Source organism: Schistocerca piceifrons, chromosome 5 (genome assembly GCF_021461385.2).
Source record: "Schistocerca piceifrons isolate TAMUIC-IGC-003096 chromosome 5, iqSchPice1.1, whole genome shotgun sequence".
In the NCBI taxonomy this organism is placed as follows: Eukaryota; Metazoa; Arthropoda; class Insecta; order Orthoptera; family Acrididae; genus Schistocerca; species Schistocerca piceifrons.
This window is the reverse complement of record NC_060142.1, coordinates 28,450,794-28,594,972: the sequence shown is the minus strand read 5'-3', so window position 1 is coordinate 28,594,972 and position 144,179 is coordinate 28,450,794. Positions and strand designations below refer to the sequence as shown.

Below are 144,179 nucleotides of genomic sequence, written 5' to 3'. Positions count from 1 at the left end.
ATGCTCCATCTCCGTGGGGTCGTCCCGAGGTGTCGCGATGACCACCTCCGGCGGATGCTGTGGCCGCGCTGTCCTCGGGATCCGTGAATCAGGGGGAAGAGCCACAGAACGATCACCGTGCACATGACAGTGGCGAATTCGATTGTGATGTCGGCGCTTCAATCCATCGGGACCTGAAGTAAGGTACATGCATGCTCCAAGTCGACGAACGATTTCACCTCGCGCACACCGTCTGTTGCCGCTAAAAACCCTTTAAAACAGAATATCAAGCGGCGCGAAACGATAGTTGCGGCCTTCCTTCGGCGCCGGATGCAGAGGAGTGTGCAACAGCTGGAGCATTGTCCGGAGGCAGAGGTCGTGAAGGAATTTCGCCGGCGAAGGTTCATGTCGTGGGTGCGAACGATAGCGGACGAGAAACAGTTGTAATGCTTGATCCCTGGTGTGTGCGGTGCGAAGTTTGGCCATCTGCTGCTTGAAGGTTTGGACAAAACGTTCCGTTTCGCCGTTTGACTGTGGGTGGAACACTGCACCAGTTAGATGCTGTATGCCATTGCGCTCACAGAAAGTTTCACATTCATTTGACGTGAAATGAGAGCTGTTGTCCTACACTATGACCTCAGGCAAACGTTCGAGGCCAAAAGTAGGGAACAACGCCTGAACTGTGCTACGTGACTTGTCGATTTCATTGGCACGGCAAAATCAATCTTGCTATAAGAGTGTACCACAATCAAGCAACGAATGTCCCAAAAAGGTGCCGCAACGTGTGTGTGTACTCGTTGCTATGGTGACTGTGACTTAGGCCAAACAGGCAATTTTTGTGGTTGAGTGGACTGAGCCAGCAGGGATGGCCGAGTGGTTCGAATCCTGCCTCAGGCGTGGATGTGTGTGATGTCCTTAGGATATTTAGGTTTAAGTAGTTCTAAGTTCTAGGGAACTGATGACCTCCGAAGTCAAGTCCCATACTGCTCAGAGCCATTTGACCCACTTGAGCGAACTGATTTTCCGCACATGTTTGGCACTGTGACGTCGTCTGTTCTTTAGGGATCAACACACGTGGCTGTCCATTGTCAGTTTGAACAAGAATCACACCTTCCTGCATAACAAGGCTACGCAGGCGGGCAAAGTATAGGCGGACAACATGGTTCTTTACGTTTTGTAAAGAGCGAGGCCAAGATGTGAGAAACTATTTTAGCAAAATGTTCAGATCTGAATCATCTTCCGTGGCCTGAGCAATTTTCCTGTAGTTCAGAGGAAAGGATTGAAGCAATTCAAAATCCTGAGCATCGATGTGACATCAACATGCAGCAGAAGCGTAAAAGAATGGACCAGGCCCAATCGGAAGGCGTGAGAGTCTGTCCGCATTACCATCTTGAGATGTTGGACGATACACAATCTCGTACCGGTATTGACAACAAAGCCCATCTGTGCAATTTTTGGTCGCTTCGTACAGGAACCGTCTTCATTGGTTGAAACAAGAACTGCAAAGGCTTGTGATCCGTTACAAAGTAGAATTTTGTGCCATACAAATAGTGGTGGAATTTGGTGACTCCATACAAAATAGTCAAATCCTCTTTCTCCTTTCATGAATAGTTACACCGAGCATTGGACTACAATTTTGATGCGAAAGCAATAGGCCTGTCTTTATCACCAATTCTGTGCGAAAGCTCTGCGCCGACTCCGTAAGAGGAAGCGTCACCTTGCAATACAACTGGCCTGTCAGGATCAAAGTGAACTAAGCAGCGATCACCGAGCAGTCCATCTTTAAGGTTTTGAAAACCTACTTGGCACTCATCTGGCCAAACAAAGGGAACATTCTTGCGACGCAAGCGATGCAATGGAGCAGTGATTTGTCGGTAAGAACTGAATATAATAGTTAATTTTCCCTGAGACCGACTGCAATTCTGTGATATTCCGAGGAACTGGCAAGTCACGTATGGCCAACAAATGCGACTGAAGAGGATGTACACCTTTGGCTGTTTATGACATGACCAAGATACTGTAACTCATGTTCAGAAAAATATCACACTTGTCCAGTTTACTCTTTTGTACTGCATCAGATAACGCACGAAACAAAGCATGCAAATTTACAGTGTCTTCTTCAGGTGTACGACCTGCTACGACAATATCGTCCAAATAGTTTGAACAGTTTGGTACTTGAGAAGTCAGCTGTTCCACATATCACTAGAAAATGGCGGATGCGGAAGACTACCTAAAGAAAACACAAATATTTAAAAAAGTCCAAATGAGCGTTGACAACACACACTTTTTGATATTCTTCATCTAGAGATATTTGAAGATACGTGTCGCGCAAATCAGTTTTTCAAAAGTAGCGACCAGCATCTAATCTGTCCATGACATTCTCTGGGCGTGACAATAGATAAGTGTCACTCACAGTATGTGAGTTGACGGTAGACCTAAAGTCAACATAGAGGCGAATGCGATCTGAAGGTTTAGGCAACAAAACCAGTATGGGCGCAGTAGTTCCGTTATCTTGCAATTCTTTAAATTCAGCATTGACTTTGTCCCGTAATGCAATAGAAACAGTTCTCGCCTGGCAAAATTTCAGCTGAGCATTGCCTTTCATTGTAATATGTGTAACAAAATTGTTAACCTTGCCTAAAATTCCAGAAAAGAGTTCAGGGAATTCTTTCAGCAAGTTAGCTATACTGTCTTTTGCACGGAATGTAGACACTGATAGCACATTGTCATGAATTTTAAAGCCAAACAAATCAAACGAATCAAGGCCACAATCGTGTGATTTTAGCACAGCGAAAGTCACAGTTTGCATATGCGATCGATACATGACAGACAAAGTACATTTTCTGACAACGAAAATGTCTTTAGGTGCATACTAGTTTCAGATAGGCGTGGGGAGCCGAACAGTTCAAACGTGTTATGATTCGCCAATGTAACAGAGGCACAAGGTCCAACTGAAATTTCGCATGTTTTCCACTAATATGCAAATGAGCAAAAAGCTTGTTGGACTGTCGTTCTACTGAAGAAACTGTTGGCTTGCAGGTTTTGCTAATGCTTACAACAGACTTTGAATACACGGCATTCATTACATTGGCCTTGTGTCTTCATTTTCGTGAGTGGGCAGAATCCTTATATTTGGTCTGTTGCAAACATATGGATTGTACGTGACCTTCCTTGCCACAAACATAACACTGTGCTTGTCAGGATGGGCAGTCTTGGCGTTTGTACCGTGAATGGCACTAGGGGCATGACTTAATTCTGTTCGCCTGTGTACAGAGCTATTTACGCTGTGTGCAGAACTGTTGATGCGGCACGGTGAGCGCTAGCTGCCACTGCCTAATGGGCCGGTCGCAAGCAAGGGGCTACTCAACCTGACAAATTACTGGCTGCTCAAACATCAGTCAACACGGCACCTGAGTTGTACTAATCTAGCATCTGCACTATGTGCTGAAATGATCTCTCAGACTGTTTCAAAATTTGTTCTGTTAGTCTGACATCTGTTGCATTGTACACGATCGCATCACGCAACATAACATCTGAATATAAAGCACCACAGGCACATTTGAATTTGCATTTCCTCAATATTCCTTGCAAATCTGTTACCCGCTCGCGATGTGTTTGTTCCGATCTTTTCATGCAATGAAAGAATTGGTACCTGGTTGCTATCACATTCACTTGTTGGTAATAATAGTTGGTTAGCGAGTTTACAACCTGTACATACGAGAGTGCACTCGGAGTGGCGTTAGGGAAGAGTTTCTGAAGGAGGCGGAACACTGCACTTGCTCCTGTGAACAAAAAATAATGGACTTTCATAGTACCTGCTACGTTGTGAGCATTTACATGGACTTCAAACTGTTGCAACCACTTGAGCCATACCTCCTCTTGTTCATGAAACTGGCGAAAAGGCGGTATAGCACTTGGAGCTGCTGTAGATGTAGTTTTCTGTTCCACTGGGTACGCAGCACTCACCAGTAGGTGCTACACCGTGTTTAGCAGGGCTGATATATGTTGGTTCTGAAACTGAAACATCTGCATACGCAGGGCTGCATCTAACGCTAGCAGCTAAGGCGCTTGTGCATGGAGTGGATTAGTTGGGTTGCTCATATCAGGAGAGATAAATGTAATAAACAGACAAGGCAAGCAATAAAAATAAGTACAAAAGCAAACTAAATGACCGCGACGCCAACCTGAAGACACTGATTAGCAAAAACACTATAAGGGATACTGACGAAGCTAGTAAACACACCCCTACGAACGAGAAAGACAAAGGAGAATTAAGGCGCCAGCAAAACACACAAGGAATTCTATTGCAGCTAGGCCCTGGGTTGTCGCTATGGAATTCGTTGACTACCTCATCACCAATGTTGTGGACTGTGCAGCTGGTACCGGCGGAGGTTCGAATCCTCCCTTGGGCATGGGTGTGTGTGTGTTTGTCCTTAGGATAATTAAGTTTAAGTAGTGTGTAAGCTTAGGGACTGATCACCTTAGCAGTCCCATAAGATTTCACACACATTTGAACGACCAATGTTGTATCCTGCCTACTCGTCGAATATGGGGTGCTTAGGAAACCTGTTTTCTCGGATCGCTAGATAACAATTCAAGCAAGTCATATTAATGACGTATGGCTGGCCAGGGTGGCCGAGCGTTTCTGGGGGCTACAGTCTGGAACCGCGCGACCACTGGGGTCACAGGTTCGAATCCTGCCACGGGTATGGATGTGTGTGATGTCCTTAGGTTAGTTAGGTTTCAGTAGTTCTAAGTTCTATGGGACTGATGACGTCCGGTGTTAAGTCCCACAGTGCTCAGAGCAATTTGAACCATCTGACATAGCAACAATCAACACAGCAATTGTAAACTGTCAAAGCTACGTTGGGGAAGAATTGTCATAGCTGAGCTGGGGAAGAACAAGAGCTCCACGAACTAATAGAAAGTAATGAAGTTCAAATTTATGTAGACTGCCGAACGTTGGGCCTAACTGTGTTTAGAAATAGTAGATAAAATTCGGTTATCACTTTCGACTAATATGAGACACTTACTGAAGAGTTCAAAGATAACTTCAGTCTCATCACAAATAGGCACTCCGTCCAAACGACATATGTTGATGGTGACTTGGATGTGCCTTCGATTTGTTAGCGAAAATGCGTATTCACTGCCTGTGGTAGGTATAAAACATCGTCAGTTATTTTGCGCAGTTCGTTCAGGAGAGCACTAGAAGTGGAAATGAAATTGCAATGAAATCCAGTCCATAAGCTGCTTACAGGGGTTGATAAATGTCAACGGGGACAGTTGAGAATGTGTGCCCCGACGTGGACTCGAGCCCGGGATGTCCTGCTTACATGGCAGACGCTCTATCCGACTGAGCCAAAACATACTTGACCTCTTAGCAACAAATAATCGTCAGCAAATAGGGAGCACCATGAGGTACACTGGGATCTGTGATCACAAGGTAGTTCTAACGATACGGATAACATCCAAATACAATAAAAGTAAACGAAAAATGTATCTGTTAAAAAAATCAGGCTTCAAGCCTTCCTGCGAGAAAGCCTCTGTGGTGTCACCGCCAGACACCACACTTGCTAGGTGGTAGTTTAAATCGGCCGCGGTCCATGTAGTACATGTCGGACCCGCGTGTCGCCACTGTGATCGCAGACCTAGCGCCACCACCAAGGCAGGTCTCGTGATACGAGAGTGGACTCGACCCCCAGTTGTACGAGAACCAAGCTACCGCCCAGTTGTACGCGAACCTAGCTATCGCCCAGTTGTACGAAGCCTTTCTCTCTCATTAGCCGAGAGACAGAATAGCCATCAGAAGTTAATGGCTACGAACTAGCAAGGAGCCATTTGTATCAGTGCCTATAGCTTACGAGTATTCAAGAGAGATGTATTCCAAGGAATAAATAAAAGTTAAGTAAAAAGCATCTACATACGTTTCTTCTTATTCATTCATAAGTTTTTATGTTCCAGACTTCACGCCCGTCTGCTTTAGCCTAGCGTGCCTTTCTTTTGGCTACTACCGTGTGGCGTAACAGTCTTGTTACGTCACTACAGATTGGCGACGAGAAAAAGAGTTTGTATTACTTCATTTGCCACGTTGGCGCCGCTTAAAGTGTTCTGATTGCTTACATTTCATTGTGTCATGGCTTCGCCACATTCTCCAGATGTACTGTCCGAATTTTATCGCTTGCAGAATCAGCAGACGCAGGCGTTACTGGATGCCCTTGGACAGCTCGTCCAGGGTCAACGTGCGCTGCACACCGATGCGGCCGCCGCCGCTTCTTCGCTACCGCTGCCACTGAACGCTGTTGCACCTCCCTTTCGACCATACGTGGCAGCCGATGAGACCTGGCAAGAGTGGTCTCGTCAGTTCGCCTTTCACATGGCTGCCTACAGAATTCAAGGTAATGAGCGGCAGCCGTTTTTGCTTTCTTGTGTCGGTGTGTCCACATACCGTGTGATAGTGAAATTGTTTCCCCGCCGCGACGTAGCAACTTTGTCATACGAGGAAATTTTGTCTGCATTAGATGCCTATTTCAAAGAAACAGTTAATGTGGTTGCAAAACGGTATACGTTTTTTCGTACAAAACGTACGGCCGGTCAAACTAATAGGGAGTGGGTAGCGACATTGCAAGGACTTACTAGGGACTGTGCCTTTGAATGTGACTGTGGTCTTTCTTATTCCGATACAATGGTGCGTGATGCAATTGCACAGAACGTTTCTGATGTTCGCATACGGGAGCAAATTTTGAAACTAGTTAATCCCTCCCTTCAACAAGTGATAGACATATTGGATAGACAGGACACACTGGACTGTGCTCAGGAATCTTTTGAAACTTCGCCAGCCGTGTGTAACATTAACCGGCCCGCTGGACGCGCTGTGCGACCCGGTAACCGGGCCTCGCGAACGGCGACACAGCGACCGCCGCGTGCTACGCCAGGTGTGCCGCGCCGGCACACAAATGCAGTGAAATCATGCCCGCGGTGTGCTACTAGACATTCGCGTGAACATTGCCCGTCACGCCAAGCTATTTGCTTTTTCTGCAATAAGAAAGGACATGTTCAAAGTGTTTGCCAGAAAAAGCTCAGATCAGACAATCACAATCATTCCAGGCCCTTTGCTTCGCGCCGGAATCGAACCAAGGACACTCAGGCTCGTGGACCTTCGCCTATGGACATTCATGTCGTTAATTCCACTTCGTCCAGTGACACTTTCTCTAACAGTGACTGTGATCGTCCCACAAAAACTGTGCGTCGACGTCGCCGGAAATCACGTCAATTAGCAAGTGATTCTGTACCAGTGTCTGTTCCAATTGCACAAAACAGTCGCTCTTGTCGTCAGCAGGACAATAAACTTTTTGTGGACTTAGACTTTGACGGCCAAGTGATACCATTCCAGCTCGATACCGGAGCTGCAGTTTCATTGCTCAATCACGACACATACAAACAACTGGGCGCACCTCCGTTGCGTGCCGCAAATGTTAAGCTAACTACATATTCCGGACAGAAAATTCCTGTGTTAGGACAGTGCAGCCTTCTTGCAACATTCAAGGGACAAACAAAACTTGTGTCATTTTACGTTCTTCGTTCTTCTTCTGCAGTGAACTTGTTTGGTCTAGATTTATTTAAGTTGTTTAACATGTCTATTGTGAATCAGGTCCTATCTGTGAATCAGACTGTGCCTACAGACAGTGTTTCTCGGCTGTGTGACGAATTTGCAGACATTTTTGCACCGGGCTTAGGTTGCGCTAAAAACTATGAAGCACATTTAGAACTGAAGGTAAACGCGCAACCGAAATTTTTCAGAGCGCGCAATGTTCCCCACGCATTGCGTGATGAGGTCGCAAGAACGTTACACGATCTCGAATCACAGGGTGTAATTGAACGTGTGCAAGCTTCTCTCTGGGCCTCACCCTTAGTAATTTTGCCAAAACCTTCCGGAAAATTGAGACTTTGCGTGGACTTCAAAGCCACAGTGAATCCACAGCTAGTGACTGCTACTTTTCCTTTGCCCCGCCCGGAAGATCTTTTTGCTAAACTGTGCCCGGGAAAATATTTTTCAAAGTTGGACCTAGCCGATGCGTACTTGCAAATACCGGTGGACGACGAATCCCAGCGCGTATTGGTGGTTAACACGCATCTTGGATTGTACCGCTTCAAAAGACTGCCATTCGGGTGTGCATCCGCCCCTGCCTTGTTTCAGCAATATTTACAAACTGTTTGTGCGTCGGTCCCTACTGCAGCAAACTATCTGGACGATATAGTGATCTCCGGACAGACAGAAGAAGATCATCTTGCGAACTTACGAACTTTATTTCAGGTCTTGCGGCAAAATGGTCTTCGCTTGAGGAAGGACAAATGTGTGTTTTTTGCTCGTGACTTACCATACCTGGGACATGTCATTAATGCCCAAGGCATACATCCAAGTCCAGAGCACCTCCGTGCCATACACGATTTGCCTTCCCCTCAAAATCTGAAACAGCTACAGAGTGTGTTGGGTAAAATTAACTATTATCATAAATATGTGCGCAATGCCTCTTCCATTTCAGCTCCGCTTCATCGCTTACGCCGTAAAGGTGTTCCGTTCGTCTGGACGGCGGAATGTGCACGCGCCTTTCGCCAGTTGAAATCGGCGTTGCTTTCTAATACTTGCCTTACGCCATTCGATCCCCAGAAACCCCTTTTGTTGATGGTAGATGCATCGGATTTCGGGATCGGTGCTGTGCTTGCGCACAAAGTTGGCTCCCATGATCGCCCTATTGCCTTTGCGTCCAAATTGCTCTCGTCTGCGCAAAGAAATTATTCACAGATAGAGAAAGAAGCTTTGGCTCTCGTGTTTGGTGTTACTAAGTTCCATGATTTCTTGTATGGTCGTCACTTTACCATCATCACAGACCACAAACCTTTAACGTCGCTTTTTCATCCGAACAAGCCTGTACCTCCACGTACAGCGCAGAAATTCATTCGCTGGTCTATTTTCCTCTCGCAGTACCGCTACGATATCTTGTATCGGTCCACTGCTAAGCACGGAAACGCCGATGCGTTGTCCCGTTTGCCTGTTGCTGAGGATAAAGCATTCGATTCTTCCGAACTTGCTTGCATGTTCATTGATTCGGAAACCGATGAAGTGGTCGAATCGTTTCCGATTGATTTTCGTCGTGTCGCTACAGCCACAGCTGCTGACCCTGTCCTTGCTACTGTTTTGCGTTTTGTTACTACGCAATGGCCTTTGTCAAAGTCTCGGATCGAGGATCCGTTGGTTCGCCGATTTTTTGCTCACAAGGAGAGACTTTTTGTTCGTCGTGGTGTTTTGTTGTTGCGTTCTGATAATGATCAGTCCAGAGTCGTGGTCCCACGTTCGTTACAGTCCTCTGTTTTACGGCTTCTTCACCAAGGACATTGGGGTATAGTGCGAACGAAACAACTTGCTCGTCAGCACTGTACTTGGTTCGGAATCGATGCTGCGATTACGAATATGTGTTCTTCGTGCCCGGCGTGTGCCGAACAACAGTCCGCACCGCCGCGGAAAGTTTTTGCGTGGCCAAAGGCCACTTCCCCTTGGCAACGCTTGCACATTGATTTTGCTGGTCCATTCTGGAATGCTCGATGGTTGGTTCTGGTCGATGCCTTCAGTAATTTTCCTTTTGTTGTTCGGATGTCTTCCACGACGTCCTCCGCCACCATCCAAGCGTTGTCTGCTATCTTTTGCATTGAAGGTCTTCCGCAGACTATTGTTTCCGACAATGGCCCACAATTCATGTCCGCAGAATTCCAGTCTTTCTGCCAGGCCAATGGTATTCAACATCTGACATCCGCGCCGTTTTCGCCGCAGTCCAACGGTGCCGCTGAACGATTGGTCCGGACTTTCAAGTCACAGATGTTGAAATTGAAAGAGTCGCATTCTCGGGAGGACGCATTGTTGCTCTTTTTGTCTTCGTATCGCTCTCAGCCCCGAGATGGTCGCTCGCCGGCTGAGTTGCTCCACGGTCGTCCTCATCGCACCTTGATGTCTTTGCTGCATCCGCCGCATCAGGTTCCTGTGCAGCGGCAGACTCCTGCTTTTGCTCCAGGCGACGTTGTATTTTATCGCAACTATCGAGGTTCACGGCGTTGGCTCGCAGGGCGCATTCTTCGCTGCCTCGGCCGCGCGATGTATTTGGTTTTGGGGGCCTCTGGTGAGGTGCGTCGGCATCTCAATCAGCTGCGCCTCTGTCGTCGCTCGGGTTCTGCCGCTCCCCGTCTGCTTTCAGCGACGGTGCCGTCCGGTCAGCGCCCTGGGGACCCATCTACTGGCTCGCCTCATCCCCAGGTGTTACCGACGATGCCTTCCATTTTGCCCCATGGCGACGCGCCGCCGCCGCCGCAGCAGCAGCAGCAGCAGCAGCAGCCGCCGCCGCCGACCGCATTCGACGCTTCGTTGCAGCCGCCAAGCGCCTCCCAGGGTCGCGCGCCGCCGATCGCTTCCCGTGACCAGCTGTCCTCCGCCATGGAACTCCCGCCCGCTCCGGACCACATGACGTCATCGCGCGTCGGCTACCCCGACGCAATGGAGGTCGACACTTCGGCCCCTCATGTCTCATTACGGGCGCATACACCGCATGTTGACGTGCACCCTGGACTAGTTTTGCAGGCGTTTCCTAGCTCCCCTCGGACCGGATGGCCGGGTGCGGGTGGCACAGCCTCGCCTGTTGTTAGGCTCCCCACCTCATCGCATACGTCAACATGTGGTCCTCCCCACGGCGGGCGGAAGCCTTATTCCACGACCGTTCGCCGATTTGCGGGGGAGGAATGTGGTGTCACCGCCAGACACCACACTTGCTAGGTGGTAGTTTAAATCGGCCGCGGTCCATGTAGTACATGTCGGACCCGCGTGTCGCCACTGTGATCGCAGACCTAGCGCCACCACCAAGGCAGGTCTCGTGATACGAGAGTGGACTCGACCCCCAGTTGTACGAGAACCAAGCTACCGCCCAGTTGTACGCGAACCTAGCTATCGCCCAGTTGTACGAAGCCTTTCTCTCTCATTAGCCGAGAGACAGAATAGCCATCAGAAGTTAATGGCTACGAACTAGCAAGGAGCCATTTGTATCAGTGCCTATAGCTTACGAGTATTCAAGAGAGATGTATTCCAAGGAATAAATAAAAGTTAAGTAAAAAGCATCTACATACGTTTCTTCTTATTCATTCATAAGTTTTTATGTTCCAGACTTCACGCCCGTCTGCTTTAGCCTAGCGTGCCTTTCTTTTGGCTACTACCGTGTGGCGTAACAGTCTTGTTACGTCACTACAGCCTCCATTCCTTACCTACCAACAATGTAAACTTAGATGATATGCGGCTTAAATTCAAAGAAATAGTATCTGAGGTAACTGAGAGACTTACACAGAATAAATTAATAAAATATCTTCGATTTTTACTTAAGCTCCAAACTTAGTGCAGACTTTAGTGCGAGATGTTTAAACTGCATCGGCAATGAGATTGTCTCGAAATCAGAAAATCCAAAGAAATTCTGATCGTATTTAAAGTACACGAGCAGCAACACGCAATAAATACCTTTTTTCAGATTCAATATTTTGTTAGCAGAAACCAGAAAGTTCATGGATTCCTTAAAACGTTTATTAGTGATTGTGTCTGCAGTTGAAGTATTTATATTAGGCGACTAGTTCGAAACCTGAGTTTGGTGGGCAGTTTTAGGTCTTTCTTCAAAGACATTAAAGTCATCTTATAGTAATCTGGTTGCTTCGAGCATTAGTGTCGAGACCTGTATTTTAACGCCAAAGAACAGTTTCGTTCACCTCTGATCACAGGTGCGACACACCGTTCTGTCGTAGGATCTGTTTGCAATTAAAATGTTGACAGTCATTCGCTACTTCATGATTACAATTAATCATTATTATGATATTTCCTCCCTACCAGTTTTGTGACCAGGTATGCCAAGGCCTTGTTATTAATGTTGCCACAGGTTGCAATTTGTTTTGTTTATAAGTGTGTGGGAATAATAACTTTGCAACATGATGTCATTTGTCTACCAATTATTTTATTGGAATAAATCGTGTAACTGTAATTAGCGCTTGATTTAACAGCCGTAAGTTTCCTTGCCATTTCATTTTGGAGGGTACCCTTGCACTTCTTTGCGACGCCTCCGCGGATTCCAGATAACTTACCTGGATTGTCAACATGCAGATTTTAGAACGTCACCAGGCATATTGTGCCCACACCTCCCTAGGATTCATTGATGTGCGACGTTATGATGCAGCAGTTAGGATGCACAACAAAAGGATACGTGTCACTATCTTAAAAACAATTAAATTCACAAAATGCATAGTAGTTTTCGGTACTGGTACGTAACCATTTATGTACTTTTTCAATGAGATTGTTCGGTTTGTAGTGTCTGTGTTGTCGAGAGGGAGAATTGTCGTTGAAATTTAGAAGTGGTTATTATTGGTTTTTGTACATATATGCTGCATGTTAGTAGAGTAACAAATTTTTGAGTGTACGTGATGATTGACAAATGTAGTGTACAAGTGATCAGGTTTGCTTTGAAAGTCAGGTACGTTTAGAATTTAATATCTTTGTTAGGGTACGACACGGGATGAAATATCTGAGGGAGAGATTAGAGGAACAGAGGATCATCAAACTTCACCGGAGGCAGAAAACGTGGGAATTGCTGGCCGTGAAAGGGGCAGCACAGACTGACGCTGACTGCGAGCCCACATCACCACCACCACCTACGGTATTCGATCTGCGGATCTTCCCACTCGAGCAGTTTAATCAGAGTTGAGGAAACAAATAACAAACGACGCTAGTTATAAGAAAAACGAAGAGAAGAATGACACATGATTCAGACAACTAGGGCAACGGCTTGAGAAGGTCTCAAATCTCTTAAAGGAAATTGAAGAAACGAGGCACGCACGATTTCATGAGAAAATATACAAATTTTCAAACTAAGTAAAAAATAGACAAACACATAAGAGCTATAAAACAGAAATCAGATGACGACGTCAAGAAATATGGAGAGAAGGCAGAAAATCCTTGAACTAAACGACGCTCCGTCAGGAAGGAGGTAAGATTTGAAATGTAGTGTATCATATTAGATACAGTTCGCGAGCCAACTTTCCCTCTTCCACTCGACTCACAAGTGTACTTAAAAATGACCTTCTCAATCATCTCTGTGGTTAGCTTCCCAGCTCCGTGTGGTCGCCCTTCTGATTTTAATTTACGTAGTAGCGCCATTTCCCGTAGTGCTTCTCGGTGTACTTCGGCGTGTCGAAGCAAGGAAAGGCACGACGCATGTAAGGGTTGTGCCCTGGTGTGTGATAATGAATTCCTCTCAGCCTCGCCATGGTGTGGCCAATAATCGGCTAATAATACGACACCAATTAGCTATTTCAATACTTGTCAGCACTGACAGTAGTATGGACCAGTGACTCGAGATTATGTTCAATCATAACATCTAAGTTTGTAATAAAATTTCAGTCACCTTAAGAAAAAGTGTTAGAAATTTCAGAAAATTACCTCTCGTCCCCCAAAGCTCAACTCGAGAACTGTAAGAGCCAGAAACCTCTTGTTAAATGCGCGCGGGGCAGCCGTGCGGTCCGGGGCGTCTCTTCACAGTCTGCGCCCCCTCCCCTTTTCGGAGGTTTTCCTTGTTAGCTTAGTAAATAATGCCAAATCAACTAGCAATCCCCTTTTCTCCTTTTGATAAAACAGTAGGAATACTGACGTGGGCCTTAAAAAAGACTAGCGGTTAGTGCCCCCGTTACTGAGTGCGTTGGTTGAGTGTATGTGTCTTGTTATCCGTTGCGCCCACTAGTGTTTTATCAATAATTTAAAATCAGTGTCGTACTCACACGAAATATTATCACGCACATTCAACCAGAGCATGTAGTAGGCGAGATAAGAATACTGAGCATACTAGTGTGCGAGCACCAAACGACCAAGCAGGCAGGCAGCAGAGGCCAGCAACGCAAACGAGAAAGACGGTCACCGAGCACTTGATGCGAATGTGCAGGAAACTATAAACCGCCAGAGCAAGGAGACAATGGAGCACTACCGATAGAAATAGAGAAGATTAAGTTTTTGACAAAAGACAAGCGACAAGATAATGTAGCGATTCAGAGCGAAGAATGACGCAACCGGGTAGATATCTAACCGAAAGGTTATGCCAAGTCAGAGAAGAGCCACGACGCTCTGAGCCATCAATAATTTCCACTGCGACTGCCGATACGGTATCTTGTGGCATGGACGAAGAGGAGCGGACGAAGCAGTTTGTGTTAGTTCAGAAATTTTCACCGTTTCCATATATCGCGAACCGTTTACAGCCGTAGTTGGGGACCAAAGAACTCCGCGAGACGTTATCAAAATTTTGGCCGCCTCTTTTGACAATTTGATTTCTCCGTGCTCGCTTCACAGAGACAGCGGCGACGAAAATGCGCAATATTGCAGGACAATGTAGAACATATGAATAATTTACCCCCATATTTTTAGAAGAACATTGGTGCAAGGGAAAACAAGAACAACTGTAATTGGAAATCATGAAGGCAAAGCCATGTAGAATCGAGAAGGCAAGATCCAGTACCATTTTCCAAAGATGTGGTATGAAGCGACATATGAACCATCCGAAATCATACATACAACTTTGGTGACGAAACTTTCACGTCAGAATCAAAAAGAAGTACGAATCGCTACACGGCGTCAAAGAATTCCAGTAGCTACTGTGTGAGCTTGGATATCACAGGAGCAAGGAAGACAGGGAGTCACTAAATTTCATTGAGAGAATTTCTCACCAGTACAACAACCAGCAACAACCAGAAGTGGGGAAGGCCCCATCCACCAAGAGAGTATGGAAATGAATGACGAAGAAAGAATGACAATCCTCGTCGGAAGCCGCAATATTGACCCTACGATGGCATAAATAAATGGAGGAACGATGACAAAATGCTACCTGGGATACGTAATACCCACAGACAGAATCTGGTCTGATCTGAAGAACCTAGAGGCCACAGAAAAATATTGAGTACCTGAGACGAAACAAATAAAATCTTTCCTAGGACTCAAAGTTTTCTGTAAAACAATCACAAGACAATAATCACGCCACATCTTTGATGTTTGATAGGAAAGAGTAATGCGTTGACGTGGACTGAAGTAGAACGAGGGAATTTGTACGTTCAGAGGCAGCACTAATGAGATCACCGATATTTACAATCCTAAAATGAGAGATTTGTATGTCAGAAGATGAATCAAGAGTAGGTCTCACCATACATCTGTTTCAAGAAGCAGAATGGGATCGGCGGTTAGAACCATCTTATTTGGAAATCATGTCCTGGGTAACTCACAGCAGAACTGCTCGTGACTAAGCTGGAAGTTCTCGCCATTGTTTGGGTTTTCACAAATTTAGGTACTTCCTGACAGGAGAAACGACAGAGCTCTACACGGACCACAAGCTTCAGAGTTCTTGATGACAGCATAACTGACACATGGACAACTCTTGTGCTGGGGGATATGTTTGCAAGAGTTTAGATTTTATACAGAGCGCATTCACATAAAGGAAGACATGGTAGCAGACGCTCTGTCACTGGTATCCACAGGACTAACACAGGAGGATCTCAACGAGATTAAGGAAGCCAATTTCAACGGGACACATTAAATGCATTCACAGTTGCAATTACGTACAACCATCAACTGAATAATGGAATGACGACAATGAAGGTTTTTTCCGGACCGAAACTCGAAACCAAATTTCCCGCTTATAGCGAGCGGTCGCCTTACCATCTGCGTATGGGCCACGGCCAGCCCCTAACCCCAATATGTCGTTAACCGGGAGCATTGCGTCGTAATTCGGAATATCACACGCCCTGCAATATCGTAATTTCAACGGGCTCTACATGAACGTAATGTTCAAAAACCTTCTGGGGAACGTGCTTGTAAGTATGGGAAGGAAGAGGACAAAGATCCAGCCCCATGCGCACTGAAAGAGAAGTGGGAAGATCGATTTGCTGCTGATATTAAGAAGTTTTACTTAATCATATGGATGGTATTTTGTTTAGATGCACGAACCCGGCGGATAGTAACTGAGTACTATGTATTTCTGCAGAGACCATAAATAAAATAATTTGGTATCAGCATTTAAGACAGGCACATTTGGGACCCCGCAAATGTTACGCAAAAATGAGAGAATCCGTCTACTTGAAGAACATGGACAGTAGAGTAGCGAACGTAGAGAACACATGCATTAGGGCTCAATGTTTCCAACAGTACCAGAGGGATTAAAACACATGGCCGTCACGGATGTTTTCCGACCTATTCTGGCCACGACCAGACGCTATCGGTATAAACTCGTGACGGTACAGCTGACCTCAAAATTTGTGACATCTGCAGTGCTAAGGAATGATACGTGAAGGAGAGTTACGAGAGTATTCTGTATTCACTCCCTTTGCATATTAGGAGAGGTGACGCGAATTTTGTTGGACACTGGGACACGGTACAGACTGAAAATTTAGAAGAACTTTATGAAGCGAAAGAAGACCAAGACCATGTACACATCACACTGTCACCATGACTCGAATCATTCGGCGAGGATGATACATAAGATCTCCAAAACGTGCTGACCATTGTGCCACAACCAGCCTTGAACGTGGGATATGCATGTAATAGACTTCCAGAAAGTGTTAAACGACTTGCAACACAAAGTGACAGTATTGGAAAACAGATTAGTTTTAATTGAACGACTGCGCCATGACAGACTTAGACAAATCGTTGTCTCCTGACCATCTCTAAGCAAAAGGCGTCAAGAAATGGTAAGAGTAGCATTGGATAGGATTACTGAAAAAGCAGAGAAGAGAAGAGTAAATCATAAGGGATCACTAAGAGAAATGAGGTTCTTTGAGAACCAGGAAAACATAAAAAAATGAGCGAGTATCTGAGCAGAAATTTCTTTCCATGCATTTTGTGGGCCATGCCAAATTCGGAGAATTGCCTACTAGAACTTTACGGAGTCATAAATCAATAGGGACTAAACATATTTCGTACATCAGAGCATTTAAGAAATGAAAATTAATAGAAAACTGAACCATGAGATAGTATGTAGTCTCTATTTTTTTATAAGGAAGAAGTAATAGAATTAACATCAAGAAATCCTACGGAGTAAAATATATGGGCAAGGAACAGTTTTGCATGTGATAAGCGAGATCATTAGTAAGAGTCAAGGCGATGATTCAGGAGAGAGACATGAAAAAGAGGAACATCAGACAGGTCGTTGGCCGTAAGTGCCCTGATGGAGAAGTGCACCAGATGTAATGATGTGCTGAGCAAGAGGCCAGGGTGTTCAGTGAGTAAGGTTATTGCAGACTCAAAGCGACATTGCCTAGGTTTCAGCAGATGTGTAGAGACGCTGTAAAGTGATTTTTAGCAGACATAGGGAGACGCTGCCATTTGAGAATGATTTTGTATGGATGTATGTGAGTTCACCACGCTGAAACGAGTTTTTTATGAGTTAATGAGAGTATGATGTATACAGATTTACTGTATCTGCAGGAATTGTTAATCTCATAAAAATACTGAACAAAGAGGATATCCATGTCATATAAAGTTGAAACAGTGGAGGAAATAAACGAGAACATCCCTATTAGAAGAAGGTGTGTTCACAAATGTTGGGTCTGCCACTGAATATGGAGACAGTGCGAAGGTAAAATGAATACATAAAGAGCTATAAGCAAAACGAATAGGTAATGTAAAGATGTAAAAATTAAAATGAACAGGTGTGGAATAAATTTTGTATGTGCAGAGAGCCAAATTACGCTTGTGATCTTGTTGCAGGCTGATCTCCAATCTGAAGGAAACCCACAATGAGTAAAGGAGGAACTGAAATGGTAGAAGGCTGAATGACGAATTTTAGAACCGAGATGATAAATGACGACTAGAACGAGCAAAAGTGGGGATAAAATTAAAAGCTATGCGTCGTCACAATAGTTTTGAGGTGAAGTAATGTATGGCAAGTGAGGGTATTTGAGAGATAACTTTAAAAGATTGGTAGATCTCTGCTGAATCATAATACAGGGCGTATCCAGAAAGTTAGTTTCCCGATGTTTCCTTTAAAGTAGACGTTTTGAACGGGAAAATTTCGCATGCGCAACAGATCTATGACGTGAAAATCAAATGTCGGCCAGACAGGTTCTAGTACGGCAGCAGCAGTGCGCCGGGATGGCGTCTCCTACTCATTCTGCCGCCACCTGCGAGGTTCGGTCAGTGATAAGGCTCCTCAATGCACAAAGCACAGCGTTCGTCTAAATCCATCACCATGCTTTGTCAGGTATACAGGCTTTTCTCCGAAGGTCGTCAAAGTGTCCAAGATTAAGAGTGAAGTGGACGACCGTCCCTCATCAATGATCACTTGGTTGAGCTGATGCAGCAGAGCTTACGGGAGAGCAAATTGTCACTAAGTACCAGCTGTTCGAGAAACTGTGTGTCAGGTTGCTGCCAAAAAACCTGACTTCCGAGCCCACAATTCGCTGCTCCAGAGTGGCACTGACATTACTGCAGGGTTATCACGTGGACGGCGACGAGTTCCTCCAGAGGATCACCACGGGCGGTAAGACGTGGATTCCTCACCTGATCCCGGGAACCAGGCAGCAGTCAACGCACTGGCATCACGGGGGACCTCCGGTGAAAACGAAATTCAGGCAGACTGTGTCGCCCACGAAAGTGATGTGCAGGGTGTTCTGAGACGGGAAGGGCATTCTACACATTGACTTCCTGTCCAGAGGTGGAAGAGTATGTGCTGACAGTTATTTGTACGTATTGTTTTCAAAAAAATGGTTAAAATGGCTCTAAGCCCTATGGGACGTAACATCTGAGGACATCAGTCACCTGATTCAGAACTACTTAAACCTGTCTAAAGTATGGACATCATACACATCCATGCCCAAGGCAGGATTCGAACCTGCAACCGTAGCAGCAGTCCGGTTCCGGACTTAAACGCCTAGAACTGTTCGGCCACAGGGGCCAGCCGTATTGTTTTCCTTGGCGAGGGAATTTCGAAAGGTTTTCTTTAGTAGCTCTGCTTTAGGAGCACTGCCATCGATAGTATATCCATTGCTATTGCCCTGAGAAGGCATTGATTGTGCCTTGCCGCCAGTGTACTTTACATACGACCAGAAAAGGGGTTTTCTTCCAGGTTTCGACACAAGGTTTCGTTGTGGAAACTATAAGCATCTCGCATTGAAGTTCGCGCTAAATTTCGAGTTTCTGTAAAAGATCGCCTATATTGGGGATTTTGCGCTCGTTTAAAGTTTGCATGCTTTTTTCGTTGTTACTGCAACTGTGTCCCAAACTGTTCTGTATACCATGGGAGGGATCAGCTCCGTAGTTTGTTTACTTAGTATAAATTTATCAACTGCTATTGATGCTATTTCTTTGAATTCAAGATATATCTGGTCTACACTTACATTGTTAATCTGGAAGGCGTCAAAGGAACTTTTATCTGGTTTTTTAAATAGATGTATGTTTCGTTTATTTTTGGAGGATTTGGGATTTACAATATTTAGTCTCTCCAAGTAAATCCCGCGCTCACTAGTACCTGTATCCTTTTGGATGCTCATTATTAGCTGATTTGTTACTAAGAGGTCAAATGTGTTTTCACAACCGTTTACTATTCGAGTGGGCTTATGAACTAATTTCTCGAAATAACTTTCAGATAATGAGTTTAGCACAATTTTTGTTGATTCTTTTATGCGAACCTCTAGATTTAAACATTTATTTTCCCAACATATCGAGGGTAAATTCAAGTCGTCATCAATTATGATTGAAGAGTCAGGTACGTATTTGAAATTACACTCAAGTTTTCTTTGAACCTTACTGCAGTAGCATAATCCGAGTTGGGAGATCTGTAAAAGGATCCAGTTATTATTTTATTCAGGTTGGCAAGGATGACCTCTACCCTTACGAACCCACGGGAACTATTTACTTCAATTTCCCTACAAGATAAACTACTTCCAACAGCAACAACCACGCCTCTGCTAGCTGTGTTTAGCCTATCCTTTCTGAACCCCGTTAGGTTCTTCACAAATATTTGGGATGAACTTACCTCCGGTTTTAGCCAGCTGCCAGCGCCTACAACCATTTGAGCATCAGTTCTCTCTAACATTGCTTGGAGCTTTGGAACGTTCCGACCGCAGCTACGTAATTGACAACAGTTATATCGATGGTACCTAGATCTACATTCATCCTGTGTTCAGCCTCCACCCTTTGAGACTGAAGCCCATTTCTGTTTCGCCGAGACCCATAACCTAAAAAACGGAGCAGCTCACATTACACAGTCCCAGATACTTGTGTAGTTGCCTGCTGCATGTAATGGAGACCTGCTTAATTTAGCGGAACCCAGGCAACGGAGACTTACATCACGTTTGGAAATTTTATGAATAATATGTTTATGTCTACATTGCCAGAAAACACTTAAAGTACGCAGTTGACTATTTACTGTATGTTTCACACACCATGGGAGACTGTATTTCATGTTGCAAGGAAAATAGACCACTAATGTCACACGAAGGAACTCAGATTGCAACTGTGTAAGAAAAGAATTCTGACCACTTTCCTTGCTTAAACACTGTCTATGTCCCATAATATCAAATCCTGCTGGACATCAACCCTTCACTATTTAAAAGACACTAGTCAAATCATTTAGTATCTGCAAGTAAACTTTTCAATGCACTCAGTTGTGATCTGATCAAAGACTTGAATTTCTCTAGCCATATCTAGATCACCTACGTATTGAGTAAAAGAGTTTTGATTAATATGTGTGTATGTGCAACAGAGTAAGGAAAAACACTATGCTGTGGATGATCATGTATCGCAAACACCTTGCCTTATGTCAAACTGATCAGCATTTGCTACTTTAAAATGACCAGACTTCCACTGAAAAATGATTACCTACCCTAACGGTACCCGCTTTTACCCAGACAGCTATACTCTGCTTCTGATGTGACGCATTAATTGTGCCTCAAATTGACGTAAATTTTTCTATGGTGTGATGATTTTTCAGGGATGGTAATGTTTGTACTGATTTGTTAATTGTACAGTAATTTTAATTGGACAGTTCTGTTTCCTGGAGAACTGAGTTGTGAATGCACTAACAAGCAAAATTCGAAATATATGTATATTACATCTTTAGAGTTTTACGCCACCCCTTACCCAATGTCAATCGAATTTGTCATATAGAATGATGGTTTTACCTTGAGTGTGAATGAACAGTAGTTTTCGTTCATTACTACTCGATACAAATTATAGAGTTTACAAATACCTTGTATGCCCACTTAATTTTGTGATGTGTTTAATGAAGATTTATTTTTGCAGTTTTATGCACTTTGTGCTCCCAGTTTCATCTCGTGATGTCAATATTTTCTTATATATTATTGTGAAGTATTAAAGTTTGTCATGGTATTGGATGTTATAAGTTATGTGAGAGTGGGAATGGAGTAAATATGAAACTGTCTGAAGAGTAAAAGGAAATTAATTATTCTTTAAAATGATGGAATGAGTGCATACTACAAACGATCAGTATGTATGAATAGAGAATATGGTTTCATATAAGATAAGTAAGAATTAGTTGTAAAGGAAATTTTCAAGACACATAAATGAGTTTAATCTGGGACAATAATGCAAAGTACGGATTTAGTACACCAGCAAAATTGATAGGTGCGTATCGGCAACAGTTTCAACTGAGCACATAATTCCAATGTAACACAGCACCAAAATGTCTTTGATGCACTGGTGCTTTAACAAGTTTTGGGCACAGCTGCATTGGCAAAAATTTAAAACCGGAAGGAGGGGGTGATGTGAAAGATAACAGTGTGCTGAAAATCTAGAAAACTAGCAGCTTTTCCTGAAAATACTCAAAGCTACAGGTAAGCTTCTCAAGATTGTTGGCCATCCGCGGTCCTGAGGCTCTGAGAACTTGCGACAGCACTGAACATTTTGCTCTGCAATTGGCACAAATGGCTCTGAACACAAAGGGACTTAACTTCTGAGATCATCAGTCCCCTAGAACTTAGAACTACTTAAACCAAACTAACCTAAGGACATCGCACACATCCATGCCCGAGGCAGAATTCGAACCTGCGACCGGAGCGATCGTGCGATTCCACACTGAAGCGCCTAGAACCACTCGGCCACTGAGATCGGCCTGTCTCAGCACTCAGAAAATTTTTATGCAATATAAAATGCATCAGTAATGGCTAAAGTAAATAAACTGCAAGTTAGAGACACAGGTCCGTGAAAACGAAGAGTACCTCATTGGTCCCAGAGAGAGAGAGAGAGAGAGAGAGAGAGAGAGAGAGAGAGAGAGAGAGAGAGAGAGAGACAGAGACAGAGACGTGACCTTTCTATAGAGAATGGCAGAACGAAGATGTAAGTTACTGGTTGACCACCTAGAGGAAGGAGACTAGTGACTTGTACGGACCACTTCTATCACTCACCGCTCCGAAGATCCAGCGTCAAGCTAACCATAATTTAATAACAGATGCAAAACCTGGTAGTGCGAGGTTTCCTTTTGATCAACATTCGATCAGAAATCACTGAATCATCGGGAGTGTCTGTCTTCCATGTTGATAACTGCTGTCAGCCTACCATGACATCTTGACTGATAAATTGGGGAATTAGCATATTTTTTGGCTTATCCCTACCTAGGCGATAATGAGATTCATTTGTTCCATCAATAATTCCCCTGCAACAATCTCATCAGGTCCTGGAGCAGTGTTTCTAGCTGCAGACAAACCTTATTCCAGTTCCCACATGCAGAATGGATGACGTCCCTGGGAAGCGAGTGTTTAGCTATGATTGTTCTTTCCTTTCTCCCTCAGAGGCGCTTATTTACCGCAGAGCTCAGGGAGAATGCTAACCGATTCCCTGCTCTCTGGTTCTTCTTACTGGAAGTCCATATCCTCAAGAGCATAGTCCCATCAGAGGAGGAGATAGCTCGACGATCAGAAGGTTTAACTACCGGTTTCTTGGACTTGGAACTACTTTTTGAAAGATCTTTTTCTTTACTGATGGGAGGAGGTGGTTGCCTGGGTTGCGGGGACAGCTTTGTTGGCTTATGAGGTTGGGTAGTGGAATGTATCTTAGGTGGTATGCCCATTGTTGAGGGCTTCCGAGCGACTTCAGTTTCAAGTGCAGCTTTCCCCCTACAGGTACACTGACAAGTGCATGTGTTCGTACTTGAATCTGTTGTCTGAGTTTGTGTGGAGACACCACACATAAGGGCTGATGCAAAAGACGTAGCAAACACCGGGGGTTGTGCACCTTTCAATTTTCCTTTCTTCGTTGCAAACTCAAACTTTCTGCTCCACGGTGGGTGATCCCCAGAGCAGTTTACACTTTCTAAAGAGTAGAAGAATTGTCTGATTCCTGACTTGAGCCTCCACAATTGCCACACGTAGCCCTCCAATTACATCCCATAGTGGTATTTCCAAACCATGACATCTGTATCGTTATATTAGGCTAGAAACAAACAGGTGAGCCCTAAGACGGATATAGCCTGCAAGGATTTGTTCGGTTAGTTCCGGAATACTAAAAGTTAGATTGAATGTTGCCGATGTTTCAAATTTGCCATAGTTCTGCACTTCCGTGAGGTCCATATTTTTCCATTCTTCACGTAACTCTGCGGTGTTTACCTCCATTATATCGGAGCAGGTAACCACTCCCTTACTAAAGTTAAGAGTATTATGCAACTCACACTCCATTGGATAGTCACCAAAGGTCTTACATCCCAGGAGCTTAGATATTTTGGTTCAATTAGTAGTTTCAACAAGAAGTGTTGCATTACAATGCTTTTGACGCTTTTTAGAGACCCAGCAACATTTTCCAGGGCCTTGTGAACATAGGAACGGTTCCTCCTGTTTCCTTAATTCAATCGAAGTGTTATTACACACTAATGTCCTGTTACTATGATTCTGAGAGTTTTCGGGAGGACTGACCAACTGGGCTCTCTGTGATGATTGGGTGTAGGTACTACCTGATGGTACATCCGTCCTGTCAGTAGCAGTAGCTTGATGAGGGCGTTCCATAGGGATTCCACGAGATTCTAGGGAAACAACCATCAACCCAGGCAGAACCTACGGATTCGCCGCCATTTCACAGAGAGGAAGTGTTGTCAAGTACTTTGGAACAAGTTATCTGAAAATATGTCGAGCATCAGGATCGAGAGTCCATACGAAATGGGAGTGTTTCAAATCGTGTAACTATTAACAAACTTGGCCTTACCGACTGGGTCTGTATAGAGACAATGTCAGTCCGTCTAAGCGATACAACGGTCGGCCGCCTAACGTTTGTAGTGAATCAGTCGTGGTCGCAATAAACTTGGCGCCAAGCATGATTAACTCATTCGGATGATATTGAATTAAATGACACTGATTTAAAAATATTACGTAATTCACTATAATTTACCCTTACATGGTATGATTGAATTAATCACCGGTAAATGCTCCAAGCCAAAGCAGGTGAGATAGTTATTTACTTCTATCAGCCGTTCTCACTGACAATTAAACCTCGCTGTTTGAGCACCACGTAATCGTAACTTTAGTGTAGGCTACGTACAGGGCACTACCAGGAAAACGTGTAATTAATTTAGACCCAGCAGAAACAGCCAACAAGGCACCCAAATATTGATACTAAAGGCCCACAATTGCATTGCCGGAACAGACTCCGTCTCGTTTTCGTGACCCACACCGATAGCAGCGAACTAAGCGACCAGTAAGCAACACTCTGAATACGACACCAGCACAGTTTTTACAATAGAGCGTCTATTTAGTGCAGTGGTTTCTGGGACCATTACCCTCTGAGAGCAATCGCATATCTGCCACTACCCATCATATATATATATATATATATATATATATATATATATATATATATATATATATATATATATAAAAGGAAGAGAAGGGTCTGTGAATTCTCGTATTTTAGCTCCTGTTTCTCTTAGCTACTGGAATGTGGTGAAATGTGCCTCCTGCGAGTGTTACGTGTTGGGAAGGCAATGGCAGAAATCCGAGAGGTTTACCACGAGACTTTCCCATGGACAGCGGTAGTGTGATCGTGTGAGTGAGCCACTGTGAGTCCTTCAAAAGATACTTTTAAAGCAGTGCAAATCACAGGAGATCGTCAGAGAGTTTCAGTAAAAGCTTACAAGTGGTCCTAAAAGCGGAAGGGGACAACTGAACAGCGCTATGTTTCTGTGAACGGAATGGGAAGCGAACTGCATTTACACGCCCAGACATCATGCCGCCAATCGTAAGGTGAGGGCCAGGACACGGGCTACTTTTAGTCTGTTGACAAAAAACACAACAAGTACTGGGGAAGAAAATTCTGCAAGCTTTCGCTACATGCAGCACCTAAGAGGGAGATTTTCAGTTGTCACAGTGGCAAGCCTGTAATTTTCCTCTCCTCTTGCCGTAATTTGGAGAAGTATGTCAGAGCAGGTTGTCAGTAGTGCATTTTGGGGCGAGCAGACGGCGGCGGTTCGTGTCTTGTTTGGAAGTCGCTCTGCGGCGCACCGCTGCACCGTCACGCTCCTTTCGCTGTTTCTGAGTGAGACTTGCGTTTCGTCGCCTGTGCACTGCGTAGCTGACGCTTTGCGAGTCTTTTTCGTGATTTTGTGACTGATTTCTATCGTTAGTTTTCCCTCATACTGGGATCAAGACTCGAAGCCATCCAGTATATGTCGCTGTTGTGAGTTGAGCAGTTTTTGCGAGGCGATTTACATGTTACTACGCTGGTGCTTCAGAAAAATCTCAAACTTCTACGCGTATTTCGGTCTAAATTTTTTGACCATAGTAATTGTAAATCAATCCAACTTCAACTTGAAAAATATTGTTTGAGAGACAATAAATTAATTACTTTTGAAATGACTTTTCCTCAGTTTAGTTTTTATGAAGCCACCCTTTAATGAAAAATATCATCAGAGGACTATAACTCACTGAACTGCAGTCTCAATATGACGCTGTTTCCGATATAATAGAGGTGCCATTACACTTTCGTTTCTTTTAATTTGGAAAGTTAGCTGGATACTTTCTAACTATACGAACTGAATGAAATTTTATTTTGGGAGTAACGAAACTTCACCTGGATTGACATTTAGCAGCGTTAATAATTATCAGTTTAACATTTGTATTATTGTGTTGGATTCTCCCTGAGCTCAGAATCGCTTGTTTCGTCATTTGCGTGTTGATTTCACGTGTGTGGCAGGCAGCTTGCAAAACGAAACCACTGCATAAGTCGACTCACACACAATACAACAGGTGGGCCAAAGAGTCATAAACAATTCAGTAGTAATAATAGAAATAATATTTTAAAAATAATTTAAATTCGTGGCGAACACAATCGAAGCCTTTTTGTTTTGATTCCTTAGAAAATTTCATTTTGTCCCTCAGCGGTAATTACCCCCAGGTAGGCAAACTTAACTAATATAGAAATCGGTAATAACGACAAAATAACACCACATTTGTCATTCTGTAGTTTCCTAAGGACCCTGGAAGGTACGAAACGGTACGTCACTGAACTGTTTATTTACGATTCTGTTGTACCGTACATATGTTTAGCGAATAATGTTTTCCTTTAATAACAAAAAATTGTTAGCAAGTACCAGAAGATCTGACCCTTTACATGAAGCCGTTATATGTCTACCCTACAAAGACGAATTTTGCGCGCTATACTTCAGGCCAAATCAGTGATTTTCGAACATCATTTCACCTACATTACTTAATGTACGAAATACGCCACCACAGGTGTAGCTTGAGATAAAATGCCTCAGACGCGATAATAAATCACCAAAAACAATAGAACTGTTTCCCAATACAGAAGGAACCAGTTCTATAAATGTTGCTAAATTTGAACTACAAACGGCACGGAACATCAAGAAGTTCGTTTTTGAGGCAAAATTAACTGGATTTACAAAATTATTCGTGCGCTAGAGGGACGTGTGAAGTTTAAGAATAGGCGAATAGTTTGAATTCATAGAATTGCGTAAGTGTCAAGGAAAGTAATTACGATAACAACAACAGACAACATGAGAAATATTGGCCTCACATGCTCGAAATACACGTTTATATTCCCTTGCGTTTAGCGGAGTAACATTCAAATATGTACGAACTTGAACGTACATCTTCACAAATAAGTTGTAGCTTATGTTAATGAAATAACGTAATTCGGTTGGTTTCACATGAGTTTCACAATAATTCATGTCTTATGTAATTTACTATCGTAAGGAACGCACAATTATAGCGACCGTTTCCTTAATTCAATAGAAAATAATCAAAAAACAACATTATCGTTAAGACGCACCTGGCTGCCTCCTTTCTCACCGCTTGGAGCGCTAGTGTCACTGAAACCGTCAAATGATGACAGACAGTAACATCGTGCATCTGTAAGAAGCCCGATGCGCAAAACATAAAACTACCACCATCTTTCCGAGAACCCGAGAAAATTCTAGTCCCACGTAAAATCTCTCGACGGGGCTAAGACTTCTACCCATTCACTTTGTGACCAGTCTAGTGCGGCAACCTTGCCACGTAAGTCAAAGAAAGTAAAGCCGAAGTTTTAAACATAGCTTTTAAGAAATCATGCGGCCAGGAGGATCGTACAAACATATCGTCGTCTGACAGTCGCACAAGTTCCCGTAGAGAGGACAGAACAATAGGCTTCACTGATGTACAGAAGCAGCTGCAAGGGTTGAAAACAAGAAAGTCACAAGGTCTGAAAGGAGTCCCAGTTCGATTTTACAGAGACTACCTACGGCATTTGCCCATTACTTAACATGCATTTATCTCGAATTTCTCACCCAGTGCAAAGTCCCAAGCGACTGGAAACAAGCGGAGGGGACTCCTTTATATAAGAAGGGTGAAAGAACGGACCCATAAAATTACAAATGAATATACATAACATTCTTGAACGTATTCTCAGTGGAATATAATAAAATTACTTGAAACGGAGCGTATTCTGTTCACAAATGTGCTCGAATTTACAAAGCATCGCAAGTGCAAAGCTCACGTCGTCCTTTTCTCACGTGATGTACTGCAAACCATGGATGAGGGGCGACAGACAGATTCCATATTCGTAGATTTCCGGAAACAATTTGACACAGTGCCCCATTGCAAACTGTGTGAGAATGGCTCGAAGGCTTCTTAAATAACAGAGCTCAGTACGTTGTCCTCGGCGGCGAGTGCTCACCACAGACCAGGGCTCCGTTTGGAGTGCTCGAGGGAACCGCCCCACCCCCCAGTACCCTCTCCTCCTTGATGACCATCCCTTTCCTGACAACCTCAGTAAGGCCAACCACTTTGCCTCTCACCTCTCAGATGTCTTTTCCATCCCAGATGTTCCCCAGTTTGATTATTCCCTCTTCCCTGACGTCATGGACCGTACGAATACCTATGTTCCTCCCCTTGCTCCTAGCTTCCAGTACTTGGGCCACACACCACCATCTGAACTCAACACTCCCATCACTACATGGGACATCAGCCTCACACTCCGCACTAAACGCAACACTGCTCCCGGCCACGACTGCATTACCTACCACCACCTCAAACACTGCCTTCCCTCCTTCCTTTCAGTACTTGCCACCCTCTACAACGTCATCCTTGCCACTGGCTTCTATCCTGACCTATGGAAAACCTCCCGTATCCTGAAGTTCTCCAAACCCAACAAGCCTCCATCTGATGCCTCTTCCTATCCTCCTATCTGTCACACATCGGTGTTCAGCAAGCTCTCGGAATCCATCCTTTCCCGGCGCATCCACCTCTACCTCCGCCAAAAACACCTCCTCCCCAACACACAATGTGGCTTTTGACCTTCCTTCTCTGCCGATAACCAACTCCTCCGCCTCACTCGTCTCCTCTCCCTACAGCTTAACTCCCGGCGCTCCGCCATTCTTGTCTCCCTCGACTTCGGAAAGGCATACGATCGTGTCTGGCATCCCGGTCTACTGTTTAAACTCCAAACCTACGCCCTTCCTATGAACTACATCCATCTGATGGCCACCTTCCTCTCCCACCGCTCCTCCTATGTTACCATCCATAATGCCAATTCCCACACCTTCTACCCCTCTGCAGGTGTGCGAAATGGCTCTGTTCTCTCCCCTCTCCTCTACCTCCTGTACACGGCAGTATGCCCCAACCCCCTCCCCCCCACAAGTACACCTCTTGCAATATGCTGATGACACAGCATTCCTCGCCCTCGCTCCTACCCTCCAACGGTCCTAACGAAAACTCCAGAATCCGTCCCATCCTCTGTTATGCCAGTCCCGCCTGGATATCTGGCCACCGAAGTTCTATAAGTCCTTCCAGATCCTTGAGCATCATGCACTCCGCCTCGCCTCCTGTATATGCCTCCCGTCCCCCATGCGAATCCTCTTTGACTTCATTCCTTTCCCCCATCTGCTCCTATTCCTCGAACATATCCGCATCCTCTACACCTCCCGCCGCCTTGATCCCCATCACCCCCTGGTTGCCCCTCTCCTCTCCCATCCCTGCCCCTGCCACGTCTTCACTGTTGTTTCCCCCCTACCCTCCATCTTTACACCCTTCATCTCCTTTCCCAAGGTGGCTTCCATCAACTCCCCCTCCCGGATGATGCCCTCTCTCCCTCCATTTATCCCTCCTATCAATTCTGATCCTCACTTCCCCTCCTTTCCTCTGTCCTTTTCCCGGGCTCCCGCTCCCCCCCTTCCATCCTCTTTTGCCCCACCTCCCCTCTCTCCCCTGAGTCCTTTTGAATTTCCCTCCTCCGCCTCTTCTCATTACCTCTCGCGTCCATCCCTACCCCTCTCCCCCCTTATGAGTCCTCACCCTCCTTGGTTTCCCCCCTTTCGTTTTTTCCTCTCCTCCCTCCTTGATTTTCCCCCTCCTCCAAGTTCCCCCCCTCTGCCTTTGGCTCGGGAGTGTCATCTTTGTGCCGCCATTTTCGTGCAGTGTTTTACAGTAAATGTTTTTGCAGTGAGTGTTCCGTGTTGTGTCTTTTGGGAAGTGTTGCGAACGGCCATCATACTGTCGCTGGGTGTGATTTTTTATCTCTTGCGAACAGAAACCAGAGTGTCGCCATGTTTTTTTTAATTGTGTGTCTCCTATGTTACTTGTCTGAATCCAGTGTATTTTATTAACATTGCCAACCCCTTTTGCTTTCTGTTTAACCTTTCCGACATTTTACACTTTAAGTCACCGTTTTATCGCCTGTTTTTCTGGTTTCTCTCTTCTTCCGTTTTTAAAAATGTCTGTAGGCTGTAGAGCAGCGTTCTAAGCTGCTGCCAGCCCGCCCCCTTCAGGGGAATTGAATATCAATAAAGAAAAAGAAAAAAGAACGCAGCCAGTCAGTCTAATCTCGCGTACATCTTTGGACCCATCGCCTCACGTTAGACAGATTACTTACTGACATCTTGGGTTGTCGGGTGTTCTGCCGGATATCAGCGTCGTAGTTGCACGATATTTCGGTCACGTAGCTCGAGACCTTCATCAGGTGCGACCTGAGACTGCTCCTCGAGTGGACCTGGTCCAGTATTTATGCCTATGGCCTTCCCCCTCCACCAACGGCTGCAGGCGCTTCCTCTGTGATCTGCGCCCATTTCCTGTGACCTGCTGGAGCGTTGCTGCTCCGTTTTCCGTCCGCTGCGGTTCTAGGTGTTCCCTCTGCGGTCCGCGCCCACCAAACCCGCTCCTGGGGGTTTCTTCTACGGTCTGGGGTACCAGGCGTTCCTCCTGCGGTCCGCGCCCGCTCACCACGACCCGTTGGTGCGTTGCCGCTCCGTTTTTCGTCCGCTGCGGCTCTGGATGTTCCCTCTGCGGTCCGCGCCCACCAGTCCCACTTTTGGGTGTTCCATCTTCGGCCTGGTGCTCCTGGCAGTCCGTCAGGGGCTCGTAAACCATCTCCATGTCTCTGGTTCTTCCGTTTGTGTAGTGTTGCAGCTGGCCCCGTTGCTCCTTTAACAATTCCAGAGCCGGATCCCAGGCTCTGCTTAGCTGGTACCCTGTGTCACGATTCATAAGATCGTCAGCCATTTTAATCTCAATCGATTCTCTTATAACACTGTCCCAAAATCTGGGTGTTTGTGCTAGAATCTTGGTATCCTCATACTTCATGGCATGATCTAGTTCTAGACAGAGTTCAGCAATAGCCGACTTAGTCACCTGTCTTAATCTAGTGTGCCTCTGATGTTCTTTGCACCTGATCTCCACAGTTCTTGTCGTCTGGCCAACGTAGGACATGCCACATTGACAAGGTATATTGTAAATCCCTGGTTTTCGTAACCCAAGGTCGTCTTTGACACTCCCCAGCAGTCCCCTGATCTTGTTGGAGGGACAGAAAACACACTTGATATTGTGTTTACGCAGGATCCTACTGATTCTGGCAGAAATAGAGCCAGCATAGAGCAGATATGCCACCTTCTTTGCTTCATCTTGGTCTTCTTCAGGAACCTGTGGTATAGTGGCTGGTCGGAGTGCCCTCTCAATTTGTCTGTCCGCGTATCCATTCTTGGAGGAAACTGTTTTGAGACGTTCTATCTCTATGGGTAGATTCTCTTGGTCTGATAGGGCACATGCTCTGTGGACCAAAGTCTTCAGAACCCCATTCTTCTGCGCAGGGTGGTGACAACTGCTGGCCTGCAGATATAAATCATTGTGTGCTGGTTTTCGGTACACACTGTGGCCAATTGATCCATCTGCTTTCCTCTGGACTAGTACATCCAGAAATGACAGCTGGCCATTCTTCTCCAGTTCCATGGTGAACTTGATATTAGGGTGGCATGAGTTAAGATGTTCAAGAAACTCATTGAGCCTGTCCATCCCATGTGGCCAGATCACGAAGGTCTCATCCACATACCTAAAGAAGCATGTGGGTTTAAATGTGGCTGTCTCCAATGCCCTCTCCTCAAAACTCTCCATAAACATGTTGGCAACCACAGGGGACAGTGGGCTGCCCATAGCTACACCTTCAGTTTGCTCGTAATATTGGTTTCTGTACAGAAAATACGTGGATGTCAGTGTATGACTGAACAGGTCCAACAGAGCACCATCAAATTTCTCTGCAATCAGTTCTAGTTAGTCCTTCAGTGGGACCCTGGTGAACAGCGATACCACATCAAAACTAACCATGATGTCCGAATCTGTGATGTGCAGTTGCTTGAGGCGTTGCAGGAAATCTTGTGAGTTGCGGATGTGGTGAATACATTTCCCCACATATGGAGTCAGGAGACCTTTCAAGTACTTGGCTGTTGTGTACGTAGGTGCCCCAATATTACTGACAATAGGACGTAGGGGCACGCCCTCCTTGTGTATTTTAGGCAGACCATACAGTCTAGGTGGCACTGGCGCTTTTTCCCGTAGTTGTCTGATGATCTTATCGGGCATCCCTGTTTCCTTCAAGAGAGACATTTGATGTAACTCCTCAGGCTTTCCCGGGGAGGAGATGTATCAGAATATCAAGAAGCTGGACAAGCTACGGCAGAAGAAAGGGAAGATGCTGAGTTCTCTCAGTTTTTTTCTGAGGTGTCGAGATGGAGAAGTGGTACCAGTATTTGCCAGAATTAAACATCACATCAACTCCAGAGCGGCGAACAAGATAAAACGCAAAGCTAACATGGCACTGGTGAGAGAGAGAATTCGAGATATGCGCCACAGGTTAGATGTTGTGGCCAGGGAGCTGTTACACATTCATCTGTACATGGCAGCCTCCTTAACAAGAGAAGATTGGGATTGGGTAGACCGTGCCTCCTGGTCTTTAGCTGAGTGTGCTAGAAGGAATGCCTCATCTTGCCAATCTGCAAAGTTTGACCGCATGAGCAAGAAAGCACAGCAGATGGAAGAGACACGCACGGTGACGAAACTGAGTGGCATACAGTTTGATGATACAACCTTAAAGGTACTCAGCAAGGGTCTCAACTTTCCTACGACCCCTAGAAACGTACCCATTTCAGGTTTCGTCAGTGCAGTAGAGCAAGTTGCAGCCACACTTCTACGTAATGTGGCAGAGGAAGTCCGCCGAGAGACCTGCAGGGCCCTCACCAACGCCAGGCTGCCAGCAGACAAAGGGAACTCCACTGTCATCTTGCAGCGGGTGGATTATGATGAGAAAGTACGCCAACTTCTGGAGGACCCTGCATACAGAATTCTGGAGTGTGACCCCACGGACAAGGTGGCCAAGAAGACTAGTGCTCTCTTGAAGGAAACAGGGATGCCCGATAAGATCATCAGACAACTATGGGAAAAAGCGCCAGTGCCACCTAGATTGTATGGTCTGCCTAAAATACACAAGGAGGGTGTGCCCCTACGTCCTATTGTCAGTAATATTGGGGCACCTACGTACACAACAGCCAAGTACTTGAAAGGTCTCCTGGCTCCGTATGTGGGGAAATGTATTCACCACATCCGCAACTCACAAGATTTCCTGCAACGCCTCAAGCAACTGCACATCACAGATTCGGACATCATGGTTAGTTTTGATGTGGTATCGCTGTTCACCAGGGTCCCACTGAAGGACTCACTAGAACTTATTGCAGGGAAATTTGATGGTGCTCTGTTGGACCTGTTCAGTCATACACTGACATCCACGTATTTCCTGTACAGAAACCAATATTACGAGCAAACTGAAGGTGTAGCTATGGGCAGCCCACTGTCCCCTGTGGTTGCCAACATGTTTATGGAGAGTTTTGAGGAGAGGGCATTGGAGGCAGCCACATTTAAACCCACATGCTTCTTTAGGTATGTGGATGAGACCTTCGTGATCTGGCCACATGGGATGGACAGGCTCAATGAGTTTCTTGAACATCTTAACTCATGCCACCCTAATATCAAGTTCACCATGGAACTGGAGAAGAATGGCCAGCTGTCATTTCTGGATGTACTAGTCCAGAGGAAAGCAGATGGATCAATTGGCCACAGTGTGTACCGAAAACCAGCACACACTGATTTATATCTGCAGGCCAGCAGTTGTCACCACCCTGCGCAGAAGAATGGGGTTCTGAAGACTTTGGTCCACAGAGCATGTGCCCTATCAGACCAATAGAATCTACCCATAGAGATAGAACGTCTCAAAACAGTTTTCTCCAAGAATGGATACACGGACAGACAAATTGAGAGGGCACTCCGACCAGCCACTATACCACAGGTTCCTGAAGAAGACCAAGATGAAGCAAAGAAGGTGACATATCTGCTCTATGCTGGCTCAATTTCTGCCAGAATCAGTAGGATCCTGCGTAAACACAATATCAAGTGTGTTTTCTGTCACTCCAACAAGATCAGGGGACTGCTGGGGAGTGTCAAAGACGACCTTGGGTTACGAAAACCAGGGATTTACAATATACCTTGTCAATGTGGCATGTCCTACGTTGGCCAGACGACAAGAACTGTGGAGATCAGGTGCAAAGAACATCAGAGGCACACTAGATCAAGACAGGTGACTAAGTCGGCCATTGCTGAACTCTGTCTAGAACTAGATCATGCCATGAAGTATGAGGATACCAAGATTCTAGCACAAACACCCAGATTTTGGGACAGTGTTATAAGAGAATCGATTGAGATTAAAATGGCTGACGATCTTATGAATCGTGACACAGGGTACCAGCTAAGCAGAGCCTGGGATCCGGCTCTGGAATTGTTAAAGGAGCAATGGGGCCAGCTGCAACACCACACAAACAGAAGAACCTGAGACATGGAGATGGTAAACGAGCCCCTGACGGACTGCCAGGAGCACCAGACCGAAGATGGAACACCTAAAAGTGGGACTGTTGGGCGCGGACCGCAGAGGGTACATCCAGAGCCGCAGCAGACAAAAAACGGAGTGGCAACGCTCCAACAGGTCGTGGTGAGCGGGCGCGGACCGCAGGGGGAACGCCTGGTACCCCAGACCGTAGATGAAGCCCCCAGGAGCACGCTACTCGACTGCGCGCTGAGCCGCCGTAGCGAGAGGACGGCGTTTCGCCACGCGACGCACGCACGCGCCAGCCACGCGGCTCCTCCTGTACCTGCTGGTTGTGCAGTGCTTTCTTCAGGAATGAAACACTGCACACCTAGGGACCGTTCGTGAGGGATTTTGCGAGTCAGGGCCCCCTTCGCATGGGACAAGCCCCGCGCTCGCAGAGGCCAAGGCTAGTTCTCCTTCCCCTCAGTGCAAATCTCTTCGCCTTTATAGGCATTATGTCTGACACGCGTCAGGCGCCCCGCTCGTCTGAGGCTTCGAAGAAGAAGAAAGAACTCGACGCCAAGAGAGACACCGACTTGCATCACAATGGTAATGCAACGTTCAACCAATCCGAGCAAGATCCAAGTGAAAGCTTGAAGCTTCTTACCGACTTGATGCCAACGACTAATATGTGTTCTACGCCAACAGAAGAACTTCCTGGACCTGCCAAGAGGAAAAAGACGGACGAGACAACCCCGAACTCGTCAGCTAGCGAAAACCGACCCAAGAAGTCCCGCCCCACTGCCGATGAGGAGGGATTCATTCCAGCCACTCGGACGGCTCCAGCCCGAAAGATTACGAGTGCTGCTCCTATATCAACAAACAACTCTTTCGCGGCTATGGACTCCGAACCAACCGACCAAAGTGACACCTTGGCTACCACAGCCCAGACTTCTACAAAAGCACAGAAACCTCCTCCCATCATCATTGAATTCAAGGAGGCGTATAAGATACTACTGCAAACTATTAAGGGTCTTCTTTGCAACCATTTTCAATTCAGAGCAGCTGGTAAAGACCTCTACAAGCTTCAAACAGCAAATACTACAGATTTTATGAAAGTTACAGAAGAAATCTCCAAAAGGCAATGGGGATTTTATACCTACTCGCCGGACAAGCCCATCAAGAAAGTCATTCGAGGGTTTCCCTTTAGTTTCTCGTGTGATGATCTGAGGGAAGAACTGGAAGCCATCGGAATTGTTCCTAGGTCAATTTCCAGAGTGCAATCGCCTAGAACTCATAAAGACACCCCCCTCTTTATGGTAGTGCTCACCAACACGCCAGATAATCGAAAATTACTGACAATGAAGATCATAGCCAATACAGACGTCACAATTGAGGAGCCTCGGGGCAAACGTGGCCCCACCATATGCTATCGATGCCAAGGCATTGGCCATGTAGCCAGACACTGTGCAATGCCCTTCAAGTGTGTGAAGTACGGCCAAGAACACACTTCCAAAGATTGCCCTAAGGACAAGGCCACTCCTCCCACATGTGTCCGTTGCAACAAAGCTCATCCTGCTAGCTACCTTGGCTGTGAAGTCATTAAAGCCTATAGGACGAGACAAAAGGCCACCACTCACCAGGGTCTCACTTATGCTGCTATTGCAGCTGCTAGGAGAAATACAAATGTAGCAACCACCAACATTAATAATGCTTCATCCTCTAAGGCCAACGCCTCCACTGCAGGCATACAGAGAATTAACCTACACCACCATAGGCGTACTCAGTTTACTCCCCATCGCCCAGCTCCACCTCCTCCGACCATTGCTGCATCTCAGCAGCACATAATCAGTGCCGGACCGCTAACAACTCAGGCACAACACAACACCTCTTGCCAAGAGTTTAATCTGACCTCAGTCATGCAAGTCATGACGAAAGCTATCACTGATGCCCTTCAGGCTATCATGGCTACTATTCCGCAACAGATTTCTGCTGCAGTTCAAGTTGCCCTGTTGCCCTACAGGCCATTCCACAGTCAACCTCCACCACCCCACATGGCAGCTAGATTTGGGCTAACTGTGTGCACATGGAACGCCAATGGAATTCGCAATCAAGTAGGAGAGTTCCGTCAATTCCTCCAAGATGAAAGAATCGACGTGTGCCTGGTCAATGAGACACACTTGAAACCCGACATCCAAGTACGAGTCGCCAACTACAGCTGTTTCCGGACTTACCGGCCGACTGCTGGTGGAGGAACAGCAGTATATGTAAGAAACTCCCTGATGCATCACCAACTGCCACTTCCAGCATTAGCCACAGTAGAAGCTACATCAGTTGCAGTCCAGACATCAAAAGGCCGCATACAATTCATTGCAGTGTATAGGCCCCCCCGTGGCCATCTAGAAGAAGCAGACTTTGAGGTGCTACTGTCCCAACCAGGAAATCTTTTTCTTGCTGGTGACCTTAATGCCAAAAATACCAACTGGAATAGCCGCATCACTAACATCAGCGGACGTCGTCTCCTGCGAGTTGCTGAAAGGAACCACGCCATCATCGTGGGACCATACGACCCCACTTGTTTTCCGAATAGAGGCCAGAGTGACGTGTTGGATATAGCCATAATTAAGGGATTCCCCAATGGTGCTACTGCCACTACCAGAAGGGCACTTACATCTGACCACAATCCTGTCATGTTTGATGTTGACCTCGTCAGCATCAATAAACCGCCTAGACACTATCTTGATATTCGAGGAATCAGCTGGGAAATGTATCGTCAACTGCTTGAAAGAGACCACCTGGATGCACCAGACCCAGGGACAGCAGGAGCGGAAGCCACTCTATTATACCTAACATCTAAAGCACTAGACGCTGCAACAGAAGCCATACCTCCGAGACGGCCTCTACCACCAAAAACTCACCAACTGCCTCCACCTATCATAGCAGCCATCAGGGAAAAAAACCGAGCATTCAGAGAATGGCAGGCAACGCGCAATCCAGCCACAAAGCGCCTAGTAAATCGTCTACAACGAGAAATTAAGGCTGAAGTGGAGAAACACAGGAATCAAGTCTGGGCAGATAAGGCTGCAATGCTACAATTACAAGACCAATCGGCCTGGAAGATGACGAAGTCTCTACTAAGAAGCGGACAGAAGTTACCCCCACTACATGTGGGCAACCATATAATCAGCGATCCAGATGCCAAAGCAAATGCTTTGGCAGATGTATTCGCAAAAAACTTCATACCGATGAATGACCCTGCCGACGCTGACCACATTGGTTTAGTCAACGAGAGACTTCCAAGATTCCTCGCCAGTCGAGCCGAAGATGACCACATTCAACCGATCACGACAGCAGAAGTTACAAAACAGCTCAAAGAATTAAACGGAAAGAAGGCTGGAGGACCAGACCTTCTAACTAATGAGCTGTTGAAAGCAATTACCACCTACTGCAGCACCAATAATAGCAGCCGCGTTCAATGAGATCGTGGCAACTGGCGACTTCCCCCTCACATGGAAATATGCAGAGATCGTCACCATACCGAAGGCAGGAAAGGACCCTCGATCACCTGCTAGCTACAGACCAATCAGTCTTTTACCTGCCATATCGAAACTTTTTGAACGTTTATACATAAAGAGACTTCAACAGCATGTGGAAGCAGAACATCTGATACCAGATGTCCAGTTCGGCTTTCGCCAAGGCCTTTCCACCACCCAGCAGTTACTACGCCTAGTTGAGGAAGCATTCAGCGCCATGGAAAGGAAAGAATTCTTTGGGGCTGTATTTCTGGATGTTTCTCGTGCCTTTGATTGCGTGTGGCACGAGGGACTCATCTATAAACTCCTAGATATAGGGGTCCCCGTGTCACACGCAACACTCCTGAAGAGTTATCTAGAAAACCGGACTTTTCATGTCCGCACTCAAGACGGTATATCGTCCACCAGACCAATCAAAGCAGGAGTACCTCAGGGCAGCGTTCTGGGACCACTGTTATACATCTTGTATACATCCGACCTACCATCGAAGGCCAGAACACACCTATCCTTATACGCCGATGATACAGCCGTTTACTCCCGAAGTATGAATGCTGCACACCTCCAGGCAAGACTGCAACAAGCATGTAATAAGCTGAGTGAATGGGCTACGAAATGGCGACTGTCTTTTAACGCCACAAAGACGCAGGCAATAGCAATCTGTAGAAGACCACTTCCACCTAACATCCAGCCCATTGAGATAAGGGGCACCCCAGTTACGTGGTCAAAAACAGCAAAATACTTGGGTGTGACCCTTGATAGGCGATTGACATGGCAACCTCATATAGAAGATATTCGAGAGAAAGCCAGGAGAAGAATGGTACAGCTCTATCCACTATTAAATCCAGAGTCAACACTACCATCAAGACTGGGGGTGATATTGTACCTCACACTGGTGCGACCAATCTTAGACTACGCTGCTGTCGTGTGGGGCAATGCTGCTCCAACTCACATACAACGACTACAAAGAATTCAGAATCGTGCTCTGAAAAGAGCACTACATCTTCCATACCGGTTCCCAACGAATGAGCTTCACCAACTCGCAGGGGTACCCTACTTGAAAGACCGATTTAGAACCAGTGCAAAAACCTTCTATGAAAACGCGCAACAACCAGATAACAAACTTTTACGACAATCTGGACACAGGATGCACTACCTGGCTTCCACTAGATGGCCCGATGACCTACGTGAATAATGAGATTAGACATCTTGTGTGTATATTTTTATACACTTTAAGAATTTTAAATTTTAACAACGTAAATTTATTTTCTTATTTTATTTATTGACTCAATTATTTTTATTTTATTATAATTATCATTATTTTTTTAACCTAATTCATTGTCTTTATCACCTAATTATTTATTATTATTATTTTAACAAATGTGAATGAATGAGTGCGTGAATGTGTTAACTATATATGTATGTGTGAGTACATGTATAAAATGGGTGAATGTGTGAGCAAAAAAAAAAAATTAATAAAAATATAATAAAAGAAAATATAAAAAAATTTTAAAAAATAATAAAAAAATTATAAATAATAATAATAATAAAAAAAACTTCATACATCTAACGTATTTTAAATCATTTAAAAGCAGAAAAATACATGTCAACCAAAAGATATTGTTTTTAATGTTAATTTTGTATTATTGAAGGCGTAGCCGCAAGGCTTGAACTTCCATTTTCAGACTGGGCAATCCTTGATGCCCCAATATATTCTGCAGCGGCGGCCCCCAGGAGCGGGTTTGATGGGCGCGGACCGCAAAGGGAACACCTAGAACCGCAGCGGACGGAAAACGGAGCAGCAACGCTCCAGCAGGTCACAGGAAATGGGCGCGGACCACAGAGGAAGCGCCTGCAGCCGTTGGTGGAGGGGGAAGGCCATAGGCATAAATACTTGACCAGGTCCACTCGAGGAGCAGTCTCAGGTCGCACCTGATGAAGGTCTCGAGCTACGTGACCGAAATATTGTGCAAGTACGACGCTGATATCCGGCAGAACACCCGACAACCCAAGATGTCATTAGATCGCCGGGAAAGCCTGAAGAGATTACTAACTTATTCTGTGTACAAGTCGCGGTGTTTGTTAGGTTCCCTGTGTCTCCATTGTTCGAACTTGTTGTTCGTTCTGCCGTTCGTTGGTCGTGACCGTCTTCTCCCGTTGTGTTGTTGTTCGCGGGCCTCTCCGCAGGTCCCGCCGCTCTTTCCGTCATTTCAACTCCGCGACCGTCCCAGTCGCAGTTACAACAGGTGCCATGAACGGCAGCTTGCTCTAATTATAGGAAAATGTAAGGTAATCCAGTTGACTAGGAAAACAATCCTGTAATGCTCGAATACAGTATTAGTAGTGGACTGCCTCACATAGTCGCGTCGAGTAAATACATAAAAGTAACATTGTAAATATGAAATGGAACGAGAACGGAAGGACAATAACAGGGAAGGTTAACGATCGAAATAGGTTTGTTGGGAGGATTTTAGGAAAGAGTTGTTCATTTGTAAATGGTACTGCATACAGAACACTAGTGCCACCCATTCTTCAGTATTGCTCAAGTCGGATTTGAGAAAGACATAGGAGCATTTCCGAGACGAGCCGCTTGGTTTGATGCTGCTGGGTTTCATTAACCGAAGTAGTTCTCGAACTCAAATTGGAACGCAACTGAGAAAATTTAGGGAACCGGATTTTCAAACTGACTGCAGATCGGTTCTACTGCCGCCAACGTACATTACACGTAAGGCTTATAAACACAAGATCAAGCAGGGCTCTTATGCACACATATGAGAGAACGCCTTTTACGTGTCGCCCTATTTGCAAGTTGAACGGGAAAGGATACGGCAAATAGAGGTATGCAAGGTACCCTTCGCCACACACGATATCGTGGCTTGCGGAGTATTTACTGCATGTAGATGTTCGTAGTAGGTCTAATAGTGGCTCAGGGCTAAGCGAGGAAATAGTATGGTGCAATTAGCCCCAAAACCTCAACATCCGAAGTGAGAGTCTCCTTCCAGCTCCAGAGTGTTTCATAGAGTCTACATATTGTTTGGTAAAATGTTACACCATTTTAAGCGACGTGTTTGGGGGAATGGGCGGAGTAAGTTGGTAAATTATTTGTTTTTATCAGTTTTTCATAAATATTTCGCAATTTAATCTGCATTAAATTGTGAACAATAGTAGCCCTGTGCACAATCTTGCTAAACTGAACGGTTCCAGAGTTACATAGGGTTTCAAAATTAAAAATGTTTCGCAATTTATACATGTTTTTGTATATATGTGAATATTTTTCAAATAGTCTTGTGCTTTCTCAAAGCAAATTGTGATTTTAGTGGCCGGTGGTATGTTAGTGATAAGCCCTTGAAGGAACGACAACCTCACCACCATCTCAAGGGACGCTACTTTTTAAGGGAAAAGAGGCTTCCACAGGCCTAGGCCATATAAACCTGTGGTACGGAGAAACCCATTCTGAACACTCTCTGGACAATTCCACATTAAGTATGAGTATCTGTTCAGAATAAATGATTTTAAATTATGGATATATGATGTGTATAATAACTATGTTATATAATTATAACACTTTTAATCATAACGTTTTTAAAACTGAGGCTTTTGGAGGCTTTTCTTTAGAAAACAGGCATATTTGGTTATATTTTGCAACGATATTTAATTGAAGTTTTTTAATTTCAAGAATTGAGTTCAGGAGTAATATTGAATAAAAATGTAGAATGTTAGATGCAACCTAACATTTATGTATTCATGTATCATATTCGTGTCCCTGTTAACATATCCTAGGGCTGAACAATTACCACATTAGCAGATTAGACCCCTCTTTCTGCACTCGCAGTTACGGACGCATGCGTCTCTGCAAGCACACGCTACGAGGAACAGTAATTCCCAGGCAGCTACAGGACGTACTGTTGTAATTGGTCTCAGGTGGTCGCCAATCTTCTCCCACCCGCACTCGAGCGTATTGTTCTTCTCATTTAGCCACTGCTACATCTGGTAGGGTGGTAGGTTCTAAACGAATGCTGCCTGAAAGCTGCTGAAGGGGGAGGGGGAGTGTGGGAGGAGAAAGGGCAGCCAACTTCAACAACAGGCTGCAAGTAACACTGGTGGTGAAAACAATCTAGATCGGAAGTTTCTTGCGAAGAGTGTTGTTCACTTTCACATTTCTGTACAACGAATTTTCCCCTTCTTGTATATACACTCCTGGAAATTGAAATAAGAACACCGTGAATTCATTGTCCCAGGAAGGGGAAACTTTATTGACACATTCCTGGGGTCAGATACATCACATGGTCACACTGACAGAACCACAGGCACATAGACACAGGCAACAGAGCATGCACAATGTCGGCACTAGTACAGTGTATATCCACCTTTCGCAGCAATGCAGGCTGCTATTCTCCCATGGAGACGATCGTAGAGATGCTGGATGTAGTCCTGTGGAACGGCTTGCCATGCCATTTCCACCTGGCGCCTCAGTTGGACCAGCGTTTGTGCTGGACGTGCAGACCGCGTGAGACGACGCTTCATCCAGTCCCAAACATGCTCAATGGGGGACAGATCCGGAGATCTTGCTGGCCGGGGTAGTTGACTTACACGTTCTAGAGCACGTTGGGTGGCACGGGATACATGCGGACGTGCATTGTCCTGTTGGAATAGCAAGTTCCCTTGCCGGTCTAGGAATGGTAGAACGATGGGTTCGATGACGGTTTGGATGTACCGTGCACTATTCAGTGTCCCCCTCGACGATCACCAGTGGTGTACGGCCAGTGTAGGAGATCGCTCCCCACACCATGATGCCGGGTGTTGGCCCTGTGTGCCTCGGTCGTATGCAGTCCTGATTGTGGCGCTCACCTGCTCGGCGCCAAACACGCATACGACCATCATTGGCACCAAGGCAGAAGCGACTCTCATCGCTGAAGACGACACGTCTCCATTCGTCCCTCCATTCACGCCTGTCGCGACACCACTGGAGGCGGGCTGCACGATGTTGGGGCGTGAGCGGAAGACGGCCTAACGGTGTGCGGGACCGTGGCCCAGCTTCATGGAGATGGTTGCGAATGGTCCTCGCCGATACCCCAGGAGCAACAGTGTCCCTAATTTGCTGGGAAGTGGCGGTGCGGTCCCCTACGGCACTGCGTAGGATCCTACGGTCTTGGCGTGCATCAGTGCGTCGCTGCGGTCCGGTCCCAGGTCGACGGGCACGTGCACCTTCCGCCGACCACTGGCGACAACATCGATGTATTGTGGAGACCTCACGCCCCACGTGTTGAGCAATTCGGCGGTACGTCCACCCGGCCTCCCGCATGCCCACTATACGCCCTCGCTCAAAGTCCGTCAACTGCACATACGGTTCACGTCCACGCTGTCGCGGCATGCTGCCAGTGTTAAAGACTGCGATGGAGCTCCGTATGCCACGGCAAACTGGCTGACACTGACGGCGGCGGTGCACAAATGCTGCGCAGCTAGCGCCATTCGACGGCCAACACCGCGGTTGCTGGTGTGTCCGCTGTGCCGTGCGTGTGATCATTGCTTGTACAGCCCTCTCGCAGTGTCCGGAGCAAGTATGGTGGGTCTGACACACCGGTGTCAATGTGTTCTTTTTTCCATTTCCAGGAGTGTAGTTGATACAGTGTCTTTTTCTCTGATTGACATTTACATGGATGGATCTTCTACTTTCACATCAATCTTAGTGGATGACGTGATCAGCGTAAGTGTCTTCATCTTTTGTGTTTCCTTGCTTGTTTCCATAAAATAAAACAGTGGCTGGCCCATAATGAATAACTATGTAATCTGCGTACTGCTTGAAACCTGTCTGTAGGTAGCTGGGAGTCGCCAGACATCTCAATGAAGGAGGTGACCCCAATCAATTTTGGTGCACACTTACTCTGAATGTGGTGTGATTGATGATTCATTTGGATCTGGAAACAAGCCAGCCATCATTGAAGACTTGCTTCCCTTCCTCATTAGTCAGATCAGTCATAGAAGCATGGAGGATAAGCACATAATACGGATCTAAATTTTTCTTCAAGTCTCTCATCATTCCTTACTGTGCACACCATCTGACATAGGAGAGTGTTAGGGTTCACACATTGTGTTGTTGTTAATTATTATAAACTTGGCTATAGAGGACAGTGATTTAACAGCTAACTTTCTTTTCTAGTGCATCACATTGAATGTTTGGTTCTCATTCTCTTTCAAGGATAGAGTTTCAACTTGAAGCTCTTTATCAGAGTTCACGTTCTCAACTGCTACAACCTCTGTCGATAACGGAGAGAGTTTGGGTGTTTTAGAAAACGGATTGTGTTCCTCAGTCCAAGAAATAAAAGTTTGCAAGTTCTTGTAGTTTCTTTTCTGCCTTGCCTCCTGTAGCTCCACGTTGAGCTCTGAAGAGATGCTGCACACACCTGCATATTCTACCATTGCTTCTCACACCAGAGAATAAGCTGGCATCGACTTAATTCATGTTGCAATAGTTTTCGCTGTTATTCCTCTGCCTCCGGCCAATCCACAAATGCTATTCGAGGATCTCATTGAAACCGGTTCAATGGTTATGTCACTCCAGACTCCAGATCAAAATTTTCAAGGACGTCGGATGGTGAAATAACCACAGTTAACGAACAAGTCGTTTTCTGGTCTCATTTTGTTGTGAAGTTCCAGAGTCTTGCAGGTAAACACTTGCAGATTTAGCGGTAATGAGAGAGTTCCAAACGTCCTCCATAGTTCTTCTTCCATTCATCAACTTGGCATCTTTAAATCCGTCACCAATTTATATGGTTCTTCTTCAAGGTGCCACAAAAGGGACCAGCAATGGATGAAGCCGAATACCAGTACCTTTTGATCAGCCTTTGTACGCTAAATGTCGTGTAATAGTAGCAAAGGCACCTGATGATAGCCTATTGAAGTCAGTCTTCATTCGACTAGGAAGTTTCTCACTTGTTAATGCATTCCCATGCAGCCACTCCAATCAGGTTTACATTCTTCAGGACCTTCTAGCCATGTATTACTCAACCAGGACAAATTAAGTGTTCGGCCTTGTACATATGACTGTCATTTTATTTTTAGGGAAGCCACTTTTGTAACAACTGTTTTCGAATACCCAGATGAACTTTGGGCTCTGTAATTTGGAAATCAAACAGGTCTCGCTCTCAGCGTAAGCAGTAAAGGGAAGTGTCAATAAATCATGACTTCCTGGCTACACAAATAGATGTAACAAATAATTATCAGTACACTGGGTAAAGACTGGCCAAGAATAGGGTTTGTCTATTCAGTCTGTTTACTCCAGCTGAAAACAAGGATAACGCAATCTGAAACTATCTATGCTGAATAAACATCGATGGATTTATTCAGCACAGACATTGTACCACGTTGGTGCAGCTGAGAGCAACTGAGAAGACTGGGATTCTGTTTGCCAAAACCAGCGGGTACAGCAATACTACACCCCTTTCTCTATGCGTAGCACTGTCTGAGGTGACAGTCGTGCTGCAAGCGTCAGCAGAGCTCTGACGTGCGAGACCTGTAATTCTTTATCACTGCCCCGAAGTAAGCAAAGTCGTGGGCTGGATATGTGTTGGATGGATTGCAATTAATCTCTCATGGAGCCCTGAAATATCGGTAGGTGCCAGCATGTGACACTCGCATTCCCCAGTCATACCACTGACCAATTTCATTCACTCATACGGCAGTAAACACAGGGAAATCGAATGTCAAGGCGGCAGAGCTAATACGAATAAGATCATAAGATTGTCCTCGGCACAGCGAGTTGTCTGAGATGACTAAGGTCCAGACTGCTGATACAGTTAAGACCAATACCGGTGCAAAGCCACGCTCAGGACGAGTGTCCCAAAGGCAAGTCCTCATAACGAGAGTTGCGGCTAGAATTTCCTCGTCTGACTGGAGTCTCAATCTGAGGACCCAAATTTTTCCGCTCCTCTCTTTGCGCGAACCTCAGTAAACTCGTTGATACTTCGCAAACACTTGGCTCCTATCCAGCTTGAAAATATTCCGATATCACATCAGAAACAAGTAAAGAACTTGGTGTGCCGTTGGAAGATCATCTCAACTGGGTAGATAATACTATCACAATGTGGCAGAACACCTTCAATTGAGTCCATGATTACAAATAGTCTCGAAACGTTTTCCACAGGATGTGAACGTAAACTTAAGCAAGCTTCATTAGCTCAGTTAGGATCGTTGTGGCCAAACAAGTTACGGGTCTACCGCACGCAGTGTCTACTTTACAGGTTCCGCAGTGTGCCGGCTACCCACTGGCTACCCACTGGCTACCCACTGGCAATCGAAACACAAGGTCCATTTATCTAGTATCCTAGCTCTGCCATCTCGCAATATCCTTTGCTTTTGCCACTGTCCGCTTCTGGAAGGCGCTTCACTGCATTATGCAAAAAATCAAAGTCTTCCTGATTTCAAGGGGAAGTTTGCGCACTCCATTTTTATATCCCCAGTATTAAAGTATAATGCCAATCTCCCGTCTGTCAAAAAGCATAGCCAATGCTCCTGTCTTCTGCCAGTCATGACCCAATATCATTGCTTTTCTCTATGAGTCACGCCAACCTCTTCCTTCATATTCTTTAAATATGTGTTATTACTTACTCCTTTCCCTCCCTTCTGCATTCCTTTCTCTCATGCCTACTGCTGCTAACACTGACAATTAAAAACCCACATCCCATAATTTCTTTTATGCTATTTATCATGTGCGAATATTAATTTTGTAAATGTGTCTTTTTTACGTGCACTACTATAGTTTTCAATTTCCAAATGCAGTATTACGTGATTATTCAGATATATGTTGTGTAAAGTTAGTGAATCACCTGGTTAGATTTGATAGAGAGCCTAATGTCCCCATCCGTATGACAGGTTAAATAATTGAGTGAATAAATAAGTAAATATTTTCAAAAATAATTCATTATCTTCAAGGCATTTAACCCTTCTGGTTAGATATCCGTACCATACAGTTTTAACTTGTCTCCAATATTAGCTGACATTTCTTATAGATCATTTCCGTCATTTCATAAGGTAGATGAGATTTGCAGATCTTAAGATTAATCGCTTCTTGCTCCAAGATTTTCTGCTCAGTTATTCCGACCAGTTATTTAAATTTCTATATGACATTAATCTCCCCTTTATTTAAAATCATCTATCACTGATATTTGTAATGTATTTTGTCTTCTCAAAGGAAACCTGTAATTTTACTTTCTCAGCTGTCTCTGTTAGTTGATGAATCTTCGTGATTGGTGAGTTAATGTTGTTGTAAAAATGGCTGAGTTTGGGTCCTAGTCTGAATAATTATTCATTTCCATCCCTTTAGCTCCATTCTCGAATGACCTTTTCCAACATACAGATAAAAAGGAGTGGAGAAACTTCATTGAGTTGTTTGATACCAGTTTCTGTTTTGGAAGCTATCCGCGTTATTGTCAACGAAATTCACTTTTGCCCCTGTATCGATCAGAACCTGTTGAATCATCCACTCCAATCCTTCCATAACTTTCAACAGTGACTCACTGTCAACTGAGCCGCGCATGTTTTTTTTTCAGTGCATACGACCCCACAGTAGTACCTAACAGACATTTTATGCCTGATAATGTTTGTGAAGTTGAAAATCTGCGGTAAGCAAGAACGTCCTTTTTCTGATGTTAGCCTGTTACTCATTAGTCTGTTTATTATGATAATCTTCAATTCAGTTCTGTAGTGTTTACGAGAGCATCTCCCATAGAACAGATACTTATGTAATATGCCTTCAACGGCTGATAACGTTCCGAGCCACCATTTAATGGAGTTGGCGGACTAGGGCCGCAGCCAAACAGAGGATACCCGACCAGATCTCTGTATCTCCTAAAAGAGTTCAGCTGGTATCTTTAGAATATCTTCATTCGCTAGCTTCAGGAACTCTGAAACAATTGATTCCTGTCTACCTGCTACATTATTCCTTAGGCCATCCATGCTCTGTTGAATATCTGTCTTAGCCGCGTGGACGCGCGTTTGTCGCTATTCGAGTGGCTTGTCGTATGGGTAATCTCCCTTTTGGTTCATTCCAATTTCGCAGTTTTCTTAAACACGCTGCCAAGATATTAGAGTATTAGCCTATTAGATTTTTTGTTCATGCCCAGCATTCCATTTCTTTCTCTGAAAAACTTGACTGGAAATTGATACACTTTCAGCTTAGAAATGAAAATTTCAGTGAAAGCCCTGAAATTGTTCTTTATAATATCCAGTTCAATATTTTCCATCTGTTATTTCTAAAGTAATTGCGTTACATGTCGAATAACAGGGGCTGCGTGCTTCCGACTTTTACAAAAGGAGTTAAAATCTTCATGTTCCTTCGGGGAGTTTCATTTTTTCAACGAATGTGTTCTACGTACGTAATTTTGGTGCCAGGTCTAGTTGAACCACCTACGTTTCCGTTTGCGACCTTTCAAGATTGAAACATTAGCTGCTTGTAGTACTCTCTACTGTATTGTACTCTCTGTCCAGTTCTTAGACTGAAATGTTAGTTGCTGGTGGCACTCTTCCAGTACTTGTTAATTGATTTTTAATTTTGTCACATCATTTCTGCATTTGTTCTTTACAGTTGTTGGAATTTTTATCCTTGAGAGTTAACTATCAAAATGATATTTGGTACCTCTCTGTACTTTAATATTCTTAATTTCCTTCATCGCATTCCTTGAATGGGGCGTGTGGACGATTCATTATCGTTCGAGTTTCCAAGTGGACGCCGTGTCTCCTCCTTACCAATTCAAAATGTGTTGCTCTTTCCGTGCGTAGAATGTTCCTCTGTACCGGTTCATAATTTGCTTCTATTCCACGTCAGTTTACAGTCGTCGACGAAAATCTCAATATGCTTCGTAGTTATTTTCGCCATCTCCTTCTCGAGGAGAAATTGTTCTTTTTCCTCTGGACTATAGCAGTTGTTCTCACAGATGAGATGGCCGCATATAAATTGGACAGGGTGTAGCCGCCTCCGGCAGCAAAGACTGAGTATTGACAGTTATTTGATCCTGTAGAAAAATTCACTACTGAGTTGATAAACGTCTTATTTACAGAGAAATCTTTTCAAAACATTGATATATTCTTGCTTATATTCACGGCTTCCTTTTTTTCATAGATCGTATACCCTACATTGACAATAACATTTTCGTCCTGATAATGTGTACCTTTAAAGCCAGGATTGTGATGTTTTGGTAGTTCAACAAATTGTGAAATCCCTCGTGATTACCAAATTTTTCCGAATTATTTCATTTTTATCGTACCGAGGTAAGAATTTTGTTTCATTTTCAACTTAGTGTTTCTCGATGCGGAGCATCCAAGTCCTTCTGACTTATCTAATAATGTAGCTGCAGGCCTAAAGGATCGAAAGATATGCTTGCACTCCTAACAGTGATGGGTTTCTGCCCACAGTTGCCACGGGGGTTAGTGGTATATTTTTGACGACTTTCGATGATGTCCGATTGTTAGAGTTATGTGGGTCGGATTTGTCCCTTCCCGGTAATAGATTCAAACTATTATGCCATGAAGCTTGGAGTTCGTTTGCTTTGTACACCTTTGGTACGAATGATCCTCTTCTGCTTTAAAAGCCGTTGACTTTTTACATCTGTAATTCTGGAAAAGTATGCTTTCAAGTTGCTACCAGACGGGGCAGCTGAACTAAATTCTTTCTTCGTTTCATCTTTTTTTTTTTTGTGACAGGCAGAGCCTGGTTCCCAAGTCTTAGACTAGATTGTCGGATTGATTGTTTGTATTATTAGATGGTAATATGTTTGTTATTAGTAAGATCTACAATTCATTCTGATTTAGCTAACTTATCTCGACATATTTACAGTAGTTCTTTAATTATATTTAAGGCGTTGAAAGTTGTAAGTATTTTATTTCCCTGATTATCTGGCTGTTTCAATGAATGATATGTTTGACCTTAATGCTACCAGAAGCATCTTTCTTTATCTTAATTTTACATTGTCATCATGTTGTACATTGAACATTCCTGAGAATTTAACTGAGATTTTCATTAAAGTGTGCCATCATAATATTTTATCACTTTGTTCATTGTTAATTCATTACTTGCTTTTATGTTAGTCTTCCCACTAACGTGTTATGTGCCTTTTTCAGCCCAATGTTTTCTTTACTCTGCTGAATAAATTTAACTGTCGCCAAGAGAGGAGGACTCTACAACGTGTGTCTGGATGCATACTATGAAGGCAGGATCAAGTTTATGGTGTCTGGGGAGGGTGAATTTGTGCATACTGGGGATGATGGGCTGTTCTTCCCATAATTCTTCTAAAGGGGTTGTCGTCGGGCTACCGTACTAAATTAATGGCTGATGGCTTTCCTGTAACAGCAGATCTTTTAGAAGACATTCTCAGGATTCCTGGACAGGAGTATCATTTTGCTAAAGACTGCTGTTTGTTGAGGGCAGGACAGTCACGAATGTGCTTACACTCTTTTCCTATGGTTAACTGGCTGAGAGCTTAAAAATTTTCGTAGAACTCCTAGGATGTCGCTAAGTCGAGGAATCGTCCAAAAGCCTTCCATAGTATTGGAAGTCCTGATGTGGAGGGGTAAGCCTGCGAGTTTCGTGTACATCACATTTATTGATTACTGATCCGTCGTGATCAATGTAGTTACCTTTATGAGACAGAATACCTGTGAGAATTATTTTCTACAACAAATGGATGACGTTACTATCATTATACATTTTTTTGTTGTAGTAAGACAGTATAGTCGCAACAGATCTGTAGAGAAGGGGAAGAAAACAGAAATTAATATCACACAGCAGCGAGACTTGACGTCCCTTACAAATACGTCACATGCTGACTTATACTAATCTATTATCGTGTAGTACGAAAATGAGGCAACCAGTCTGAAAATACTCGTAGTTTCAATGAATAACGGAAGTATATTTATAACGTACTCCTTGTATGTGGTATCTCTTTTACAAAGTAGGCACCTAATTTTCTGGAGAAGGATTCATTTCGTTTTCAAAACTAAAGCTCGTGCATACTCTCACTCACACACACACACACACACACACACACACACAGACACACACACGCACTCATGCTCACGCACAATCAAATTTATCCAAAAATTACACAAAGATTGTAACTTGCTGCGTTTTGTAGTATTTTAAAGGGGATTCAAAAATATGAAACCCCCAGCAGCATATTTATCAAAAATATAACGTAAATCAGCGTTTCTGTACGTGCAGAGACCGAAAGAATCCTCAACTTAATTGCTTCTCACATCTAATTGCTGTCAGGCGTCACAGAGTGGACAGAAAACCATCGGAAAACTAAGATTGATGACTCTGCATTTTACAAGCCTCAGGTAGCGTGAGGTGACGACACTTGTAATTTTGTCCAGTCGACAAAATATAACATGCTTGGAGACTGCGAAAATAGTGACTCGCTGCCTAACAAGGTAAATATCCCAGATGTAAATAAATGGTCTTGATGATATGTGGTGGGTATGTAAACTGGCCCAGATATTGCAAAACATGTTTTTTCGGTTTTTGCCCATTTTCGCTTAGGAGTAACAACACAACCCAAATTTAATTTGGTGCATGGTGAAGAAAAAAATGTGTGACCACATGGAACTGTGTGGGGTGGGAACTTGTCAAGTGAGGGAACTAGCATCCAGCCATGGCTGACTAAAAGTATTTTACCACAACAAAAAAGGGTGAAATATTTGAACTGAAATCTGAACTTAACAATGATAAGAAAGAGAAGAAGCGGGAAGCTGTTAAAAAAGTTATTGCTTCAATGACAGTAGGAAAAGATGTTTCTGCTTTATTTCCTGATGTCGTTAATTGTATGCAGACTGACAATCTCGAACTGAAGAAACTAGTGTATTTGTATTTGATGAACTACGCGAAGAGTCAGCCTGACATGGCAATAATGGCTGTAAACACTTTTGTAAAGGGTTGTGAAGATCCAAATCCCTTAATCCGTGCCCTGGCTGTTCGAACAATGGGCTGCATTAGAGTTGACAAAATAACTGAATATCTTTGTGAGCCTTTGCGTAAGTGCCTCAAAGATGAAGATCCATATGTTAGAAAAACTGCTGCTGTGTGTGTTGCCAAACTGTATGATATCAATGCCCAGTTGGTTGAAGACCAGGGATTTCTTGATCAGCTGAAAGATCTTCTTTCTGACTCTAATCCTATGGTGGTTGCTAATGCTGTGGCTGCTCTCTCTGAAATAAATGAGGCAAGTGCAAGTGGCTCTCCACTCATTGAAATGAATGCATAAACCATAAACAAACTATTAACAGCTCTTGATGAATGTACAGAGTGGGGCCAAGTCTTCATTCTAGATTCTCTTGCCAATTACAGTCCAACGGATGATAGGGAAGCCCAAAGCATCTGTGAGCGGATCACTCCTCGTTTGGCTCATGCAAATACTGCAGTTGTCTTGTCTGCAGTGAAGGTATTAATGAAATTTATGGAGATGCTTCCATCAGATTCTGATTTTGTGTCAACACTCTCAATGAAGCTAGCTCCTCCACTTGTGACACTGCTTTCGTCGGAACCAGAGGTCCAGTACGTTGCACTTAGAAATATCAACGTCATTGTACAGAAACGTCCTGATATATTAAAACATGAAATGAAAGTGTTCTTTGTGAAGTACAATGACCCAATATATGTTAAGCTGGTATAAACTGAACATTTCTACAAAATATCCCACCACTATCAATAAATTTGGAGAAATTAAAATTTCCGTTACATCGTCTATCAGAGACATTCTCTTTCCTTATCCATCCACATGTAATAAAGCTGCATCCTGGAACGCGATTTTTATGAAATATGTTACACAAAAGTGCTGTAGGAGTATTTTCAACATATCTAATTGAAATACGTTCATGTTCATTATGCTTCTAATTCTTTGCTTTATGTAGCTTCTCTTTATGTTTCCAAATGATATTTTACTTTGAAAATTCATGATTTTTAGTCTTTGTCTACCATTTCACACATGTGTAAGATATCAATTGAAAATAATTGGTAACTCTTTCTGATAATGCCAAATCATTACAATAACGATAACGTGCAAGGAAAAGCTTGACACATTTTTTCTTTTGTCAGATATCTTTTAATGTGATCAGACGTTGGTTTATCATATTTCGATGGTGTAACTAAAACATTTGGGGCTTCATGCAAGAGGTTCTCGAATCTTCGCTGCAAACTCTCCATTAGTTTCTTTTAAAGGAATGGACAGAGGATAATCCGTTGTCAGACCGCAGAGTCTCTAAGATGAATCGTAAAACTTTGAGTAACTGATGACAATGAATGCAAAATGGATGTTTTTTTAACCCTTAGTAACACAGTATATACCTAAAATTATAAAATGAAATTTTCCAGATAATTTTTGTCGCTTACATAGTTTCTAGTTATAAGCTCTGTTATTCTCTGTTTAAAATTGAATAGTGATTTCGGGCTTGCCTTGAAATACATTAACTTTACTTTTCTGGTCAATTGCAACGCCCGCGTTTGAAGATGAATGTTATGACGATCAGTTGATAATCGATAACCTAATATTTTTTGTAAAAGTGCTTCATCTTACCTCAGAGCCATTGAATAACACACTTTTCCCAGCGAGAAAGCTGTACCACTCCACTAACTTGAGGTAATTACGCTTCAAGGATGAAGGGAACTCTGTGTCTTTGACAACTTTCGGTTTTCTTACTGAAACACTTTCGCCATCTGAACAGTTAAATCACATACGATACGATTTCAACGGTTACCGTTAAAAACGGTAAGAGTAACAAACTAACGCTAAAGAGCTTAATTCCTAAACGAACGTGAGTAATGTATAATTTTACATGTATACAAAATAAATTCTCCGATCCTTGCTACGAATGTCACTTGCTACGTATAACTTCTCTCTCCTAACGTTTATAGCGTGGTCGAATATCATAGTTCTCGTGACCTGGCATTTTTTGTTTTTATTTTTCAATTTCTGGCTGGTTACCCTTCCTGTGGCTGTAGCCATAAGTTAAACGTAACGGTTGAAAGCTGTGTTTGTCGCCTGTCTGCGAATGTTGCAAACGCTGATCTGTATACCTTTGTTTTGCAGCTGTTTGTGAATGGTGTCTTTTATGAGCTGTAGATTGGAGATCAGCCCAGCATTCGCCCAAACGAGCTTGAGAAACGGCATAAAAGCCACACTCAGCCTTACTGGTGAACCAGACAAGTAGTCGTGAGTCCAATATTTGCACTACATTCGTGTCTGGTCAACCTCCCTGCCTCGCCAGCTAGCTCACAGCATGTTAGTCTATAGGAGCATGTCTGTAATCCTGCTAATGCTGATTTCTCATAACACTCACGTATGAGTAGTGCCAGACCACCATTTCTTTCCGATATTCTTATTCAGATTCTGTTTTTACAGTATGCTATGATTTCTTAGATCAGTGATATAAAAAAAATTATTTAGTGTCTGCCTCTATTCTTCTTAAGATGTAATCAATGCCAAAATACTATTTTAATTTGCTTTAGGGTATCAGTTAATTTGACACTTGAGTCGTCACCAATCCTCTGTTAAAAAGACCCTCAGCATTTTTAAATTTGGCAGAGATTCAAGGAAATATCAAACAAAAGAAAATCCACGATAGAATAATACTGAAAAGCCTCAAAGGATCTAGATCCTTAATATATTCATCCTGTGCTGATGCAGATTCACAAGGAAGTAATGGTTCTACGGATTTGTTTTTACATTTTACATCAAAATATATTCACTAATTCACATACTTCTCTTTCTTGTGTTCCAGTACCTATAACTCAACTGCGATAAGTACATTCCAAGATTTTTCATGCTTCCTACTATGTATGATATTAAAACATTATCTTTGAACTGGTACGTTTTGTGAGAGGTAATGTCTTGCATACTAATATGTTATTTGTTTACGTTATTTTGTACTACGCATTATTTATTAAGCGCAACACTGCAATTACATCTGTGGAATTCAAAGTCAGGCTGGCTAGCAACGGATAATTCAGGCCTTAACTCAAAGGTTTTCACTACCATTATGGTGACTAATGTTTTGTCCTTCAAGCCAGATAACTATACTACATTTTCCTATCTCACTCTACTTCTGAAGGAATCCGTGTTTATGGAATACACAGACAGCTCGTATGTAACACTCAGAAGGCCTCATTTTGGTACTGCATTCCGTTGAAAAAATTTGAGTTTGTCAACGTTTACGACGACAGGCAGAGCTGACCCACCAAATGTACGACACCTGACACAGCTTTCTCTCCTGAAACCACAGTAGGGGTCATTTGACACTGTCCCCTAAACAGCTGCAAACTTTTCGTGAAAAATTGACTAAAATCCACAGCATTTAACGAGGCACTTAAAAATCCGTTTTTGCTAGTAATAAATAAAAATTTACTTAAATGGGTTTTTCTCACTGAACAAATCTGTTAATGAAAGTTTGGAATAATACTCAAAGGAAGTCGTTTCGCAGTCACGGACAATAACTTGGATTCAATTTGAATTTTTGATGCAAGGACCTAAATCATCAACAACTGTTGCGGTTCTGCTATTACAGGTGCACATCTGTAACTCAAAATATTCTATTCTCTTGTATGAAAAATACCTTTCCGATTACACCTAATGGTAATTTATGACTTTCCACAGTCTTCATTTTTGAAACGCTTTGGCTACACAACAGTTTATCTGATAACAATATCCAGTCTTCAGAACCCTTGATACATTGTTTAAATGTGAGACCTGTTAGGACCGTTATATGTATTTTGGGGCGTTAGTAGGGGAGGGTTAATATGTGCTGTTTTTGATTTTGTTGTTTCGTATTACAGGGACATGGGTGACATTTAAAAACTAAAATGAGTAAGCATATCTACACAACAGATGGAACAGGATCTGTAGACACAATTATTTAGAATCGTTTAGTTACTGATCAAATATTCTGATTCTGTAAATTACGGGTGTAAACACACACATCAAAATATCAATTTCACATCAGATTCAGACACAACAATTTAGTCTTTGATATATAACAACATTACTGCGCCTAGTATATATGAATTTTCATTTATATCATTGTTCTACTCACCGCTGCTTGCATAGCTAAAGCTCCTGCAGTAGGTTACCTCTGCCACTGGTGTGTTGACGGCTCCTCCGTGCAGCCCCTCCGTCCACCTGCAGCGGTCCTGGGCGCTCCCGAAGTGCTTCAGCACCCACGCCGACACCATCTCGTGCTTCTCCTTCGAGTACGTCTCCTGCAACAGAAAGACACGGTTAGATTAATTCAGGATTACTTTCCCTGTCAATGAAACATATACCTATTAAAACAAAGAGTAGTCAGTATTTGTATTCCAAAGAAAACCGATTTTCCGATCTTCTGTTATTCATCACGTCTACAATTCCGTCCTGCAACAGATGAAGACACTGCAGTCAGTATAGGGTTAACGAAATGCTAGGTTCGTTTAAATAGAAACTTCTCTCTATATTGAGTGTTGAATGTTAGATCATTGTTGTAAATGGTGGCGTGAACGAAGAACGGACAGAGAATGCGAGCTACATGGGGTTGGACTCTCAAGGGTGATGGAGAGGGATAAATATATCAATCCAACGCATGAAACCCTCGTCCAGAAGCGACAGAGTCTAAATCTGCAAGCGAAAATAGTTTTGATACCTCTGACAGTATATCACTTCTACTGCAAATTCTTTGCTTGTTGTCTTTTTGATTAGGTAGTGTGAACCAAAACAACAAAAATATCCAGCAAACAACGGCTCTAAAACGCATACCTAATGAGCTATCAGTTGTTGTTCACTAGAAGAAATGTATTTCACAGTAGCAAAAGTTAACAACTGCTCATAGCTCTGCGGGTATGCACGTTAGAGTCCATATTTAATGAACCAATTTTGCTTTTTTCGATCAATTCTAGCTCTTCCCCAACGAAGGGCCTGCAGTAGGAGGGCGACTGCCAGACACACCAGAGCAATTTGCGCTTATAACTTTCAATTGAGCCGTTTCCTGACCATTACCGCTTTCGTTACGTTGACACATTTACCTTCTTCTATCAATCCTGAGACTTTGTAGTATCACCATGGATTTACACTGTAGACTGTTTCATCTTCCAGTTAAAACACTACCAATAAGTACAGTTTGTATACCGCTTGACAACAAAATTATGGACTTTGTTTGTGTTTCAACAATTCATACACTATGATCTGCGCTTCCAAATGCTAATATATGAAAATTTCAATGAGAAACAATGTATGTTTATTTTAACGCATCTTCTTGTATCTGTAACTAATCGAAATGGTCAGTACTCACACACACTTTCATTAATGTATCTACAACGTGTGTATCAAGACGTCAGGTAAAGAGAGAAGTGCATGACAATTGCGAAATTTTATGTTCGTTACGACTCGTTCATTATCGTTTGACGACTGTTCTGTATGTATCAACGTGCAACATAGAGATATAAAGACAGGAGTGTTTCAGATTGTATCCTAGTATGTAACATCCCAGTCCTTCGTTATCTGCAGGAAATCCCAACGTATAATGCAACTTCTTGTGTTCTAAAAATGTAGCATTTCTGGTTGACATATTTATAAGAACACATCAATTTGGATGTTACCAGCCAACAGCTTACGAAGTTACAATTTGACCTGTGTGTTACCCATAGGGTTTAATGTAGACAACTGGTTTCTTGGTTTCGAAAAACGTAGTGGTGATTGCAGTAGTTTACAACCAAGAAAAATCTCCAAAAACAGAGGACTGAACTGGGAAACTGAAACCATTTTATTTCTGATTAGAGACGAAGATGCCCCAGCAGGAATTATCAGGTCATATTCTTAAGCATGTGTAAAAGGACAGATTCGATGATATTCCTGACGAGTGTTACAGGTAAACTGCAAATGGTGAGATGGTGAAATGTACTGAGTTACAAAAACAAGGCTATAAAAATTTTGTCTAAGGAAATGTCATATTCGGTAAAAATAAATTAAAATTTACTCCTATTCCCCAGTTGCAAACAAGTATTTACACAAGCTGACCTTAATTCCAGCCATATTCCAATCAGGAAAACGTCCCTAAATATTTCCAGATGGGCAACCATCTGATCACTATCATATCAGCTGCCATTTGACTGGGAAGATCTGGGCTGTGGATCCTACATCAAACTATCCACATTGCTCTCTGTAGAAAAGAATGAAATGTATAAAAGGGTAATAATATTAAATTTTCACTTTGTACCATTCCCTTAATTGCGTAGCATCATTTCTTTTATGGGTAGAGCCAAGGTTACATTGTGTCTCATGGATTATACTGCATACACAGACTGAGTTACTATTTACTGCTAGTCTTATTTAAATTAAGCTTCGCTAGGCTTGTGTTGTGATATGTACAATAAACTGAATATCACAATTTTCCTTCAGGTGAAAGGATACCAAGTATCATAACTGAGTTAACTACCAATCAAACTAATAAAACGGCTATTGGACAAGTAGTAGCATTTTACATGTCTTTACAATGGTTTAGTAAGTTTTGTACATGTTTCTTTCAATACATACCAGGATTTTGTTGGCAGGGCTCTGTTCCTTAGCCTGACTGCCAGGCGTCGGCGCTCCTTCAGGATGAACTCTGAAATTAATGAAATATTTTTTTGTTTTATTTATTCATAGATTTAACATACTTTTTAGAAAAATTATTCAAACCAGAAATTACACATGTTGCTGCCATGCAAAACTGTTATACAACTATGTTTACTTTAATTTGATTAAAACATATACATGATTATCTCACTTAAATAACCCTAACTCATTGATACTTGAGTAACTTGAACTTGATTGAGCTATTTCTCTACAATCAGAATTCTGAATAATGAGAAGTAGTACTACAGTCGCTGCACACAGCTTAAGTACATAAATTTGGATAAGCCCAAACACCCCTTCCCCAATCTCTCCAATCGTAGAGGTCACTGTGTGGGGCAGTAATTACAGCATATTCACGAATTCAGCTGCGCTACACGGCAAGTTCCACGCTGAAGAATTCTGTACACACGGCACGTCAGGCCTGACTCACCTGCTGGTCCTCCTGGACCTGCGGCCTCGTGGCAGCCTAATGCAGAGGCAGCAGGCCAGCAGCCGCCGCAGCAGGCCGCGGCTGGTCTCGGCCTCCCTCACCACCCCCTCCCCCTCCTCTTCACCACCCTCTGCCTCAACCACATCCCGGTGCTGCTGCGGCGGCTGCTGTCGGGCTGCTTCGTCTCCACCTCGCCTCTCTTGCACCTTACCTGCTGCCACGTTTGGTATTACATATGTGAGCGCGGGTCTCGGGGACGGCTCAGACTGCACGTCATGGCGGTAGCAGTGGCCTGTAAAATAAAAGTCTAAACAACATCTACCTGCAAAAGCTCACAGTCACCGACGACTACAGACTAAAAATGTGTCACCATTGCAGTATGTACATAGACATCTATAATTCTTAATCTTATTGCCGTTGCATGCCTGAAAAGGTGAATACATCTTCTTGTACCTACTGCTATCCAGCGTTGTTCACACAGTTGGTGGACAAATGATAATGAAGTTGTTACCATCTGTAAACAGAAATTTATTTGACATGATCAAAATAATTATGGAGTAATCCAGTGACCATCTCAGAGGACTGTGTACTGCCCATTAGCAGTACAGTATTTAGTGTAAATATGACAGACACTACTGTGGTTCTAAAACGGAGAGTTATAAAGATCTCCTCAGCGTTTTCTCTCACTCTGTTACTACCACATGGATCTAGTTGAAAGTTCCATCAGGAAGAAGTACACTCACTGACAGACGCAATTCGTTGACTTTGTCCTAGGTACTCAGCTATCAGGCTAATGAAGAGAACATGACTCGTCTCCACAGAACACAAAAAGGTACTCACGGTATTTGAACAAGACCTCCACGTCTTGCTCCCGTACAGGCCGTAGAGGTGGAACGGCCCTACACTCCGCATCAGCGCTCATCACCTGTAACAGAGATACAGAATGCAATGAGTAATGGGTATTACGCTAAATTGCAAGACACGGAATTTTATGAATAGCAGTAAATGTTTGCAAGACACTCAGCATATCTTTTATCGATATTCAATTCAGTAATTACTCCAATTAAGTGACATTAGGGCAAAACGACATGTAATGTTGTTAATGTAAAAAAAGTAAGAACGCCAGCTTGCGTAAATGTACTAAGTAATTATTTTTGCTACAGTTCGTAGATCATAACGATAGCATCCGTGTAGGGCATGGCGGAGGAATGGACCTACATTCGGCAGTAGTACATAGGACCTGGAACAGAGATACAGAATGCAATAAGTGTGGGGTATTATGCTACACCAAAAGCGACGGTATTTTCTCAATAGTAGTCAACGTATTGTAAGACTTACATCTAAATTTTTGTCAATGTTCATTTCAATAATTATTATATAAAAGTATTTCATCTCGTTCCATCATTAATAAGAACAAGATAAAGCGTGCTTGCACCGATGTGCTAAGAAAAACTTTTAACATTATTCTGTAAATTACGTATAAAGCATTTCGAATGAATGATTATTAGTGATATATCTAGTTATGTACCTACCTCCTATCAGTTTACTAAATAATAACACGGAAATGATTTTCTGAAGTGACGCTATATATTTTTATTTCTGTGCCAGCAGAGCTGCAAATTATGTATATGTGTCCAAGGTACATAAAGAAGCGCAGCAGGACGACAAAACTATGCGAAGAGTCACGTGTAAATTGCGGTCGAGTACTTAAATGCGGTTTGCAAAGCCAAAAGTGTAGTAGGAGGCTTCTCTTTACTCGAACTATTGTACGGACAAGAATTACAAAAAAAAAAAAAAAAAAAAATCGAACGTATGAATTAAATTCTTCTGCTTTTCTAACCGTGTTGTTTTGTAACATTACCATTCAACGCAATTGAAGACAGAGAATTTTTTTACTGAATGTGATATGCAGATGAAGAGTCCGATACACAGGGAGATGCCCGGTGGCCGTGCTGGTCTTTCGCTGTGTTACAAGTTAAGGGGATACGGAATCACCTATCCCCGCAATGTTAATATATGCCTAGTATAGGGAACATTTTCTCACAAACTACTGGAGACAGAGAGGTAAAAATTTTACTGTATGTGCATTCATATGTTACAACAATACTGAAACAACAGTTTATTGTCAAAGTATTTTCTTACAGAGATATTGTACATTTATTTTTAAGTAAATTTTTTCCATCGCTTTTTACTAGACTATCACCCCTAAGTCTTTTGTAAATCAAGTAATTATAAAATCGTTGTTTCAGTATGTAATAGGGACCTATGTCACTACGTCATAAAAATTTCAGACTTCTAGGTTGACCAGTACCTGAGATAATGTTCCTAGATGAAGTAAAAAGTAAACTTACGGGAAACGGAGAAAGAAGATTAAAACATTCCTGATCCGTAGCTAATACCCCCTTCACAGTCTTCATAATCATCTTCAAGTCTTCTTTTGGCACCCCTCTGCACCTGTCTTGCTTTTTTCACTAATGTCTTGATTATATTATCAGCATGCCTTAGTCTGTGCTGATCTAAAAAGAACATAGCACGTACCGTACGGGAACCAACACACATACCCAACTTTTGAAGGACCTGGCATTTAGTTATATTTCCAAGATTGAAGGTTGCCACAGCATCATACACACCAAAATGTAGTGTATTAATTCCGACAAACACTGTTTTTGGGAGACGATGCCATATCACACTATTCAAGCACTCGTTGGGGTTCTGCGTTTTTCCGTGAAGACATTTCATCAGAAGACTTCTGTCAGCCAGATCTCTGAAAATGGGCTTTATTTCTGCCATGATGGCTGATGGTAGACTGTGGTGGTGAATGTATTTCTCTCCTGTTGTTAGTCCCCTATTGTATTTACACCAGCTGTTTTCACCTTTGGGGCACAAACCATGTTGTGGATGCTCATCCGTGGATGCGGTGTGGAAATATAAAGCCCATATAGCTCTCCTCATTTCTTCAAGATTGCCTGTATTTTGCCTGATTGCAAGGCCATAGCAGTTCTGAATGTGGTCTATTATGGAATCAGTCAATCTTCCTCTGCCATCCAAGGTTTTCCCATCATCTAGTTTTTTCCCTTTCATAACTGATTTTAACCTTCTCAGCCTGGCACCCATTCTCTTCTGCACATGTCCTATACATTCAAGTTTGCTTATATTTACACTGTTCCCATATGGTTTGCTTTCCAAAACTTCTTTGAATGCTTTAGAGTCACCATCTCCCAGATATTTGACATAGCGAACATTATACCACTGTGAAGAGCGATGAAAAATTTTCTTCACCCCAGCAACCTCCATGCCACCACTACTACCATAATAATTAGCAATACAGTCATCACTGTGTTCATTTTTCAGCCTGCCTGTGCACCTACAGTATTTAGACATTATTGCAACATCAATAACCTTGCCAGTATCAACACTAGTTGCTGTTACAACACCATTGTTGGAGGTGTGGCCCCTTTTCTGCCACGTGCCATCAAACGCCACTGTGAGGTCACGACTGCCGTCATTTTCTTCCACTGCTTCTTCCACAGCAACCTGCATTGACTTCTGTGCTACATCTTCAACTGCAGATCCTAGTACATAATTGTAAGCTTCAAACTTTGAAGGTGCACTTGGAAGATTTAGAACACCACATAGCATATCACCAGCTGCTTTGCCCTTACCAATTGCTCGCAATCCATAAACTAACCTAATATTTACACTATAAAGTTCAGTTTTCTTGTATCCATTATTTACAGTTACTGAAACCGAACTTGGAAACTTACAGCTGTATTTACAAACACTGCATATTAAATTAAACTGGGCAGCCAGGCCAACATGGGATTCTACTTTCAGAGAAACGTTTCCATGACATTTTTTGCAGCACAAACTGTTTTCAAGAGCTTCACACAATATATTCGTATCAATGAGTTCAAAAACTTCATTCCCTCTATCAAGTAAATTATATTTCTCTTCCAAATCTCTTAGTTTTTTATGAGAAGCACTGTTTTCATTTGGTGTAAGTTCGTTCGGCAAATCAGTAATAAGTGGATTCACATTTTCCAACAGTGATGATGATGAACTGCTTTGCTTTGCTAATGAATCATTATTTCTTTTCTTTTGCCAGTTCACACGCTTTTTAAATACTTTTGCTTTAGCTCTAGGCATTTTCACTGCGAAAAATGAAGCACTAAATACGAAATAACTCAACAACAACTACTTTCTTATATCACACTGTTTACAAAACAGTCCCGCCACGAAGTCAAAGAGTAACTTGAGGAAACCAGAGAGAAACATTTTCGGGCAACTAGTGTATAAATAGTCGCTGGAAACCGGGATATTTGAATTCATGTCACTTTAAAGGTACTGCCAAAAAGTTCATGGTCAGCCACGAGAGACGTGTATAACTAAAGCGCAATACCCGATCTCACAAATATATAAAAATAAAATAGTTATAATTGTAGTAGAGCTATGTATGATACGTCATTTTAAAGAGGAAACATGGCAGAATATAATACGCCAATAAAAAAAAATTCGATTTTTTAACCCAAAATACGATTCCGTATCCCCTTAAATGGCTAGAACAAAAATAATATGAAATAACGTGTCATACGCTGTTATTTGCAATAATCGACATTTCTTGTCACCTTCGTTGAACTTTCTTGCGCTTAAAGCTACAAAAGTATTTCAAAATTCAAACGAATTCAACGTTTCCAATCGAGATTTATTTATCAGCACCATTTTGTAAGGTGCGTGACAAAGTTTGCGAGTTTCTTTCCCATGCTACCTGAAAAGAAATTTTCTTTTCAATAAACCAAATTGCAATGGACAGTGTGTTGATAGGATGATCTATGATGAACATCAACAAAAGCAAAACGAAGGTAATGGAATGTAGTCAAATTACATCAGGTGATGGTGACGGAATTAGATTAAGAAATGAGACACTTAAAGTAGTAGATGAGTTGTGCTATTTGGGGAGTAAAATGAAAGATAATATTCGATGTAGAGAGGATATAAAATGTAGACTGGCAATGACAAGGAATGTGTTTCTGAAGATGAGAAATTCGTTAACAACGGGTATAAGTTTAAGTGACAGGAAGTCTGTTATCAAAGTATTTGCATGGAGTGTAGCCATGGATGGAAGTGAAACATGCACGATAAACCGTTTAGCCAGGAAGAGAATAGAAGCTTTTGAAATGTGATGCTACAGAAGAATGCTGAAGATTAGAAGGGTGAATCACCTAACTATTGAGGAGATATTGAATATAGTTTGGGAGAAGAGAAATTTGTCGCACAACCTGACCAGAAGAAGGGATCGTTTGGTCGGACAAATTCTGAGGCACCAAGGAAGCACCAATTTCATACTGGAGAGAAGCATGAGGAGTAAAAATCGTAGAGGAAGACCAAAACATGAGTACAATAAGCACATTCAGAAGAATGTAGGTTGCAGTGGTTACTTCGAGATGAAGAGACTTGCACAGGATAGGGTAGCATGGAGAGCTGCATCAAAACAGTTTTAGGACGGAAGACCACATCAACTACAATAAACAGACATTTTAACTACTTAGCTTAGCATTCCGTCAAACAATTTAATATTTACAATACACCATACAGAGAATCACTATCTGCTTCCAACAATTCGTTGTTCGCTGTCTAGCTGAATATAGAAGTTGCATGCTGATGGAAATGTAATCACCTTTTACAAAGATATGTGGAAACTTTGTATCAAACTATGGCTGTTGTCAATATCAAGTCGACGTTAAGAATCGTATTATGTAGAAATTGATAGTGAGAAAAAGAGACACTTAAGTTGAATGTCACTCCGCACATAAATATGAATCATTATTCGAGTCACGATAATACACCCAAACCCATCATTTGCTGGCAAGAAAAGAAGACACAGATCCCGGTAAGGCGGCGGAACTTGAGAGCGATTTCGTCGAGGCACAATAAATTATCAATGTTGGCTCGGAAGACCTTTAGAGTTACTGTCTTTTTAGTTCGGTTAACTCAATAGTAAATACGAAATTGTTGAATGACGGTCAGGGAGAAGGCGAACTCGCACTACCTCCCATACACACTTTCAATCCAGACACACAACATTGATTCTGAACACAAGAAGAGAGGCTTAGTGTAGCAAGCGCGCTTTAGCAACATTGTATTGGTTTTGTAATAATATTGCTGCCTAAAACGGCGAATGTCGTTAAGTCTATAGCAACCCGAATTGAGTTTTATTGTGTGCGAAACGACGCGAACCTTTATAGTTCCGTTACTTCCAACACACGTAATTACTGAAGCTACGCACTTGATGTACTACAGCATGTGTCGTGTTCTTTACCTTTCCATCCCTACGCAAGTGCAGATATTACTCCTGCTACTTCACGTCTGGAACAGCAGCTGGAACACTGCTGGTTCGCTCAGCCCATGTGAAGCAATGGATGAGAGGTGTTTCAGCAGCTACATACTTAGCGATCGTCACATGTAATCAACTGATTTATGTTCGTGTTCGCAACTGCGAATAAATCCCATATAATAATATTACTGTTTTCAAATAAAAGTCATATTGTATTATAGCGATGTTAGGAAAGGCTAGGCGTCTTTATAAGAACGCAAGCATTATGGCTTATTGATGGCTCTTTTCACAACTATTGGATAGCAGTTACGAGAGGTGTATTACTCCGATATACTTCACACTCGACTGCTACCTAAATTCATGATTCTTCGTGGTAGGTGAAGTAGAACTGCAGCGATAAAACTTCGGAGGTTTGACAGGTACATTTTTTCATCATTTTTCTATTAGTGACTCACGGGCTCTGGTTGTTTTCTCCGAGCAATTGCATTTCGTTTGGTTTCCTATTCCCGTTTCTGTTAGTATCTGTATTGTACGGAAATTCTATGCGCAACATTGCAAGTGTCCACTGCATGTGCTGTGTGTCTCGTTTGCAAACAAGTTTGTACCATTTATCTATCGTACTTTCTGTTGTTAATAACAAGCCCGCTAGACTCTTCGTCCTCAATGTTGTATTCAGTAGGGTTCATTAAGTTTCTGCCTGGGTTTAGATTCCCGACCGTGTCACAGTGACAGACAGCATTGCGGATAAGTTTACTGACGAAGAACAGGCCGACTTTCCTCGCGTGTCTGGGCTGACTGCGTGCGGTGGCAGACTGCCACGACTTCGTGCTGACTGTTCCCGCAGCCACAGAAAAACACGTCACTCTCCTCTAGCACTGTCCGAGGGTTTTTGCGCTACGCTGTTTTGTTTCGAATCGTTTGTTGATTGCGTATCACAGGGTGTTTTACTGTTGTGAAGATCCTTTCAAAGAAATATACGTAAATGTGGTAAAAAGTTGAATAAATCATCATTACATTATTATTCTATAACGAGGGGTTGGTGACCACGAAACCTTTATACTGAAATACTCATAAACGGCCCAAAAGTACTTCATGAGTTCGGGTTCGCCCTGAATTTTGGGCCTCATGCCCTGACTGCTTTACCTTGTACAGAGATAATACAAGGCACTGCTGACAAGAAAGTAAAATATATTCACAATGTCTCGTTAGACAGCATCACCTGTACGAAGATTTCTTTGTAATTTTGTGAGTTACCTTAGTTCATGTTGTTGAGTACAAGTCATCGCTCCACAGGTTGACTGAAACCTTAACTGTCATTATTACACACGCGATGAAAGATACTAAAATTGATACTGTGTGATGCGAAACTAATAGCCGGTAATGCGATAAACACGTTGACATCACTGTAAACGCAGTTGGTGATTTGTGAATCTACCTTACGTATTCGCTTACTACCCCCAAACTAGTTTCCGAGGTAACGCGAATCATTCCACGTTACTACTTTTTTAAATCGTTGAGGTTTCCTTAGCAACATCAACATTTATTGAAGGTGAACACAGACGTTTAGGGGCATGGGACAAAGGTGTCTGCTAGAATGATTAGTGTTTCACCGCTACATACACTCCTGGAAATTGAAATAAGAACACCGTGAATTCATTGACCCAGGAAGGGGAAACTTTGTTGACACATTCCTGGGGTCAGATACATCACATGATCACACTGACAGAACCACAGGCACATAGACACAGGCAACATATCATGCACAATGTCGGCACTAGTACAGTGTATATCCACCTTTCGCAGCAATGCAGGCTGTTATTCTCCCATGGAGAGGATCGTAGAGATGCTGGATGTAGTCCTGTGGAACGGCTTGCCATGCCATTTCCACCTGGCGCCTCAGTTGGACCAGCGTTCGTGCTGGACGTGCAGACCGCGTGAGACGACGCTTCCTCCAGTCCCAAACATGCTCAATGGGGGACAGATCCGGAGATCTTGCTGGCCAGGGTAGTTGACTTACACCTTCTAGAGCACGTTGGGTGGCACTGGATACATGCGGACGTGCATTGTCCTGTTGGAACAGGAAGTTCCCTTGCCGGTCTAGGAATGGTAGAACGATGGGTTCGATGACGGTTTGGATGTACCGTGCACTATTCAGTGTCCCCTCGACGATCACCAGTGGTGTCCGGCCAGTGTAGGAGATCGCTCCCCACACCATGATGCCGGGTGTTAGCCCTGTGTGCCTCGGTCGTATGCAGTCCTGACTGTGGCGCTCACCTGCACGGCGCCAAACACGCATACGACCATCATTGGCACCAAGGCAGAAGCGACTCTCATCACTGAAGACGACACGTCTCCATTCGTCCCTCCATTCACGCCTGTCGCGACACCACTGGAGGCGGGCTGCACGATGTTGGGGCGTGAGCGGAAGACGGCCTAACGGTGTGCGGGACCGTAGCCCAGCTTCATGGAGACGGTTGCGAATGGTCCTCGCCGATACCCCAGGAGCAACAGTGTCCCTAATTTGCTGGGAAGTGGCGGTGCGGTCCCCTACGGCACTGCGTAGGATCCTACGGTCTTGGCGTGCATCCGTGCGTCGCTGCGGTCCGGTCCCAGGTCGACGGGCACGTGCACCTTCCGCCGACCACTGGCGACAACATCGATGTACTGTGGAGACCTCGCGCCCCACGTGTTGAGCAATTCGGCGGTACGTCCACCCGGCCTCCCGCATGCCCACTATACGCCCTCGCTCAAAGTCCGTCAACTGCACATACGGTTCACGTCCACGCTGTCGCGGCATGCTACCAGTGTTAAAGACTGCGATGGAGCTCCGTATGCCACGGCAAACTGGCTGACACTGACGGCGGCGGTGCACAAATGCTGCGCAGCTAGCGCCATTCGACGGCCAACACCGCGGTTCCTGGTGTGTCCGCTGTGCCGTGTGTGTGATCATTGCTTGTACAGCCCTCTCGCAGTGTCCGGAGCAAGTATGGTGGGTCTGACACACCGGTGTCCATGTGTTCTTTTTTCCATTTCCAGGAGTGTATATTTACGATCGAAACCGCTAAATAAATATATAAATTTAGCGACGCAGACGGTGTTTTCCATCATGATACAGTGGTTACGGTTATCCTACGACATTAGGCTATGATTTGTATAATGCAAAATAATTGTCACGGAATCGTGGAACTACAAGTAACATTAGACACCCGAAATGCACGGAAACAATACCAAAATTTTATTGATGGCATGAAATTCGCTAATGACGATGAAGCTACAGTGAGGAAGACTGCTTCCTAGGCCAATCTGCAACAAATCTGCAACATATTTGCATAGATGTAAGGGAGATAACAATGGTGGGAACTCTTCTGGGCAAGAACAGAAAGCAGGAGAAGACGTACATACGCAGATACTCGCCTTGCGAATTTTAGATGAAAATATTAGATCTGTCCGAGGTAAAAGAGGATAGGGTTAAGATGGTTATGAGTTTCAACTGAACATATACTTTCATGCCTATTACATCTAAATACGCGGTATTGCAGAAAATTACTCATTAATTTTCACGTATATGAAACAAAAAGACATAAATTCCCATTAACATCACAAGTAATATACAACTGTTATAAACACAGAATGAAATGCATCTTTTGTGATGATTTGTTCCTTGTACATAAAACAGCTGTTTTATAAAGAATTTTGACTTATTTTCATAGTCTGCATCATAGGCGCTGTAACTGTTAATAAAGTTAATTCACGCAAAGTAGAAAACGCCCAGTTCATGTAGAACAGATACTGACAGGAAAAACGAAAATCCGAAAACAAAAGAGGTTAATCATAATTTTCTGTTATTTCTAAAAGGTGAATAGGACTATGTTCCGCCACCTAAGATTATATAACGAAAATAATGGCATTCCGAACAAAATATCCAGCAAGAAAAAAATCTTTTGTAGATAATTCATTTTTAGAAGAAGTGTTTCAAATCTGTAACTTAGATAACGACGTTGAAAACGATATTGAAAATAAAATGTATACTCGAACTGTCTTTCGAACCAGTAACAAAAAATTGACTCCTAAGGTGCAAAAAGAAACGAGTACTAAATTTTATAAACTGATGGTGGTTACTTCGTTAGACCTGCCGGGTTAGGTGAGGGCGTTAATGCGCTGCTTCCTGGACTCGGGTAGGCTGGCCGGCCCTGGATCGAATCCCCCCTGGCAGATTACTGAAGAGGGCAGGTGTGGGGGCCAGACTGGATATGGCTTTTAGGCGGTTTTCCACATCCCACTAGGTGGATAACGGGCTCGTCCCCATGTTACGCCTGAGATACACTACTCGAAGACATTTGAAAACATTCGCACTATTTCCTGGTTTACACGAGACACATACAGGTGGGGTACAGTAATTCTATCCTGGGGGGTATGAGGTGTGAGAGGAATGGCATCTGGCCACCCTCTGACACTAACATCGCCAAATATTTTGTAACAAACCTGACACCGAGCTGAAATTGGACAAAGGCCCAAAGGAAATTAATAATGATGGTTGATTGTGATTACTTTGTTACACTATGTGAATGAAACTTTGGAGACCACAAAAATAAAGAACAGAGACGTGATTGGAAATGAAAGAACAGAAATTAAATATTTTGAACATGAATATCAAATGAATCAAGAAAAATCGACTCAAAACCTCATGAGAATTCGAGATTCCACAGATAACCATGAAATACAATTCGAATGGGAAAAGAGTTAATGGAGGAATTCAGAAAAGACTGAAATGATTCTGTTTGTTAAGTCTGGAACGGCCAAGAGCCTAATTCTTCAAAGGAAGATGATGATGTGGTGTGTATCCATTGGCGTAACGCATTTTTGTTTAATCGTTATTGGGTAGAGGGGATGGTGAGAGCGCATTCCTGACTATGGTTAAAAGTTAATGTTAAGTTTGTGCTCGTGTGTACCCAACCAATTACGTTCAGACTTGATCGGATGGCCCATTTTTGGATGTATCATCTTCTTTACTGTCTATCAAACTGAGGTTAAGAAATAGTTTTCGTGTTTCATTTACTCCTTACTCATACTTGTTGCGAAAATTGTAACATTACTGATGTTAGGCAAATGACATTACAACCAGTGTCTGCTGATACAAACATGAACAACGATTACAAGTTAACTACATATGCAACGCTAGTTTGACATGTGAGATGCACAAGAAAAGGTAAAGGTGCACTTACCATGTCTACGGGCTTGGTAGGAAGTGAACACGGCGAATAATTAATCGGATATGGATAAAGAACAACACTGCTTCTTTGTAGCCTCCTGTACTTAATAATCGAAGTAGATGGATATTTTCTTCCACTCGGAGCAATTTTTAGCCACAGTTTAGGAAATGGACTTAAAATCGGAAAAAATCGAAGTGATTGATTTTCAATTGCTATCGTGTACTGTCACCGGACTGGCTACGACGAACGGCAACGAATTACCAACAGGAACGTACTACGGATGAGTTGCACGCGCTGTAAGTTCACGCCAGTTCAACAAATTATTACTGAAACGCAAAATGGATACAAAATGGAAGCTACAGTGATTAAATCTTTGCACTTCGAAATGTGTATCAACGATAAGGGAACTTTGATAGTTATACATAACGTCTTTTACATTTCGCCTATTTACGAACAGCATAGCACACAAAACTACGCAAATCGACCCTCATTTGAAGCAAAGAAATAACGACTACACTGTATTTCAGTATCTTTGTCTCTCCTAATCAGTAATATCGTTGGATGTAACTTACAAAGTCACTGAGTCCGTGTTAAAGCCGTTTTATGAAAGTCGAGCGGTGCACACTGCATCCGAATTCTGTAGCTTCTAATCTGTGCGCTTTCCACTGCTACGTATCTTACCTGAAACCGTGTGCAACATATCACTTACCTTTCCGTACTCGTGCCACGGCACGTAGTACGGCTTCCTCTTCGCCTCGGGCACAGCGACAGGAACACTTCCGACGCGCTCCGACATCTTGAAGTCAATGAAGGGACGCGTTTCCGCGGAAATGACCTTAGCAATCGTCAACTGTCATTCATTGTTGCGTGTGTCGTATCTTTTGCAAAGTCGACGTTATTCTTTTTGGAGGATTGAAGTCGAGCGGTCAAACGTACTGCATGCCCAAGAATAGCACCTGTAATCAATTCAGAGTGTTAAACCGGAGTGGAGATTCTAGTACGTAACATGCGAAACCCGCATACTCCCACGCAGGAAGTATTTAAGGCTTATTTTACACTGTTTGTCTCAGTTGTTCATGGGAATAACTAACCTCACTCGTTGGCAAAATGTGAGCTTCGTCCTTAATTGACATCTAACTATAATATGTGTGTCAAAAACTGAATTTAACTTTGCCGTAAATAGGGTCGATCTGAAATTGTTACTACCCTCTGAGAAATTATTAGTTGTCTTCTAGGCGACGCGTCAAACAGCAGGTAATATTTAATAGAATCGTATATGTAAATGGCTTTGTATTCCATCTTTACATTTAATGAAGATAGTTTCTGGATAATTGAAGCTGTTCATTGGAAAAATCATTTTTTTTGTGTGTGTGATAACCACGTGTTTCATATCACTTATTTGATGTTTTCGGTTTGAGAATGCTATATGTCTACATCACCACCTAGAAAGATACGTCACGGCTTAGGAATAGTTTGAGGTAAAGCCACGAGACTTCGTTTTTGAAATGACTTTTACTGAAAAGATTATATGACCAGAAACAGGTCGTAAATAAATTATATGTATAATGCAAGTTCTGAGTAAAAAGTAGCAATAATTCCGTTTTATCTTTCACACTGGAAACGTACCGTACTCTAAAATTCTTACTAATCATTCTACAAACGACGACGTAGAAGTGAAGATAGTTTTAAGTACAGCTATTCCCGTTAGAATTTACAAATCGGAAATATTAAGGTGAATGGTTGTAACACACAACAGAACGGTTAAGCGTGGCTGTGTTGTTAAAGTAAACACAGGTTTTTTGACTATACAAAGGCAAATCACTGTTGTTGCCAGGCAAAACACCAAGTGCAAAATTTTCATAACAAATTGTGCAGTCGCCTTGCATCAGAAGAAGTGGAAATTCGAATGAAACGGTAATTTTTTATGATTGGTGTTTAATGCCGCACCACACGCGTAAAAGTTTTTAGAGTACTGCATGTGTCGTGTTGCGGAAAATTTGTCTTGTTTAAGTAGTAACCTTCCCACTAGTTTCGTACCAGATTAGAATGCAGGGAGGTGTTGGTAAATGCACGGCACCACTCCTTGTTGATGCGACTCACTTAAATTACAGGTGAACTATAGCTGTGATAACATTGTCGGCCAGTCAGTCACCTTCTCTTACTGAGTGCGCAACCTGTGCATTTGTCCGCATGAGTAGCGGTTTTCATACACTACCTAGATATGTCGTACATTCTACCAATTCACGTCTTTCACATATTTATTGTTAGATCTATGGTGATTATGCAACTCTGGGTAAGGAAAATACACTGGAGTGACTCTGATTATTTTTCATTCTGATGCCAATTCCCTACTGAACGCTGAAGCCGTTCAGGATATCTTTTTATATGAATTCTCTAGGAACGTCAACATTTACTTTGAAGGTATCGCTAAGTGTTTTGTGTTGTTATCTTCGCCAGTTGCCCAATTGACTGAATCACTATGCTCTGTAAGAGCAATTCTATGGCAAAAATAAAAATAAAACAAGAAAATAAGAATGACCATGAGGCACAGCGTTTCATAACGCCCCATATTAAGTAAGACACGGCAGCGAGCAGCGGCAGCGAGTCATGGTCATCGTTGCGGCTGTGGTCGAAAGGCATCAGCTTCTTATGGACTATGAAATTATCTGCTAATTAAAACATAATTCAAACAAAACTGTTGTTTTTATGCTTATTACGAATGTCATTAATTATTGCTAATTTGTTTAATAATTTGAAACCACTCAGTCTTCAAGATCCGGGCAATCATAGAGGGTGGGATAATTGGTAGTTTGGAGCTCCAACGTTATGAGCGTTATGTGGCCCCGTAGGAATAGGGGGGAAAAATCCAATGTGCTCTCCGTGTGCATACCGGGTGGAGTCGTTCCAGGTGTGAGAAAGGTCCTCCCGGATGCCATGAAGAGCACAGGGCGCAGCCAACTGCAGGTGGTTGCTTACGTCGGTACCAATGATGTGCGTCACTTTGGGTCAGAAGAGATTCTCTCTGGTTTCGAGCGGCTAACAGAAGTGGTAAAGGGTGCTAGTCTTGCTTGCAAGTTGAAAGCGGCGCTGACCATTTGCAACATAGTCGACAGGAGCGATTGCGGACCTGTGGTACAGAGCCGAGTGAAGGGCCTGAGAGAGAGACTCAGACGGTTCTGCTACTGTGTATTCAGCAGATTCCTCGACTTGCACCAAAGGTTGGTCGAGTTTCGGGTTCAGCGAATAGGTCAGGTGTCCACTATATAGCAAACGGTTGTGGAAACACACTTGACCTCTTAAAAACAAATAATTCTGAGTTAATAACGAACATCAAACCCGATACATGGATTAGTGAACACAGAGTTGCCTTTGCGAAACTTAGTATTGTAATCCCCTAATTCTCCACAAATAAGCGAAAATATACCTATGTAAAAAAGCAGATAATAATTCACTTGACGCCTTCCAGAGAGACAATCTCCACTCATTCCAAAACAATAGTGTAAGTGTAGACTACATGTGGCGTAAATTCAAAGAAATTGTATCGGTGGCAATTGAGAGATTTATACCAAATAAATTAACAAACGACGGAGCTGATCCTCCTGTGTACACAAAACGGGTTAGAACACTATTGCAGAAACAAACATGACAAATTTAAACGGACGCAAAATCCCAAAGATAGGCGATCTTTTACAGAAGCTCGAAGTTTAGGGCAAACTTCGATGCGAGATTCGAACAATAGAGAAAAGTGAATTTGGTGCGATAAACCCTCCACCAGGCACATAAATGTGATTTGCAGAGTATCCAGATGTAGATAGTGCCACTAATGCAAAGTTATTAAACACGGTTTTCCGAAACTCCTTCACCAATGAAGACGAAGTAAATATTCCTGAATGCCAATTAGGAACAACTACCAAGATGAGAAACATAGAAGCAGATAATCTCGGTGTAGCAAAGCAGCTTAAATCACTTAATAAAGGCCAGGCCTCCAGTCCGGATTGTATACCAGTCATGCTCCTCCCCGAGTATGCTAATAAAATAGCTCCATATTTAGCAATTATATACAGCCACTCGCTCACACACAGATCCGCACCTAAGTAATGGAAAATTGCTCAAGTCACACCAATACCCAAGAAGGGAAATAGGAGTAATCCGCTGAATTACGGGCCCATATCACTAACGTCGATTTGCAGTATTGTTTTGGAACATATACTGTGTACGACCATTATGAATTACCTCGAAGATAGGCGATCTTTTACAGATCGTTTCGATTTACTCACGCGTAGTCATCACTGATTCGGAAAAGATCATTCTTGTGAAACAAAATTAGCTCTTTATACCCATGAAGTATTGAGTGCTATCGACAGGAGCTTACTGCACAGCTGTGTGATATCTGGCCAACCATCCTTGCCGTACATCAGTATGATAATAGTTGTTCATTACAATAACCAAGCTCTCTGGAAATATCACCAACTTCTATGACCTTTAACTGGAATCTGGAACATACTTACCAATCTCTTGCTTTCTTGTAGTGGTAGCCCATTAACTTATAGAGAACAAGAACTGTTAGCAAATATGATAATATCCAGTAAAAATATGAACGTCTGATAGATGTATCGATAGAGGAACGAATTAGTTAGAGTTACTCTGTTTGTACCACGAGTCCAAACTAAGCAGACACACAGCACAGTGACTACATCAGTCAAATGCCATTACGGCTGCCCCGTCAGCCGCCATCCTAACGCCAGCCGATTTATACCAATAGTAGTCAGGGCATACAAGAACGTAGTACACACTTCTTTAAACAGATGGTGCATAGTCGCAGAGTTATACCCATGAGCTGTGGGACGCTGTCTAGATGGTCTGCCCCTCCCATTTGTGGCCAGATCTCAGATGACGTGAAAGCACCATAAGATATTCAGTAAACAAATGGTGTGATGCACCATTGGCAGTTATAAAAATAACTGCTAGTATCAGAGGAGTGGGTATTACAGTAACTGTTACTTCGTGGTAACCAGTTATTTTGAAACGTCCCCTTTGAACAATTCTACATGACTGTCCTTAAACTGATACACAATATTTTTTTTTAGCGCAACGCAATCTGACTTTCAAAAATCCCTACAAAAGAATGGCCCTGACTAACATTAAACTATACCTTTCACAAATCACTTACCTCACAAAAATCTTCGCTGCTCAAGCTACTGCAATACAGCGAGCGCCACTACTGCCAGCTAAATAAAAGATTCAAACTATGGAAGGCACTAACTACTGATAGGGATAGTTAGCAAATGAAAGATATTAGTAGAGAACAAACAATGTATTTACCTTGATATCATCATATATAAATATAGCAGTTCATGACAAATTACAAATCTCCGCCATCTCTCTCCCCACATCCACCACTGCTGGCGGCTCACCTCCAACTGCGCAACGCTACGCGCTGTTCACAGCCAGCTGCCTAACGCTACAATGGCGAGTATTACAACAATGCAAAGCAGCCACAGACTGCACACAGCACTGCAAGTGATTTTCATACAGAGGTGGCGTTACCAATAAAAAACCTAAACAGCCTACTTACATAGCCCCCATGCTCCTCACAAAAAATTTTTACAAATGGTGTTGGGCACTGGCCAATACAGATTTGACAAAAATTTTTCACAATTACAGTAACAAAGATATGAAATGCACACACTTATTGATACAATGTTGGTCAAAAGCTAAAATTTTCTCACAGTCCATAAAGATAGTCCTGATCATTCATCATAATAGTAATTACAGTTTCTCATTAGTAAAAGAAATTGCACACAGAAGTAGTGGATTTCCATACAGTCTTGAAGAAGTAGTGTTGTCCTTCCAACGGAAAGACAGTGCTGACTCTTGACATGCTGACAGGTAATGGGCCACAATGGAGCAAACCCACAGCAGAGTCATTCGAAGTTTTGAAGAATATTGGTAATCACAGAGCAGACCCACTGTAGACTTGGTAGAGATTACGGTATTGGTGGGCCACCAGAGGTGCAAACCCAGTGCAGTCCTTGTAGAAATAATGATATTGATGGATCATCAAAGATGTAGACCCACTGTAGTCCTTGTAGAGATAATGGTACTGGTGGGTCATCAAAGATGCAGACCCACTGTAGTCCTTGTAGAGATAGCCAGCAGCCATCTGTTGTGACTGTGCAGGTGCACAATCACCATTGAAGAGTCTTGCGGATAATATAGCAAGTCCATAACCACCACTTGTGCACTCACAAAGTTTTTGGAATTGTCCTTAGAACCAGCAATGCTGTTATCCAGTCCCTTGCTGAATTATCAACACACGTGCAAACACTAACAGTCCCTACTTCTCACATATTGTCCATATACTATGACCAACAGAAATATGTGCAGAGAAATGAATGCTTACAAGTTACTTAATTTGATGAACTGGTGTCAATTGCAATTTTATAACATAAGAATACGATTACAAAGGTGCAAAATACCTCATTAAAGAACATAACAATACAGATAACATTTGTAGTAACACAGGCTTTACAAAAGAATAGAAATAAACATATACATCAGTGTTACAGGAATTATTACATAAGTTCATACATAAAAGATCAGAATAACTTTCGAAACATCAATTTCACACATAAGCATTAAAATAGAACAGAATTAATAACGTCTAACATCTTTACAAAGTAAATAACATATTATTAATGCCAATTATATTTGAGGATAACAGTATTCCTCATCATAGTGAATGTAGCTTAATATTAAAAGAAGAAAAAATTCTATGAAACTACACAGAGACAGGAAGAAAACAACTACACAAGGGTACACAAACACATAGTGGGATAACACAAAAGGAAAGGACAGGGTTTGTTTCATTGCAGTATTTTGCAAACAAAACTTTCTTTGCTTCTTGGAGATCTCCCTTCATTCATCATTATTCCCAAAAGTCCTATCTATACCTGCTTACTGTACTTTTCTCGTGGCAGCGTCGCCATATGAAACGTCCCCTTTGAACAATTCTACATGACTGTCCTTAAACTGATACACAATATTTTTTTTTAGCGCAACGCAATCTGGCTTTCAAAAATCCCTACAAAAGAATGGCCCTGACTAACATTAAACTATACCTTTCACAAATCACTTACCTCACAAAAATCTTCGCTGCTCAAGCTACTGCAATACAGCGAGCGCCACTACTGCCAGCTAAATAAAAGATTCAAACTATGGAAGGCACTAACTACTGATAGGGATAGTTAGCAAATGAAAGATATTAGTAGAGAACAAACAATGTATTTACCTTGATATCATCATATATAAATATAGCAGTTCATGAAAAATTACAAATCTCCGCCATCTCTCTCCCCACATCCACCACTGCTGGCGGCTCACCTCCAACTGCGCAACGTTACGCGCTGTTCACAGCCAGCTGCCTAACGCTACAATGGCGAGTATTACAACAATGCAAAGCAGCCACAGACTGCACACAGCACAGCCAGTGATTTTCATACAGAGGTGACGTTACCAATAAAAAACCTAAACACCCTACTTACAATTTCTATCAGTTAATTTACTTTTTGCCACTACTATAAGTGAGTCACACAATTGAGCGGTGGTGTTGTTGTACATATGTACAATTTCTTAACAAATTGTCCTATCTATATCACAAATATGGCAGGCATGTGTTAGCTACACAGAAAACAACAATGAGGCTGTGTGCCACATTTAGTAATAAAATTCCAAATGAAATGCTTAACTACATAGTCATTTCTGGTGAGAAAAACTTGCTGAGCATAGGACTTTGAGGGAAAATTTTTAAGCTTATTTATCCATGTATTTTTGTAGGTGTTCGTTAACTGAATTAGCTGCAGATCTCTCTTGTTAATTTTCCCTGGCTTCACAAACGTATGTTCATAATTTTTACCCAGACTGCATCTAATGTGCTCACTTACCACTATCACATCAATCACACAAGCTTTTCTTAGAACAGACGAAATGAAAGATACAAAAAGCAAGTGAACCAGGGAAGGCAAGAGGAGATTTGGGAAAGGTTACTTTTTCACTATACACAAGTTTACAGAAATAAAAGCAACATGAAATACATAGATGACTGGAGTCATGTGGTACACTCAGATGTTCTCCATCTGCAATGATTGCACCTTGACCAATGACATGTGTTTAGATGTAGCAAGTACTGGTTACTAAAGTTGTTTTTGTTGCATTTTAAAAAGCATACATGTCAGAGAGGAAGCATGTTAAATAAAGAATGATTAAAAAAGAAGAGTTATGATAGACACAGATTATAGAGAATGCTGGGCTTCATTTACAATGATGAAGGAAAGGGAAAGTATAAATTATACATATACAGGTACGTATTTATAAGGAGTACAAGGTAACATTATGAGCATATCAGCTTGGCTTCACAGTTAGTATTGTTAAATGTATAGAACACATTGGTGTATAATTTATGTTAGGATAACTTTTATGTGTTGTGCAATTTTTGTCAGCATGCAAACCTTACGGCACATGAAGCTATTGTGGGAAATAAATATGAAACGTGATGGTTAGATACATTAGGAGGATACCATCCAAGAAAATGGAGCCTCAGTTTGCATTCCGGAAATTCAATTCTTTTACTGATCATTCTCTGTTTGATTGATCTACATGAACAACTAGAATTAATATGCTGTTCCCCAGAACTAAAATACCGATATTGGTTTTAATCGGTCGGTTTTTTCCATCCCTACTAAGGGGTAGTAATGATGATGCAGTACCAAAACATACTTTAACTTTGAGAATTCATGACAGAAAGAGTCTTCATTACCTTAATGCAACGGACTTTTTCTCATGTTGGTGATTTTTATCCATTAGCCAGTCTGCACCACAACATATTAGTGTGCTGTTACCTGCTACAATATTTCTGTTCTCACATCGAGAAGGTCCTGACACTATCTGCCATTGCACTGCGTATCGATCAGCACAATCTTCCCAAATAAACCATTTGACAGCGAGGAGCGGCTGTACAAGCCTCCGCAACTGTGTATTGTTCAGCTCTAGCAAGCTGGTTAGCAACACACATTCATGTTAGAGTCGAGTTTCCAAATAAATGACCAGCATCAATCACAGCACCCGTGCACCATGAACGTTAAAAGCACCACAGAGTGTATATTCCACCCACCTTTTTGCCATGTGACCGATACAATGGGAAAATGAATCCCACGTCATCGTTGAGCAAGGTGATGTTACACCCAGTGTGCCTATCTCCCCAGTCTTTATCATATTCGAGCAGACTGGAAGGTGACCCTCAGCTGTCCATTGCACTGACGGAATCTACCCAGTGCGTCAAACTCACGCTGTGAGTGACAACAAGGGTGTGATGCAACGAGCTGATCATTGTCATGCATTTTGTCCTATTTCTTTGCTGTCACATGTCTTACCAGTTAATTGTTGATCTGGCAAGTTTACACACACCGATTCATTTTAAATTTGATTGGCGTTGCCACATTAGATATAGTACTCTACCATATTTTCACACGCAAAGTATTTAGGAAGTTTAAACATTATGCTGTTGTGAGCGAAATGTCATTTAGTTTCAAAGCAACTGCCCACGCATTTGCAAACATGACTAAATTTAAACATAGTGTTGGATGGTCGATATTTTATGTTTCTTCAATGTTACTCAACTTGTTCTATGCCTCACTGTGTATAACAGTGCTCCATTTTTATAAACTGCTCTTGTGAACTTGTGTGTTCATGACATCTCTAAAATGTTTCAGTATTTCCAGAACGTGATTAATATCTGTATATTTTGCAGATGACATGTACTGGCCATATAATTTGAGTTACTATATATATATTTTTTTAGGTATGTCATATGAGTCCACCTCCTATCACAAATCTTGAACCTGAATTAAATGAATGAACCACAGCTGATGAATGGCAGAGTCACAGATTTAGTTTTATAAAGTAATTTCGACTGTGATCTTACTAAAGAGATTTTTGAGTTTTGATCAGCTGCATGCTCAGCTTCACTTTTTGGCGATCCAGAGGCGCCCCCTATCAAGGGCCTCACAAACCGACCGTCGGTCGCAAACTTCTCTCTCCACACCCTGCAGCGGCCGCCTGTCTGTTGGAAAGTGACATGGCGCGGGGCTCTGCAAGCCACCTCAAACCAATGTGGGCTCGATTTAAGAGTCATGAAATGCTGTTCCTGCAGTCGGCGTGGTGAAATTGCTGCTCGGCTGATGGCCATTTGTAAGCAAACAACATTATAGCCAACTTAAATTGTGTTAAACTACAAACTGTAACCAGAAGTCAACTATTGTCAATAGCTTGTTTTAGTATGCACCTAACCATGCAGCACAGTTAACACGGGCGTTTGCGGCATGTTGCTTGTGGGTGTGTCTCTGGCCTCTCTGGTGGAAGACCAGTGTACCATACATCGGAATGTCGCAGTGCCCTGCATGAGCTGCACTGGACCCATGTATGGGCCTGCGAATGTTCCCCAGAGTATAATGGAGCCGTCGGCAGCTTTTCTGTGTAAAGGAGCTGTTACAATGAAAGTCGACCGATTCGTGCCTACCATCGCCATCAGACCACGCAACGCTCTGCCACTGCGTCAACGTCCAGTGCCGATGGTCACGTGCCCATTTCAGTCGTGGTGTCCACTTTGGCGCCTGCACGGGTAGTCGGCTGCGGAGGCCCATTGGTAGGAGTGTTCGGTGCACTGCGTGTTCAGACACACCTGTGCTGTGCCCAGCATTCCAGTCTGACGTTACTTCCGCCACAGTTCTCCGCCTGTCCTGTTTTACCAGTCTGCCCTGCCTACGACGTTCGACGTCTGTAATGAGGGGTGACCGCGTGTCTCCAGACTTGGCGTGCTTTCACCAAGTCGCGCAGTTTCCGAAATGCTTGTCCCGAGCTTCTGGGGCATCACAATACGCCCTCGGTCAAACTCAGATCACCCACATTCCTCGTTCTACATACTGATAGGTCGCTCATCATACTACATGCACCGTGCGTGTTTCTGACGAGCAATGACTCCTCCCGGATGACGCTGATTTCGTCTGGACGGATTTATATTGATAGCAGGTCGGTGGTCATACTGTTCAGGCTGACAAGTGTATATTCAGTATTACAAATAAAATTTGGTTTTTTCGTAGACGAAATGAAATAAAACCTCACGGAAAACTTTTTAATGGTGATTGATAATGACAATATGGATTTATGATTCTCATGTAATTGATTTTTGAGCTATACAAAACTATATAAAACACAGAATTTAACACTTACATTGATAAGCATTCAGTAAGTAATGCAGCACATTTTTTGGTGAAAGGAGGTTGGATTTATTTAAGATTCAAATACATCATATTCTCCACTCTCTTGGCTGCAGAACCCTGTTATTCAGCCTGTTTTTCAGCACAATCACCTTTCTATGCGACGGCCTTACACCACATTACTGGGAGGACCCGTATGCCCCGCATGGTGCCACTCTACTGGGGGCGTGGCAGCCCAGCGTCTCGCTGCTTCAATAACCTCCCCATCATCCACGTACTGCATCCCGTGGAGTGCATCTTTCATTGGGCCAAACTGATGGAAGTCGGAAGGTGCGAGATCCAGTGTGTCGAATGGGTGAGGAAGAACAGTGTAATGAAGGCTCGTGAGCAAGCGATGCAATGGAGCAGTGATTGTCGGTAAGAACTGAATATAATAGTTAATTTTCCCTGAGACCGACTGCAATTCTGTGATATTCCGAGGAACTGGCAAGTCACGTATGGCCAACAAATGCGACTGAAGAGGATGTACACCTTTGGCTGTTTATGACATGACCGAGATACTGTAACTCATGTTCAGAAAAATATCACACTTGTCCAGTTTACTCTTTAGTACTGCATCAGATAACGCACGAAACAAAGCATGCAAATTTACAGTGTCTTCTTCAGGTGTACGACCTGCTACGACAATATCGTCCAAATAGTTTGAACAGTTTGGTACTTGAGCAGTCAGCTGTTCCACATATCACTAGAAAATGGCGGATGCGGAAGACTACCTAAAGAAAACACAAATATTTAAAAAAGTCCAAATGAGCGTTGACAACACACACTTTTTGATATTCTTCATCTAGAGGTATTTGAAGATACGTGTCGCGCAAATCAGTTTCTCAAAAGTAGCGACCAGCATCTAATCTGTCCGTGACATTCTCTGGGCGTGACAATAGATAAGTGTCACTCACAGTATGTGAGTTGACGGTAGACCTAAAGTCAACATAGAGGCGAATGCGATCTGAAGGTTTAGGCAGCAAAACCAGTATGGGCGCAGTAGCTCCGTTATCTTGCAATTCTTTAAATTCAGCATTGACTTTGTCCCGTAATGCAATAGAAACAGTTCTCGCCTGGCAAAATTTCAGCTGAGCATTGCCTTTCATTGTAATATGTGTAACAAAATTGTTAGCCTTGCCTAAAATTCCAGAAAAGAGTTCAGCGAATTCTTTCAGCAAGTTAGCTATACTGTCTTTTGCACTGAATGTAGACACTGATAGCACATTGTCCTGAATTTTAAAGCCAAACAAATCAAACGAATCAAGGCCACAATCGTGTGATTTTAGCACAGCGAAAGTCACAGTTTGCATATGCGAGCGATACATGACAGACAAAGTACATTTTCTGAGAACGAAAATGTCTTTAGGTGCATACTAGTTTCAGATAGGCGTGGGGAGCCAAACAGTTCAAACGTGTTATGATTCGCCAATGTAACAGAGGCACAAGGTCCAACTGAAATTTCACATGTTTTCCACTAATATGCAAATGAGCAAAAAGCTTGCTGGACTGTCGTTCCACTGAAGAAACTGTTGGCTTGCAGGTTTTGCTAATGCTTACAACAGACTTTGAATACACGGCATTCATTACATTGGCCTTGCGTCTTCATTTTCGTGAGTGGGCAGAATCCTTATATTTGGTCTGTTGCAAACATATGGATTGTACGTGACCTTCCTTGCCACAAACATAACACTGTGCTTGTCAGGATGGGCAGTCTTGGCGTTTGTACCGTGAATGGTACTAGGGGCATGACTTAATTCTGTTCGCCTGTGTACAGAGCTATTTACGCTGTGTGCAGAACTGTTGATGCGGCACGGTGAGCGCTAGCTGCCACTGCCTAATGGGCCGGTCGCAAGCAAGGGGCTACTCAACCTGACAAATTACTGGCTGCTCAAACATCAGTCAACACGGAACCTGAGTTGTACTAATCTAGCATCTGCACTATGTGCTGAAATGATCTCTCAGACTGTTTCAAAATTTGTTCTGTTAGTCTGACATCTGTTGCATTGTACACGATCGCATCACGCAACATAACATCTGAATATAAAGCACCACAGGCACATTTGAATTTGCATTTCCTCAATATTCCTTGCAAATCTGTTACCCGCTCGCGATGTGTTTGTTCCGATCTTTTCATGCAATGAAAGAATTGGTACCTGGTTGCTATCACATTCACTTGTTGGTCATAATAGTTGGTTAGCGAGTTTACAACCTGTACATACGAGAGTGCACTCGGAGTGGCGTTAGGGAAGAGTTTCTGAAGGAGGCGGAACACTGCACTTCCTCCTGTGACTTTCACAGTACCTGCTACGTTGTGAGCATTTACATGGACTTCAAACTGTTGCAACCACTTGAGCCATACCTCCTCTTGTTCATGAAACTGGCGAAAAGGTGGTATAGCACTTGGAGCTGCTGTAGATGTAGTTTTCTGTTCCACTGGGTACGCAGCACTCACCAGTAGGTGCTACACCGTGTTTAGCAGGGCTGATATATGTTGGTTCTGAAACTGAAACATCTGCATATGCAGGGCTGCATCTAACGCTAGCAGCTAAGGCGCTTGTGCATGGAGTGGATTAGTTGGGTTGCTCATATCAGGAGAGATAAATGTAATAAACAGACAAGGCAAGCAATAAAAGTAAGTACAAAAGCAAACAAAATGTCCGCGACGCCAACCTGAAGACACTGATTAGCAAAAACACTATAAGGGATACTGACGAAGCTAGTAAACACACCCCTACGAACGAGAAAGACAAAGGAGAATTAAGGCGCCAGCAAAACACACAAGGAATTCTATTGCAGCTAGGCCCTGGGTTGTCGCTATGGAATCCGTTGACCACCTCATCACCAATGTTGTGGACTGTGCAGCTGGTACCGGCGGAGGTTCGAATCCTCCCTTGGGCATGGGTGTGTGTGTGTTTGTCCTTAGGATAATTAAGTTTAAGTAGTGTGCAAGCTTAGGGACTGATCACCTTAGCAGTCCCATAAGATTTCACACACATTTGAACCACCAATGTTGTATCCTGCCTACTCGTCGAATATGGGGTGCTTAGGAAACCTGTTTTCTCGGATCGCTAGATAACAATTCAAGCAAGTCATATTAATGACGTATGGCTGGCCAGGGTGGCCGAGCGTTTCTGGGGGCTACAGTCTGGAACCGCGCGACCACTGGGGTCGCAGGTTCGAATCCTGCCACGGGCATGGATGTGTGTGATGTCCTTAGGTTAGTTAGGATTCAGTAGTTCTAAGTTCTATGGGACTGATGACGTCCGGTGTTAAGTCCCACAGTGCTCAGAGCAATTTGAACCATCTGACATAGCAACAATCAACACAGCAATTGTAAACTGTCAAAGCTACGTTGGGGAAGAACTGTCATAGCTGAGCTGGGGAAGAACAAGAGCTCCACGAACTAATAGAAAGTAATGAAGTTCAAATATTATGTAGACTGCCGAACGTTGGGCCTAACTGTTTTTAGAAATAGTAGATAAAATTCGGTTATCACTTTCGACTAATATGAGACACTTACTGAAGAGTTCAAAGATAACTTCAGTCTCATCACAAATAGGCACCCCGTCCAAACGACATATGTTGATGGTGACTTGGATGTGCCTTCGATTTGTTAGCGAAAATGCGTATTCACTGCCTGTGGTAGGTATAAAACATCGTCAGTTATTTTGCGCAGTTCGTTCAGGAGAGCACTAGAAGTGGAAATGAAATTGCAATGAAATCCAGTCCATAAGCTGCTTACAGGGGTTGATAAATGTCAACGGGGACAGTTGAGAATGTATGCCCCAACGTGGACTCGAGCCCGGGATGTCCTGCTTACATGGCAGACGCTCTATCCGACTGAGCCAAAACATACTTGACCTCTTAGCAACAAATAATCGTCAGCAAATAGGGAGCACCATGAGGTACACTGGGATCTGTGATCACAAGGTAGTTCTAACGATACGGATAACATCCAAATACAATAAAAGTAAACGAAAAATGTATCTGTTAAAAAAATCAGGCTTCAAGCCTTCCTGCGAGAAAGCCTCCATTCCTTACCTACCAACAATGTAAACTTAGATGATATGCGGCTTAAATTCAAAGAAATAGTATCTGAGGTAACTGAGAGACTTACACAGAATAAATTAATAAAATATCTTCGATTTTTACTTAAGCTCCAAACTTAGTGCAGACTTTAGTGCGAGATGTTTAAACTGCATCGGCAATGAGATTGTCTCGAAATCAGAAAATCCAAAGAAATTCTGATCGTATTTAAAGTACACGAGCAGCAACACGCAATAAATACCTTTTTTCAGATTCAATATTTTGTTAGCAGAAACCAGAAAGTTCATGGATTCCTTAAAACGTTTATTAGTGATTGTGTCTGCAGTTGAAGTATTTATATTAGGCGACTAGTTCGAAACCTGAGTTTGGTGGGCAGTTTTAGGTCTTTCTTCAAAGACATTAAAGTCATCTTATAGTAATCTGGTTGCTTCGAGCATTAGTGTCGAGACCTGTATTTTAACGCCAAAGAACAGTTTCGTTCACCTCTGATCACAGGTGCGACACACCGTTCTGTCGTAGGATCTGTTTGCAATTAAAATGTTGACAGTCATTCGCTACTTCATGATTACAATTAATCATTATTATGATATTTCCTCCCTACCAGTTTTGTCACCAGATATGCCAAGGCCTTGTTATTAATGTTGCCACAGGTTGCAATTTGTTTTGTTTATAAGTGTGTGGGAATAATAACTTTGCAACATGATGTCATTTGTCTACCAATTATTTTATTGGAATAAATCGTGTAACTGTAATTAGCGCTTGATTTAACAGCCGTAAATTTCCTTGCCATTTCATTTTGGAGGGTACCCTTGCACTTCTTTGCGACGCCTCCGCGGATTCCAGATAACTTACCTGGATTGTCAACATGCAGATTTTAGAACGTCACTAGGCATATTGTGCCCACACCTCCCTAGGATTCATTGATGTGCGACGTTATGATGCAGCAGTTAGGATGCACAACAAAAGGATACTTGTCACTATCTTAAAAACAATTAAATTCACAAAATGTATAGTAGTTTTCGGTACTGGTACGTAACCATTTATGTACTTTTTCAATGAGATTGTTCGGTTTGTAGTGTCTGTGTTGTCGAGAGAGAGAATTGTCGTTGAAATTTAGGAGTGGTTATTATTGGTTTTTGTACATATATGCTGCATGTTAGTAGAGTAACAAATTTTTGAGTGTACGTGATGATTGACAAATGTAGTGTACAAGTGATCAGGTTTGCTTTGAAAGTCAGGTACGTTTAGAATTTAATATCTTTGTTAGGGTACGACACGGGATGAAATATCTGAGGGAGAGATTAGAGGAACAGAGGATCATCAAACTTCACCCGAGGCAGAAAACGTGGGAATTGCTGGCCGTGAAAGGGGCAGCACAGACTGACGCTGACTGCGAGCCCACATCACCACCACCACCTACGGTATTCGATCTGCGGATCTTCCCACTCGAGCAGTTTAATCAGAGTTGAGGAAACAAATAACAAACGACGCTAGTTATAAGAAAAACGAAGAGAAGAATGACACATGATTCAGACAACTAGGGCAACGGCTTGAGAAGGTCTCAAATCTCTTAAAGGAAATTGAAGAAAAGAGGCACGCACGATTTCATGAGAAAATATACAAATTTTCAAATTAAGTAAAAAATAGACAAACACATAAGAGCTATAAAACAGAAATCAGATGACGACGTCAAGAAATATGGATAGAAGGCAGAAAATCCTTGAACTAAACGACGCTCCGTCAGGAAGGAGGTAAGATTTGAAATGTAGTGTATCATATTAGATACAGTTCGCGAGCCAACTTTCCCTCTTCCACTCGACTCACAAGTGTACTTAAAAATGACCTTCTCAATCATCTCTGTGGTTAGCTTCCCAGCTCCGTGTGGTCGCCCTTCTGATTTTAATTTACGTAGTAGCGCCATTTCCCGTAGTGCTTCTCGGTGTACCTCGGCGTGTCGAAGCAAGGAAAGGCACGACGCATGTAAGGGTTGTGCCCTGGTGTGTGATAATGAATTCCTCTCAGCCTCGCCATGGTGTGACCAATAATCGGCTAATAATACGACACCAATTAGCTATTTCAATACTTGTCAGCACTGACAGTAGTATGGACCAGTGACATCTACATCTACATCTACATTGATACTCCGCAAGCCACCCAACGGTGTGTGGCGGAGGGCACTTTACGTGCCACTGTCATTACCTCCCTTTCCTGTTCCAGTCGCGTATGGTTCGCGGGAAGAACGACTGTCTGAAAGCCTCCGTGCGCGCTCTAATCTCTCTAATTTTACATTCGTGATCTCCTCGGGAAGTATAAGTAGGGGGAAGCAATATATTCGATACCTCATCCAGAAACGCACCCTCTCGAAACCTGGCGAGCAAGCTACACCGCGATGCAGAGCGCCTCTCTTGCAGAGTCTGCCACTTGAGTTTATTAACCCTTTGAACGGAACATCGGTCTGAGATACCGCCATAGTTGACATTAACAATGCTAACGGCGCTGCATTGTTCGTGAGGGTGGGGAGAAGCCCAGTAATCTTCAGTCGGGTCCCGAACCGCAGCTGGCCAACAACGTATTGTCGGCGCATGCATTGTTTTCAAGTAAGTAGAATTTTTGTTACGTATTGTCGGTCTGTGAGACCGTGTTCCGAAAAAATGCATTCCCCTCCCGGTCTGACAGACCGGGTGTTCCTAAAAGTGTCAAATTTTTGCCGGTCTCCCAGACCGGTGTTCCTAAAAGTATCACGCATTTGTCGGTCTGTATGACCGATGTTCCACTCTTTGAACTCTTCTGTTTTCTGTGTAGCAACATTTCATCTATTTGATTGAAATTTTTGCCACCACACGATGCTTAATACTTTTGTGTTCATAGAAGAACGAGAAAAAAGTGTAACAACTCGTATTTAACGTTTTAATTTTTCCTCTTTCCGTTTTTCACACACATTCTCCAATTTACCGCGCAAACTTATTACAGCGATAGAATTATCCCCATTAAATTTCGTTAAAACTCATTTTTCCCTTTTTCCTTGCAGGTTTACAATGGAAGGTCCGAAATATGTTTCAAATCGGTCGAAAAGAATTGTAGCCCTTGCACGCTCTCAAAATTACCTTGAAGAATCAGACTCGGAAGTGGATTCAGATGAATCATGCATTCCAGATGAGGACCTTACTATCCAAGATCCTCGCAATGAAACAGATAATGACGATGACTCTCCCAATGATGATGATCGCGATGATGAAACTATTCGAGAAATATTTGAAGTCGAAAATACCGCAGTTCGCGAAGAAACTGGAGAGCAACCACAGTCTGACATAACTTCTGGTGGAAGCAGACTAATCACTCCACAGAAGCCTGCTGATGTTGCTAGCTCATCTACGCGTTCTGATGACACTCTAGATGAGAGTCGTCTTCCAGTTTCTTACTACGGAAGAAACAAGTGTTTCACATGGTCATCAACTCCTGTTCGCTCTAAGACGCGAACAGCAGCATCCAATATAATAAAGGTACGGCTATCAAAGATACAAGGGCCTGCTCTTACCGTGGGGAAAAACCCACTCCCAGGTGAAGTGTGGCGCCTTTTGTTTACTGACGACATGATTGAGACGATTGTAAAGCATACTAATGAAAAGTTGGCCAAAATTCGTTCTGTTATTGAACTAAAAGAAAGTGTAGCTTACAGAGACACTACTGTGCAGGAAGTGAACGCTGTGATTGGAGTCACAGTTCTTTGCAGCATATTCAAATCTGCGAGGGAGCCTATGACCTCGCTGTTTTCCACTTCGGTCTTGGGGAGGCCAATTTTTCGATCAATAATAACAGAAAAGCGATTAGGAATATTGCTTAGGGCATTTAGATTCGATGACTCGAGCACGAGGGAACAGAGGGAAAAATATGACCCAGCTGCTGCCATTACAGACATATTTAATAAGTTTATTTGGAACTGCCAACAAATTTATAGCCCTGGAGCGCATTTGACAGTTGATGAAACTTTGGTGCCTTTCAGAGGGAGGGTTAAATTTCGTATATATATGCCGAATAAACCGGCTAAATATGGCATTAAGGTCATGGGTCTGGCAGATGCACACAATGCATATATTTACAATGCCTACATCTACTCCGGCAAAGGCTGTGATGGAGCCACACTTTCTACAGCAGAAAAGAAAAAGAGCATTCCCACGCAGTCTGTAATCCGCCTATCTAAAGGGCTGTATGGCACAAACAGAAATATTAGTTGCGACAATTGGTTTTGTTCTGTGGAACTTGCCCAGGAGCTACTAGCTCACAATTTGACATTAGTTGGGACACTAAAAAGAAACAGACCCCAGATACCAGCAGAATTTCAAGCAAGAAGCGATCGTGAAATTGGGTCCAGCCTTTATGGCTTTACGAAAGAAATGACTCTGCTTTCTTATGTCCCAAAAAGGAATAAGGCAGTCCTACTTCTTTCGTCAATGCATCATTCCAATTACACTGACGTTTCAAATGATAAACCTGAAATCATATCTTTTTATAACGCCACAAAAAGTGGAATAGACACGCTAGATATGAAGTGCAGTGTTTATTCTACTAATCGCAAAACAAGAAGGTGGCCGTTGGCTATTTTTTACCACATGGTGGCCATGGCTGGATCAAACGCAAGTATACTTTATGGACTTTTTGGAGAGAAGAAAACCGTATCACGTTTTGATTTCCTGAAAAGAGTTTCTCTATATTTGGTCTACGATTTCGTAAAATCCCGACTGGCAATCTCCAATCTGCCTCAAGAGCTACAAAGTATTATTTCATCTTTAGAAGAAGAGGCAGCAAAAGAAAAGCAAATCGTTAGCCAACGGAATAAATTTGTTGTTCGAGTTGATGAGTGTCCGACGGACACACTTGGTAAAAGAAAAACCTGTCGATTTTGTCCATATCAAAAAAAGAGGAAAACTGCCTACAAGTGTATTTCTTGCGAAGAACCAACGTGCTTGGAGTGTTCACGAAAAGTGTGCAAGACTTGTGCAATTAAAAATAAAAGTTAAATTTTTTCTTTGCATTACATTTTAGTATTCATTTTCTTTGTGTTGTAACTATAATAATGTAAAAAAAAAGTATTTCTAAAGGAGTAATGTGTAAACAACAAAACACTGCAAATTAAAGTTTTTCCTAGTAATAAACTTGAATTTACTGGTATTTTAACAAATATTATGGTTCAAAAACCTATTATTATGTTTAATTACACCTTAAAGAGAGAGAGAAGCAACGTAGAAGTGCGGAAAAGTCATAAAAATAGAGAAAAATACACTTTAAATGTCCTAGCGGTCTAGCAGACCGATGTTCCATCTTACCGCCGAGTAAAAGATGTTCCGGTTAGAGGGTTAAACATCTCCGTAACGCTATCACGGTTACCAAATAACCCAGTGACGAAACGCGCCGCTCTTCTTTGGATCTTCTCTATCTCCTCCGTCAACCCGACCTGGTACGGATCCCACACTGATGAGCAATACTCAAGTATAGGTCGAACGAGTGTTTTGTAAGCCACCTCCTTTGTTGATGGACTACATTTTCTAAGCACTCTCCCAATGAATCTCAACCTGGTACCCGCCTTACCAACAATTAATTTTATATGATCATTCCACTTCAAATCGTTCCGTACGCATACTCCCAGATATTTTACAGAAGTAACTGCTACCAGTGTTTGTTCCGCTATCATATAATCATACAATAAAGGATCCTTCTTTCTATGTATTCGCAATACATTACATTTGTCTATGTTAAGGGTCAGTTGCCACTCCCTGCACCAAGTGCCTATCCGCTGCAGATCTTCCTGTATTTCGCTACAATTTTCTAATGCAGCAACTTCTCTGTATACCACAGCATCATCCGCGAAAAGCCGCATGGAACTTCCGACACTATCTACTAAGTCATTTATATATATTGTGAAAAGCAATGGTCCCATAACACTCCCCTGTGGCACGCCAGACGTTACTTTAACGTCTGTAGACGTCTCTCCATTGATAACAACATGCTGTGTTCTGTTTGCTAAAAACTCTTCAATCCAGCCACACAGCTGGTCTGATATTCCGTAGGCTCTTACTTTGTTTATCAGGCGACAGTGCGGAACTGTATCGAACGCCTTCCGGAAGTCAAGAAAAATAGCATCTACCTGGGAGCCTGTATCTAGTATTTTCTGGGTCTCATGAACAAATAAGGCGAGTTGGGTCTCACACGATCGCTGTTTCCGGAATCCATGTTGATTCCTACATAGTAGATTCTGGGTTTCCAGAAATGACATGATACGCGAGCAAAAAACATGTTCTAAAATTCTACAAGAGATCGACGTAAGAGATATAGGTCTATAGTTTTGCGCATCTGCTCGACGACCCTTCTTGAAGACTGGGACTATCTGTGCTCTTTTCCAATCATTTGGAACCCTCCGTTCCTCTAGAGACTTGCGGTACACGGCTGTTAGAAGGGGGGCAAGTTCTTTCGCGTACTCTGTGTAGAATCGAATTGGTATCCCGTCAGGTCCAGTGGACTTTCCTCTATTGAGTGATTCCAGTTGCTTTTCTATTCCTTGGACACTTATTTCGATGTAAGCCATTTTTTCGTTTGTGCGAGGATTTAGAGAAGGAACTGCAGTGCGGGATGTTCAATCATAACATCTAAGCTTGTAATAAAATTTCAGTCACCTTAAGAAAAAGGGTTAGAAATTTCAGAAAATTACCTCTCGTCCCCCAAAGCTCAACTCGAGAATTGTAAGAGCCAGAAACCTCTTGTTAAATGCGCGCGGGGCAGCCGTGCGGTCCGGGGCGTCTCTTCACAGTCTGCGCCCCTCCCCTTTTCGGAGGTTTTCCTTGTTAGCTTAGTAAATAATGCCAAATCAACTAGCAATCCCCTTTTCTCCTTTTGATAAAACAGTAGGAATACTGGCGTGGGCCTTAAAAAATACTAGTGGTTAGTGCCCCCGTTACTGAGTGCGTTGGTTGAGTGTATGTGTCTTGTTATCCGTTGCGCCCACTAGTGTTTTATCAATAATTTAAAATCAGTGTCGTACTCACACGAAATATTATCACGCACATTCAACCAGAGCATGTAGTAGGCGAGATAAGAATACTGAGCATACTAGTGTGCGAGCACCAAACGACCAAGCAGGCAGGCAGCAGAGGCCAGCAACGCAAACGAGAAAGACGGTCACCGAGCACTTGATGCGAATGTGCAGGAAACTATAAACCGCCAGAGCAAGGAGACAATGGAGCACTACCGATAGAAATAGAGAAGATTAAGTTTTTGACAAAAGACAAGCGACAAGATAATGTAGCGATTCAGAGCGAAGAATGACGCAACCGGGTAGATATCTAACCGAAAGGTTATGCCAAGTCAGAGAAGAGCCACGACGCTCTGAGCCATCAATAATTTCCACTGCGACTGCCGATACGGTATCTTGTGGCATGGACGAAGAGGAGCGGACGAAGCAGTTTGTGTTAGTTCAGAAATTTTCGCCGTTTCCGTATATCGCGAACCGTTTACAGCCGTAGTTGGGGACCAAAGAATTCCGCGAGACGTTATCAAAATTTTGGCCGCCTCTTTTGACAATTTGATTTCTCCGTGCTCGCTTCACAGAGACAGCGGCGACGAAAATGCGCAATATTGCAGGACAATGTAGAACATATGAATAATTTAGCCCCCTATTTTTAGAAGAACATTGGTGCAAGGGAAAACAAGAACAACTGTAATTGGAAATCATGAAGGCAAAGCCATGTAGAATCGAGAAGGCAAGATCCAGTACCATTTTCCAAAGATGTGGTATGAAGCGACATATGAACCATCCGAAATCATACATACAACTTTGGTGACGAAACTTTCACGTCAGAATCAAAAAGAAGTACGAATCGCTACACGGCGTCAAAGAATTCCAGCAGCTACTGTGTGAGCTTGGATATCACAGGAGCAAGGAAGACAGGGCGTCACTAAATTTCATTGAGAGAATTTCTCACCAGTACAACAACCAGCAACAACCAGAAATGGGGAAGGCCCCATCCACCAAGAGAGTATGGAAATGTATGACGAAGAAAGAATGACAATCCTCGTCGGAAGCCGCAATATTGACCCTACGATGGCATAAATAAATGGAGGAACGATGACAAAATGCTACCTGGGATACGTAATACCCACAGACAGGATCTGGTCTGATCTGAAGAACCTAGAGGCCACAGAAAAATATTGAGTACCTGAGACGAAACAAATAAAAGCTTTCCTAGGACTCAAAGTTTTCTGTAAAACAATCACAAGACAATAACCACGCCACATCTTTGATGTTTGATAGGAAAGAGTATGGCGTTGACGTGGACTGAAGTAGAACGAGGGAATTTGTACGTTCAGAGGCAGCACTAATGAGATCACCGATATTTACAATCCTAAAATGAGAGATTTGTATGTCAGAAGATGAATCAAGAGTAGGTCTCACCATACATCTGTTTCAAGAAGCAGAATGGGATCGGCGGTTAGAACCATCTCATTTGGAAATCATGTCCTGGGTAACTCACAGCAGAACTGCTCGTGACTAAGCTGGAAGTTCTCGCCATTGTTTGGGTTTTCACAAATTTAGGTACTTCCTGACAGGAGAAACGACAGAGCTCTACACGGACCACAAGCTTCAGAGTTCTTGATGACAGCATAACTGACACATGGACAACTCTTGTGCTGGGGGATATGTTTGCAAGAGTTTAGATTTTATACAGAGCGCATTCACATAAAGGAAGACATGGTAGCAGACGCTCTGTCACTGGTATCCACAGGACTAACACAGGAGGATCTCAACGAGATTAAGGAAGCCAATTTCAACGGGACACATTAAATGCATTCGCAGTTGCAATTACGTACAACCATCAACTGAATAATGGAATGACGACAATGAAGGTTTTTTCCGGACCGAAACTCGAAACCAAATTTCCCGCTTATAGCGAGCGGTCGCCTTACCATCTGCGTATGGGTCACGACCAGCCCCGAACCCCAATATGTCGTCAACCGGGAGCATTGCGTCGTAATTCGGAATATCACACGCCCTGCAATATCGTAATTTCAACGGGCTCTACATGAACGTAATGTTCAAAAACCTTCTGGGGAACGTGCTTGTAAGTATGGGAAGGAAGAGGACAAAGATCCAGCCCCATGCGCACTGAAAGAGAAGTGGGAAGATCGATTTGCTGCTGATATTAAGAAGTGTTACTTAATCATATGGATGGTATTTTGTTTAGATGCACGAACCCGGCGGATAGTAACTGAGTACTATGTATTTCTGCAGAGACCATAAATAAAATAATTTGGTATCAGCATTTAAGACAGGCGCATTTGGGACCCCGCAAATGTTACGCAAAAATGAGAGAATCCGTCTACTTGAAGAACATGGACAGTAGAGTAGCGAACGTAGAGAACACATGCATTAGGGCTCAATGTTTTCAACAGTACCAGAGGGATTAAAACACATGGCCGTCACGGATGTTTTCCGAACTATACTGACCACGACCAGACGCTGTCGGTATAAACTCGTGACGGTACAGCTGACCTCAAAATTTGTGACATCTGCTATGCTAAGGAATGATACGTGAAGGACAGTTACGAGAGTATGCTGTATTCACTCCCTTTGCATATTAGGAAAGGTGAGGCGAATTTTGTTGGACATTGGGACACGGTACAGACTGAAAATTTAGAAGAACTTTATGAAGCGAAAGAAGACCAAGACCATGTACACATCACACTGCCACCATGACTCGAATCATTCGGCGAGGATGATACATAAGATCTCCAAAACGTGCTGACCATTGTGCCACAACCAGCCTTGAACGTGGGATATGCATGTAATAGACTTCCAGAAAGAGTTAAACGACTTGCAACACAAAGTGACAATATTGGAAAACAGATTAGTTTTAATTGAACGACTGCGCCATGACAGACTAAGACAAGTCGTGGTCTCCCGACCATCTCTACGCAAAAGGCGTCCAGAAATGGTAAGAGTAGCATTGGATAGGATTACTGAAAAAGCAGAGAAGAGGAGAGTAAATCATAAGGGATCACTAAGAGAAATGAGGTTCTTTGAGAACCAGGAAAACATAAAAAAATGAGCGAGTATCTGAGCAGAAATTTCTTTCCATGCATTTTGTGGGCCATGCCCAATTCGGAGAATTGCCCACTAGAACGTCGCCGAATTGAAAACTTTACGGAGTCATAAATCAATAGGGACTAAACATATTTCGTACATCAGAGCATTTAAGAAATAAAAATTAATAGAAAACTGAACCATGATATAGTATGTAGTCCCTATTTTTTTATAAGGAAGAAGTAATAGAATTAACATCAAGAAATCCTACGGAGTAAAATATATGGGCAAGGAACAGTTTTGCATGTGATAAGGGAGATCATTAGTAAGAGTCAAGGCGATGATTCAGGAGAGAGACATGAAAAAGAGGAACATCAGACAGGTCGTTGGCCGTAAGTGCCCTGATGGAGAAATGCACCAGATGTAATGATGTGCTGAGCAAGAGGCCAGGGTGTTCAGTGAGTAAGGTTATTGCAGACTCAAAGCGACATTGCCTAGGTTTCAGCAGATGTGTAGAGACGCTGTAAAGTGATTTTTAGCAGACATAGGGAGACGCTGCCATTTGAGAATGATTTTGTATGGATGTATGTGAGTTCAGCACGCTGAAACGAGTTTTTAATGAGTTAATGAGAGTATGATGTATACAGATTTACTGTATCTGCAGGAATTGTTAATCTCATAAAAATACTGAACAAAGAGGATATCCATGTCATATAGAGTTGAAACAGTGGAGGAAATAAACGAGAACATCCCCATTAAAGAAGGTGTGTTCACAAATGTTGTGTCTGCCACTGAATATGGAGACAGTGCGATAGGGTACAAAAGGTAAAATGAATACATAAAGAGCTATAGGCAAAACGAATAGGTAATCTAAAGATGTAAAAATTAAAATGAACAGGTGTGGAATAAATTTTGTATGTGCTGAGAGCCAAATTACGCTTGTGATCTTGTTGCAGGCTGATCTCCAATCTGAAGAAAACCCACAATGAGTAAAGGAGGAACTGAAATGGTAGAAGGCTGAATGACGAATTTTAGAACCGAGATGACAAATGACGACTAGAACGAACAAAAGTGGGGGTAAAATTAAAAGCTATGCGTCGTCACAATAGTTTTGAGGTGAAGTAATGTATGGCAAGTGAGGGTATTTGAGAGATAACTTTAAAAGATTTGTAGATCTCTGCTGAATCTTAATACAGGGCGTATCCAGAAAGTTAGTTTCCCGATGTTTCCTTTAAAGTAGACGTTTTGGAACGGGAAAATTTTGCATGCGCAACAGATCAATGACGTGACAATCAAATGTCGGCCAGACAGCTTCTAGTACGGCAGCAGCAGTGCGCCGGGATGGCGTCTCCTACTCATTCTGCCGCCACCTGCGAGGTTCGGTCAGTGATAAGGCTCCTCAATGCACAAAGCACAGCGTTCGTCTAAATCCATTACCATGCTTTGTCAGGTATACAGGCTTTTCTCCGAAGGTGGTCAAAGTGTCCAAGATTAAGAGTGAAGTGGACGACCGTCCCTCATCAATGATCACTTGGTTGAGCTGATGCAGCAGAGCTTACGGGAGAACAAATTGTCACCAAGTACCAGCTGTTCGAGAAACTGTGTGTCAGGTTGCTGCCAAAAAACCTGACTTCCGAGCCCACAATTCGCTGCTCCAGAGCGGCACTGACATTACTGCAGGGTTATCACGAGGACGGCAACGAGTTCCTCCAGAGGATCATCACGGACGGTAAGACGTGGATTCCTCACTTGATCCCGGAAACCAGGCACCAGTCAACGCACTGGAATCACGGGGGACCTCCGGTGAAAACGAAATTCAGACAGACTGCGTCGGCCACGAAAGTGATGTGCAGGGTGTTCTGAGACGAGAAGGCCATTCTGCTCATTGACTTCCTGCACAGAGATGGAAGAGTATGTGCTGACAGTTATTTGTACGTATTGTTTTCCAAAAAATGGTTAAAATGGCTCTACGCCCTATGGGACGTAACATCTGAGGACGTCAGTCACCTGATTCAGAACTACTTAAACCTGTCTAAAGTATGGACATCATACACATCCATGCCCAAGGCAGGATTCGAACCTGCAACCGTAGCAGCAGTCCGGTTCCGGACTTAAACGCCTAGAACTGTTCGGCCACAGGGGCCAGCCGTATTGTTTTCCTTGGCGAGGGAATTTCGAAAGGTTTTCTTTAGTAGCTCTGCTTTAGGAACACTGCCATCGATAGTATATCCATTGCTATTGCCCTGAGAAGGCATTGATTGTGCCTTGCCGCCAGTGTACTTTACATACGACCAGAAAAGGGGTTTTCTTCCAGGTTTCGACACAAGGTTTCGTTGTGGAAACTATAAGCATCTCGCATTGAAGTTCGCGCTAAATTTCGAGTTGCTGAAAAAGATCGCCTATATTGGGGATTTTGCGCTCGTTTAAAGTTTGCATGCTTTTTTCGTTGTTACTGCAACTTGTCCCAAACTGTTCTGTATACCATGGGAGGGATCAGCTCCGTAGTTTGTTTACTTAGTATGAATTTATCAATTGCTATCGATGCTATTTCTTTGAATTCAAGCCATATTTGGTCTACACTTACATTGCTAATCTGGAAGGAGCAGAGATTGTCTCTGAGGAAGGCGTCAAGCGAACTTTTATCTGGTTTTTTCAATAGATGTATGTTTCGTTTATTTTTGGAGGATTTGGGAATTACAATATTTAGTCTCTCCAAGTAAATCCCGCGCTCACTAGTACCTGTATCCTTTTGGATGCTCATTATTAGCTGATTTGTTACTAAGAGGCAAATGTGTTTTCACAATCGTTTACTATTCGAGTGGGCTTATGAACTAATTTCTCGAAATGACTTTCAGATAATGAGTTTAGCACAATTTTTGTTGATTCTTTTATGCGAACCTCTAGATTTAAACATTTATTTTCCCAACATATCGAGGGTAAATTCAAGTCGTCATCAATTATGATTGAAGAGTCTGGTACGTATTTGAAATTACACTCAAGTTTTCTTTGAACCTTACTGCAGTAGCATAATCCGAGTTGCGAGATCTGTAAAAGGATCCAGTTATTATTTTATTCAGGTTGGCAAGGATGACCTCTACCCTTACGAACTCACGGGAACTATTTACTTCAATTTCCCTACAAGATAAACTACTTCCAACAGCAACAACCACGCCTCTGATAGCTGTATTTAGCCTATCCTTTCTGAACACCGTTAGGTTCTTCACAAATATTTGGGATGAACTTACCTCCGGTTTTAGCCAGCTGCTAGCGCCTACAACCATTTGAGCATCAGTTCTCTCTAACATTGCTTGGAGCTTTGGAACGTTCCGACCGCAGCTACGTAATTGACAACAGTTATATCGATGGTACCTAGATCTACATTCATCCTGTGTTCAGCCTCCACCCTTTGAGACTGAAGCCCATTTCTGTTTCGCCGAGACCCATAACCTAAAAAACGGAGCAGCTCACATTACACAGTCCCAGATACTTGTGTAGTTGCCTGCTGCATGTAATGGAGACCTGCTTAATTTAGCGGAACCCAGGCAACGGAGACTTACATCACGTTTGGAAATTTTATGAATAATATATTTACGTCTACATTGCCAGAAAACACTTAAAGTACGCAGTTGACTATTTACTGTATGTTTCACACACCATGGGAGACTGTATTTCATGTTGCAAAGAAAACAGACCACTAATGTCACACGAAGGAACTCAGACTGCAACTGTGTAACAAAAGAATTCTGACCACTTTCCTTGCTTAAACACTGTCTATGTCCCATAATATAAAATCCTGCTGGACAGCAACCCTTCACTATTTAAAAGACACTACGTAATTCAACGTCAAAAGACACTAGTCAAATCATTTAGTATCTGCAAGTAAAATTTTCAATGCAGTCAGTTGTTATCCGATCAAAGACTTGAATTTCTCTAGCCATCTCTAGATCAGCTACATATTGAGTAAGAGAGTTTTGATTAGTATGTGTGTATGTGCAACAGAGTAAGGAAAAACACTATGCTGTGGATGATCATGTATCGCAAACACGTTGCCTTATGTCAAACTGATCAGCATTTGCTACTTTAAAATGACCAGACTTCCACTGAAAAATGATTACCTACCATAACGGTACCCGCTTTTACCCAGACAGCGATACTCTGCTTCTGACGTGACGCATTAATTGTGCCTCAAATTGACGTAAATTTTTCTATGGTGTGATGATTTTTCAGGGATCGTAATGTTTGTACTGATTTGTTAATTGTACAGTAATTTTAATTGGATAGTTCTGTTTCCTGGAGAACTGAGTTGTGAATGCACTAACAAGCAAAATTAGAAAAATATGTATATTACATCTTTAGAGTTTTACGCCACCCCTTACCCAATGTCAATCGAATTTGTCATATAGAATGATGGTTTTTCCTTGAGTGTGAATGAACAGTAGTTTTCGTTCATTACTACTCGATACAAATTATAGAGTTTACAAATACCTTGTATGCCCACCTAATTTTGTGATGTGTTTAATGAAGATTTATTTTTGCAGTTTTATGCACTTTGTACTCCCAGTTTCATCTCGTGATGTCAATATTTTCTTATATATTATTGTGAAGTATTAAAGTTTGTCATGGTATTGGATGTTATAAGTTTTGTGAGAGTGGGAATGGAGTAAATATGAAACTGTCTGAAGAGTAAAAGGAAATTAATTATTCTTTAAAATGATGGAATGAGTGCATACTACAAACGATCAGTATGTATGAATGGAGAATATGATTTCATATAAGATAAGTAAGAATTAGTTGTAAAGGAAATTTTCAAGATACATAAATGAGTTTAATCTGGGACAATAATGCAAAGTACGGATTTAGTACACCAGCAAAGTTGATGGGTGCGTATCGGCAACAGTTTCAACTGAGCACATAATTCCAATGTCACACAGCACCAAAATGTCTTTGATGCACTGGTGCTTTAACAAGTTTTGGGCGCACCTGCATTGGCAAAAATTTAAAACCGGAAGGAGGGGGTGATGTGAAAGATAACAGTGTGCTGAAAATCTAGAAAACTAGCAACTTTTCCTGAAAATACTCAAAGCTACAATTAAGCTTCTCTTGATTGTTGGCCATCCGTGGTCCTGAGCTTCTGAGAACTTGCGACAGCACTGAACATTTTGCTCTGCAATTGGCACAAATGGCTCTGAACACTAAGGGACTTAACTTCTGAGATCATCAGTCCCCTAGAACTTAGAACTACTTAAACCAAACTAACCTAAGGACATCGCACACATCCATGCCCGAGGCAGAATTCGAACCTGCGACCGGAGCGATCGTGCGATTCCACACTGAAGCGCCTAGAACCGCTCGGCCACTGAGGTCGGCCTGTCTCAGCACTCAGAAAATTTTTATGCAATATAAAATGCATCAGTAATGGCTAAAGTAAATAAACTGAAACATTGGTCCCAGAGAGAGAGAGAGAGAGAGAGAGAGAGAGACAGAGACGTGACCTTTCTATAGAGAATGGCAGAACGAAGATGTAAGTTACTGGTTGACCACCTAGAGGAAGGAGACTAGCGACTTGTACGGAGCACTTCTATCACTCACCGCTCCGAAGATCCAGCGTCAAGCTAACCATAATTTAATAACAGATGCAAAACCCGCTAGTGCGAGGTTTCCTTTTGATCAACATTCCATCAGAAATGACTGAATCATCGGGAGTCTCTGCCTTCCATGTTGATAACTGCTGTCAGCCTACCATGCCATAAATTGGGGAATTAGCATATTTTTTGGCTTATCCCTACCTAGGCGATAATGGGATTCATTTGTTCCATCAATGATTCCCCTGCAGCAATCTCATTTGTTCCTGGAGCAGTGTTTCTAGCTGCAGACAAACCTTATTACAGTTCCAACATGCAGAATGGATGACGTCCCTGGGAAGCCAGTGTTTAGCTATGGTTGTTCTTTCCTTTCTCCCTCAGAGGCGATTATTTACCGCAGAGCTCAGGGAGAATGCTAGCCGTTTCCCTGCTCTCTGGTTCTTCTCCTCAAGAGCATAGACCAATGAGAGAAGGAGAGAGCTCGACGATCAGAAGGTTTAACTACCGGTTTCTTGGACTTGGAACTACTTTTCGAAAGATGTTTTTCCTTACTCGTGGAAAGAGGTGGTTGCCTGGGTTGCGGGGACAGCTTTGTTGGTTTGTGAGGTTGACATCTGTAGCGTTATATTAAACTAGAAACAAACAGGCGAGCCCTAAGACGGATATAGCCTGCAAGGATTTGTTCAGTTAGTTCCGTAATACAAATCGTTTGATTGAATGTTGCCGATTTTTCCAGTTTGCCATTGTTGTGTACTTCCGTGACGCCCATATTTTTCCACTCTTCACGTAACTCTGCATTGTTTACCTCCATTAGATCGGAGCAGGTTACCATGCCCGTACTAAAGTTAAGAGTATTATGCAACTCACACTCGATTGGGTAGTGACCTAATACCTTACATTCCAGGAGCTTAGATATTTTGGTTCAATTAGTAGTTTCAACTAGAAGTGTTCCATTACAATGTTGTTAGACACTTTTTAGAGACCCAGCAATATCTACCAGTGGCTTGTGAACATAGCAACTGTTCCCCCAGTTTTCTTGATTACAATCGAAGTGTTCTGACACCCTAATGCTCTGTTACTATGATTCTGAGACTTTTCGGGAGGACTGACCAACTGGGCTCTCTGTGAAGAGTGGGTGTAGGTACTACCTGATGGTACATCCGTCCTGTCAGTAGCAGTAGCTTCATGAGGCCGTTCCGCAGGGATTCCACGAGATGCTAGGGAAACATCCATCAAACCAGGCAGAACTTACGGATTCGTTGTCGTTTCACAGACAGGAAGTCTTGTAAAGTACTTCTGAACAAGTTTTCCGAAAATATGTCGAGCGTCTAGTTTGAGAGTCCATACGTAACGGGAGTGTTTCAAATCTTGTAGCTATGAACAAACTTGACATTATCGACTGTGTCTGTATAGAGACAATGGCAGTCCGTCTAAACGATACAACGGTCGGCCACTTAACGGTTGTAGTGAATCAGTCGTGGTCGAAATAAACTTGGTGGCGAACACGATTAACTCATTCGGACGATATTAAATTAAATGACATTTGATTTAATGATATTACTTAATTGACTGTAGTTTACCCTTGCATGGTGTGATTGAATTAATCACTGGTAAATGCTCCAAACCAATGCTGGAGAGCTAGGTATTTAATTCTGTCAGCGGGCCACTTAAAGGAACTCACTGACATTTAAACCTCGCTATTTGAGCACCATGTAATCGTAACTTCAGTGTAGGCTACGTACAGGGCACTATCAGGAAAACGTGTAATTAATTTAGACTTAGCAGGAACGGCCAACAAGGCACTTAAATAATCATACTAACGGTCCACAATCGCATTGCCGGAACAGACTCCGTCTCGTGTTCCTGACCCACACCGATAGCAGCGCACCAAGCGGCCAGTAAGTAACACTCTGAATAGGACACCGGATGAGTGGGGATACTAACGTTTGTGCTTCTCTGCTGCACAGTTTTTACAATAGAGCTTCTAGTTAGTGCAGTGGTTTCTGGGACCATTACCCCCTGAGAGCAATCACATATCTGCTACTACCCATCAACTTTAGCAACTAACCAAATTTTAGAATAAAACAAAATTTTCTTTGACAGTTTTATTTTTAAAATGATAAAAACCAATATTTAGATTTTGTATGTGTTCCATTAAACCACAAACTACTGAGTCAATGAGATAACTTGAATAACATTTTTTAATAGAGTGGTGGAGCAGCTGCCAGAGCGTCACGAATGCTACCTAAAGTGCTTCACAGAGAAGAAAGCTAACTACTCGCATTGAGGGTAGTCACTTGTTACAAGATGTGGTTCCTCTGCACCAGTCCTCTCCCTAGCAGCACATGGCTTCACCCACATACTGCACCCCCATTTCAAATCAACTATACATAGTAATTCACTCCACTGCTGGACTCTTTTACTTCGGAAATCAAAGCGATTAGCAGGATTCAGGCTGACAGTGTTTAGTAATAATAGTAATACTAATAATAATAATAATAATAACACTAGAGTGTACGCCTTACAGCAATATAATGGTCACATCCGTAGTTATTGTTGCGTTTTCAATTAGTTCGTTTAGCTGCTGCCAAGTGAATAATGAAGCCTGTTGTAGTTTATTGCGAAACTATCTACAACTCGGAGGTTTTTCATGTGATATTTAAGCATATTTTAAGTATATATCTGAATTTTACTCTCATAGATTAATGGTATAAAACACGAAGTGTGTGTGTAGTGGATGGACTAGCTGAGGACAATGACATAGCTAAATTCCTTTCAGAAGGTGTAGCCTTCACCATATTGAGCCAAGGGCCAATGTTAGTACATGAAAAACTATTTAATTAGTATTACAATCTTTTTAAATAGTGTGGCAGCGCTACTTTGTCATACACACACACACACACACACATATATATATATATATATATATATATATATATATATATATATATATATATATATATATATGGAAGAGCAGGGTCTGTAAATTCCAGTATTTTAGCTCCTGTTTCTCTCAGCTACTGGAATGTGGTGAGATGTGCCACCTGCGAGTGTTACATGTTGGGAAGACAATGGCAGAAATCCGAGAGGTTTACCACGAGAATTTCCCATGGACAGCGGTCGTGTGGTCGTGTGAGTGAGCCACTGTGAGTCCTTCAAAAGATACTTTTAAAGCAGTGCAAGTCACAGGAGATCGTCAGAGAGTTTCAGTAAAAGCTTACAAGTGGTCCTAAAAGCGGAAGGGGACAACTGAACAGCGCTATGTTTCTGTGAACGGAATGGGAAGCGAACTGCATTTACTCGCCCAGACGTCATGCCGCCAATCGTAAGGTGAGGGCCAGGACACGGGCTACTTTTAGTCTGCTGACAAAAAACACAACAAGTACTGGGGAAGAAAATTCTGCAAGCTTTCGCTACAAGCAGCACCAAAGAGGGAGATTTTCAGTTCTCACAGTGGTAACCCTGTAATTTTCCTCTCCTCTAGCCGTAATTTGGATAAGTATGTCAGAGCAGGTTGTCAGTAGTGCATTTTGGGGCGAGCAGACGGCGGCGGTTCGTGTCTCGTTCGAAAGTCGCTCTGCGGCGCACTGCTGCACCGTCACGCTCCTTTCACTGTTTCTCAGTGAGACTCGCGTTTGCGTCGCCTGTGCACTGCGTAGCTGACGCTTTGCGAGTCTTTTTCGTGATTTTGTGACTGATTTCTATCGTTAGTTTTCTCTCATACTGGGATTAGAACTCGTTGTGAGTTGACCAGTTTTTGCGAGGCGATTTACATGTTATTGCGCTGGTGCTTCAGAAAAATCTTAAACTTCTACGCATATTTCGGTTTAAATTTTTTGACGATATTTATTGTAAATCAATCCAACTTCAACTTGAAAAACATTCTTTGAGAGACGACAAATTAATTACTTTTGAAATGACTTTTCCTCACTCTAGTTTTTATTAAGCCACCCTTTAATGAAAAATATCATCAGATGACTCTAGCTCACTGAACTGCAGTCTCAATATGACGCTGTTTCCGATTTAATAGAGGTGCCATTACACTTTCGTTTCTTTTAATTTGGAAAGTTAACTGGATACTTTCTAACTATACGAACTGAATGAAATTTTATTTTGGGAGTTACGAAACTTCACCTGGATTGACATTTGGCAGCATTAATAATTGTCAATTTAATATTTGTATTATTGTGTTGGATTCTGCTTGAGCTCAGAATCGCTTGTTTCGTCATTTGCGTGTTGATTTCACGTGTGTGGCAGGCAGCTTGCAAAACGAAACCACTGCAGAAGCTGAGTCGACTCACACACAATACAACATGTGCGGCAAAGAGTCATAAACAATTTAGTAGTAATAATAGAAATAATATTTTAAAAATAATTTAAATTCGTGACGAACACAACCGAACCTTTTTTTTTTTTCATTCTTCAGAAAATTTCATTTTGTCCCTCAGCGGTAATTACCCCCAAGTAGGGAAACTTAACTAATATAGAAATCTGCAATAACGACTAAATCACACCACATTTGTCATTCTGTAGTTTCCTAAGGACCCTGGAAGGTACGAAACGGTACGTCACAGAACGGTTTATTTACGATTCTGTTGTACCGTACATATATTTAGCGAATAATGTTTTCCTTTAATAACAAAAAATTGTTAACAAGTACCAGAAGATCTGACCCTTTACATAAAGACATTATATGTCTACCCTACAAATTAGAATTTTGTGCGCTACACTTCAGTCCAAATCAGTGAATTTGGAACATGATTTCACCTTCATTACTTAATGTACGAAATACGCCACCACAGCTGTAGCTTGAGATAAAATGCCTCAGAGGCGATAATAAATCATCAAAAGCAATAGAACTGTTTCCCAATACAGAAGGAACCAGTTCTACAAATGTTGCTAAATTTGAACCACAAACGGCACGGAACATCAAGAAGTTGGTTTTGAAGCAAAATTAACTAGATTTACAAAATTATTCGTGCGTTAGAGGGACGATTGAAGTTTAAGAATAGGCGAATCGTTTGAATTCATAGAATTGCGTAAGTGTCAAGGGTAGTAATTACGATAATAACAGCAGACAACATGAGAAATATAGGCTTCACATGGTCGAAATACACGTTTATATTCCCTTGCGTTTTGTGAAGTAAGTTGCAAATATGTACGAACTTGAACGTACATCTTCACAAATAAGTTGTAGCTTATGCTGTTGAATTAACGTAATTCGTTTGGTTTCGCACAAGTTTCACGATAATTCATGCCTTTAGGTATTTGAATAATGTAAGGAATGCACAATTATAACGACCGTTTCGTTAATTGAATAGGAAATAATTAAAAACCAACGTTATTGTCAAGACGCACCTGGCTGTCTGCTTTCTCACCGCATCTGTAATAAGACCGATGCGCAAAACATACAACTACCACCATCACTTAGCGAAAGATCTTTCCGAGAGGCCGAGAAAATTCTAGTCGCACCTAAAATACCTAAAATCTCTCGACGGGTCTAAGACATCTACCCATTCACTTTGTGACCAGTCTAGTGCGGCAACGTTGCCACGTAAGTCAATGAAGTAAAGCCGATGTTTTAAACTTAGCTTTTAAGGAATCATTCGCCCATGACGATCGTACAAACATACCGTCGTCTGACCGTCGCACAAGTTACCGTAGAGAGGACAGAGTAATAGGCTTCACTGATGTACAGAAGCAACTGCAAGGTTTGAAAACAAAGAAGTCACAAGGTTTGCCCACTACTTAACATGCATTTATCTTCGAATTTCTCACCCAGCGCAAAGTCACAAGCGACTGGAAACAAACAGAGGTGACTCCATTACATAAGAAAGGTGAAAGAACGGACCCATAAATATACAAATCATTATCCTTAACATCCGTTTGCTACAGAGTTCTTGAACGTATTCTCAGTCGAATATAATAAAATTACTTGAAACGGAGCGTCTTCTGTTCACAAATGTGCTCGGATTTAGAAAGCATCGCAAGTGCAAAGCTCACGTCGTGCTTTTCTCACGTGATGTACTGCAAACCATGGATGAGGGGCGACAGACAGATTCCATATTCTTAGATTTCCGGAAACAATTTGACACAGTGCCCCATTGCAAACAGAGCGAGAATGGCGCGAAGGCTTCTTAAATAAGAGCACTCAGTACGTTGTCCTCGACAGCGAGTGGTCATCTCAGACAAGGGCACCGTTTGGAGTGCTCGAGGGAAGCGTGACAGGACCGCTGTTGTTATCTATATACATAAATGACTTGGCGGAGAGGGTGGGCAGCATTCTCCGGTTGTTTGCTGATGATGTTGTGGTATACGATGAGCTGTCGTCGTTTAGTGATTTTATGAAGGTACAAGACGACTTAGACAAACTTTCCAGTTGGTGCTCTGGTATCGCGAGCCGCGGAATTTGAATCCGCGCCAGACGTCATGGACGTCGTAGACCCCTATAGGTCTGTGCACTCCAGCGCCGCCAGCTGTTCCTGCGCGCGCTTCCTGGCCCGCTTTTAGTGTGAGGGCGCCACAGTGGAACACGTGGTCCCAGCGACCAATAGCGGCGCCCTCGATAGAGTACTTAAGTGCCTGCCTCCCTCCTAAACTTGTCCATGATTACTCCAGTGCCAACTGGGATGCCTACCGGAATTCCATTCACACCCAGGTTGACAGCCATGACCTTACCCTCCAGTCTCCTGATGACATCTCTCGCACTGCTGCCTTCCTGCACCGGACCTTGTCCGACGCCGTCGCCACCCATATCCCCACAAAAGCCATCCACCCTCACCGCCCCGCACTGCCTACACAGGACGTCCTTCTCCTTCGAGAGTCCCGCCGCCTCTACCGCTCTTTTCTCCACACTCGTGACCGGGATACACTTACCCGCCACCGGCTATTACAACGACACATCCGCAACCTGCTTACTGCGAAGAAACGCCGTGCCTGGCGCCAGACATGTACACAACTCAACACCACGATCCCCATAAACTCTTCCATGTATTGGTCTGCTTTCCTCCGCCATGCTGGGAACCGCCCCTAACCCCAGTACCCTCTCCTCCTTGATGACCGTCCCTTTCCTGACAACCTCAGTAAGGCCAACCACTTTGCCTCCCACCTCTCAGGTGTTTTTTCCATCCCAGATGTTCCCCACTTTGATTATTCCCTCTTCCCTGACGGCATGGACTGTACGAATACCTATGTTCTTCCCCTTACTCCTAGCTTCCAGTACTTGGGTCACACACCACCATCTGAACACAACACTCCCATCACTACACAGGACATCAGCATCACACTCTGCACTAAACGCAACACTCCTCCCGGCCACGACTGCATTACCTACCACCACCTGAAACACTGCCCTCCCTCCTTCCTTCCAGTCCTTGCCACCCTCTACAATGTCATCCTTGCCACTGGCTTCTATCCTGACCTGTGGAAGACCTCCCATATCCTGATGTTCTCCAAACCCAACAAGCCTCCATCTGATGCCTCTTCCGATCCTCCTATCTGTCTCACATTGGTGTTCAGCAAACTCTCGGAATCCATCCTTTCCTGGCGCATCCATCACCACCTCCGCCAAAAACACCTCCTCCCCAACACCCAATGTGGCTTTCGACCTTCCTTCTCTGCCGATAACCAACTCCTCCGCCTCACTCGTCTCATCTCCCTCCAGCTTAACTCCCGTCACTCCGCCATGCTTGTCTCCCTCGACCTCAAAAAGGCATATGACCGTGTCTGGCATCCTGGTCTACTGTTTAAACTCCAAACCTACACCCTTCCTATCAACTACATCCATCTGATGGCCTCCTTCCTCTCCCACCGCCGCTCCTATGTTACCATCCATAATGCCAATTCCCACACCTTCTACCCCTCTGCAGGTGTGCCACAGGGCTCTGTTCTCTCCCCTCTCCTCTACCTCCAGTGCAAGGCAGATATGCCCCAACCCCCTCCCCCCCCCCCCCCGTAAGTACACCTCTTGCAATATGCTGATGACACCACATTCCTTGCCCTCGCTACTACCCTCCAACGATCCCAACGCCTTCTCCAGAATCACCTTCACCTTTTTGCTGCGTGGTGTAACCAGTGGCTCCTGAAAATCAATCCTTCTCTGGCCGGACATGGGGGTTGCACCCCTCTACCATCCTCCACACATACTAATCCTTAATCTGTCCCATCCTCTGTTATGCCAGACCTGCCTTGATATCTGGCCCCCCCGAAGTTCTATAAGTCCCTCCTGATCCTTGAACATCATGCACTCCGCCTCGCCTTCTGTATACGCCTCCCGTCAGCCACACGGATTCCCTATGACCTCATTCCTTTCCCCCATCTGCTCCTATTCATCGAACATATCCACATCCTCTACACCTCCCGCCGCCTTGATCCCCCTCACACCCTGGTTGCCCCTCTCCTCTCCCATCCCCTACCCCTGCCACGTCTTCACTGTTGTGTCCCTCCTACCCTCCATCTTTACACCTTTCATCTCCTTTCCCATGGTGGCTTCCATCAGCTCCCCCTCCTGGATGATGCTCTCTTTCCCTCCATTTATCCCTCCTATCAACTCTGAACCTCACTTCCCCTCCTTTCCTCTGTCCTTTTCCTGGGCTCCCTCTCCCCTACTTCCATCCTCTTTTTGCCCCACCTCCCCTCTCCCCCTGAGTCCTTTTGCATTTCGCTGCTCTGCCTCTTCTCATTCCCTCTCACGTCTGCCCTGCCCCTCTCCCCCCTTACGATTCCTCACCCTCCTTGTTTCCCCCCTTTTCGTTTTATCCTCTCCTCCCTCCTTGTTTTTCCCTCTCCTCCAGGTCCCCCCCCTACCTTTGCCTTTGGGTCGGGAGTGTCATCTTTGTGCCGCCATTTTCGTGCAGTGTTTTACAGTGAGTGTGTTTACAGTGAGTGTTCTATGTTGTGTCTTTTGGGAAGTGTTGCGAACGGCCATCATACTGTCGCTGGGTGTGATTTTTTATCTCTTGCGAACAGAAACCAGACTGTCGCCATGTTTTTTTAATTGTGTGTCTCCTATGTTACTTGTCTGATTCCTGTGTATTTTATCAACATTGCCAACCCCTTTTGCTTTCGGTTTTAACCTTTCCACCATTTTACACTTTAAGTCACCGTTTTATCGCCTGTCTTTCTGGTTTCTCTCTTCTTCCGTTTTTAAAAAAGTCTGTAGGCTGTAGAGCAGCGTACTAAGCTGCTGCCAGCCCGCTCCCTTCAGGGGAATTGAAAACCAATAAAGAAAAAAAAAAGAGCGCAGCCAGTCAGTCTAATCTCGCGTACGTCTTTGGATACATCGCCTCACGTTAGACAGATTACTTACTTATTCTGTGTACAAGTCGAGGTGTTTGTTAGGTTCCCTGTGACTCCATTGTTCGATCTTGTTGATCCTTCTGCCGTTCGTTGGTCGTGACCGTCTTCTCCCGTTGTGTTGTGGTTCGCGGGCCTCTCCGCAGGTCCCGCCGCGCTTTCCGTCATTTCAACTCCGCGACCGTTCCAGTCGCAGTTACAACAGGTGCCATGAACGGCAGCTTGGTCCAAGTATAGGAAAATGTAAGGAAATCCAGGTAACTAGGAAAACAATCCTGTAATGTTCACAGTATTAGTAGTGGACTGCCTCACATAGTCGCGTCGAGTAAATATATAAAAGTAACATTGTAAATATGAAATGGAACGAGAACGGAAGGACAATAACAGGGAAGGTTAACGATCGAAATAGGTTTGTTGTGAGGACTTTAGGAAAGAGTGGTTCATTTGTAAATGGTACTGCGTACAGAACACTAGTGCCACCCATTCTTCAGTATTGCTCAAGTGTTTGGAACTCGCAACAGGTCGGATTAGAGAAAGACATAGAAGCATTTCCGAGACCAGCCGCTTGGTTTATTGCTGGTGGGTTTCATTAACTGAAGTAGTTCTCGAACTCAATTTGGAACGCGGCTGAGAAAATTTAGGGAACCGGATTTACAAACTGACTGCAGATCGATTCTACTGCCGCCAACGTACATTACACGTAAGGCTTATAAACACAAGATCAAGCAGGGCTCTTATACACACATATGAGAGAACGTCATTTACGTGTCACCCTATTTGCAAGTTGAACGCGAAAGGATACGGCAAATAGAGGTATACAAGGTACCCTTCGCCACTCACGATATCGTGGCTTGCGGAGTATTTACTGCATGTAGATGTTCGTAGTAGGCCCAATGGTGGCCCAGGGCTAAACGAGGAAATAGTACGGTGCAATTAGACCCAAAATCTCAACGTCCGAAGTGAGAGTCTCCTTCCAGCTCCAGAGTGTTTCACGGTGTCTACATATTGTTTGGTAAAATGTTACACCATTTTAAGCGACGTGTTTGGGGGAATGGGCGGAGAAAGTTGGTAAATTATTTGTTTTTATCAGTTTTTCATAAATATTTCGCAATTTAATCTGCATTAAATTGTGAACAATAGTAGCCCTGTGCACAATCTTGCTAAACTGAACGGTTCCAGAGTTACATAAGGTTTCAAAATTAAAAATGTTTCGCAATTTCTATATGTTTTTGTATATATGTGACTATTTTTAAAATAGTCTCTTGTGCTTTCTCAAAGCAAATTGTGATTTTAGTGGCCAGTGGTATGTTAGTGATAAGCCCTGGAAGGAACGACAACCTCACCACCATCTCAAGGGGCGCTACTTTTTAAGGGAAAAGAGGCTTCCACAGGCCTAGGCCATATAAACCTGTGGTACGGAGAAACCCATTCTGAACACTCTCTGGACAAAGCCACATTAAGTATAAGTATCTGTTCAGAATAAAGGGTTTTAAATTATAAATATATGATGTGTATAATAATTATGTTATATAATTATAACACTTTTAATCATAACGTTTTTAAAACTGAGGCTTTTGGAGGCTTTTCTTTAGAAAACAGCCATATTTGGTTATATGTTGCAACCTTATTTTCTTGAAGTTTTTGAATTTCAGGAATTGATTACAGGAGCAATATTTAATAAAAATGTATAATGTTAGATGCGACCTAACATTTATGTATTCATGTATGATATTCGTGCCCCTGTTAACATATCCTAGGGCCGAACAATTACCACATTAGCAGTTTAGACCCATCTTTCTGCACTCGCAGTTCCGGACGCATGCGTCTCTGCAAGCACACGCTACGAGGGACAGTAATTCCCAGGCAGCTGCAGGACGTACTTTTGTAATTGGTCTCAGAGGTTCGCCAATCTTCTCCCACCCGCACTCGAGCGTATAGTTCTTCTCATTCAGCCACTGCTTCACCTTGTAGGGTGGTAGGTTCTAAACGAATGCTGCCTGAAAACTGCTGAAGGGGGAGGGGGAGTGTGGGAGGAGAAAGGGCAGCCAACTTCAACAACAGGCTGCAAGTAACACTGGTGGTGAAAACAATCTAGATCAGAAGTTTCTTGCGAAGAGTGTTGTTGATTTTCACTTTTCTGTACAATGGAATTTTCCCCTTCTTGTATATAGTTGATACAGTGTCTTTTTCTTTGATTGACATTTACATGGATGGATCTTCTACTTTCACATCAATCTTAGTGGATGACGTGATAGGCATAAGTGTCCCCATCTTTTGTGTTTCTTTGCTTGTATCCATAAAATAAAACAGTTGCTGGCCCATAATGAATAATTATATAATCTGCGTACTGCTTGAAACCTGTCTGTAGGTAGCTGGGTGTCGCCAGACATCACAATGAAGGAGGTGACCCCAATCAATTATGGTGCACACTTACTCTGAGTGCGGTGTGATTGATGATTCATTTGGATCTGGAATCAAGCCAGCGATCATTGAAGACTTGCTTCCCTTCCTCATTAGCCAGATCAGTCGTAGAAGCATGGAGGATAAGCACATAATACGGATCTAAATATTTCTTCAAGTCTCTCATCGTTCCTTACTGTGCACACCATCTGACATAAGAGAGTGTTAGGCTTCACACATTGTGTTGTTGTTAATTATTAGAAACTTGGATATAGAGGACAGTGATTTAACAGCTAACTTTCTTTTCCAGTGCATCTCATTGAATGTTTGGTTCTCAATCTCTTTCAAGGCTAGTGTTTCAACCTGAAGCGCTTTATCAGAGTTCACGTTCTCAACTGCTACAACCTCTGTCGATAACGGAGAGAGTTTGGGTGTTTTAGAAAACGGATTGTGTTCCTCAGTACAAGATATCAAAGTTTGCAAGTTCTTGCAGTTTCTTTTCTGCCTTGCCTCCTGTAGCTCCACGTTGAGCTCTGAAGAGATGCTGCACACACCTGCATGTTCTTCCATTGCTTCTCACACCAGAGAACAAGCTGGCGCGGACTTAATTCAAGTTGCAATAGTTTTCGCTGTTATTCCTCTGCCTCCGGCCAATCCACAAATGCTATTCGAGGATCTCATCGAAACTGGTTCAATGGTTATGTCACTCCAGATCAAAATGTTCAAGTACGTCGGATGATGAAATAACCACAGTTAAAAAACAAGTCGTTTTCTGGTCTCATTTTGTTGTGAAGTTCCAGCGAGTCTTGCAGGTAAACACATGCAGATTTAGCGGTGACGAGAGGGTTCCATACGTCCTCCATAGTTCCTCTCCATTCATCAACTTGGCTTCTTTAAAGCCGTCACCAATTTATACGGCTCCTCTTCAAGCTGCCACAAAAGGGACCATCAATGGACGAAGCATAACACCAGTGACTTTTGATCAGCCTTTGTACGCTAAATGTCGTGTAATAGTAGCAAAGGCACCTGATGATAGCCTATTGAAGTCAGTCTTCATTCGACTAGGAAGTTTTCACTTGTTAATGCATTCCCATGCAGCCACTCCAATCAGGTTTACATTCATCGGGGCCTTCTAGCCAGGCACGACACAACCAACACAAATTAAGTGTTCAGCCATATTTTAAGGGAAGCCATTTTTGTAACAACTGTTTTCGATACCCAGATGTACTTTGGCCTCTGTATGTTTGGAAATAAAACAGAACTCGTTTTCAGCGTGAGCAGTAAAGGGAAGTGTCCACTGGGTGACGACCGATTGGCTAAGACTAAGGTTTGTCTATTCAATCTGTTTACTGCAACTCAAAGCAAAGATAACGCAATCTGAAATTATCTAATACTGAATAAACTTCGATGGATTTATTCTGCACAGAAATTGTACTACGTTGGTGCAGCTGAGAGCAACTGAGAAGACTGGCATTCTATTTGCCAAAACAAGCGGGTACAGCAATACTACACCTCTTTCTCTATGCGTAGCACTGTTTGAGGTGACAGTCGTGCTGCAAGCGTCAGCAGAGCTCTGACGTGCGAGACCTGTAATTCGTTATCACTGCCCTGAAGTAAGCAAAGTCGTGGGCTGAATATGTGTTGGATGGATTGCAATTAATCTCTCTTGGAGCCCTGAAATATCGGTAGGTGCCAGCATGTGACACTCGCATTTCCCAGTCATACCACTGACCAATTTTATTCACTCATACGGCAGTACACACAGGGAAATCGAATGTCAACGCGGCAGAGCTAATACGAATAAGATCATAAGATTGTCCTCGGCACAGCGGGTTGTCTGAGGTGACTAAGGTCAAGACTGCTTATACAGTTGAGACCAATTCCAGTGCAAAGTCACGCTCAGGACGAGTGTCCCAAAGGCAAGTCCCTCATAACAAGAGTTGCGACTAGAATCTCCTCGTCTGACTATTTATGATGTGCGAATATTAACTTTGTAAATGTGTCCTTTTTACGTGCACTATTATAGTTTTCAATTTCCAAATGAAGTATTACGTGATTATTCAGATACATGTTGTGTAAAGTTAGTGAATCACCTGGTTAGATTTGAGAGAGAGCCGAATGTCCCCATCCGTATGACAGGTTAAATAAATGAGTGAATAAATAAGTTAATATTTTCAAAAATAATTCATTATCTTCAAGGCATATAACCCTTCTGGTTAGACAACCGTACCATACAGTTTTAACTTGTCTCCAATATTATCTGACATTTCTTATAGATCCTTTCCGTCATTTCATTAGGTAGATGAGATTTGAAGATCTTAAGATTAATCGCTTCTTGCTCCAAGAATTTCTGCTTGGTTATTCCGACCAGTTATTTAAATTTCTATACGACATTAATCTTCCCTTTATTTAAAATAAAAAAAAATGGCTCTGTGCACTATGGGACTTAACATATATGGTCATCAGTCCCCTAGAACGTAGAACTACTTAAACCCAACTAACCTAAGGACATCACACAACACCCAGCCATCACGAGGCAGAGAAAATCCCTGACCCCGCCGGGAATCGAACCCGGGAACCCGGGCGTGGGAAGCGAGAACGCTACCGCACGACCACGAGATGCGGGCATTTAAAATCATCTGTCACTGATATTTGTAATGTATTTTATCTTCTCAAAGGAAACCTGTAATCTTACTTTCTCAGCTATCTCTGTTAGTTGATGAATCTTCGTGATTGGTGGGTTAACGTTGTTGAAAAAAATGGCTGAGTTTGGGTCCTAGTCTGAATAATTATTCATTCCCATCCTTTTAGCTCCATTGTCGAATGACCTTTTCCTACATACAGATAAAAAGGAGTGGAGAAACTTCATCGAGTTGTTTGATACCAGTTTCAGTTTTGGAAGCTATCTGAGTTATTGTCAACGAAATTCACTTTTGCACCTGTATCGATCAGAACCTGTTGAATCATCCACGCCAAATCCTTCCATAACTTTCAACAGTGACTCACTGTCAACTGAGCCGTGCACGTTTTTCTATCAATGCATACGACCCCACTGTAGTACCTAACACACATTTGATGCCTGATAATGTTTGTGAAGTTGAAAATCTGCTGTAGGCAAGAACGTCCTTTACTGATGTTAGCCTGTTACTCATTAGTCTGTTTATTATGATAATCTTCAATTCAGTTCTGTAGTGTTTACGAGAGCATCTCCCATAGAACAGATACTAATGTAATATGCCTTCAACGGCTGATCACCTTCCGAGCTACCATTTTATGGAGTTGGCGGACTAGGGCCGCAGCCAAACAGAGGATACCCGACCAGATCTCTGTATCTTCAGAATATCTTCATTCGCCAGCTTCAGGAACTCTGAAACAATTGATTCCTGTCTACCTGCTACATTATTCCTTAGGTCATCCATGCTCTGTTGAATATCAGTTTTAGTTGCGTGGACGCGCGTTTGTCGCTATTCGAGTGGCTTGTCGAATGGGTAATCTCCCTTTTGGTTCATTCCAATTTCGCAGTTTTCTTAAACACGCTGCCAAGATATTAGAGTATTAGCCGATTAGATTTTTTGTTTATGCCCAGCATTCCATTTCTTTCTCTGAAAAACTTGACTGGAAATTGATACACTTTCAGCTTAGAAATGAAAATTTCAGTGAAAGCCCTGAAATTGTTCTTTATAATATCCAGATCAATATTTTCCATCTGTTATTTCTAAAGTAATTGCGTTACATGTCGAATAACAGGGGCTGCGTGCTTCCGACTTTTACAAAAGGAGTTAAAATCTTCATGTTCCTTTGGGGAGTTTCATTTTTTCAACGAATGTGTTCTACGTACGTAATTTTGGTGCCAGGTCTAGTTGAACCACCTACGTTTCCGTTTGCGACCTTTCAAGATTGAAACATTAGCTGCTTGTAGTACTCTCTACTGTATTGTACTCTCTGTCCAGTTCTTAGACTGAAATGTTAGTTGCTGGTGGCACTCTTCCAGTACTTGTTAATTGATTTTTAATTTTGTCACATCATTTCTGCATTTGTTCTTTCCAGTTGTTGGAATTTTTATCCTTGAGAGTTAATTATCAAAATGATACTTGGTACCACTCTGTACTTTAATATTCTTAATTTCCTTCATCGTATTCCTTGAATGGGGCGCTTGGACGAATTTTTATCGTTCGAGGTTCCAAGTGGACGCCGTGTCTCCTCCTTACTTAGTTTGCGTTTGATATTAAACTAAACGTTCAATAAAGTTCGAGAAAACCCAATTCAAAATGTGTTGCTCTTTCCGTGCGTAGAATGTTTCCCTGTACCGGTTCATAATTTGCTTCTGTTCCACGTCAGTTTAGAGTCGTCAACGAAAATCTTAATATTCTTCGTAGTTATTTTCGCCATCTCCTTCTCGAGGAGGTCTCAAAATTGTTCTTTTTTCTCTGGACTATAACTGTTGTTCTCACAGATGAGATGGCCGCATATATATTGGACAGTGTGTAGCCGCCTCCGGCAGCAAAGAGTGAGTATTGACAGTTATTTCATCCTTTAGAAAAATTCACTACTGACTAGATGAACGTCTTGTTTACAGAGAAATCTTTTCAAAACATTGATATATTCTTGCTTATATTCATGGCTTCCTTTTTTTCATAGCTCGTATAACCTACATTGACAATAACATTTTCGTTCTGATAATGTGTACCTTGAAAACCAGGATTGTGATGTTTTGGTAGTTCAACAAACTGTAAATCAATCGTGTTTACCAAATTTTTCTGAAATATTTCATTTTTATCGTACCGATGTAAGAATTTTGTTTCATTTTCAACTTAGTGTTTCTCGATGCGGAGCATCCAAGTCCCTCTGACTTATCTAATAAGGTAGCTGCAGGCCTAAAGGATCCAAAGATATGCTTGCACTCCTAACAGTGATGGGTTTCTGCCTACAGTTGCCACCGGGGTTAGTGGTATCTTTTTGACGACTTTCGATGATGTCTGATTGTTAGAGATATGTGGGTCAGATTTGTTCCTTCCCGGTAATAGATTCAAAGTATTATGCCATGAAGCTTGGAGTTCGTTTGCTTTGTACAGCTTTGGTACGAATGGTCCTCTTCTGCTTTAAAAGCCGTTGACTTTTTACATCAGTAATTCTGGAAAAGTATGCTTTCAAGTTGCTACCAGACGGGGCAGCTGAACTAATTTCTTTCTTCGTTTTCTTTTTTTTTTTGTGACAGGCAGAGCCTGGTTCCCTAGTCTTGCGCCTGATTGTGGGATTGATTGTTTGTATTATTAGATGGTAATATGTTTGTTATTAGTAAGATGTACAATTCATTCTGATTTAGCTAACTTATCTCGACATATTTGCAGTTGTACTTTAATGATATTTAAGGCGTTGAAAGTTGTAAGTATTTTATTTCCCTGATTATCTGGCTATTTCAGTCAATGATATGTTAACTTTAATGCTACCAGAGGCATCTTTCTTGATCTTAATTTTCAGGATTCCTGGACAGGAGTATCATTTTGCTAAAAACTGCTGTTTGTTGAGGGCAGGACACAGTCACGAATGTGCTTACACTCTTTTCCTGTGGTTAACTGGCTGAGAGCTTAAAAATTTTCGTAGAACTACTAAGATCTCGCTAAGTGGAGGAATTGTCAAAAGCCTTCCATAGTATTGAAAGTCCTGATGTGAAGGGGTAAGTCTGCGAGTTTCGTGTACATCACATTTATTGATTTCTGATCCGTCGTGATCAATGGAGTTACTTCTATGAGACAGAATACCTGTGAGAATTATTTTTTATAACAAATGGATGACGTTCCTATCATTATACATTTTTTTGTTGCAGTAGGACAGTATAGTCGCAACAGATCTGTAGAGAAGGGGAAGGAAACAGAAATTAATTTCGCACAGCAGCGAGTCTTGACGCCCCTCACAAATACGTCACACGCTGACTTATACTACTCTATTATCGTGTAGTACGAAAATGAGGCAACCAGTCTGAAAGTATTTGTAGTTTCAATGAATAAGGGAAGTATATTTAAAACGTACTCCTTGGATGTGGTATCTCATTTACAACGTAGGCACCTAATTTTCTGGAGAAAGGTTCATTTTGTTTTCAAAACTAAAGCTCGTGCATACACACACACACACACACACACACACACACACAAACACACACACACAAACACGTACGCACGCTGCATTCTCGAACGCCATTTTTATGAAATATGTTACACAAAAGTGCTGTAGGAGTATTTTCAACATATCTAATTGAAATACGTTCATGTTCGTTATGCTTCTAAACCTGTGCTTTATGTAGCTTCTCTTTATGTTTCCAAATGATATTTTACTTTAAAAATTCATGACTTTCAGTCTTTGTCTACCATTTCACACATGTGTAAGATATCAATTGAAAATAATTGGTAACTCTTTCTGATAATGCCAAATCATTACAGTAATGATAACGTGCAAGGAAAAGCTTGACACATTTTTTCTTTTGTCAGATATCTTTTGATGTGATCAGACGTTGGTTTATCAAATTTCGATGGTGTAACTAAAACATTTGGGGCTTCATGCAAGAGGTTCTCGAATCTTCGCTGCAAACTCTCCATTAGTTTCTTTTAAAGGAATGGACAGAGGATAATCCGTTGTCAGACCGCAGAGACTCTAAGATGAATCGTAAAACTTTGAGTAACTGATGACAATGATTGCAAAATGGATGTTTTTTTAACCCTTTCTAACACAGTTTATACCTAAAATTATAAAAAGAAATTTTCCAGATAATTTTTGTCACTTACATAGTATCTAGATATAAGCTCTGTTATTCTCTGTTTAAAATTGAATAGTGATTTCGGGCTTGCCTTGAAATACATTAACTATACTTTTCTGGTCAATTGCAACGCCCGCGTTTGAAGATGAATGTCATGACGATCAGTTGATAATCGATAACCTAATATTTTTTGTAAAAGTGCTTCATCTTACCTCAGAGCCATTGAATAACACTTTTCCCAGCGAGAAAGCTGTACCACTCCACTAACTTGAGGTAATTACGCTTCAAGAATGAAGGGAACTCTGTGTCTTTGACAACTTTCGGTTTTCTTACTGAAACACTTTCGCCTACTGAACAGTTAAATCACATACGATACGATTTCAACGGTTGCCGTTAAAAACGGTAAGAGTAACAAACTAACGCTAAAGGGCTTAAGTCCTAATGTCTAATTTTACATGTACACAAAATAAATTCTCCGATCCTTGCTACGAATGTCACTTGCTACGTATAACTTCAATCTCCTAACGTTTATAGCGTGGTCGAATATCATAGTTCTCGTGACCTGGCATTTTTTTGTTTTTATTTTTTTTACTTTCTGGCTGGATATCCTTCCTGTGGCTGCAGCCATAAGTTAAAGGTAGCGGATGAAAGCTGTGTTTGTCGCCTGTCTGCGAATGTTGGAAACGCTGATCTGTATACCTATTTTTATTCAGATTCTGTTTATACAGTATGCTATGATTTCTTAGATCAGTGATATAAAAAAAATTATTTAGTGTCTGCCTCTATTCTTCTTAAGACGCAAACAACGCCAAAATACTATTTAAATTTGCTTTAGGGTATCAGTTAATTTGTCCCTGGAATCGTCACCAATCCTGTGTTAAAAAGACCCTCAGCATTTTTAAATTTGGCAAAGATTCAAGGAAATATCAAACAAAAGATAATCCACGATAGAATAATACTGAAAAGCCTCAAAGAATCTAGATCCTTAATTTATTCACCCTCTGCTGATGCAGATTCACAAGGAAGTAATGGTTCTACGGATTAGTTTTTACATTTTACATCAAAATATATGCACTCATTCCCATCCTTCTTTTTCTTGTGTTCCGGTAGCTATAACTCAACTGCGATAATTACATTTCAAGATTTTTCTTGCTTCCTACTACATATGATATTAAAACATTATCTTTGAACTGGTACGCTTTATGAGAGGAAATATCTTGCATACTAATATGTTATTTGTTTATGTTATTTTGTACTATGCATTATTTATTAAGCGCAACACTGCAATTACATCTGTGGAATTCAAAGTCAGGAAGGCAAGCAACGAATAATTCTGGCTTAACTCAAAGATTTTCACTACCATTATGGTGACTAATGTTGTGTCCTTCAAGTTACATTTTCCTATCTCGCTGTACTTCTGAAGGAATCCGTGTTTAATGGAACACACAGACAGCTCGTATGTAACACTCAGAAGGCGTCATTTTGCTACTGCATTCCGTTGAAAAAATTGAGTTTGTCAACGTTTACGACGACAAGCAGAGCTGACCCACCAAACGTATGACACCTGACACAGCTTTCTCTCCTGAAACCACAGTAGGGTTTATTTGACACTGTCCCCTAAACAGCATTTAACGATGCACTTACAAATCCGCTTTTGCTAGTAATAAATAAAAATTTACTTTAAATGGGCTTTTCTCACAGAACAAATCTGTTAATGAAAGTTTGCAATAATTTTCAAGGGAAGTCGTTTGGCAGTCACGGACAATAACTTGGATTCAATTTGTATTTTTGATGCAAGGACCTGAATCATCAACACCTGTTGCGGTTCTGCTATTACAGGTGCACATCTGTAACTCAAAATATTCTATTCTCTTGTATGAAAAATACCTTTCCGATTACACCTAACGGTAATTTATGACTTTCCACAGTCTTCATTTTTGAAACGCTTTGGCTCCAGGACAGGTTAACTGATAACAATATCCAGTCTTCAGAACCCTTGATACATTGTTTTGGGGCGTTAGTGGGGGAGGGTTAATAAGTGCTGTTTTTGTTTTGGTTGTTTCGTATTCCAGGGAGATGGCTGACTTTTGAAAACTAAAATGAGTAAGCATACCTACACAACAGATGGAACAGAATCTGTAGACGCACTTACTTAGAATCGTTTAGTTGCTGATCAAATATTCTGATTCTGTAAATTAAGGGTGTAAACACACACATCAAAATTTCAATTGCACATCAGATTCAGACAGAACAATTTAGTCTTTGATATATAACAAGAATACTGCGCCTAGTATATATGAATTTTCATTTATATCATTGTCCTACTCACCGCTGCTTGCATAGCTAAAGCTCCTGCAGTAGGTTACCTCTGCCACTGGTGTGTTGACGGCTCCTCCGTGCAGCCCCTCCGTCCACCTGCAGCGGTCCTGGGCGCTCCCGAAGTGCTTCAGCACTCACGCCGACACCATCTCGTGCTTCTCCTTCGAGTACGTCTCCTGCAACAGGAAAACACGGTTAGATTAATTCAGGATTACTTTCCCCGTCAATGAAACATATACCTATTAAAACAAAGAGTAGTCAGTATTTGTATTCCAAAAGAAAACCGATTTTCCGATCTTCTGTTATTCATCTCGTCTACAATTCCGTCCTGCAACAGATGAAGACACTGCAGTCAGTATAGGGTTTACGAAATGCTAGATTCGTTTAAATAGAAACTTCTCTCTATATTGAGTGTTTAGTGTTAGATCATTGTTGTAAATGGTGGCGTGAACGAAGAACGGACAGAGAATGCGAGCTACACGGGGTTGGACTCTCAAGGGTGATGGAGAGGGATAAATATATCAATCCAACGAATGAAACCCTCGCCCAGAAGCGACAGAGTCTAAATCTGCGAGCGCAAATAGTTTTGATACCTCTGACAGTATATCACTTCTACTGCAAATTCTTTGCTTGTTGTGTTTTTTGATTAGGTAGTGTGAACCAAAACAACAAAAATATCCAGCAAACAAGGGCTCTAAAAAGCATACCTAATGAGCTATCAGTTGTTGTTCACTAGAAGAAATGTATTTCACAGTAGCAAAAGTTAACAACTGCTCATAGCTCTGCAGGTATGCACGTTATAGTCCATATTTAATGAACCAATTTTGCTTTTTTCGATCAATTCCAGCTCGTCCCCAACGAGAGGCCTGCAGTAGGAGCGCGACTGCCAGACACACCAGAGCAATTTGCGCTTATAACTTTCAATTCAGCTGTTTCCTGACCATGGCCGCTTTCGTTACGTTGACACATTTACCTTCTTCTATCAATCCTGAGACTTTGTAGTATCACCATGGATTCACACTGTAGACTGTTATCATCTTCCAGTTAAAACACTACCAATAAGTACAGTCTGTATACTGCTTGGCAACAAAATTATGGACATTGTTTGTGTTTCAACAATTCATACACTAGGATCTGCGCTTTCAAATGCTAATATATGAAGATTTCAATGAGAAACAATGTATGTTTATTGTAACGCATCTTCTTGTATCTGTAACTAATCTAAATGGCCAGTAGTCACACACACTTTCATTAATGTATCTACAACGTGTGTATCAAGACGTCAGGTAAAGAGAGAAGTGCATGAAAATTGCGAAACTTTATGTTCGTTACGACTCGTTCATTATCGTTTGACGACTGTTCTGTATGTATCAACGCGCGACATAGAGGTATAAAGACAGGAGTGTTTCAGATTGTATCCTAGTATGTAACATCCCAGTCCGTCGTTATCTGCAGGAAATCCCAACGTATAACGCAACTTCTTGTGTTCTAAAAATGTAGCATTTCTGGTTGACAAATTTATGAAACACATCAATTTGGATGTTACCAGCCAACAGCTAACGAAGTCACAATTTGACCTGTGTGTTACCCATAGGGTTTAATGTGGACAACTGGTTTCTTGGTTTCGAAAAACGTAGTGGTGATTGCAGTAGTTTACAACCAAGACAAATCTCCAAAAACAGAGGAGAGAACCGGGAAACTGAAACCATTTCATTTCTGATTAGAGACGAAGATGCCCCAGCTGGAATTATCAGGTCATATTCTTAAGCATGTGTAACAGGACAGATTCGATGGTATTCCTGACGAGTGTTACAGGTAAACTGCAAATGGTGAGATGGTGAAATGTACTGAGTTACAAAAACAAGGCTATAAAAATTTTGTCTAAGGAAATGTCATATTCGGTAAAAATAAATTAAAATTTACTCCTATTCCCCAGTTGCAAACAAGTATTTACACAAGCTGACCTTAATTCCAGCCATATTCCAATCAGGAAAACGTCCCTAAATATTTCCAGATGGGCAACCATCTGATCACTATCATATCAGCTGCCATTTGACTGGGAAGATCTGGGCTGTGGATCCTACATCAAACTATCCACATTGCTCTCTGTAGAAAAGAATGAAATGTATAAAAGGGTAATAATATTAAATTTTCACTTTGTACCATTCCCTTAATTGCGTAGTATCATTTCTTTTATGGGTAGAGCCAAGGTTACATTGTGTCTCATGGATTATACTGCATACACAGACTGAGTTACTATTTACTGCTAGTCTTATTTAAATTAAGCTTCGCTAGGCTTGTGTTGTGATATGTACAATAAACTGAATATCACAATTTTCCTTCAGGTGAAAGGATACCAAGTATCATAACTGAGTTAACTACCAATCAAACTAATAAAACGGCTATTGGACAAGTAGTAGCATTTTACATGTCTTTACAATGGTTTAGTAAGTTTTGTACATGTTTCTTTCAATACGTACCAGGATTTTGTTGGCAGGGCTCTGTTCCTTAGCCTGACTGCCAGGTGTCGGCGCTCCTTCAGGATGAACTCTGAAATTAATGAAATATTTTTTGTTTTACTTATTCATAGATTTAACATTCTTTTTAGAAAAATTATTCAAACCAGAAATTACACATGTTGCTGCCATGCAAAACTGTTATACAACTATGTTTACTTTAATTTGATTAAAACATATACATGATTATCTCACTTAAATAACCCTAACTCATTGATACTTGAGTAACTTGAACTTGATTGAGCTATTTCTCTACAATCAGAATTCTGAATAATGAGAAGTAGTACTACAGTCGCTGCACACAGCTTAAGTACATAAATTTGGATAAGCCCAAACACCCCTTCCCCAATCTCTCCAATCGTAGAGGTCACTGTGTGGGGCAGTAATTACAGCATATTCACGAATTCAGCTGCGCTACACGGCAAGTTCCACGCTGAAGAATTCTGTACACACGGCTCGTCAGGCCTGACTCACCTGCTGGTCCTCCTGGACCTGCGGCCTCGTGGCAGCCTAATGCAGAGGCAGCAGGCCAGCAGCCGCCGCAGCAGGCCGCGGCTGGTCTCGGCCTCCCTCACCACCCCCTCCCCATCCTCTTCACCACCCTCTGCCTCAACCACATCCCGGTGCTGCTGCGGCGGCTGCTGTCGGGCTGCTTCGTCTCCACCTCGCCTCTCTTGCACCTTACCTGCTGCCACGTTTGGTATTACATACGTGAGCGCGGATCTCGGGGACGGCTCAGACTGCACGTCATGGCGGTAGCAGTGGCCTGTAAAATAAAAGTCTAAACAACATCTACCTGCAAAAGCTCACAGTCATCGACGACTACAGACTAAAAATGTGTCACCATTGCAGTATGTACATAGACATCTATAATTCTTAATCTTATTGCCGTTACATGCCTGAAAAGGTGAATACATCTTCTTGTACCTACTGCTATCCAGCGTTGTTCACACAGTTGGTGGACAAATGATAATGAAGTTGTTACCATCTGTAAACGGAAATTTATTTGACATGATCAAAATAATTATGGAGTAATCCAGTGACCATCTCAGAGGACTGTGTACTGCCCATTAGCAGTACAGTATTTAGTGTAAATATGACAGACACTACTGTGGTTCTAAAACGGAGAGTTATAAAGATCTCCTCAGCGTTTTCTCTCACTCTATTACTACCACATGGATCTAGTTGAAAGTTCCATCAGGAAGGAGTACACTCACTGACAGACGCAATTCGTTGACTTTGTCCTAGGTACTCAGCTATCAGGCTAATGAAGAGAACATGACTCGTCTCCACAGAACACAAAAAGGTACTCACGGTATTTGAACAAGACCTCCACGTCTTGCTCCCGTACAGGCCGTAGAGGTGGAACGGCCCTACACTCCGCATCAGCGCTCATCACCTGTAACAGAGATACAGAATGCAATGAGTAATGGGTATTACGCTAAATTGCAAGACACGGAATTTTATGAATAGCAGTAAATGTTTGCAAGACACTCAGCATATCTTTTGATAGATATTCAATTCAGTAATTACTCCAATTAAGTGATATTAGGACAAAACGACATGTAATGTTGTTAATGTAAAAAAAGTAAGAACGCCAGCTTGCGTAAATGTACTAAGTAATTATTTTTGCTACAGTTCGTAGATCATAACGATAGCATCCGTGTAGGGCATGGCGGAGGAATGGACCTACATTCGGCAGTAGTACATAGGACCTGGAACAGAGATACAGAATGCAATAAGTGTGGGGTATTATGCTACACCAAAAGCGACGGTATTTTCTCAATAGTAGTCAACGTATTGTAAGACTTACATCAAAATTTTTGTCAATGTTCATTTCAATAATTATTATAAAAAAGTATTTCATCTCGTTCCATCATTAATAAGAACAAGATAAAGCGTGCTTGCACCGATGTGCTAAGAAAAACTTTTAACATTATTCTGTAAATTACGTATAAAGCATTTCGAATGAATGATTATTAGTGATATATCTAGTTATGTACCTACCTCCTATCAGTTTACTAAATAATAACACGGAAATGATTTTCTGAAGTGACGCTATATATTTTTATTTCTGTGCCAGCAGAGCTGCAAATTATGTATATGTGTCCAAGGTAGATAAAGAAGCGCAGCAGGACGACAAAACTATGCGAAGAGTCACGTGTAAATTGCGGTCGAGTACTTAAATGCGGTTTGCAAAGCCAAAAGTGTAGTAGGAGGCTTCTCTTTACTCGAACTATTGTACGGACAAGAATTACAAAAAAAAAAAAAAAAAATCGAACGTATGAATTAAATTCTTCTGCTTTTCTAACCGTGTTGTTTTGTAACATTACCATACAACGCAATTGAAGACAGAGAATTTTTTTACTGAATGTGATATGCAGATGAAGAGGCCGATACACAGGGAGAAGCTCAGTCGCCGTGCTGGTCTTTCGCTGTGTTACAAGTTAAATGGCTAGAACAAAAATAATATGAAATAACGTGTCATACGCTGTTATTTGCAACAATCGACATTTATAGTCACCTTCGTTGAACTTTCTTGCGTTTAAAGCTACAAAAGTATTTCAAAATTCAAACGAAGTCAACGTTTCTAATCGAGATTTATATACCAGGACCATTTTGTAAGGCGCATGACAATGTTTGTGAGTTTCTATCCCATGCTACATGAAAAGAAATTTTCTTTGCAATAAACTAAAATGGAATGGACAGTTTGTTGATAGGAAGATATAAGACGAACATCAACAAAAGCAAAACGAAGGTAATGGAATGTAGTCAAATTACATCAGGTGATGGTAACGGAATTAGATTAGGAAATAAGACACTTAAAGTAGTAGATGAGCTGTGCTATTTGGGGAGTAAAATAGAAGATTATATTCGAAGTAGAGAGGATATAAAATGTAGACTGGCAATGACAGGAAATGTGTTTCTGAAGATGAGAAATTCGTTAACAACGAGCATATGTTTAGGTGACAGGAAGTCTGTTATCAAAGTATTTGCATGGAGTGTAGCCATGGATGGAAGTGAAACATGCACGATAAACCGTTTAGACAGGAAGAGAATAGAAGCTTTTGAAATGTGATGCTACAGAGGAATGCTGAAGATTAGAAGGGTGAATCACCCTACTATTCAGGAGGTACTGAATAGAGTTTGGGAGAAAAGAAATTTGTCGCACAACCTGACCAGAAGAAGGGATCGTTTGGTAGGACAAATTCTGAGGCACCAAGGAAGCACCAATTTCATACTGGAGTGAAGCATGAGGAGTAAAAATCGTAGAGGAAGACCAAAATATGAGTACAATAAGCACATTCAGAAGAATGTAGGTTGCAGTAGTTACTTCGAGATGAAGAGACTTGCACAGGATAGGGTAGCATGGAGAGCTGCATCAAAACAGTTTTTGGACGGAAGACCACATCAACTACAATAAACAAACATTTTAACTACTTAGCTTAGCATTCCGTCAAACAATTTAATATTTACAATACACCATACAGAGAATCACTATCTGCTTCCAACAATTCGTTGTTTGCTGTCTAGCTGAATATAGAAGTTGCATGCTGATGGAAATGTAATCACCTTTTACAAAAATATGTGGAAACTTTGTATCAAACTATGGCTGTTGTCAATATCAAGTCGACGTTAAGAATCGTATTATGTAGAAATTTATAGTGAGAAAACGAGACACTTAAGTTGAATGTCACTCCGCACATAAATATGAATCATTATTCGAGTCACGATAATACACCCAAACCCATCATTTGCTGGCAAGGAAAGAAGACACAGATCCCGGTAAGGCGGCGGAACTTGAGAGCGATTTCGTCGAAGCACAATAAATTATCAATGTTGGCTCGGAAGACCTTTAGAGTTACTGTCTTTTTAGTTCGGTTAACTCAATAGTAAATACGAAATTGTTGAATGACGGTCAGGGAGAAGGCGAACTCGCACTACCTCCCATACACACTTTCAATCCAGACACACAACATTGATTTTGAACACAAGAAGAGAGGCTTAGTGTAGCAAGCGCACTTTAGCAACATTGTATTGGTTTTGTAATAAATAATATTGCCGCCTACAACGGCGAATGTCGTTAAGTCTATAGCAACACGAATTGAGTTTTATTGTGTGCGAAACGACGCGAACCTTTATAGTTCCGTTACTTCTAACACATGTAATTACTGCAGCTACGCACTTGATGTAATACTGCATGGGTCGTGTTCTTTACCTTTCAATCCCTACGCAAGTGCAGGTATTACTCCTGCTACTTCACGTCTGAAACAGCAGCTGGACACTGCTGGTTCGCTCAGCCCGTGTGAACAAATGGATGAGAGGTGTTTCTGCAGCTACATTCTTAGCGATCGTCACATGTAATCAACTGATTTATGTTCGTGTTCGCAACTGCGAATAAATCCCGTATAATAATATTTCTGTTTTCAAATGAAAGTCATGTTGTATTATAGCGATGTTAGGAAAGGCTAGGCGTCTTTATAAGAACGCAAGCATTATGGCTTCATGATGGCTCTTTTCACAACTATTGGATAGCAGTTACGAGAGTTGTATTACTCTGATATACTTCACACCCGACTGCTACCTAAATTCATGATTGTATTTCCGTTTCTGTTTGTATCTTTATTGTACGGCAATTACATGCGCAACATTGCAAGTGTCCACTGTATGTGCTGTGTGTCTCGTTTGCAAACAAGTTTGTACCATTTATCCATCGTAATTTCTGTTGATAATAACAAGCCCGCTAGACTCTTCGTCCTCAATGTTGTATTCAGTAGGGTTCATCAAGTTTATGCCTGGGTTTAGATTCGCGACCGTGTCACAGTGACAGACAGCATTGCGGATAAGTTTACTGACGAAGAACAGGCCGACTTTCCTCTCGTGTCTGGGCTGACTGCGTGCGGTGGCAGACTGCCACGACTTCGTGCTGACTGTTCCCGCAGCCACAGAAAAACACGTCACTCTACTCTAGCACTGTCCGAGGGTTTTTACAGTACGCTGTTTTGTTTCGAATCTTTTGTTGATTGCGTATCACAGGGTGTTTTACTGCTGTGAAGATCCTTTCAAAGAAATATACGTAAATGTGGTAAAAAGGTGAATAAATCATCATTACATTATTATTCTATAACGAGGGGCTGGTGACCACGAAACCCTTATACTGAAATACTCATAAATGGCCCACAAGAACTTCAAGAGTTCCGATTCGCCCTGTATTTTGTGTCTCATGTCCTGACTGCTTTACCTTGTACAGAGATAATTCAAATCACTGCTGGCAAGAAAGTAAAATATATTCACAAGTCTCGTTGGACAGCATCACCTGTACCAAGATTTCTTTGTAATTTTGTGAGTTACCTTAGTTCATGTTGTTGAGTACAAGTCATCGCTCCACAGGTTCACTGAAACCTTAACTGTCATTATTACACACACGACGAAAGATACTAAAATTGATACTGTGTGATACGAAACTGTTGGCCAGTAATGCGATAAACACGTTGACGTTACTGTAAACGCAGTTGGTGATTTGTGGATCTACCTTACGTATTCGCTTACTACCCCCAAACTAGTCTCCAAGGTAACTCGAATCATTCCATGTTACTACTTTGTTAAATCGTTGAGCTTTCCTTAGCAACATCAACATTTCTTGAAGGTGGACACACAAGTTTAAGGTCATGGGACAAAGGTGTCTGCTGTAATGATTAGTGTTTCGGCGCTACATATATTTACGATCTAAACCGCTAAATAAATATATAAATTTAGCGACGCAGACGGTGTTTTCCATCATGATACAGCGGTTACGGTTATCCTACGACATTAGGCTATGACTTGTATAATGCAATATTATTGTCACGAAATCGTGGAACTACAAGTAACATTAGACACCCGAAATGCACGGAAAAAAATCCTAATTTTTATTGACTGCATGAAATTCGCTAATGACGATGAAGTTACAGTGAGGAAGACTGCTTCCTAGCACAATCTGCAACAAATCTGCTACATATTTGCATAGATGTAAGGGAAATTTCTAGGCAAGAACAGAAAGCAGGAGAAGACGTACATACGCAGATACTCGCCTTGCGAATTTTAGATGAAAATATTAGCTCTGTCCGAGGTAAAAGAGGATAGGGTTAAGATGGTTATGAGTTTCAACTGAACATATACTATCATGCCTGTTATATCTAAATACGCGGTATTGCAGATAATTACTCATTAATTTTCACGTATATGAAACAAAAAAGACAAAAATTCCCATTGTCATCACAAGTAATATACAACTGTTATAAACACAGAATGAAATGCATCTTTTGTGATGATTTGTTCCTTGTACATAAAACAGCTGTTTTATAAAGAATTTTGACTTATTTTCATAGTCTACATCATTGGCGCCGTAACTCTTAAGAAAGTTAATTCACGCAAAGTAGACAACGCCCAGTTCATGTAGAACAGATACTGACAGGAAAAACGAAAATCCGAAAACAAAAGAGGTTACACATTATTTTCTGTTATTTCTAAAAGGTGAATAGGACTATGTTCCGCCACTTGACTTAAGATTATATAACGAAAATAATGGCATTCCGAACAAAATATCCAGCAAGAAAAAAAGCTTTTGTAGACAATTCATTTTTAGAAGAAGTGTTTCAGATCTGTAACTTAGATAACGACGTTGAAAACGATACTGAAAATAAAATGTATACTCGAACTGTCTTTCGAACCAGTAACAGAAAATTGACTCCTAAGCTGCAAAAAGAAACGAGTACTAAATTCTATAAACTGATGGTGGTAACTTCGTTACACCTGCCAGGTTAGGCGAGGACGTTAATGCGCTGCTTCCTGGACTCGGTTAGGTGGGTCGACCCTGGATCGAATCCCCCCCGGCAGATTACTGAAGAGGGTAGGTGTGCGGGCCAGACTGGATATTGTTTTAGGCGGTTTTCCACATCCCACTAGATGGATAACGGGCTCCTCCCCACGTTACGCCTCAGACACACTACTCGTAGACATTTGAAAACATTCGCACTATTTCCTGGTTTACACTAGACACATACAGGTGGGGTACACTAATTCTATCCTGAAGGGTATGAGGTGTGAGAGGAATGGCATATGGCCACCCTCTGACACTAACATCGCCAAATATTTTGTAACAAACCTGACACCGAGCTGAAATGGGACAAAGGCCCAAAGGAAATTAATGATGATGGATGATTGTGATTACTTTGTTACACTATGTAAATGAAAAATTGGAGACCACAAAAATAAAGAACAGAGACGTGATTGGAAATGAAAGAACAGAAATTAAATATTTTGAACATGAATATCAAATGAATCGAGAAAAATCGACTCAAAACCTCATGAGAATTCGAGATTCCACAGATAACCGTGAAATACAATTCGAATGGGAAAAGAGTTAATGGAGGAATTCAGAAAAGACTGAAATTATTCTGTTTGTTAAGTCTGGAACGGCCAAGAGCCTAACTCTTCAAAGGAAGACGATGATGTGGTGTGCATCCATTGGCGTAACGCATTTTTGTTTAATCGTTACTGGATAGAGGGGATGGTGAGATCGCATTCCTGACTATGGTTAAAAGTTAATGTTAAGTTTGTGCTCGTGTGTACCCAACGCAATACGTTCAGACTTGATCGGATGGCCCATTTTTGGATGTACCATCTTCTTGACTGTCTATCAAACTGAGGTTGAGAAATAGTTTTCGTATTTCATTTACTCCTTACTCATACTTGTTGCGAAAATTGTAACATTACTGATGTTAGGCAAATGATATTACAACCGGTGTCTGCTGATACAAACATAAACAACGATTAAAAGTCAGCTACATATGTAACGCTAGTTTGACATGTGAGATGCACAAGAAAAGGTAAAGGTGCACTTACCATGTCTACGGGCTTGGTAGGAAGTGAACACGGCGAATAATTAATCGGATGTGGATAAAGAACAACACTGCTTCTTCGTAGCTTCCTGTACTTAATAATCGAAGTTGATAAATATTTTCTTCCACTCGAAGCAATTTTTAGCCACAGTTTAGGAAATGGACTTAAAATCGGAAAAAACCGAAGTGATTGATTTTCAATTGCTATCGTGTACTGTCACCGGACTGGCTACGACGAACGGCAACGAATTACCAACAGGAACGTACTACGGATGAGTTGCACACGCTGTAAGTTCACGCCAGTTCAACAAATTATTACTGAAAAGCAACATAGATACAACATGGAAGCTACAGTGATTAAATCTTTGCACTTCGAAATGTGTATCAACGATAAGGGAACTTTGATAGTTATACATAACGTCTTTTACATTTCGCCTATTTACGAACAGCATAGCACACAAAACTACGCAAATCGACCCTCATTTCAAGCAAAGAAATAACGACTACACTGTATTTCAGTATCTTTGTCTCTCCTAATCAGTAATATCGTTGGATGTAACTTCCAAAGTCGCTGAGTCCGTGTTAAAGCCGTTTTATGAAAGTCGAGCGGTGCACACTGCATCCGAATTCTGTAGCTTCTAATCTGTGCACTTTCCACTGCTACGTATCTTACCTGAAACCGTGTGCAACATATCACTTACCTTTCCGTACTCGTGCCACGGCACGTAGTACGGCTTCCTCTTCGCCTCGGGCACAGCGACAGGAACACTTCCGACGCGCTCCGACATCTTGAAGTCAATGAAGGGATGCGTTTCCGCGGAAATGACCTTAGCAATCGTCAACTGTCATTCATTGTTGCGTGTGTCGTATCTTTTGCAAAATCGATGTTATTCTTTTTGGAGGATTAAAGTCGAGCCGTCAAACGTACTGCATGCCCAAGAATAGCGCCTGTAATCAATTCAGAGTGTTAAACTGGTGTGGAGGTTCTAGTACGTAACATACGAAACCCGCATACTCCCACGCAGGAAATATTTAAAGCTTATTTTACACTGTTTGTCTCAGTTGTTCATGGGAATAACTAACCTCACTCGTTAGCAAAATGTGAGCTTCGTCCTTAATTCACATCTAACTATAAAATGTGTGTCGAAAACTGAATTTAACTTTGCCGTAAATAGGGTCGATCTGAAATTGTTACCACGCTCTGTGAAATTATTAGTTGTCTTGTAGGCGACGCGTTAAACATCAGGTAATATTTAATAGAATCGTATATGTAAATGGCTTTGTATTCGATCTTTACATTTAATGAAGATAGCTTCTGGATAATTGAAGCTGTTCATTGGAAAAATCAATTTTTTTGTGTGATAATCACGTGTTTCATATCGCTTATTTGATGTTTTCGGTTTGAGAATGCTATATGTCTACATCACCACCTAGAAAGATACGTCACGGCTTAGGAATAGTATGACGTAAAGCCATGAGACTTCGTTTTTGAAATGATTTTCACTGAAAAGACTATATGACCAGAAAGAAGTCGTAAATAAATTATATATATAATGCAAGTTCTGAGTAAAAAGTAGCAAATTCCATTTTATCTTTCACACTGGAAACGTACCGTACTCTAAAATTCTTACTAATCATTCTACAAACGACGACGTAGAAGTGAAGATAGTTTTAAGTACAGCTACTCCCGTTAGAATTTCCAAATCGGAAATATTAAGGTGAATGGTTGTAACACACAACATAACGGTTAAGCGTGGCTGTGATGTTGAAGTAAACACAGATTTTTTGACTATACAAAGGCAAATCACTGCTGTTGCCAGGCGAAACACCATGTGCAAAATTTTCATAACAAATTGTGCAGTCGCCTTGCATCAGAAGAAGTGGAAATTCGAATGAAACGGTAATTTTTTATGATTGGTGTTTAATGCCGCACCACACGCGTACAAGTTTTTAGAGTACTGCATGTGTCGTGTTGCGGAAAATTGTCCTGTTTAAGTAGCAACCTTCCCACTAGTTTCGTACCAGATTAGAATGCAGGGAAGTGTTGGTAAATGTACGGCACCACTCCTTGTTGATGCGACTCACTTAAATTACAGGTGAACTATAGCTGTGATAACATTGTCGGCCAGTCAGTCACCTTCTGTTACTGAATGCGCAACCTGTGCATTTGTCCACATGAGTAGCGGTTTTCATACACTACCAAGATATGTCTTACATTCTACCAATTCACGTCTTTCACATATTTATTGTTAGATCTATGGTGATTATGCAAATCTGGGTAAGGAAAATACACTGGAGTGACTCTGATTGTTTTTCATTCTGATGCCAATTCCCTACTGAACGCTAAAGCCGTTCAGGATAAATATTATATTAAATTATATGAATTCTCTAGGAACGTCAACATTTACATGAAGGTAGCGCTAAGTGTTTTGTGTTGTTATCTTCGCCAGTTCCCCAATTAACTGAATCACTATGCTCTGTAAGAGCAATTCTATGGCAAAAATTAAAAATAAAATAAGAAAATAAGAATGACCATGAAGCAAAGCGTTTCATAACGCCCCCGTATTAAGTAAGAAACGGCAACGAGCAGCAGCTTTCAACAGCGAGTCATGGTCATCGTTGCGTCTGTGGTCGAAAGGCATCAGCTTCGTATGGACTATGAAATTATCTGCTAATTAAAACATAAATTCGAAACAAAACTGTGGTTTTTACGCTTATTACGAATGTCATTAATTATTGCTAATTTGTTTAATAATTTGAAACCACTCAGACTGCAAGATCCGGCCAATCATAGAGGGTGGGATAATTGGTAGTTTGGAGCTCCAACGTTATGAGCGTTATGTGGCCCCGTAGGAATAGGGGGGAAAAAATCCAATGTGCACTCCGTGTGCATACCGGGTGGAGTCGTTCCAGGTGTGGAAAAGGTCCTCCCGGATGCCATGAAGAGCACAGGGTGCAGCCAACTGCAGGTGGTTGCTCACGTTGGTACCAATGATGTGCGTCACTTTGGGTCAGAAGAGATTCTCTCTGGTTTCGAGCGGCTAACAGAAGTGGTAAAGGCTGCTAGCCTTGCTTGCAAGTTGAAAGCGGCGCTGACCATTCGCAGCATAGTCGACAGGAGCGATTGCGGACCTGTGGTACAGAGCCGAGTGAAGGGCCTGAGAGAGAGACTCAGACGGTTCTGCTACCGTGTATTCAGCAGATTCCTCGACTTGCACCAAAGGTTGGTCGAGTTTCGGGTTCCGCGAATAGGTCAGGTGTCCACTATATAGCAAACGGTTGTCAAAAGACACTTGACCTCTTAAAAACAAATAATTCTGAGTTAATAACGAACATCAAACCCGATACATGGACTAGTGAACACAGAGTTGCCGTGGCGAGATTGAATATTGCAATCCCCTAATTCTCCAGAAATAAGCGAAAAGTATACCTATGTAAAAAAGCAGATAATAATTCACTTGACCCCTTCCTGAGAGACGATCTCCAGTCATTCCAAATGAATAGTGTAAGTGTAGACTAGATGTGGCTTAAATTCAAAGAAATAGTATCGGTGGCAATTGAGAGATTTATACCAAATAAATTAACAAACGGCGCAGCTGATCCTCCTGTGTACACAAAACTGGTTAGAACACTATTGCAGAAACAATGAAACAAACATGCCAAATTTAAACAGACGCAAAATCCCAAAGATAGGCGATCTTTTACAGAAGCTCGAAGTTTAGGGCAAACTTCGATGCGAGATTCGAACAATAGAGAATTGTGAATTTGGTGCGATAAACCCTCCACCAGGCACATAAATGTGATTTGCAGAGTATCCATATAGATGTAGATGTAGATAGTGCCACCAATGCAGAGTTATTAAACACGGTTTTCCGAAACTCCTTCACCAAAGAAGACGAAGTAAATATTCGTGAATGCCAATTAGGAACAACTACCAAGATGAGAAACATAGAAGCAGATACTCTCGGTGTAGCAAAGCAGCTTAAATCACTTAATAAAGGCCAGGCCTCCAGTCCAGATTGTATACCAGTCATGCTCCTCTCAGAGTATGCTAATAAAATAGCTCCATATTTAGCAATTATATAAAGCCACTCGCTCACACACAGATCCACACCTAAGGAATGGAAAATTGCTCAAGTCACACCAATACCCAAGAAGGGAAATAGGAGTAATCCGCTGAATTACGGGCCCATATCACTAACGTCGATTTGCAGTATTGCTTTGGAACATATACTGTGTACGACCATTATGAATTACCTCGAAGGAAACGATTTATTCACGCGTAGTCATCACTGATTCGGAAAAGATCATTCTTGTTAATTAAAATTAGCTGTTTGTACCCATGAAGTATTGAGTGCTATCGACAGGGGCTTACTGCACGGTTGTGTGATATCTGGCCAACCATCCTTGCCTTACAGCAATATGATAATAGTTGATCATTACCATAACCCAGCTCTCTGGAAATATCACCAACTTCTGTGACCCTTAACTGGAATCTGGAACATAATTACCAATCTCTTGCTTACTTGTAGTGGTAGCCTATTAACTTACAGAGAACAAATATGATATAACAAATATGACAATATCCAGTAAAAATATCAACGTCTGATAGATGTATCGATAGAGGAACGAATTAGTTACAGTTACTCTATTTGTACCACGAGTCCAAACTAAGCTGACACACAGCACAGTGACTACATGAGTCAACTACCATTACGGCTGCCCCGTCAGCCGCCATCCTAACGCCAGCTGATTTATGCCACTAGTAGTCAGGGCACACAAAAACGTAGTACACACTTCTTTAAACAGATGGTGCATAGTCGCAGAGTTATTCCCATGAGCTGTAGGACACTGTCTAGATGGTCTGCCCCTCCCATTTGTGACTAGATCTCAGATGACGTGAAAGCACCATATGATATTCAGTAAACAAATGGTGTGATACACCATTGGCAGTTATAAAAATAACTGCTAGTATCAAAGGAGTGGGTATTACAATAACTATTACTTCGTGGTAACCAGTTATTTCTATCAGTTAATTTACTTTTTGCCACTTCTATAAGCGAGTCACACAATTGAACGGTGTTGTTGTTGTACATATGTACAATATCTTAACAAATTGACCTATTTATATCACAAATGTGTCAGGGAAATGAATGTGTTTGCTACACAGAAAACAAGAATGAAGCTTTGTGCCACATTTAGTAATAAAATTCCAAATGAAATGCTTAACTACATAGTCATTTCTGGTGAGAAAAACTTGTTGAGCATAGGACTTTGAGTGAAAATTTTTAAGCTTATTTATCCATGTATTTTTGGAGGTCTTCGTTAACTGAATTAGCTGCAGATCTCTCTTGTTAATTTTCCCTGGCTTCACAAACGTACGTTCATAATTTTTACCCAGACTGCGTCTAATGTGCTCACTTACCACTATCACATCAATCACACAAGCTTTACTTAGAACAGACGAAATGAATGATACAAAAAGCAGGTGAACCAGGAAAAGCAAGAGGAGATTTGGGAAAGGTTACTTTTCCACTACACACAAGTTTACAGAAATAAAAGCAACATGAAATACATAGATGACTGGAGTCATGTGGTACACTCAGATCTTCTCCATCTGCAATGATTGCACCTTGACCAATGGCATGTGTTTAGATGTAGCAAGTACTGGTTACAAAAGTTGTTTTTGTTGCATTTTAAAAAGCATACATGTCAGAGAGGAGCCATGCTAAATAAAGGATGAATATAAAAGAAGAGTTATGATAGACACAGATTATGGAGAATGCTGGGTTTCATTTACAATGATGAAGGAAAGAAAAAGTATAAATTATACATATACAGGTATGTATTTATAAGGAGTACAAGGTAACATTATGAGCATATCAGCTTGGCTTCACAGTTAATATTTTTAAATGTATAGAACACATTGGTGTATAATTTATGTTAGGATAAATTTTATGTGTTGTGCAATTTTTGTCAGCATGTAAACCTTACAGCACATGAAGCTATTGTGGGAAATAAATATGAAACGTAATGGTTAGATACGTAAGGAGGATACCATCCAAGAAAATGAAGCCTCAGTTTGCATTCGAGAAATTCAATTTTTTAACTGATCATTCTCTGTTTGATTGAACTACATGAACAACTAGAATTAATATGCTGTTCCCCAGAAGTAAAATACCGATACTGGTTTTAATCGGTCGGTTTTTTCCATCCCTGCTAAGGAGTAGTAATGATGATGCAGTACCAAAACATACTTTAACTTTGAGAATTCATGACAGAAAGAGTCTTCATTACCATAATGCAACGGAATTTTTCCCATGTTGGTGAATTTTATCCATTATCCGATCTGCACATTAACATATTAGTGTGCTGTTACCTGCTACAATATTTCTGTTCTCACATATAGAAGGTCCTGACACTATCTGCCATTGCACTGTGTATCGATCAGCAGAATCTTCCCAAATAAACCATTTGACAGCGAGGAGCGGCTGTCCAAGCCTCCGCAACTGTGTATTGTTCAGCTCTAGCAAGCTGGTTAGCAACACACATTCATGTTAGAGTCGAGTTTCCAAATAAATAACCAGCATCAATCACAGCACCCCTGCACTATGACCGTTAAAAACACCACAGAGTGTATATTCCACCCACCTTTTTGCCATGTGACCGATACAATGGGGAAATGAATCCCACATCATCGTTGAGCAAGGTGATGTTACACCCAGTGTGCCTATCTCCCCAGTCTTTATCATATTTGAGCAGACTGGAAGGTGACCCTCAGCTGTCCATTGCACTGACTGAATCTACCCAGTGCATCAGACTCACGCTGTGAGTGACAACCAGGGGGTGATGCAATGAGCTGATCATTGTCATGCATTTTGTCCTATTTCTTTGCTGTCACATGTCTTACCATTTAATTGTTGATCTGGCAAGTTTACACATGCTTGTTCTTAAGAGTGGTATACTCACACACCGATTCATTTTACATTTGATTGGCGTTGCCACATTAGATATAGTACTCATACCATACTTTCACACACAAAGTATTTAGGAAGTTTAAACATTATGCTGTTGTGAGTGAAATGTCATTTAGTTTCAAAGCAACTGCCCACCCATTAGCAAACATGACTAATTTTAAAAATAGTGTTGGATGGTTGATATTTTATGTTTCTTCAATGTTACTCAACTTGTTCTATGCCTCACTGTGTATAAAAGTGCTCCATTTTTATAAACTGCTCTTGTGTATTTGTGTGTTCATGACATCACTAACATGTTTCGGTATTTCCAGAACGTGATTAATATCTGTATATTTTGCATATGACATGTATTGTCCATATAATTTGAGTTACTATATATATCTTTTTTAGGTTTGTCATATGAGTCCACCTCCAATCACAAATCTTGAACGTGAATTAAATGAATAAACAGGGAACCACAGCTGATGACTGATAGAGTCACAGATTTAGTTTTATAAAGTAATTTCGACTGTGATCTTAATAAAGAGATTTTTGCGTTTTGATCAGCTGCATGCTCAGCTTCACTTTTTGGCGGTCCAGAGGCGCCCCCTATCAAGGGCCTCACAAACCGACCGTCGGCCACAAACTACTCTCTCCACACCTTGAAGCGGCCGCCTGTCTGTTGGAAAGTGACATGGCTCAGGGCTCTGGAAGCCACCTCAAACCAATGTGGGCTCGATTTAAGAGTCATGAAATGCTGTTCCTGCAGTCGGCGTGGTGAAATTGCTGCTCGGCTGATGGCCATTTGTCAGCAAACAACATTATAGCCAACTTAAAATGTGTCCAACTACAAACTGTAACCAGAAGTCACCTATTGTCAATAGCTTGTTTTAGTATGCACCTAACCGTGCAGCACAGTTAATACGGGCGTTTGCAGCATGTTGCTTGTGGGTGTGTCTCTGGCCTCTCTTGTGGAAGACACACTTGATCCACCACCTAGTAATCGATCTTCGCACTTCATCTTACGCCAGCACTTTCCTTCCCCCAAAATGCTGTATTATTGTCCTGTAGAGAAGATGCAGACGCGGGGCATACATATGGGCTGGGTGCCACGGCTGTATAGCACGGCGTACCCCCGACTGTACCCCGCTTTCTGGCTTGTGAGGCAACAGAAACATCCTCTGTAAACCTGCTGCCAGGCCGCATGTCCAGGCCTGAGGGCGTGTCCTGGGGCGATGACGGGGCAGCACCAGCGGCGATTGGTCCACGTGCATTGGACTCGGCGAGAAGGGACGGAAGAAGCGAGGACGAATCGTCCATCTGCCCTACTAGGGTGCCCTGGTGGCACATGCAGGCGGCTGCGAAGGCCGTGAGGTCCGGTGAGGCCGTTAATCTGGGGGAGGAAAGCAGCATAATCGTGGGGAAAATGACACGCCCCAGTTTTGGTTCTGTTTGCACTGCGAAAAAACCGTCGGCTCCTCCAATGAAATACATAAGAGCTAATGTGTTCCTGGAACACATCTCATTCCCAGCGCACTCGGTTGCCATAATACCTGAAAATAACAAGATCGCGTGGTACAAAGCAATACCTGCGAACAGTTGGCGGCGCAAGACGCTGCAGTGGGTGTAGCAAGTACATGCAGAAGTTCCGACAGTGATGATCCGCCTCGTGGGTGGAGCGATAGGAGGCGAGAAAGAGTTGCAGCGTCTGGTCCCGTGTGTGGGTGGTGCTAAGTTTGGCCTTCTGTTGTTTAAATGTAAGCATGAAGCTGCTTCTCCATTGGACTGGGGGTGAAATGGAGCACTTGGTAGATGGCGAATGCCGTTTCGATCACAACACCGTTGAAAGTGCAGTGAACTGTGATCCGTTTTCAACACATGTGGTTCTGGGAAACCTTCTATCCAAATATGTAGGACTACTCTTGAAAGGTGCTACGTGATGTGGTAGAACCCACAGGCACAACAAATGGGAAAGTTGTACAAGAATTTACCACTATCAGACAATGAGTGTTCCGAAATGATCCTGCAAAGCCTATGTGCACTCATTGCCATGGGATTGAGTTGTAGGAAAAATTGCGAATGTCCGTCGTGGGGTGGATTGACTTTCCGCGCATGCCCGACACTGTGGCATCATCCTTTCTATGTAGCCATCCATACCCTGCCAAGTACAGTGCCAGCGCCATAACTGTTTAGTGCGACAATTCACCAATGTCCTTGGTATACCATTCGCAACACATACTTTTGCAACACTTTGGGAAAGAGAACACGCGACTGTCCACTATTAGATTGCACTAAGTTCATGCCATGTTTTACTGAAAGGTTATGCCGACGTGCAAAACATCGGGGCACAACTGAGTTCTGGACACTGCACAATCAATGACGCCAAGACGAGTGTTCGCAATGCAACAAAATCTGGGTCTGCTTCCCTGGTGTGTGCTATTTTTCTGTAGTGTAACGAAAAATATTCCAGCAATTCAGAGTCCTGCACATAGATTTGGCAACAAGATGCGGCAGATGCATCAAAACCAGAATCTGGGTCAATTTGAAGGAGAGATGGCGGGTTCCACACTGCCATGCTTTGACGTGGGTCTGTACGCAATTTCATACTCATGCTTCAAAAGCAACAAAGCCCAACGTTGGAATTTTTGAGCAGTGCGTGTAGGAACCGGTTATGACGGATGAAACAAGGACTTCAAAGGCATTTGATCTGTCACTAAAAAGAACTTGCGATGGAATTTGGTCACACCGTACGCAATAGCGAGAGCCCCTTTTTCTATTTGAGAATAATTGCACTGGGCTTGATGTAACAACTTTGAACCAAAAGCAATAGGTCTGTCTTGTGCACCAATTCTCTGCCAAAGCACAGCGCGATTCCGTAACAGGAAGCGTCTACTTGAAAAACTGCCGACCTTGCAGAATCAGAATGTACTAAACATCTGTCACTGAGCAAAGCATTTTTGACTTTTTGAAAATGTGTCGAGACAGTCTTTAGTGCGCACGAAAGGTACATTTTCGCGTCGCAAGCGGTGAAATGGAGCCGCGATCTGAGCGGCGTTCGGTATGACCCGAGTGTAGTATGTCATCTTGTCTAGAACTGACTGGAGTTCTAACACATTGCGGGGTACAGGTGCAGGTCACGGATTGCAAGCAAATGACATTGCAGGGGCTGCACACCCTGACTGTCCTCAGTACGAGGTGCATTCAAGTTCTAAGTCCTCCGATTTTTTTTCTCCGGACTGGAGAGAGATAGAAACATGTGCATTGTTTTAAAATGAGGCCGCTTTCATTGTCAATACGTCCCAGAGATGGCAGCACCAGATGGAATTGTACCACCAGCGGCGAGAATGAGAACTGTTTTAAATATTTAAAATGGCGACGTTTCCCTTACTTGAACAGTGTGCAATCATTCGTTTTCTGAATTTGCGTGGTGTGAAACCAACTGAAATTCATCGACAGTTGAAGGAGACATGTGGTGATGGAGTTATGGATGTGTCGAAAGTGCGTTCGTGGGTGCGACAGTTTAATGAAGGCAGAACATCGTCTGACAACAAACCGAAACAACCTCGGGCTCGCACAAGCCGGTCTGACGACATGATCGAGAAAGTGGAGAGAATTGTTTTGGGGGATCGCCGAATGACTGTTGAACAGATCGCCTCCAGAGTTGGCATTTCTGTGGGTTCTGTGCACACAATCCTGCATGACGACCTGAAAATGCGTAAAGCGTCATCCAGGTGGGTGCCACGAATGCTGACGGACGACCACATGGCTGCCCGTGTGGCATGTCGCGAAGCAATGTTGACGCGCAACGACAGCATGAATCGGTCTTTCTTTTCGTCGGTTGTGACAATGGATGAGACGTGGACGCCATTCTTCAATCCAGAAACAAATCGCCAGCCAGCTCAGTGGAGGCACACAGATTCACCGCCACCAAAAAAATTTCGGGTAACCGCCAGTGCTGAAAAAATGATGGTGTCCATGTACTGGGGCAGCGATGGCGTAATCCTTACCCATCGCGTTCCAAAGGGCACTACGGTAACAGATGCATCCTACGAAAATGTTTTGAAGAACAAATTCCTTCCTGCGCTGCAACAAAAACGTCCAGGAACGGCCGCGCGTGTGCTGCTTCACCAAGACAACGCACCCGCACATCGAGCTAACGTTACACAACAGTTTCTTCGTGATAACAACTTTGAAGTGATTCCTCATGCTCCCTACTCACCTGACCTGACTTCTGGTGACTTTTGGCTTTTCCCAACAATGAAAGACACTCTCCGTGGCCGCACATTCACCAGCCGTGCTGCTATTGCCTC

At 42.4% G+C, this 144,179-nt stretch overlaps 1 pseudogene; it reads left to right on the top strand.

The window, feature by feature from the left end:
- The first annotated feature begins 51,797 nt into the window (after positions 1-51,797).
- LOC124798128 lies at positions 51,798-52,814 on the top strand (annotated as a pseudogene).
- Positions 52,815-144,179: the final 91,365 nt, after the last annotated feature.